Here is a 144,179-nt window from a genome sequence, read left to right on the forward strand (position 1 = left end):
ACCCTTAATCTTTTTCAGGTTGTCAATTAATTCATCCTTAAGCCATTCACACACATAAATCTTAGCATTATTATATACCATCTCATATGCATTGTGAATACATAGGGTAGAAATAGAATTTAATCTATTTGCATGAGTAGCTTTGTAACCTAGTACCATACTCACATATCTTACATTTATGTCCTTAACATCATTCACTCTAAGTGACATGTTATTAGATGTTTCTTCGGTTAAATCTATTTCTTCGGTTAAATCCATAACTCCTTTGTTAGGAATCTTGTTGGTTTTATCAGGCCTACTACCGATTGAAGGTAAACTGGTAGCTGCCTTAATTTCTTCCCTGGTTATTTTGCAAACTGATTCTAACCATATGAATTCTCCATGGACTCTTCTCAATACAATTTTGACAACTTCCTTAGGAAATTCAGGAATATTAAGAATCTCTACAAAACCTAAATTTTCCACAACCTTATGTTCAGGTTTGATTACTCCATTTTCATCAGAAATGACCTCATTAAACATTTTCTTCAACTCCTCAGTCCTTAGGTTTTCTATGTTGCAATGTATGTAAATTCTAGGGTCTTCTGCAAATGCTACACCCTTAGGGATTTTTGAAAAAGCTCCTACCGAGTCATCTTGTTTCACAATCTCAGGGATAAACTTGAATACGGGTCTAGGGCATTTAACATTTTCCACAATGGTAGGGTTCAAAATAAACTCTGGAACAGAAGATGAGGAAGCCATTTCAAAGATAAATACCTCTAAATCAAAATTTTGAATGCTTGAAAATCACTTCGCAGCTTCGCCTTAGAATGCCTTGCTCAATTTCATGCTCTCTAATCGTTTGAATGCTCAATGAGTTCGAAATGAGGGTTTCCCAATGCTTTATAGCCAAAAATTTCTTGAAAACAACATTAAATGCTCGCCGGTTAAGTGAAAACTTAACACATCCGCTGGTAAAGAAGAAATATATCTTCTTACCATCAACCGAGGGTAGAATGCATGATCTTCAACTTGCTCCAATGCCCCCTAAGGATTGTTTCCTAGTTAGATTAAGAATCTCCTGTTGATGGAGGATTACTCTATTCTATTGGTGAAGATATAGTTTCATCAGTTCTTTGATCATTCTTCTTAATCCATTGTCTTGAAAATTCTTTCTTAACTTCATCTACCTTTTCTTTGCCTTCAAACTAGATCCTCTGTTGTTTGTCGGTGCATTCTTGCTTCTACAGAATTTAGCAATATGTCCAATCTTGTTACAAGCATAACAAGTTACATTATTCTTCTGAATAGCCTTTCCATATCCTTGATCGGTTTGTGATCTGCATTGATTGGATAAATGTCCAAATCTTCCACAAATATAGCATTTCACATTCATTCTACAATTTTCTGAATTATGACCAAGTTTGTTGCATTTGAAACATTGACCGGTGGGTGAGTTTGTATTCTGATTATTTCTAAATCTACACTGATTTGCTCTGTGACCATATTTGTTGTAATTAAAACATTTTCCATTAAATTTATAAGCATGAGGTTGTCTTACCGGTTTGTTATGATATTGATTGTTTGCAGTACCAGAACTTTCTCCAAATTCAAATCCAAGTCCATTAGTATCTCCATTAGGTTTCTATTTTTTAAGCATGTCATCAAGTTCTTCTAAACTTTTCTTAAATTTGTCTTTGTGTTTATTTGCAGTAGCCAACTCATTTTCTAGAATTCCAACTTGTCTCATAAGCTCAGTTTTATCATGTTGCATGTGAATCAAGTATGTCTTTAACATATCATTTTCATGACCAAGTCTTAGATTTTCATTTCCAGCATCATTAAGTCTCCTAGTCAAGGCTTCTTCATTCTTCTTCCCGTCTTCAATATCTTTACATAACCTCATAGTCATATCTTGCATTTCATTCTTCATATTACTGTTTTCTTGTCTCAACTTGTTTTTAATGTCTCTAAGAGTTTCCTTTTCATCATCGTCATTCTGCATCTTCTCATGAAGTTATTTTATTTTATTTTGTGCTATAGCAAAGTTCTCCTAAAGTCCTTTAATTAATTCCTATGCAATCCTCAAATCATCTTCAAGTTTGATATTCTTCAATTTTTTTGCATCAAAATCTTCAAGGGCTCCTTCCAGCTATTTTCTCAAGTTCTCCATCTGTACCAATGTCAGAATATTCCTCAAGCTGTTAGGCTTTTGAAAATAGAGGACAAGCTTTGATACCAATTGTTAGATTCAATGACAGTCCCAAAGACACTGAGAGGGGGGGGGGGGTGAATCAATGTCTAACCGATTTACAAAATATTTAAACTTATTAATAACTTTGTATCCCAAAACAGTGTATCGGTAAATAAGAATTATTGCAATAAATAGAAATAACATAGACATCATAGAAAAACACCATAACACAAGATATTTAACGAGGAAAACCGGTGTGGAAAAAACCTCAGTGGGATTTGTGACCCACAATATTTACTCACTGGCCAATAAATAAATACTACTTACAATGAGGGGCCTGCACATGTAGGGAGGCCAGCAGCCTAGAGCTCACTGCTCAATAAAGAGTCACACTGACTACAAAATGGATTATTAAATCCAATACAATGTACTACTCAAAACAACATCTCTCATGCCAGGTTCAGTATCGGTTTAAGCTTAGTCAATAACCAAAACCTTTTCTGTCAACTATATCACCTTATACAAAATTGCCTCATCACACATTATATCTTTCTCTCATCTACTTACATAAAATGACCTATAAGATCTCATACATATATGAGTCTTTTATAATATACCATGTCGACTTTACAAAAGATAATTACATTACAAAATAATTCATATAAACAAAACTTTATCCCATGTCGGCTGGAGTGTCGATATGCTTGTTGCCGATGTAGTCTGAATGCTGGTGAAGTGCCTGTCGGTGCTGGTGTCTGTCGGTGTATGATGTTTGTGATGTTGGGCATGTAGAAACCTGTAGTATGTTATTGTGGAAATGAATTAAGTAATGATGTTAAAGTACCCTAGAGAAAGATTACTAATGTTGTGTTATTTTCGCTTGCGTTATTTGATGAAATGAGCAATGATGTATGTCCGTATTGGTTAATTGGTTAATGAATGTAAATAGATGGAGATGTCATATGTTGCATTAGTTGTTATAAGATGTTAATTAAGAAAAAAATTATCTCCATTTGTATATTATTGTTTAGTCTCTTTAAGGTATTTTGGCGGGCATTACAACTTGGTATTAGAGCCCATGTTCAACACTGGGTACTCTGGTTTTGATTGAGCCCATTGTGCATTTTAGCATTTGGCATGGGATAACCCAACGGTTTTATCCCTGCTATTTACTTTTCTTGTTATAGTTCCCTTAGATGTATAGCTTATAGTTTCCTTTGCATTTTCTTAGATAAGATGCCTGTTAGGGGTAGAGATCGTTGTCATGTCGATCGCATGGGTAATCGTAGGAACCCTCGCCCTGAGGTTTTTGAAGAGTCACACCATGAGGAGCAGGAGCAGGAGCAGCCTAGAGATGATCCAATTCCACAGTTGGTGAATGTGCTTCAGGAGCTTCTTTGTCACCTAGGACCGAGATAGGAGGAGAACCAGCAGGAGGGATCTCATCATTCGGAGCATCGAGAGAGAGCGTTCACATTCTCCTAGGAGGAGAATGGAGGTAGATCAAGAGGCACTTGCAACTAGTCACATCAGAGATTTGAATAGGATTCATCCTCCTACCTTTTATGGCTTAGGTAGTGGCATGGAGGTAAAGATATGGTTATTGGACTTAGGTAGGTGTTTTGCTATGGATCAGTGTAGTAGTAACACCAAGGCGAGATGTGCGATTTTGTATCTTCGTTATTTTGCAACGACATGGTGGCACATGGAGGAACAAAAGTTGCATTTGGACATAGCGATGATATTATGGGAATTATTCTTTGAGCGGTTTCATGCTAGATTTCTTTCAGATCATTGGAGGTAGAGGAAGGCCGATGTGTTCCATGATTTGAGACAACAGAGGATGATTGTGGAGCAGTATGAGCGCAGATTCTTTGAGCTTAGACAATATGATGGATATGTGGATGATGAGCCAATGTTGATTCAACACTTTGTTAGAGGTCTCACTGATCGTATTGGTGTTGAGGTTCGGATGCACGAACCTAAGACCTTGGAGGCAGCTGTGGAGAAGGTGGGACTAGCAGAGGAGAATCTTTCATTAGCATTAGGAGGAGCGATTGGAGGATAGACAGTTCGTGCACCTATTACAAGATCTATGGTGAGAGGACCATGACAGCAGTCTTCAGGATATGCTGGGAGCTATCCTTCTTCTTTTCGTAGTGGTCAGTGGTTTAAGAAGAGGTTTTCTTAGGGGTAGAGCTTTGCTTGAGGTGCCAGATTTTATGTTGATAGGAGTCATAATCATCAGTGTGATAGGAGACCTACTCCTTCTCAGCCATCGCAGAGTTCATAGCCAACTTCTAGTAGAGGCAGTTGTCAATGGTCAAGTACAACACCAGGTATCAGAGTGTTTGTTAGGAGAGATTGCTTCGCATGTGGACAACCAGGTCACATTGTCATTCATTGTCCTCAACGTACTTCTTAGATGTCAGGGCAGCAGAAGCCAACTACTTCTGAGCATACAATTGGAGATGCAGGCAGGTCTCATCGCGTTTTTACGACGGTTGATAACCATCAGGCTGAGCATCAGGCCACTGTTGTAGATACATCAAGTGTGATAGGTGGTATCTCTTGTTTAGTGTTATTTGATTCTGGAGCGTCAGACTCTTTTATTTCTCCTTTTCTAGTAGAGTGATGCAGGCTTGCTACGACAAAACAAGACGATAGGTGGTAGGTAGAGTTAGCTTCAGGATCCAAAGCGGTAGTGGATTCCCGTGTGCTTAATTGTCCTTTAGTTTTAGGAGATTGCCCTACTTCTGTAGATCTTCGTGTTATGTCATTTGGATCTTATGATGTGGTTCTTGGTATGGATTGGCTTGGATCTCACCAAGCATAGATAGATTGTAGAGGTAAGAGAGTGCAGTGGAAGGATGATAGTGGGAAGAGTGTGGAGATTGTAGGTATTTAGAGACCTATCTCTCTTTGCATGATTTCTGCTATGTAGATGAAGAGGTGTGCACGTAAGGGTTGTGAGTTATTTGCAGTTAGAGTGAAGGATGTGGATGAGGGAGTTAGCTTAGAGGATTTATTGCAGCAACATCCCATTCTTCAAGAGTTTGCAAATGTTTTTCCTAGTGAGATTCTGAGTATGCCCCCTTGACGAGATATAGATTTCAGGATTGATTTGGTGCCAGGAGCTGAGCCTATTTCTAAAGCTCCCTATCGGATGACCACATAGGAGTTGAATGAGTTGAGGGTTTAGTTGGAGGAGCTGTTGGCGAAGGGGTTTATTCATCCTAGTGTGTCCCCTTGGGGTGTACCAGTGTTATTTGTGAAGAAGAAGGATGAATCTCTTCAATTGTGCATTGATTACAGATAACTTAATAAGGTGACGGTGAAGAACCGATATCCCTTGCCTCAGATAGATGATTTATTTGACCAGATTAAGGATGCTAAAATCTTCTCTAAGATTGACCTTAAGTTTGAGTATCACCAGTTGAGGATTCAGGAGGCGGACATACATCAGATAAATTTTTGCACTAGATATGGTCATTATGAGTTCACAGTGGTACCTTTTGGTCTCACGAATGCACCTTCGGTTTTCATGAGCTTGATGAATGGTGTATTCAAGCTGTATTTGGACAAATTTGTATTAGTATTTCTGGATGATATTTTGATTTATTCGAGATTGGTTGAGGAGCATGAGGATCATGTGAGGCAGGTTTTGTAGTGTCTTAGGGAGAATCAACTATATGCCAATTTGGTGAAGTGTGAGTTCATCCAGATAGAGGTGAGGTATCTTGGTCATGTGATTTCTGGAGAGGGTACCACAGTTGATCCCTTGAAGATTCAGGTGATTGTCGATTGGCCAACATCCACTAATGTGGGAGAGTTGCGTAGTTTCATGGGTTTGGCAGGATATTATCACATATAAGTTCAAGATTTCTCTAGGATAGCTCATCCTATTACTTCTCTTTAGAGGAAAGGAAAGAAGTTTGTTTGGACAGAGCGGTGTGAGACAATATTTTAGATCCTTAAGAAGTGTTTGACGAGTGCACCTATTTTAGCAGTGCTAGATCCTTTGAGGAATTTTGTGGTGTGCTCAGATGCTTCTTTGGAGGGTCTAGGAGTAGTGTTGATGTAGGATGGTCTTGTGATTGCATATGAGTCATGCAAACTTAAGAATCATGAGCAGAATTATCCCACCCATGATTTTGAGTTAGCGGCAGTGGTTCATGCTTTGTTAGATGGAGGCACTTCCTTCTTGGACATAGATTCAAGTTGCACAGTGATGATCGTAGTTTGCAATATATCTTCACACAGCCAAATTTGAATGCTAGGCAGAGACGTTGGATGGAGTTCTTATGTGAGTATGACTTTGAGGTGAGATATATTAAGGGTAAGGAGAATGTGGTAGTAGATGCATTGAGTCGTAGGAGGCATGAGATTTCAGCAATGTCTCTTAGTGTGAATTTGAGGAGCCGTATTCTTAGTGCCCTTCCTTTAGATGTATGGTATCAGGAGATTTTTGTAGAGGTTGCCGCAGGTAGAGCTCTTGAGGGTAGATATGCAGGTTACTCAGTGGAATCAGATGGACTTCTTAGACATTTGGGACATATTTATGTTCCACCATCAGACAGTCTCCAAGATTTGATCGTGTCGGAGGCACATCGTGCACCTTACTCAACACATCCAGGTGTCAAGAAGATACACACAGATTTGAGATAGATATATCATTGCTCTGGTATGAGGAGAGATATTGCAAATTTTGTGGCATGTTGCCTAGAGTGTTAGCGAATGAAGGCAGAGCATTAGCATCCCGCAGGATTATTACAGTCACATTTGGTTCTAGGATGGAAATGGGATATTATATCTATGGATTTTATAATTGGATTGCCCATGTCTTCACGCCGTCATGATACTATTATGGTCATTGTAGACAAATTGACCAAAGTAGCACACTTTTCTTCGATCAGGTCTTTATATACAACATCGACAGTAGCTCGGAATTTCTTGGAATGAGTCGTGAGGTTGCATGGTATTCCTCGGTGGATCATATCAGATCGCAAACCAGTTTTCACATCAACTTTTTGGACAAATCTTCAACATGATTTGGGTACACAGTTGAACTTTAGTTGAGCTTATCACCCCGAGACAGATGGGCAGACAGAGAGGGTGAACCAAGTTTTGGAGGATATGTTGAGGATGTACATGATGGATCAGCAGTCTCATTGGGAGGATTATCTCTATTTGGTTGAGTTTGCATACAATAATGGTTACCATATCTCTATTGGTATGTCTCCTTATCAGACGTTATATGGTAGACCATGTCGCATGCCATTGAGTTGAGACCGTTTAGAGGATAGAGTACGTATTGGATCAGAGATGTTGTAGGATATGGAGGAGGAGGTAGCTCACATTAGAGAGAATTTGTTGGCCACTCAGGATAGACAAAAGAAATATGCGGATGCTCATTGAGTGGATATACAATTTTCTATTGGTGACAGGGTATTTCTGAGAGTTCTCCTGTGAAAGAGTTCGATCCGTTATAGAAAAGGCTCTAAGTTGGCACCTCAGTTTGTTGGACCTTTTGAGATTTTGGAGCGGACTGGTCCTGTGGCTTATCGCCTTGCATTGCTGTCTAGATTGTCCCGCATCCATGATGTCTTTCATGTTTTAGTTTTGAGGTTATATCATCCTGATATTTTGCATGTGCTAGATTGGAATGCTTTATAGGTTGAGGATGGGCAGCTTTCTATGGAGCCCGTGCACATTCTTCAGCACTGAGAGATGTCCCCCAGAGGTCGAAGCGTAGAGTAGGTAAGGGTCTAGTGGGATCTGATTGATGATTCTTCAGCTACATGGGAGGATGCAGTGTAGATAAAAGATCTATATCCCTATTTGTCTTAGGCTTCCAGGAGTAAGCCTAAGCAAAGCGGGGGAGGATGTAGTGTCCACCCTTGATTTGACTTATTTTAACTAGAGTTGACTTTAATATTATGCTTGATAGACTTATCTAGACTATATTTTGATGATTTGGATGATGATTACTCAGGTGCTTCAGTGACTTTGATTGATGTTAGACACTATTGGACATATGCTATTTTGATTATCTATATGGATGTTGGTACTATCATGATTGATCATGTGATTTGATGACATATGTACTTGATGGATTTTATATGGTCACTGTGTGATGGATTATTGATAGATTAGATTTATCATGGTTTTGATGATGATTATGATTACGCTAACCCTACTTCATGATTACATATGATGAGATGTTTATGAGATGTATTTGACTATTGTTTGACTGTCTTCATGATAGAGACGATTCCACATCACTCATTGTGAGCGAGATGTGTCGTTGCAATTCTCTATCACTTGCTTCTTCTATATATGTATATGTATATGTGGTATTGTCTTTTTGTGGTTGCAGGATTTTGCAGGTACTAGACATCGATTCCACCTGCCTTCACAGGTCTGAGCGTGTCTTATTTCCAATGGCTTATTTGGCTCGGAGATGGCATGAGTTTCCCCTCACATACTTTAGGTCTAAGTTGTTCATCGTGAGTAGTTAGTGTCTTGGCATAATTTGCCATGTCAGTTAGTAAGCTTGGTCTTTTGGTATTGTGAGTTCTGTTTATGTCGGTTGATTTACTTGTTTATGTTAGAGTAATTATGTGGCTCTTGATGTCTCGTTCTATATTTGGTAATGTTTATTTGAGTGTATTTAATTTATAAGTTTTGAATATTTAATTATTTGATATTTATATTTATTTGATAATTAACGTTTATCGATTTTATGATTATTTATTTGATAAGCCTTCTTGCTGTTTAATATTTATTTAATATTTGTGATTTAATATTTAATGGTATTTGATTATTTAATTATTTATTTGACCTTCTATGGTTTGATATTTATTTGATATCTTATATTTATTTGGTTCTTTAATTTGTTTTATTAGCTTTTGGTTTATTTGTTTTTAATCCCCATTTGGATTATTTATTTACAACTTATATTTATTTAATAGTTTGACTTTTATTCCTAAGTGGGGTGTATGAACACATTAAATTAAATAAAGAAATAAAACAATTCCACTTAGTTGGATAAGTATATGTTATTTACTTTACCTATCCTTCACTCTCATTGGTTAAATTCAAAATGGGTGAGTAAATTATATTATATGGTGGGTTGGTAAAATATACTCCAAAATGGAATATTTTAATTGGCCGAGATTGAGGCTAGGGTTTTTGTTAGGTCTCAGAGACAACTGAGAGGGGGGGGGGGGGTGAATCAGCTGTCTAATAAATTCAAACCAAAATTAACTTAACCAAAACTTAATGCTTAATACCGGTAAACCAAACTTTAAGCCGGTAGACAGTCTTAACAGTTAATTGCAGTACCGGTAAAGATTAATGCATGAAACAGAAAGAAAATAACATCCACAACATATAACACCAATATTTGTACGTGAAAACCCTGTAAGGGGAAAAAACACGGTGGGAACCCTTACCCACAATCAGATGATACTATTGCAGATAGTATGTTTGTACAATAGGGGGTTTGCACATGCAGAAAGGTCAAGCGCCTAGAGTTCACTGCTCAATCACAAAATGAGAGTCAGACTGACTACAATTGGATGATTAAATCCAATGATAATGTACTGCTTAAAATAACATCTCCATATGCTGGATTCAGTACCAGTTTAGCTCTGATTGCCTTTACAAAATCCTTCCTTCAACCTTCAAATGATGTCTGCATGTATAGCTCTGCTCCTTTTCACATATACCAAATTATAATCTCTTTCCTTGCATATATATTAATCTCACAAATGAGATCTTACATTTATACCATAACCTAAGACCAATTGAGTAGGTCAGCTCACTAAAAGATATTACAATAAAATTAATTATAAATAAATCAATATCCGATGCATGGTGTTGGCTCAATGCATTTACAATAATAAAAAACCATCTCCATAACGTGCCATGCTGATTTGGAATAGATATACCTACTGGTGCATATCCTGGACCTATTTGCCGATAACAACAAATATGCAAACTCGAATAAGCCAATGAACAAATCACCAAAACAAAGTGTCCAAATGATGTTTTCAACATAACCAAGTAGTCTCCAAGTGATTCCAAGTGTCGGTGAACCAAATAACGGTGACTATGCATAAGTCACTTGCATGCCATTGAACATAACCAATTTGGCACTCAGATCACCGACAGTGGCAATGAAAGGTAGCATACCGGCACAGAGGCCAACAAGATTTTTTATTGTAATATATTTTGTTTATTATTTGTAAAATCATTGTAAGCTGACTTGGCAAGTTGTAAAATGACTCTTATATAAGAGAGATCATTGTAGAACATTTGAAATGAAGGAAGAAGATTGTAATTAGGCGAAATAAGGCAGACCTATTATGCAAATTATAGGTTAAGGGTTTATGTAAGAACTAGAGCAGAAATCGGTACTAGATCTGGCATTATAGATGCTATTTTGAAGCAGCACACGACACTGGATTTATATAATCCATTATGTAAGTTAGTGAGACTTCCTATTTTGTATTTAAGCAGTGAGCTCTAGGCAGTTGGCCTTCCTATATGTGCAGGCCCCTCTTGTAGCAGTAATATTCTCTTATTGGCCATTAAGTGAATATTGTGGGTCACAAATCCCACCAAGGTTTTTCCCACACTAAGTTTCCTCATTAAATCCTTGTGTTATGGTGTGTTTTTCATGTGGTTGTTTTTATCTCTGTTTATTGCATTACTTTCTACTTACTGGTACACAGTATTAATATGCTCTACATGTTTTAAGTTAAGAAAATATTATAACCGGTTAGATACTGATTCACCCCCCCCCCCTCTCAGTATCTATGGGAATCCTAACAATTGGTATCAGAGCTTGGTCCTCTATTTTCAGAAGCCTAACAGCTTGAGGAAGATCTTGACACCGGTAGAGATGGAAAATTTGATGAAGCAACTTGAAGGAGCTCTCTCAGACTATGATGCAGAAAAATTGAAAAATATCAAACTTGAAGATGATCTAAAAGCTTCTCAGGATATTATTCAAGCACTTCAAGAGAATCTTACTATTTCAAGAAACAAGAGAAGAGAACTTTGTGAAAAGATGCAAAATGAGAATGATGAAAAATAAACTCTTAATGATATGATGAACAGGCAGAAGCAAGAGAACATGACAACAAAGAATGAGATACAGGTTATGACTATGAGATTTTGTAAAGAAATTGAAGATGGAAAGAAGAATGAAGAAGATTTGACTAGAAGACTAAGTGATGCTGCAAATGAGAATACAAGACTTAGCTATGAAAATGATTTGTTGAAGACAGATCTGATGCACACTCAGAATGACTCAAATGAACTGATGAGACAGAAAGAAGTCTTAGAAAGAGAACTAGATACTGCAAATCAACATAAAGAAAAATTCAAGAAAAGCTCAGAGGAACTTGGTAACTTGCTGAAGAATCAAAAACCTAAAGGTGACACTTTTGGAATTGGCTTTGAAGTTGGTGAAAGCTCCGGTACTACAAACACATAGGATCATAGCAAACTGGTAAGACAACCTACTGCTTATAAATTTAATGGAAAATGCTTTAACTGTAATAAGTATGGTTATAGAGCAAATGAATGTAGATCTAGAAACTATCAGAACACTAATGCACCCACCGGTCAATGTTCAAAATGCAACAAAGTTGGTCATAACTCTGCGAATTGCAGAATGAATGTGAGATGTTATGTTTGTGGAAGATTTGGACACTTATCTAATCAATGCAGAACACAAACCGACATAGGTTATGGAAAGGCTATTCAGAGAAATAATGTGACTTCTTATGCATGTAACAAAATTGGGCATATTGCTAAATTTTGTAGAAGCAAGTCCTCACCGGTAGACAACAAAGGTCCTAGTTTGAAAGGTAAAGAAAAAGTTGAAGAGGTTAAGCAAGAATTTTCAAAACAATGGATCAGGAAATCAGAATTGAATGTGGATAGGAATATTCCTCCACCAGTAGAACCAAACAACACTCCACTGGCAGAATAGAGTAGCACTCCACCGACAGAAGTCTCTTCATCAAATTGAAGAAATTTCTTTGAGGATTTGGCAATTAATGAGACATATGCTATTATTCCCTTGGTTGATGGTAAGAAGTTGAAATTACTTCTATACCAACAGTTATGTTAAGTGATTACTTAACCGACAGGCATTAAATGTGGTAGTTGGCAAATTGACATTATAAATTAATGTTTTTGGCTCCATTTCACTTCACCGAGCATTCAAACATTCGAAGAGCACAAAATTTCCAGAGCTAAGGCATTTCAAGCAAAGAGGCAAAGCATTTCAGTGATCAATCCTTCCAAAGGCAGAAAAAGGTATTTATAATCATGGCATCCTCCTCTGTACCTGAATTTATAGCAAACCCTACTGTGGTTGAGGTAATCAAGTGCCCTAGGCCCGTATTTCAGTTAGTTCCCAAAATAGCTAAAAAGGATGACAATGTAGGTGCTTTTTCCCAAATTCCCAAAGGAGTTGTTTATGCAGAAGACCCTAGAATCTATATCCATTGCCATATAGAAGAATTGGGAGATGAAGAAATCAAGAACATGTAAAAATATGTTATCTGTGATGATTTCGGTAAAGTAAAACCTAAACACCAAATTGTTGAAACCCTAGGATTCACAAAAATCCTTAGCATTCTGGATTTCCCCAAGGAAGTTATTAGGATAGTATTGAGCAGAGTACATGGTGCATTCTTTTGGTTAGATTCAATCCATAAAATTACCAAGGAAGCGGTGAAAGCTGTAACAGGGTTACCCTCCACCGGTAGCAGAACAAACAAAATAAAGAAGGTCTCAAATGACCTGGTAATGAATCTAACTGGTGCAACATCCGACAGAAGGTCTCTAAGGGTTAATGATGCGACCGATATAAATGTGAGATTTGTTAGCATGATTTTAGGATACAAAGCAACTCATGCAAACAGACTTAACTCAATTTCCAGTTTATGCATAAAAAGTGAACATGATATGGTAAAAGATAATGTAAAAATTGATGTATGTGAATGGCTAAAGGATGAATTGATTGACAATTTAGGGAAGATCAAGAAGGATAAGAAAGGAACATTTAGATTTGGTAACTTACTTGTATGCTTAATGCTACATCTAACCAAATAGGTTCCCGATATAGGCAACAAGAATCTTGGATTTGATATACCGGTAGGAAAATAATTATCAGACTTATTCAACAACATGGGTGAAAACAAGGAAAAGAATATCAATGAGTATTTTCAAGCACTAAAGGCCAAAATGAACAAAAGAATCAGACTATCACAAGAAATTGTTAATAAATACAAAGATGATATATGTTTTGTGATTAAAAAGGATTAGATCTGGATGGAAGCAGTTATCCCAAGAACAATTTGGGTTACTGAGATGGGTTATGAGACTGATGACCACATCATTGAAACATATACAAAAGCTCTTCTGGAAGCACCAAATGAACCTAAAGAAGAAGTATTTGGTAGTGTTGAGACCTTTGAAAGCCAAATTCAATCTAAGAAGAGAGTAAAGAAAGTGGAAGCAACATTGAGAAAAGGTTGAAGGCAGGCTAAGGCTATAAAAGAAGATGTATTGAAACAAGCCGGTATAATTGAAGATGAGTTACAGGCACAACAACCTAAAACTCACCTTTCACCGGTAGCAACTTCTTCAGAGAGGGACATGCCAGCTGAATTCAAAAGAGTTGTAAGGAAAAGACAACCTTCACCAGTATCCACACCCTCGTCTAGAAGAACTAGACAAAAGCAACAGGCAGTGAGGTCTCCGGTAAAGAAGACAATTCCAAAGAAAAAGCTAACACCTAAGAAGAAAAGGACTCAACAAAATATTTCTCTGATTGACAGACTATTGGATGAAATCACAAATGAAGGAAAACTCAAGAACATAGAAAAATTATATGATACACTATCAGCAGATGAGAAAGAGCAAGTTGAAAACAGTGTCATTTTACACCTGGATATCTATAAGAAGTTTTTGATGGAAGTTGTAGATGAATTACCAGATGAATTATTCAAGAGACTAGAAGCAAGAAGACAATCTGTTGTAGAACTTGACAAGAAAATCAAAATTGAAAAATTACTTACTGTCTACCCAGTCAACTCTCCAAAAGAAATAGATAATCTAATTGCAAAAGCCAACCAGTCAGTATTTTCTACTGCACACCAGCATATTGCACTAATGGCAGGAAGAGTAAAAGAGGTAACAAAAGAAACAAAAAATGGATGGGATATATTCCTTGTGGAGAAAGAAAAGCAGGAAGAATACAGGAACCCCAAGCTTATCAAAGTCTATCAAAAGGACAAAGACAAGGGTAAAGGAAAGGTTGGTGGACCTCCTAGTATCAAAATAAAAGATAACTTATCCCCACCACCTCTAATTACTACACCGGTAACAACAATAGAAGACCAACTGGCAAATGACAGTATGGATGTATCACAAGAGGATACTAATCTTAATCTTGAGGTACTATACACAGTGGATGTTGATACTCAAAAGGTCAACATTGTGATAGACAAGGACACAACTGGTAAAACTGACATGGCTAATGAGCCACCGGTAGTTGACAACATTGTTAACATTAAAGGTAAACCAACAGATGGGAAGACAAAGACACAAATAGAGAAACAAGCAGAGCAACAGGCTCCGGAATAGGTTCATGTGGAAATAGTGCCACCGGCAACAGGAGAGAAACAAAAACCCTTGCTTAAGGAAATGGAAACACAGACTGACCTACTAGAGGTCACTACAAGCATGGTTACTTCCTCCACCGACGGAATTCAGAATGTTGGTTCCTCCTCAACAGGTTACAAATCAACCAATGTAACTGAAGTTCTTTTAGATTCTTTGAAGAAAATAACTGATTGTAGTTCACAAGCTTATAAAGCTATAGATGACACAATCCCAATTTTGAGGATGATAGCCCCTAAATGCAACATAGATAATAAGGATTCTTTAAGTCAACTTGACACTTTGTCGAAGTATATTACTGACAACACAGTGACAATTGAACAGATAAAAGAACAAGCATTCAAAGACAGGTTAGAAATTGAAAAACAAAAATTCCTTGAGAATCAAATAAAGAAGTGTACTAGAGAATTTGACACACTTCTACTAGAACTATGCAACATATTGAAGGAATGTAAAACTCTGTACAAAGATACTTGCAAGACAAACTTTTTGACAGTGGACATAGATAGGAAAATGAGCAAGGTACAAGAAGAAATAAATAAACTTGTAGCTAATTTTGTTAATTCACTTGATACATTATCAGTTTTTGAGCAAAAGATAACTAGTTTTGAGGTAGAGCTACTGAAGCTAGAGAGAGAAAAGGAGAGAATAATAAACAAGGCTAAGAATCTGAGACTAAGACTAAGTCCCAGATTGGACTATCTAGCATCCTTGAGAAAGGAAATATCCGAGGCATTAGTACAAGGACAAAAAACACCGGCAGAGCATATGCAACACCTCATCGGTATAGTTCAAAGAACAGAGGCAACAATAAAAGATAGTAAGAAGTTTATGGAAAGCATAAATTTGGTTTCGGCGGATCTCTTTCAAATCGTAACCACCCAATTACAAGGTTGAGACAGAAAAACTACAACTCTATTGACACCTTGACAACCTTTATCATTGATGCCAAATGGGGAGTAGTAGTATGAGAAAATAATCTGCAAAAGACTTATCTGCTCAGGGGGAGCTCATATATTTTTGGTACACATTTTTGGATTACAAGTTTTGAATACACTTTTGAAATTTTCTCATGAGTGTTCACATCAATGCCAAAGGGGGAGATTGTTGGCATATGCACACTCCAATGAGACATTGTAGGTGATTGAAGGTTTTGTCATTGATGACAACCTTACAATCCTATGACACCGGCAAGGCATTCCACCGGCACTAACAAGATCAAACTCTACACCGGCACTCAGATCACTGATAGTGGCAGCGAAAGGTATCATACCGGCACAGAGGCCGACAAGATTTTTTATTGTAATATATTTTGTTTATTATTTGTAAAATCATTGTAAGCTAACTTGGCAAGTTGTAAAATGACTCTTATATAAGAGAGATAATTGTAGAACATTTGAAATGAAGGAAGAAGATTGTAATTAGGTGAAATAAGGCAGATCTATTATGCGAATTATAGGTTAAGGGTTTATGTAAGAACTAGAGCAGAAATCGGTACTAGATCTGGCATTATAGATGCTATTTTGAAGCAGTACACGACACTGGATTTATATAATCCATTTTGTAAGTTAGTGAGACTTCCTATTTTATATTTGAGTAGTGAGCTCTAGGTAGTTGGCCTTCCTGCATGTGCAGGCCCCTCTTGTAGCAGTAATATTCTCTTATTGGCCAGTAAGTGAATATTGTGGGTCACAAATCCCACCGAGGTTTTTCCCACACCGGGTTTCCTCGTTAAATCCTTGTGTTATGGTGTGTTTTTCATGTGGTTGTTTTTATCTCTGTTTATTGCATTACTTTCTACTTACCGATACACAGTATTAATATGCTTTACATGTTTTAAGTTAAGAAAATATTATAACCGGTTAGATACTGATTCACCCCCCCCTCTCAGTATTTGTGGGAATCCTAACAACATTTATACCATAACCTAAGACCAATTGAGTAGGTTAGCTCACTAAAAGATATTACAATAAAATTAATTATAAATAAATCAATATCCGATGCATGATGTCAGCTCAATGCATTTACAATAATAACAAACCATCTCCATAACGTGCCATGCTGATTTGGAATAGATATACCTACTGGTGCATATCTTGGACCTATTTGCCGATAACAACAAATATGCAAACTCGAATAAGCCAATGAACAAATCACCAAAACAAAGTTTCCAAATGATGTTTTCAACATAGCCAAGTAGTCTCCAAGTGATTCCAAGTGCCGGTGAACAATATAACTTATTGATGAACCAAATATCGGTGACTATACATAAGTCACTTGCATGCCAGTGAACACAACCAATTTGGCCAGTGTTGATAAGTGTTGACATCAATGATAAAACCATATCAACATATCCAAAATACCAACAATCTCCCGCTTTGGCATTGATGGCAACACAAGATGGAAAAACCATCAAAGTGCCAAAATAGAAATGCCAAAAATTAAAAACCAACAATCTCCCAAAGAGATCATAACTAGAAATCAAAATACATGATATCTCTCCCAAAAGTAATAATCTCTCCCTAAGGGATAAAGTCTATCCCCCTAGGAATAATATGTGTTTTCCATGTGTTTTTCCATATCAATCTCTCCCCCTTTGACATCAAATGCCAAAGCAACACAAAAACCAGGTTCAAATACAAAATACCAACTCATTACAAAATATCAACTACTCCCCCCCCTGAGAAGTAGTTCTCGTCATCAAAGTCGGAATAAAAGATTTCTCTGTTAATTCTACCGGTTGATGACAAACATCAGTTGTCTAAGTCTCTAGTGGTGAGGGTATAACCCCAAGTTGATCTCTGAGATATTCAAAAGTCTCCTTAGGCAAGGGTTTAGTGAAAAAATCTGCAATATGCTCTTTAGTATTCACATAAATCAATTTCACTTCTTTTGCTTCAACATTTTCTTTCAGAAAATTCAATTTGATAGAAACATGTTTAGTTTTAGAATGTAGTACTAGATTCTTAGATATATCAATTGCTACTGTATTATCACAATAGATAGTTATAGGTTCCTTGCATTTTACCTTTATGTCTTTCAACATTTTACTAAGCCATAATACTTGTGTGCAATTAGTTGTTGCTGCAACATATTCTGATTTTGCTGTTGATAAAGATGTACAACTTTGTTTCTTACTCAACCAAGAAATTAATCTGCTACCAAGAAAAATTGCTCCACCGGTGGTGCTTTTTCTGTCATCTACATCTCCTACCCAATTTGCATCTGTGTATGCACATAATTCAAAGTTTTCATCTCTAGGATACCATAAGCCAAGATTTGTAGTGCCTTGTAAGTACCAAAAAATCCTTTTTATTGCTAATTCATGATTTTCTTTAGGATTACTCTGAAATCTTGAAACAATACATACTACATTCATAATATCAGGTCTTGTTTGTGTCAAATACAGTAAACCTCCTATCATAGACTTGTACCTAGCTGGATTAATAGGTGTTGATTCATCCCTTAGTGATAATTTATTAGTTGTAGTCATAGGTGTGCTTACCAGTTTAGAGTTATCCATACCAAATTTATTTAGTAACTTCTTCAAGTACTTAGATTGACTCAAGAATATACCTTTATTAGTCTGTGAAATCTGCAATCCTAAAATGAATTTTATCTCTCCAATCATAGACATTTCAAATTCTTGCTGCATGTCATTAGAAAAGTCTTTACATAATCCATCTTCTCCTTCAAAGATTATATCATCAACAAAAACTTGTATAACCAAGATGTCATCATTAGTCACTTTGTAATATAAGTTACTGTCAGCATTACCTTTAGAAAAACCAATCTTCAAAAGATACTTATCCAATCTAGCATACCAAGCTCTTGGAGCTTGCTTCAACCCATACAAAGCTTTCCTTAACCTGCAAACCATATCTTTATCATCTGTCAAAGAAAATCCATCAGGTTGTTCAATATAAACTTCTTCTTCAAGATCTCAATTCAGAAATGCACATTTAATATCCATCTGATATACTTTGTAGTTATTGTGTGTTGCAAAAGCCAAAAATAATCTGACTGCCTCAATTATAGCTACCGGTGCAAAAGTTTCATTATAATCAATTCCTTCTTTCTGTGAATATCCCTTACACACTAGTCTTGCTTTATTTCTGATTACTTTACCATCTTCATTTAGTTTGTTTCTGAATACCCATTTTGTTCCAATCACATTTTTGTCTTTAGACCGGGGAACTAATGTCCATGTGTTATTCTTTTCAATTTGTTCTAATTCTTCTTCCATAGCTTTAATCCAGTATTTATCTTCACATGCCTCATTAACTGATGTTGGTTCAATTTGAGAAATAAGACATACCTCTTCATTTGCTAGTCTTCCTCTAGTCATGACTCCTTGATACTTGTTCCCAATTATCTGATCTTCAGAGTGGTTCAATCTTACATACCGGGGTGTCTTTGTTTGTTGTTGTTCCTCAGTTATTGTGGAATTTTCAGATGATGCCCATGTAACTAGATCTTCATTCTGTACCGGTGTATTCAATGTAGGTTCATTTGTCAGTATCTCTATTGCTGGTTCAGAGTCTATGTACCTTGAATTTCCTCTAAATTGTTCATCAATCTTCACATTTGTGCTCTCAACAATTTTCTACAATCTCTTGTTAAAACATCTATATGCTTTGCTCTTAGATGAATAACCAAGAAATATTCCTTCATCACTTCTAGGATCAAATTTTCCAATATACTCATATCTTCTAATATAGCATTTACTTCCAAATATTCTGAAATATTTAAGAGTAGGAGTATTACCAAACCATAATTCATGAGGGGTCTTACCAGTTTCACCTTTGATGTGAACTTTGTTTAATGTGTAAATGGTTGTACTCACTGCTTCTCTCTAGTATACATGTGGTAGATTTGCTTCTGATAACATTATTCTAGTAGCATCCAAAATGGTTCTATTTTTCCTCTCTACAACTCCATTTTGCTGGGGTGTCCGGGGTGCTGACAACTGTCTTCTGATTCCATTCACTTTACAGAATGTATTAAATTCCTTAGATGTGAATTCACCTCCTTTATCTAATCTTAGACATTTAATATTCTTACCGGTTTGATTCTCTACCATCACCTTGAATAGCTTGAATTTCCCAAATGCTTCTGATTTCTCCTTGAGAAAAGTAACCCAACACATTCTAGAATAGTCATCAATGATTAGCATAAAATATCTATCTCCTTGTAAGCTTCTAGTTCTTGCTGGACCACATAAATCAGTATGAATTAAGTCAAGAACATTATTGGATTTTTCTGGAATACTCTTAAAAGATGCTCTAACTTGCTTTCCAAATTGACATTCCTTACATACCGGATTGTGGGGTTTGACAATCTTAGGTAAATCTCTTACTGCCTTAGTTGTACTGATTTTCACAATGCAATCAAAATTTACATGACAGAGTCTCTTATGCCATAACCAACTTTCATCAATATGTGAAATCAAGCATGTCTTTTCACTATTATTCAAATGAAAGATATTACCTTTAGTCTGATTACCGGTTGCAATTTCCAAACCAGTTCTGTTCATGAATTTGCATTTACCATTCTTGAATTGTAACTGAAATCCTTTTTCAACTAACTGACCAACACTCAAAAGATTATGCTTTAAACCTTCAACATAGTAAACATTATCAGTATTGTGCTTACCATCAAGAGATATAGTGCCTTTTCCTTTGATCAAACAAGATTTATCATCTCCAAATCTTACTAGACCTCCATTGTATTCCTGAAAGTTTAAGAATTTACTTTTATCACCAGTCATATGATGTGAACATCCTGAATCAATGATCCATTCATCCTTATCTTCAATTCTACCTGCGAGGGCCTTCTCTACCGGTTGAATAGTAGGTGCTGGTTGATCTTCTATTATAGCAACAAAAACCCATCCATTGTCTGCCAGATCCTCATCAGAATCATCAGTGACTCCTTCATCAGCAAGATAACAAGATTTGTCTCTATTTTTCTTAAATCTGTATCTCTGATATTCAGGGTTAGGCTTGTATGTTCTTCTAGCTTCTTCTTTTAAACTTGCATGTCTATCAGGACACCTAGATACCATATGACCAATCTTATTGTAGTCAAAACATTTAAATGGTGCTTTACCTTCATACTTACTTCCAATAGGACCTTTAGGCATTTTCCTTGCAAATAGTGCTTCAAGTTCTTCATTTTCTTTCTTGATTTCTTCATGTTCTCTTACATAAAAGACTTTCCAATCAAATTTGTCAAATGATAATGATGCAGATGCCTTGAAAGCTAAATTTGTTTTTATAGTAGTAACAGGACCAAATTCCTCAATTTCAAAAGCTGAAAATTTTCCAATCAAAGTATCTCTAGTTATTGATGTATTAGGCATTGTTCTCAATTCATTTATAGCAGTTACTTTCATTTTATATTCTGGTGGCAATTCTCTTAAGACTTTCAAAATAATTTCATCTTCACTTAAGGTTCCTCCACAACATTGTATACCCAAAACAATTTCATTTACTCTTTCCATAAAAGCAGAAATTCTTTCATCCTCTTCCATTTTCAGATTTTCATACCTGACCCAGAAGGATTCAAGTTTTGCAATTTTGACTGTGGTATCACCTTCATTCAATGTTTCCAATCTGTCCCAAATAGCTTTAGCAGTAGACCTATTTGATAATCCCATGATTCGCTGATTTGACAATGCGGTCAAAAGTGCTTCTCTTGCATTTCAATCATTTTCCTCATCTTTTCCTAAGGTTGGTGGATTAGGCTGATCGGGAGTAGCAGTAGTGTAACCATTCTTTGTAACCTCCCATATGTCTTTTCCAATGCAATTTAGATGTGTCTCAATCCTGATCTTCCATATACCATAGTTGGTTCCATCAAGTTTAGGACTGTCCTTCCTGAAATAGTTAGAAGACATTGGATCTCCTCAAGCTGTTAAACTTCTGCAAAGAGAGGACTAGGCTTTGATACCAAAAGTTAGGTCCCAGAGACAACTGAGAGGGGGGGGGGGGGGTGAATCAGTTGTCTAATAAATTCAAACCAAAATTAACTTAACCAAAACTTAATGCTTAATACTGGTAAACCAAACTTTAAGCCGATAGACAGTCTTAATAGTTAATTGCAGTATCGGTAAAGATTAATGCATGAAATAGAAAGACAATAACATCCACAACACATAACACCAATATTTGTACGTAGAAACCCTATAAGGGGAAAAACCATGGTGGGAAACCTTACCCACAATCAGATGATACTATTGCAGATAGTATGTGTGTACAATAGGGGGTCTGCACATGTAGAAAGGCCAAGCACCTAGAGCTCACTGCTCAATCAGAAAATGTGAGTCACACTGACTACAATTGGATGATTAAATCCAATGATAATGTATTGCTTAAAATAGCATCTCCATATGCTAGATTTAGTACCAGTTTAGCTCTGATTGCCTTTACAAAATCCTTTATTCAACCTTCAAATGATGTCTGCGTGTATAGCTTTGCTTCTTTTCGCATATACCGAATTACAATCTCTTTCCTTGCATATATATTAATCTCACAAATGAGATATTACATTTATAACATAACCTAAGACCAATTGAGTAGGTCAGCTCACTAAAATATATTACAATAAAATCAATTATAAATAAATCAACATTCGATGAATGATGTCGGCTCAATGTATTTACAATAATAACAAATCATCTCCATAATGTGTCATGCTGATCTGGAATAGATATACCTGTCGATGCATATCCTGGACCTATTTGCCGATAACAACAAATATGCAAACTCGAATAAGCTAATGAACAAATCACCAAAACAAAGTGTCCAAATGATGTTTTCAACATAACCAAGTAGTCTCCAAGTGATTCCAAGTGCCAGTGAACCAAATACCAGTGACTGTGCATAAGTCACTTGCATGCCGGTGAACATAACCAATTTGGCCAGTGTTGATAAGTGTTGACATCAATGACAAAACCATATCAACATATCCAAAATACCAACAGTTTTTGGATTATTGTTTTTTTTTAATTTTCTTTCCCGTGAGGTTTTCGGGTTGGTTGGCTCTTCTCTGGAAATTTCTCCAGCAAGTTTTCTTCTTGGTTTTGGCTGGAGCTTGGATTGGATTTGGTTTGGCTTGTGGGAGCTCTTCTTCAGCTTCAATCCATTACTTCAAGTTGCAAGTTGGAGTTCTTCACTTTGCATTTTGGTTTTAAATGGCTTCTCTGTGTATGCATTGTGTCTACATTGTTTTTGGGTTTGGGTTGAAATAATATTTTATTCTATAGCTTTATTATTGCTGAAAGGAGATATTTGGGAAGAAAAATTTATGTTATGAAGTTATTATATATTTGTTGGGAGATATTTATTTTGGTTTTCTCGTGTATGCATTTCATGGCTCTGTGAGAATTTTTTTTGAAGTTATTTGATTAAATCTTGGTTTATAGGTTGAGTTATTTTATTATGTTTATACCCAAGTATTCCTTGTTTTTGGGTGTTTCTTTTCGTATGTATTTCGAGCCCTTTCGTTAAGTCTGTATTTTATTATTTTACCCAAAAGTTTTTTGAGTTTTCCGTAAGTCTTGTGCAAAAGAGTTGTTTCTGCAAAAGCACTATTTTATTGTGTAAAAGCATTGTTCTATGATGCATTTGCGCTTCTCTACGCAACATAAGCGGTGTTTTTGGAATACATAAGCATGAATCTGGAAACATAAACGCTGTTTTAGGATGCATATGCGCGATTTTGGAATGCATAAGCGCTGTTCTTCTTGATAGAAGCGTTGTTCTTTTTGGCAAAAGCGCTGTCCTACAGGGCAAAAATGCTAACCTGACTGTGTTTTGTATTTTCCCAGTTTGGTCATTTTTGAAGTATTTTCCCGAATTGATTTTTGTACCAGAGGCATTATTTGAGGTTTGATAATGTTTTCCAGTTTTGGGTTTGATCAGTTTTCATGCATTTTGATGGCTTTGAGTATATTTGCTTCTCTACACCATTGTGTATATGTTAGACTATCTTCCATGTGGATAGGCCATGGATGATTGAGATGATTACTATGCTGTTTTGGACCAGCAAGTGAGTAGGCCTTGCTGTGATGTTATCTTTTATTTGATGGCAACATTTGATGGCTTGATATGCCTTTGTTTATTGCTAGCCAAGAGGATCATTTTATTATATTGATGTTGTTGTAGCCTTGTTTATGTTGTAAGAGTATGTGTGGAAGTTGTTGGCTGCATTGAATATTATTTTCATGAAATTATGTTGGTAGAGACTCTTGTATTTTATTGTTGGGCCATGTTAGGAGGAGTGGGCTTCCTTGTGATGACTGGGGTCATGAGAGATAGGATTGCATGAGGTTCCTTGTAAGGATGCATGAAGTCTAGACCACCAAGGCACATTGGAGTTTTTCATGATTTGTAAATAAGTGATAACCTAATAATTGATGGGTTGGGTAGTTAGATTAATTAATAAGATGATAAATTGCTTTGTGCCTCATGAATTAGTCCTAGAGAGGATGTTTTAGGATAAGCATGAGAAGGCTGTGAAGACGGTAAGCTAATCTCCCTTGGTCTCTCATAGGTTGAGATGGCTCCACATGTCCATCAGGCTAGTGCCTTGTGTTATTATGTTATTATGTTATGAGGATGGCATGTGATGACACTCCACTCCTACATGTGTCTCCCCTTTATGATTTATGATTATTCTTATTCGATGCATTACATGTAAAACACCCTAGAGAAAGATTACTGATGTTGTGTTATTTCTGCTTGCATTATTTGATAAAATGAGCAATGATGTATGCTCATATTGGTTAATTGGTTAATGAATGTAAATAGATGGAGATGTCATATGTTGCATTAGTTGTTATTAGATGTTAATTAAGATTTTTTTTATCTCCATTTGTATATTATTGTTTAGTCTCTTTAGGGTATTTTGCAGGGCATTACATGTAAAACACCATTCGATACACCGGATAGGGCATCGACAGGGTCAGTTTCCTCCGACTTGTATGGATGTTGTTTGAATTCCGGTCTTTCCCTCTGGGTCACATTGACAAGATGAGGTGTATCCATTTCAAATATGCAAATTACTAGACAAAGAGTAGAATTTCTTAGATAAATACCTCTTATGCTTCGGTACTAGGGTTTCCAATCATAAAAAACTCTCAATACTTGATCACCGATTCAAACTTCACTTTGATCACCTCAGATTGCTAGTAAATGGTTTGAATGTTGCTAGCACAAACTTATCTCTACTCAGCTCGCTTCGCCAAAAGTTCTCAAGACGCAAACTGACAAATGAAATTAAAAAAGTTCTATTTATTTGCATTTTAAACTGCTGCAATAAATGCATTTATCGACAAAACCCTAAAACACCTTAAAATACTCTAAAGTATATTACTGGTAGCATAAACTCAATGATATTTACCAGTTATGATCCAAAAACACATTAAAACATCAAAATGCATCAGAATATGCAGATTTAACTTACAGTACATCATCTAGGGGTTCAACTCAAGATTTGACAATAAGCTCACCCCAAGTTGAAGAAACAACTTATTTTGCCAGAGATGGATTCTCCACATTAGGTGAAGAATATGATTCCTCAGATGGTTTGTCATCACTCTTCTTCTTCTAGGTCTTATTCATCTCAGCTCTGGTTTCTTCAATATCAACATTCTTCTTTCCTTTCCGGTCTGTAGGATGATTCACCGGTTGGTTCTTTTGTGTTCTGAAAAAGTTGGCAATGTATCTCGGTTTGTTGCAATGATAGCATACCATTCCAGATTCTCTCCAAGGTCCCGAGTTGCCTCTACCCATTCTTCTTCTATAGTTCATTTCCACATGTCAAAAATTGTTGCAGATTGAACAAGTCACATTGACTCTCTTTTCCATCTCATAAGGACTAGACCGCTTAACATAGGGTCTTTGCCACTTTGTGTTCCTCCAGTCAGTGAAATTCCATCTCCAATCACCATTAGGTCTTGGGTTCTTGTGAGGTGCTGGATTTTTTGCTCCATATTTACATTCAATTGATCTATGCCCATACATGTTGCATGTGTAACAATAACCTTCAAATCTCATAGGCAAATATCTAGTATTAGGTCTATAACTAGTATTAGCATTAGATCTGCTTCTACAAACATTAGCAGTATGCCTTGGTTTATGATAGTTAAAGAAAACAACTTTGTACGCTTTCTTACTGGTAGGCTTCTGAGCCTTAGGAGCAGTTTTACCTTCATGCATGTTGCTCTTGGTACCAGAAGGTTCTCCCTTCTCAGATGTATTGTATCCTAACCCAGATGTATCACCTTTCATCCTTTGAGATTGGATTTGTTCATTCAGCATAGAGGAGCTCTTGTTTAATTTATCAAGCTTCTCATTGGCCTCAACAAGTTTCTTTGTAAGATCTTCATTTCTTTTCATGAGGGTCTCCCTAAGAGACATTGCCATTTCAAGATATGACTGTAATGCTTCTTTTTCTTCTTTCTCCTCATGCCAATGCTCATACAAAGTTGCATTCTCCTGCTTGATTGTAAAGATTTCATGCTCTTTATCTTGGATCTGGTCCTCAACCTTTCTTCTAGCTTCAAGTTCCTCACTCATCTGAATTGTAAATGCTTCCATCTCTCTTCTTAGGTTAGTCTTCTCACCATTCAGATTCTCCACTTCTTCAACCAGTGCATCAATGTTCACCTCATCTGAAGAGCTATTGTCAAAGATCTCCAACAATTGTTTGGTCAATTCCTTCCTTTTAGCTAATGATGTCTTATACTTACCTCTTAGGGTTTCTAGCTCATCCTTGGTTTTAACAAGTTCTCTATCCATCTCTCTATAGATCATTCCTTCACTCATATTTGCCTTAGGATTAGAGATCCCTTCCAAGTGGTTAAGACTTAAGGAAGTTAGGCTCTGATACCAATTGATGAACTTATAAGGCACTGAGAGGGGGGGGGGGTGAATTAGTGATAGTAAAAACAATACAAAACTGAATATCAATTTCACCAACTTAACACTCAATAGACATGTAAGAAATAACACCAAGTATGCAATCACCACATAAAGTAAACCACATGACACAAGAGTTTATACATGGATAACCCAAATGGGAAAGACCATGGTGGGAGTTAGTGTTGGCATTGCATGAAGATTGCATTGATGAAGTATAGTGTTGTCATTAATGTCAATTGCAACCGGTAATGAAGTTGTATTATAACCAGTAATGATGCAATAATGCAACCAATAGTAAAGCAGTGTAGGTAACCAGTATCGGTATTATTATTGAAGCAGAGTGATCAACCGGTAACCCTAACCAGTTGATATGCAAAAATCTAACCAATGGAGCTTGGTGAATCGGTTGTGATGATCTATGACCGAATGATGATCGGAGATTAAAATGCCACGTAAGCATGATGCACGTGATGAGTTTCGAAGTGGATTTGGCATGTGAAGATAGCCGTTTATCTTGGGAATGAGAAAAAGCACATCATGAAGTAAAAAACGTGTGATGAGCTACAGGATGTTGGCATTATGTGAATCGGTATGAGGACATGATGACAATTTATGTTTTCATTGATGTCAATATGCTGAAGAAGAGAGAACCCGTATGTTACCAAGAACTAGTATATGTGAGAACCGGTATAACATTGTGAACCAGTATATGTGCCAAAGTGAAGCGGTGTGTTTGTTCAAGGTGAACCGGCATGTGGTTATGGGAACCAGTACATAGAAGCTTTGTATGACTACCGGTTGGTAGTCTCAACTTCAGGGTTTCCAGTTGAAGTACTTCAAGCCTGTGTGACTCAACCGATGACTTTGTGTGATGAGTTAGCATTGTAACGAAGAACAGATCGTGTTGCCACATCAGCCTTGTGCATGTGAAGGATCTTGCATGAAGGAGATTGTCCCTATCTAACTCGGGAATGTGCGAAGTCTGTAAACGGTGATAACACGTGATGGGTTATCAGCCGCCATGAAATCGATGGAAAATGAATGATGGAGAACATCTTGAGATTGGTTCAAGACTGTTGCATTTAATGCAATGTGCTCAACGGTCAGGATTGAACTGTTTGAGTTGCTTAACCTAACAGGTTTAGGGTTTAGGGTTTATGCTACCGACCTATCTGTTTCCTATAAGGTCGATGTTGTGTTTCTTTGTGAGGTTGTTGGCAAAAGTTATGTGTGAGTATCCAAGTGAAGAGATATGTGATTCTTGCTAGACCAGAAGAGAGAAGTGATACTTGTAGAGTGTAAGTGCAGAAGGTGAAGAGGAGCTAAAGTGGATCTGCATTGGCATTGAGTGCTGTTACCAGATCATTGTAATACCTGTTGATCTCTAACCACTTCAACAGTTGGGAAATCCCTTAACAGGGTAGCTTTAACCGGCTCACTATAAATCCTTTAACAGGGTGACTCAAAACCATTGAGTTCTTGAAATCCTCTAACAAGGTAACCTTTAACAGGGTTCAACCCTTAACCAGGTATTCTAGCCATCCCTTAACCAGGTGATCCCTAACAGGATCGGTTCCTAACAGAACCTATTGTATCAGTCTTTAAGCAGACAAGGCTCCTAACAGAACAGACTTCTAAAGAGTTCAAAAATAGCTTGTGGGTATTCATCCCCACCGTGGTTTTTCCTAGTTGGGTTTCCACATGAAAAATCTATGTGTCATGTGTGGTGTTATTCATGTGATGGTTTAAGTGATTTGTGTTTGAAGGTAAATCATGTTGATCTAGCTATTTATATATATCTTTTGATGATAGATTACCTATTCATGCATTAGGGTGACATGGAAATGAAGTATTAGATTGTATGAAAAGATAAGTGTCAATCGGTTTATGCTTGTCTCAGTTATTCTGGGTTTTGCTGGTTGTACTCTGTTTAAGACCAGTGTTACTGTTTGTTTGCCAAAGCACAGTGTCTGCTGACAAACAAATTTAGGATTATGTTTTTGTCTGTACTGATTCACCCCCCCCTCTCAGTATCGGTTTGGTACTATCTGTTCATCATTGAGTTATCAATTGGTATCAGAGTGTCCTCCAGGTCCTCTATGTTATAAGCTTAACTGCTCCAGGAAAAGATCCCAGTCTAATGATGAAGAGGGAAGGTCCAAAGTTCAACAGAGATAATTTCAGTATATGGAAAGACAGAATGAAGATATACATCAGAAGCATGGGTGCTCAACACTGGAGCTATGTTGAGAATGCTTATGTTGCCCCTACCGGTACTCTCACCAATGACCAAAAGAGAGAGATGTAGGAGAATGGGCAAGTCATGGAAGCCCTAATTAGCAGTTTATCTAACATTGAGTTTATTGATGTCCAAGATAAAGTAAATCCCAAAGAAGTATGAGATACTCTTGAAAATATCTATGGCGGTGATGAGCATGTAAAACAAGCTAAGGAAGAAATCCTTAGAGGGAAGTTTGAAGACATGTAGATGGTTGAAGGAGAGACCATTCAACAGTATGGAATAAGAATCAAAACTGTTGTCGGAGATATCAAGAGTGTAGGTGGTAAAATGGAAGATTCCACCGTGGTAAGCAAAGTCCTGAGATCCTTATTACCGGTCTATGCAATAAGGGTTATTGCTATTCAGGAGTTGAGATCAACAGACATGACTAAGGTATCCCTAGACTCCATCATTGCAAAGTTGACAACCTATGAGCTAAATAGTTTTGATGGCAGTGTTCAAAAGACTGAATCAACTTTTAAAGCTTTTGCTGTACCATTCAAAAAAGGAAAAGAAGCTAGCACTAGTGATGAACCAAGACAGAGCAGAGAAATGGATGATGAGGAGATTATGATGGCATTTGAAGATCTTCTTGCTAGGAAACTGCCTAAAGGAACTGGTAAATACAGAGGTAAGATCCCTTTGAAATGCTTTTCTTCTAACCGGATAGGACATATTGCTGTAAACTGTCCTAATGGTGACAAGAAGGACAAATCGGAAAGGTTCAAGAAATTCAAAGGAGGAAACCGGAGAAACTATTTTGTGGCAGTTGATGAAGGTGTCACAAATGAGGAGTCAGAAGATGAAGAAAATGAAGATATTGTGTTTGTTGCTATCAAGGAAGATGTGTCAGACAAGAAGGCTCTTGTCTCCCGCTTTGATAATTCCAATGAATAGATTATTGATAGTGGTTGTTCTCACCATATGATTGGTGACCGGAGCAAGTTTTTATCCTTGGAAGAGTATGATGGTGGTGTGGTTCGCTTTGGTAATGATGTACCATGTATGGTCAAAGGCAGAGGGTCCATCTCTCTGAATGGAAAGAGTAGTGTTGCCAATGTGTATTGGGTTGATGGTCTAAGACACAACCTTCTGAGTGTTGCCCAACTGAATGATAGTGGTCTCACTCTAGAATTCAAGAATGGAGTGTGCAGAATCAAAGGAAAGAATGGTGAATTGATGGCCACTGGTATGCACACCAAAGGTAACCTATTTCAGTTGAATGCAAATATAGGTACACATCTTATGGCTAAATTTGATGATAGCTGGATATGGCATAGGAGACTCTGCCATATAAACTTTGATAACATTGTGAAGGCCAGTAAGATCAAGGGAGTTAGAGGGTTGTCGGTGCTGAGAAAACCAAAAAATACCTTGTGCAGAGAGTGTAAACTAGGGAAAATGTCTTCCTCAACCTTTAAAGGTAAACCTTTCACTGCTGACAATTTGCTTGACCTTGTGCATACTGATTTGTGTGGTCCTATGAAAACTTGGAGTGTGCAAGGTGATAGGTACTTCATGATTCTCACTGATGACTGCTCAAGAATGATGTGGGTCACATTCTTGAAAGATAAGTCTGAAGCTTTTGTAAAGTTCAAATCTTTCAGAGCATTAGTGGAGAAGGAAAGCGGTAAAAGGATCAAGTGCCTGAGAACTGATCAAGGAGGGGAATTCACTTTCGGTGAATTCAACAAGTACTATGAAGAACATGGCATCAAGAGGCAACTGTCTGCCCCCCGGACTCCATAGCAAAATGGCCTAGCAGAGAGGAATAATCATACTGTGGTTGAAGCAGATAGAACTATGTTGATTCAAGGAAAGGTAGATCACACCTTTTGGAGAGAAGCGGTGAGCACTGCAGTCTACACAATGAACCGGGTACTCATCAAGAAAGGTAAGGATAAAACTCCTTATGAGTATTGGACTGGTAAGACACCTATGGTTAGCTACTTTAGAGTGTTTGGTAGCAAATGTTACATCAAGAGGAGCGAACACCAGAGCAAATTTGATGCGAAATGTGATGAGGGAATATTCCTAGGGTATTCCACCAAGAGAAAAGCTCTCAAGTGTTTCAATAATAGGACTCAGAGAATTATGGAAAGAATCAATGTAAGAGTTGATGAAACCTCTAAGAAAACTGAGGAAACTGACAGTGAGCAAGCGGTAAATGAACCGGTTGTAACCTTCTGGGAATCGGTTGTTAGTCAACCAAGTACCAGTAACATTGTTCCTACACCGATAGATGTAGATGCTGATACTGATGGAGATGAGAATGAAGAAGAAAAGCAAGAGGAATCTATCAAGACCATTCCTCAGTATGTCAAGTTGAATCATGATCCTAAGTAGATCATAAGAGATAAGGATGCAGGAATCCTTACAAGAAGAAAGGTCAGAGAAAACTCATGTATGATCTTTGAGTTTGAGCCTAAATCATTAAAAGAGGCATAGAAAGATGGAGACTAGTTCAAGGAAATGGAAGAGGAACTTGACTAGATAGAGAGAAATGGTACATGGTCTTTGGTACCCAGACCAGAGCATAAAAATGTCATTGGTACCAAATGGGTTTTCAGAAATAAGCTGAATGAGGATGGCACAGTGATTAGAAACAAAGCTAGACTGGTGTGCAAAGGATATGCTCAAGAAGAAGGAGAAGACTATGGAGAAACCTTTTCTCCTGTAGTGAGATTGGAAGGAGTTCATATGCTTCTTGCATATGCAGCTTTTAAAGGATTCAAAGTATATCAAATGGATGTAAAATCTGCATTCCTAAATGGTGTACTTGAAGAGGAGGTGTATATAGAGCAACCAGATGGGTTTTCCCTATCTGAAGACAGTGACATGGTGTGTAGGCTACATAAAGCCTTATATGGTCTAAAGCAAGCACCTAGAGCATGGTATGAACACCTGCACTCCCATCTTGTGAAGATTGGATTTGAGAGAACAAGCGAAGATAGCAATATCTACTTGAAGTTTGAAGGAGATCAAATCCTGATCTATGAGGTATTTGTTGATGACATTATCTTTGGTGGAGATGACAAGATGAGTCATGAGTTTGTAGATGAGATGAAGAAAGAGTTTGAGATGCCACTCATAGGGGAGATTAAGTTCTTCATTGGACTACAGATTCAACAGATGAAAGATGGAATGTTTATCACTCAGTCCAAGTATGTCAAAGAGGTGTTGAAGACCTTTGGCATGGAAGATAGCAAACCGGTTGGGACACTGATGGTGACCAATTGTAAACTATTCAAAGAGGATGACTCAGCATTGGTTGATGAGAAGGAATATCGATCAATGATTGGTAAGTTGCATTATGTAGTGCATAGCAAACCAGATATTGCACATGCAGTTGGCATTACTGCAAGGTTCCAAAAAAGTCAAAGAGAATCCCACTTGGTTGCAGTCAAGCGGATTCTTAGGTATCTAAAGGGAACTATTGATTATGGATTGTGGTATCCATATAGCAAGGATTTCAACTTGAAAGTATTCACAGATGCTGATTGGGTAGGTAATGTGGACGACTGGAAGAGCACAACTGGTGGTGCATTCTTTCTCGGTATTAGACTGGTCTCATGGATGAGTAAGAAGTAGAGTTGTATCTCTCAGTCTACAACGGAAGTAGAGTATGTTACAGCTTTCATGAACTGCACTTAGACAATTTGGATGAAGAATGTATTAAATGGCTTCAAAGTTCCTGTATCTAAACCGGTAAGTATATTTTGTGACAATACTAGTGCAATTAACATCTCCAAGAATCTGGTTTTACATTCTAGAACCAAGCACTTTGAGCTTAAGTATCATTTCTTGAGGGAAAAGGTTCAGAACAAAGAGATTGCACTGGAACATGTTTCCAATAAGGAGCAGTTAGCAGACATATTCACCAAGCCTCTACCAAAGGCTACATTTATATACTTAAGATGTGAATTAGGGGTGCTACCCCTTCAGGAGGTAAACTAAAGGGATATGCTCCACATCAGTCAAGTATTGCATAGTCAAATTTTTCTTCAGGATTGATGTGTTGAAGGATGCTACTCCTTAGGGGGAGCAACATAATGGAACAGGGAAGCTTGTGCCTCCACTTTGGCATTGTTGTCAAAGGGGGAGAAGAAGTGAAGCAGAGAAGATATCTGCAAAAATTGGGGGAGAAGATGTGAAGCAGAGAGATATCTTTGTATATTGCCATCAATGCCAAAGGGGGAGATTGGTGGCATTATGTGAATCGGTATGAGGACATGATGACATTGTATGTTGTCATTGGTGTCAATATGCTGAAGAAGAGAGAACCAATATGTTACCAAGAACCGATATATCATTGTGAACCGGTATATGTGCCAAAGTGAAGTGGTGTGTTTATTCAAGGTGAACTAACATGTGGTTATGGGAACTGGTACATAGAAGCTTTGTATGACTACCGGTTGGTAGTCTCAACTTCAGGGTTTTCGATTGAAGTACTTCAAGCCTATGTGACTCAACCAATGACTTTGTGTGATGAGTTAGCATTGTAACAAAGAATAGATCATGTTGCCACGTCAGCATTGTGCGCGTGAAGGATCTTGCATGAAGGAGATTGTCCCTATCTACCTCGGGAATGTGTGAAGTCTGTAAACAGTGATAACGCGTGATGGGTTATCAACCACCATGAAATCGGTGGAAAATGAACGATGGAGAACGTCTTGAGATTAGTTCAAGACTGTTGCATTTAATGCAATGTGCTCAACGGTCAGGATTGAACTATTTGAATTGCTTAATCTAATAGGTTTAGGGTTTAGGGTTTATGCTACCGACCTATCTATTTCCTATAAGGTCGATGTGGTGTTTCTTTCTGAGGTTGTTGGCAAAAGTTGTGTGTGAGTATCCAAGTGAAGAGATACGTGATTCTTTCTAGACCAGAAGAGAGAAGTGATACCTGTAGAGTGTAAGTGCAGAAGGTGAAGAGGAGCTAAAGTGGATCTGCATTGGCATTGAGTGTTGTTACCAGATCATTGTAATACTTGTTGATCTCTAACCACTTCAACAATTGGGAAATCCCTTAATAGGGTAGCTTTGATTGGCTTACCGTAAATCCTTTAACAGGATGACTCAAAACCATTGAGTTCTTGAAATCCTCTAACAAGGTAATCTTTAACATGGTTTAACCCTTAATCGAGTATTCTAGCCATCCCTTAACCGGGTGATCCCTAACAGGATCGGTTCCTAATAGAACCTATTGTATCAGTCTTTAACCGGACAAGGTTCCTAACAGAGTAAACTTCTAAAGAGTTCAAAAAAAGATTGTGGGTATTCATCCCCACCATGGTTTTTCCTAGTTGGGTTTCCATGTGAAAAATCTGTGTGTCATGTGTGGTGTTATTCATGTGATGGTTTAAGTGATTTGTGTCTGAAGGTAAATCATGTTGATCTAGATGTTTATATATATCTTTTGATGATAGATTACCTGTTCATGCATTAGGGTGAAATGGAAATGAAGTATTAAATTGTATGAAAAGATAAGTGTCAACCAGTTTATGCTTGTCTCAGTTATTTTGGGTTTTGCCGGTTGTACTCTTTTTAAGACCGGTGTTACTGTTTGTCTGCCAAAGGACAGTGTCTGTTGACAAACCGGTTTAGGATTGTGTTTTTGTCTATATTGATTCACCCCCCCCTCTCAGTACCAGTTTGGTACTATCCATTCATCATTGAGTTATCATAGGATCCAATGTGTGGTGATCAAGGAGTGGTTGAAGTTGTCTAGAACAATGTGCAGTTGATTGCTATGTAATCCAATGGTTATGATTGAACCGATACATTTGTAATCTCTATGGGATTTGTGGGCTTTGTGATGTGTTACCAACCTATTATATTTATATTTAAGGTCACTGAGTTGTTTGTAATTGTGCTGGCAAATTTGGTTAAGTGTGGTAGTGTGCCTGTTGCTGAACCAAAAGGAGTATCTGTAGAATGTTGTGAAGGTAGATAGGAGCAGAAAAATATCTGATTAAGCAAGGTAGTGCTATTTCCAGATCAACAAAGAACCTATTGTTCTCTAACCATTATAATAGTTAAATCCCTTAATCGAGTAAGCTTTTACAGGCTTAATATTGTTTAAACCCTCTAACCAGGTGATCCATTAGCTTGGATTTGAAATCCTCTACCAAGGTTACCTTTAACAAGATATTAACTTTAACAAGGTATTACCTTTAACAGGGTATTGTAGTCAATCCCTTAACCGGGTGGTCCTTAACCAGATCTGTTCTTAACATGATATTATTGTATAAGCTTCTAACAAGGCTTAGCTCCTAATAGGGTGAACTTCAGAAGAGTTCAAAATACTTGTGGGTATTCATCCCCACCATGGTTTTTCCCATTTGGGTTTCCATGTGAAAAATCATTGTGTCAAGTGGTGAATGATTTTGTGGATGTGTTTTGATATGGTAGATATGATTAACTGGTAAAGCCACTTAGATATATTTAGATGACTGGAAATGATCTGAAATGATCTATTACTGATGTTAGTAAAGTTGTTTAATGTTTTGGTTAAATGGTATTTGAGTTTAAGATTTGTTGCATTGTATCATTGATGTTTTGGTCAACCGGTAAAGTTTGACAATGCAGTTGCAGTTTTTGATACAATGTCTAAACCAGTTAGGTTAGCAAGTTGTTTTTGAGTTGGGATTAAGTTTGGTGAAATTTTAGTTGATTTTCTATCTACTGATTCACCCCCCTCTCAGTAATTGACTGGATCCATATAGTTTCATCATATTATCAGTTAGTACCCAGAAGGTCCACTATCCGCATAGAGATCTAACTGGTTAAGGTCTACAACACCCGGTTATGCCAAACAAGTCTCCCCCAATGGAAGACGACCAACAATCTCCCAAAGATAGCTCTGAATCTCAATATCTCCCCTGTGAATAATATCTTTGTAAACCTCTGAATTTCTTTTCCTTTTTCACATCAATATCTTCCCCCTTTGGCATCAATATCATAAATTTGACAAAAATATCAAAGCAAAAACATTAAACATTGAATCACAAAGATGACTACTCCCCCTGAGTAGTATCATCCCACAACAGTGCCAGAATGAATAGTATCTCTGATAGTGCATGCCGGACTGATGCCAAACTGCATCAATCAAGTCTCTGCTGGAGGGGCATAAACTCCCAATCTATCTCTTAGGTACTCAAATGATTCCTTGGATAAAGGTTTAGTAAAAATATTTGCAATTTGCTCTTTAGTGTTCATGTAAACAAATCTAACTTCATTTTCTTTCACCTTCTCCTTAAAAAAGTTATACTTGATAGATATGTGCTTTGTTTTAGAATGAAATACTAGATTCTTTGATATATCACTAGTAGCAGAGTTATTACAGTGAATAACTACCAGTGCATCATAATCCACCTTTATATCCTCAACATTTGATTCATCCATAAAACTTGTGTACAGTTAGTAGCAGCAACAACATACTCAGCTTTAGTAGTAGATAAAGAAGTACATGACTGTTTCTTTTTGATAAATGAAACCAACTTCTTTCCAAGAAAGAAAGCTCCATTGGAAGTACTTTTCTAGTCATCAACATCTCCACCCCAATCAACATTTGTATATGCATATAAAGTAAAGTTATCATCCTTAGGGTACCACAAGCCATATTCTGATGTACCTTGCAAGTATCTAAAAATCCTTTTCACCACCATCTCATGGTTTTCTCTAGGATCACTTTGAAATCTTGAAACAATACAAACAACATTCATAATGTCAGGCCTATTCCGAGTCAAATAAAGCGGACCTCCAATCATAGATTTGTATCTTGTAGGATTTACCGGTGCAAAAACATCTTTTCTCGTCAATTTATCACTTGTAACCATAGGAGTACTTACCGGTTTAGAATCTCCCATACCAAATTTATTCAACAATTCCTTAGCATATTTAATTTGATAGATGAAAATACTTTTGTCAGTCTGAGTAATCTGCAAATCAAAGAAACATTTCATCTCACCAATCATAGACATCTCAAATTCTTTCTCCATATTCTTGGAAAATTCTATGCATAACTTATCTTCACCTCTAAAAATAACATCATCAACAAATACTTCAATAATTAATATATCATCATCAATGATCTTATAATATAAATTATTGTCAGCACTGCCCTTAGTAAAACCAAGAATCAAAAGATATTTATCCAACCTTGCATACCAAGCTCTAGGTGCTTGTTTCAATCCAAATAAAGCTTTCCTTAACCTGCAAACCATATCTGCATCATCTGATAGTGAAAAACCATCAGGTTCCTCAATATAAACTTCCTCATCAAGATCCCCATTAAAAAATGCACATTTAACATCCATATGATAAACCTTGTAGTTTTTATAAGCAGTCTATGCAAGAAATTATCTTAGAGCTTCAATCCTAGCTACATGCACAAAAGTTTCTCCATAATCAATTCCTTCTGAGAATATCCTTTACAAACCAATCTAGCCTTATTCCTTATAACTTGACCATCCTCATTCAATTTATTCCTAAAAACCCATTTAGTTCCAATAACATTTTTATTTTTATGCCGGGGAACCAAGGTCCATGTGTTATTTTTCTCAGTCTGATCTAATTCTTCTTCCATAGATTTCAACCAATGTTCATCTTTACATGCCTCAAATACTGATATCGGTTCAGCTTGTGAAATTAATCACACCTCATTAGTTTGTAGTCTTCTTGCTATCATCACTCAATTGCTCTTATCCCCAATGATTTGATCTTCTGAATGATTCAATCTCACATACCTAGGAGTCTTCTGACTTTCTGTTCTTCTTCCCTATTCTAAAGTTACTGTAGAATTCTCTGATACTATCAGAGTAACTGGTTCAACTCTTTGTTCCGGTAAAGGTGCTACTGGTTTAGATATAATCATTTCCACTATTGGTTCCTTCTCATTAACTCTGATTTGGCTTCTGTTTGGCTCATCTACTTTGACATTAGCACTTTCCACAATTCTCTGCAATATCTTGTTATAACATCTATATGCTTTGCTTTCATTAGAATAAACAAGAAATATGACTTCATCACATCTAGGATCAAATTTCCCAATAATATCATCTCTCCTAATATAACATTTACTACCAAAAATTCTAAAATACTTAACTGTAGGTGTATTGCCAAACCATAATTCATAAGGTGTCTTACCGGCTTCTCCTTTGATACGTACTTTGTTGAATGTATAAACCACTGTGCTTACTACTTCTCTCCAGTAGATATGAGGTAGACTAGCTTCCATCATCATTGTTCTAGAAACATCCAAGATAGTTCTGTTCTTCCTTTCCACAACTCCATTCTGTCGAGGTGCCCATGGAGCAGAAAAATGTCTTCTTATACCATTCTTATCACAAAAGTTATTAAACTCATTGGATGTGAATTCACCACCATGATCTGATCTCAAACATTTAATCTTCAATCCTGTCTTAGTTTCCACTTTAGACTTAATGATTTTAAACTTTTCAAATGCTTAAGATTTTTCTCTCAGAAAAGTAACCCACATGATTCTAGAATAATCATCAATGATTAGCATGAAATATCTATCACCTTGAAATCTTTTAACTCTAGCAGGGCCACACAAATCAGTATGAATAAGATCAAGAACATCATTTGATTTATCTTGCATACTCCTAAAAGAGGTTCTGACGTGTTTACCCATTTGACATTCTTTACATACCAGATTATAGGGTTTCATAATCTTAGATATATCCCTAATTGCCTTAGTTGAACTGATCTTCACAATGCAATCAAAATTCACAAGACACAACCTTTTATGCCATAGCCAACTCTCATCAATCTGTTTAATCAAACATGTCTTTTTGTCGGAGTTCAAATGAAATATATTATATTTTATCTGTGTGTCAGTTGCAATCTCCAAGCCAGATCTGTTAATGATTTTGCATTTCCCATCCTTGAATTGTAATTGAAATCCCTTATCTACTAATTGACCTACACTCAAAAGATTATGCTTCAAATCTTCAACATAATAAACATTGTCAGTATTGTTCTTACCATCTAGTGATATAGTTCCTTTTCCTTTGATCATACATGCCTTGTCATCTCCACATATAGCTAGACCACCATCAAATTCTTGTGAAGATAGAAACTTCCCTTTATCTCCAATCATATGATGTGAACAACCGCTATCAATTACCCATTCATCCTTGTCTTCAATTTTAGCAGCAATTGCCTTCTCTTCAGGTACATTCTCTTCCAGTGCTGGATCATCTTCCTTGATAGCCAAGAATACCCATTCCTTCCCATTTCCGGAACCACTAGCAGAGTCTTCTATCGGTTCATCATCAGAATCAATAATGCCTTTCTCATCCGCTATGTAGCATGATTTGTCCCTGTTTTCCTTGTATTTATACTTGTTCTGATATCCAGGGTTAGGCTTAAATGATCTTCTAACTCTTTCTTTAAATATTGAATTCCTTTCAAGACATCTAGATGTAAAATGACCAATCTTATTTCATGCAAAATATTTAAAAGGTGCTTGTCCTTCATACTTACTTCCTACCGGTTCTTTAGGTACTCTTCTAGAAAATAGTGCTTCAAGTTTCTCAAACTCATCATCTTCTCTCTTCATATCTTCCAATTCCTTTTCATATAAAGATTTCCAATCTTTCTTACCAATTGTAGATGTAGATGCAGGAAAAGCAGGTTCAGTCTTCATATCTCCAGAAGGTCCAAATTCTTCAAGCTCAAAAGTAGATAGTGTCCCAACCAAAGTATCTCCATTGATAGATGTATTAGCCATTGTTCTCAACTCATTAAGAGCAGTAGACTTCATTTTGTAAGCCGGTGGTAGGGCTCTCAGGACTTTAGAAATAATTTCATCTTCGCTCAGAGTTCCACCACAACATTGAATTCCCATAACAATCTCATTTACCCTTTCCATGAATGGAATAATCCTTTCATCTTCTTTCATCTTTACGTTTTCATATCTCATCTGGTAATGATCAAGTTTAGCAATTTTCATTGTAGGGTCACCTTCATTAAGAGTCTCCAACTTATCCCATATAGCCTTTCCAGATGATTTGTCGGTTAATCCCATTATTTGTTGATCAGAAAGTGCACAGAAGAGGGCTTCTCTTTCTATATAATCATTCTCAAGCTCCTTGTCCAAGTTTGTTGGAGGAGGATTTCCAAATCCCGGATTATAGGGTGTGACACCATTTTGTGTGATCTCCCAAATCTCCTTGCCAAGACATCTTAGATGAGTCTCCATCTGAATCTTCCATACTTTATAATTTGTTCCATCAAGCCTCATAATATCCCTTCGAAAGATAGCTCCAAAAGAACTGGATGAACTTGAACTGTTAGTCGCCATAGGATCTTCCTCAAGTGGTTAAGCTTTCTACAGAGAGGACCAAATCTCTGATACCAATTGTTAGACAGTTCAAATAATTGGAAGACAATTGAGAGGGGGTGGGTGAATCAGTTGTCATAGATTACCGGAACCATTAGCAATTTAAACTTTAATACCGGAACCCAAAACATTAATACCAGAATAGCAGATAAACCAATTAAGCATAAACAATAATCACATAATAAATACCATCCACATGACACCAATATTTGTATGTGGAAAACCCGATAAAGGGAAAAACCATGGTGGGAAGCCTACCCACAATCAGATAATACTTCTGCAATAAGTATGTGAATTACAATTGAGGTCCTACACTTGCAAGAAGGCCAACATCCTAGAGCACACTACTCATCACAAAAGGAGCCTCACTAACTACATAGAAATCTAGACTACAATCTGGAGAAGTGTTGAACTGCAAAAGATAACATCTCCTATGCCTGAGTATAGTTTTGGTTAAGCTTAATACCGGAGGACTAAATTCTCTTACATAAACCCAATTCGATCTCCAATGATCTACCAACTCCTTTGCCTGAATGATATTACATTATTCACACATTACATTCCTTGACCATGACCTCTAACAATAACCATGATGATCTACAATGAGATCTTACATATATATATACAAATCCTCGACCATTAAAAATCAGGTCGACCAATAGATAATAAACCAATTACATAATTACAAACCATGTCGACCTTATACCAAACAAATAATATCAACACATAAGACATCCTGAAAATACATTGATAGGTCCAATCCACACGTTAAATTAAAGTCAGTCCATAACCTAGATCATCTGGGACCCAGTATAGGTCCACACGCTTCAACAATGATCTCCATCCACCAAATCTCTAACATGATGACCGATAGCATCCTGAAACTCCAGCAGAAGCTGCACCAACACAACTTATGCAATTCATCAAAGATCTCCACCAAAAGCTCTGCCCGTGAAACCCTCTCCGGAACCAGAAAACCAATCTTCTAAGCAAGCAGGATATCAACCAATTACCAGACCAAAACCAACTGACCAAATATGAGTATAAGTATCCTGAACAAGCTAATTCCATCACCAGACTATATCGGAGTCTATCAGATCATGTCGGATCCAAGTTAACCAAAAACCACTCAACCTATCAGGACCTCAAGGGTGCCGATAAATCATCCAAACAACTAGTGTTGGCATCAATGACAAAACATCAATGCAACATATAATCAATTCCACCAAATGGCCAACAACTACTACCATGACCAAAATAGCTAATACCGAACTCATAACCAATACTGGGAATAATGAGAACTCAAATTTATAGAACAAAGATCTTCAAGAGATAAACTCATCATATCATCTCCATCTAACTGCATCATAGCATCTATCCATAACAAAGAACTACACATACCAAATGCACAAAGTATCCAGACCAATCCAGCTAACACAAAACTACACATACTATCCGGTCCAAACTGGATAGCTAGTTTGACATCAATGAAAACAATATTCACACAAGTCTAACAATCTCCCCCTTTGTCATTGATAAAAAAACATATCCAAAATATATCGCATATGACAAAACTCCCCCTTTCTTATGCAACTCCTAAAATCCAAGAAACCACATTCCTTTCTCCCCCTTTTGACAACAAGGACAAGCGATGCCTTTGATGAAAGAAAAACAAGGAAGAAAAAGACATAATTGTAAAGCGGAAAATCGCGGTCGAACCCTAGTTGGTCTCCCGTCTTCTAACTCCGAGGAGAGAGAAGGGATGTTTGCTAGGATTCGATGGGTTTTCACTTAGGGTGAAGACTTTACATTCAAAAGAGGGGTTGAAACTCATAAGATTCAATCCCACACAATGTAAGATTGGATGCTAAATGAATTTCAAGGGTTTGGAAAGCAAAGCTACCCTCTTTTGTAAAGAATGTTGATTAAGGAAATTAAGCTAAGGATGCATAGAAAGTCATAAAGATTCGCTTATAAACTGAGTGTAGGTTATAGGATGAAGCTGCGGACCTGGAATTAGCAGTAGAATGTCGATACGGCGCTGTCCTGCAAATTTGAGAAAAAGTTGTCGGGACGATGGCGCCCGGCGCCACGGTCCTCCGAAAAATCTGCGAAACAAAGTGGGATCGGTTCGTCTCTGCACAAGGATTCCAAATCTTCAATCTCAGCCACGTCCCTGCAACCTACACACAAAAAAGCGAAGACGATTGGGGGGTTAGGGATTAGGGGTTTGCCTTTAGGTCAAACCCCGGTTTTGGAATTAACCAAGAAATGAGCAAGTGCTGTAAATGTAAATGACTGTAATGTAAAACAAGTACTAATACCTTGTTCTAAGGATGTTTGTATCCTTATGTGCAAAGGTTTAGATGTTGTATGTTGTAGTATGTAGCATGTAATAAGTGATCTCCTCTTCAATGGTTGAATCCTTGACTTGAATGCAACACTTAGCCTTGAATGGAGACTTGGAATGATCAATTGCTTGAATGCTTGAATGCTTGAGTATAGTTTCCATGCTTTTTCTGTCATGTATCTCTTCTATCCCAAATGAGAGAGAAAAATGTAGTTTATATACTTGTCAATTAGGGCTGATAGACTGATTTTCCCGACCTTAGGCCGACTAGGGAAGTATATTTCCAAATTGCAATAAAAAAGACCCGATATCACTTAGGAAACCGGGCCCAAAATAGGACCCAGGGACCAGGGCGCTGGGCGCCTTGGTCCTAAGGGACCAGGGCGCTGGGCGCTCTGGTCCCACCTCCGGGATAGTGGGGTGCAAGGAGGTTCAGGCCAATGGTGCTTGAAAAATGCAGTTTTCAGTGTCGTGAGCAAGTTTTGGGGTCTCCATTCAGGTTGCGTGTTGCGTCGCCATCGTGAAGACCGAAATGCAGTCGAAATTGCAAGTGTCGCAATTTTAGGATGCTACATTTAGCCCCCACTTTAGCGGGAGTATGTATGCTCATACTTCTGGTAAAGTACAAGGAAACAACGTTGAAAGACTTTCACCACGTCAAGGAGGCAAGACACACCAAGCCCCCAGTGGACTAAGGATCTTACGACTTCGATTGACAAAGTAAAAGGGAAGATCACGAGGAAGAACCATGACTGTCAGTAGTAAGGTTCCCTCACTATGAGTCATGCAAAAAGAAATACCAAAAATCTTCAAGACAAAGCTAAGTTTGCCAAGAAATTTTCAAGTATCTTTGAAAGGATAGACAGGGTGTATGCCCCCCTACGTTAAAGCGATCGCACACGCCTCAACGGGGGTGATTGTTTTAACGTAGTGATACACATAAGAAATGAGAAAGGAAAAGGAGTACGTTATCGCAAAGATTTAGCCCCCAAGTGTGAGATAAACCCAAGGATAATAGACACAAAACACAAAGCACGAGGTGACTTCGCTTTCCTCGGGGTCAGTATGCTGTATGATAAGTCATGTATATATCATATGGATGTATGCATAATTGTTCTTCATTCCCCAATCAAGGAAGGTCACCTAGAAGAAGGGAACACATGTGTCTTTTGAGTCAACATGAGAGAGACCAAAGAGATCTCAATGCTTTGCATCGTCCTCAAGTAGACAACACTAAGGACGACAAATAGAAGAATGAGAATAACATATAGAAGAAGTAACAAAAGAGAGGGGGAGAGAATCTGCTATGCTAATGTAACTAGTCTAGCACGTCATCTACCCCCCGATCTTGCTGATCAATGTTTCGGGAAGGCAGGGAACACGCTAGAGGAGGAACATCCAACACAGCAGATGGAGCTATCACAAGATCCAAACAAGGGCTATGTTCATGTTCCAAGCCACATTGTTCTTGTCTAGGAGCTAGGATAAGTGCTTTAGAAAATTCATTAGATAAATGGTTATCAACATCAACAAGTTCATATTCACTATCAGAAGCAAGAGGAGTAACATTTTCATCATGAATAACATTTTCATCTATATCATCATCAAGATTTATAAAAATAGGATCTTTAACTCGCACAGGATCAAGACCATCATGCATCTTATGTTTAGGAGATTTAGGCTCAATATCCGGCTGAGGAGAAAATGGAATAATGCTTGTTGAAGGTGTTTTTGGAGATAGTAAAGTTTGAGAAGAGCTGCTTGAGCCCTAAGATGACGCTTTCGTCGGCGTTCCCGTGCAGAACGATTAAATCTAGTCTTAGTAGGAAGTGTAGAAGATAGAGGAGGAGGAATGTTCTCATCCTTATCACTTGGGTGTTTAGGTTGTGGTCTCTTAGGCTGGATAATAGGAGAAGAAGAAGGTCTCTTCTCTCTATAAAAGGCAGGAGGAGGAACTGCTCCATATAAAGGAGGAATTTTTGGTTTAGGAAGAAGACCAAGTCCATCATGATGAGGAGGTATAGATCTACTCGTAGAAGATTTATTAGGCATAGACATAGTCACATCCATGGGGACGGGTTGGGAATCTTCTTGGGGAAAGACATTAGTTTTGTCTTTCAAAGGAAGAATTTCCTTCTCAAGAATGATAGGAATGTCAAGTTTAGGTGTTCTAGGTTCACTTAGAGATAGGATCATATCTGTTTTCCACTTTTGATAAGATTTAAAAAGATGATCACTTCGCGGAGGAAGAGATTGGAATTGTTTGGGCCAAAAGTAATCAATAGGAACACTAGAGGTTCTTTCGGCTGGTTTAAAGAGACTATGATTGACAGTAACAACTTTACCATTATGGGGAAATTTTAAACACTTATGAATAGGAGAAGCGATAGCTTTCATGGAAGATAGCCAAGGATAGCCAAGCTTCACACGAAATTGTTCGGAAGATGGAATAATAGCAAAGTTCACATCAAGAGATTTATTATGAACCTCAATGGGCAATGTAATAGAACCAATTGCAGGAGAAGAAAACGCATCAAATAGTTTCACAATCACATCTATTTTGTCATAGATCACTTGATTCAATTGCAAAGTAAAAAGAAATTCTTCAGTAATAACATTAACCATGCACGAAGGATCAATAAGCACTCCACGGCAAGGTGTATTTTTGACTTTTGCAACTACGTATAAAGGACCATCAGGTGCTCTAATGGTTTCACTAGAATCAAATGTGATGGAAGGTTCTTTAGGGATTTCTTACTGCTCTACAAAGTTAATCACATTCGGAGTCATAGACACAAGACCATCAGATGAGAAAGAGGAATCATTAGCCTCAATCGCATTAGAGGTATGAGAGGTATGAGAAGGTAATGGATCAGTAAAAATCTAAAGATTTTGGTTAGGAGGAGCTACAGATGTGTTGCCTTTATCATTCACTCCAGAAACAGAAATAGTATTATTATCAATCAAATCTTGAATTTTACCCTTTAAAGAAAAACATTTTTCAGTATCATGCCCAGGCTGATGATGAAAGTGACAAAAAGATTTGTGATCAAAATAAGGTGAAGTAATCTTTGCAGGATCAATTTGTCATACAGGAGGAAGAGTAAGCACATTTTGTCCCAATAACTTATTCATAATATCATGCAATGATTCATTCAAAGGAGTATACTTTCTTTCTTTCCTGAAAAATTTAGAAATAGGAGGCACACCTGATGCTGCATTCACATTGTTGTTGATGATGTTTTCATTGAATTTGATGGAATCTCTATTCGGTTTAAACTTCCCAAATGGTTGTTGACTGCTATCACCCTTATCACTCGGAGCCATAGGATGTGATTGTTCCATTTGACTCACAGTCAGTTGATAATTGTGAAGAGTGGCACACAACTGTTGGAAAGAAGTAAACTCAGAAAACAGAAGTTTGTCTCGAATATCTTTTTGCAAATTAGAAATAAAGATTCTTTGAATATCATTATCAGGCACTGGAAAAGAAATTTGACCATACAAATGCTTATATCTACCAATGAAATCAGTCACTTTTTCTTTAACACCTTGTTTACAATGCATTAAATCAATCAAAGTAACTTTAGGACTTATATTGTTTTGAAATTGTTGAATGAAAGCATTTGCAAGTTGTTCAAAAGAAGTAATAGAATAAGAAGGCAACGAGCAATACCATTGTAGGGCTTTGTCTCTTAATGTTCTGGTGAATAGTTTTGCAAGCAACCTTTGGTCATAAGCAAAATCAGTACATATTGTTTGAAAAGTCTTAACATGTGTTAGAGGATCTCCTTTACCATTATAGAGCTCCAAATGCGGGATTTCAACATGTTTAGGAGGGATAGCTCGAACAATATCAAGAGAAAGTGGGCTCGCAACATCAAATGTGGGCACACTAAACTTAGATTGATTCATAGAGGCAATTTGTTGCTGTAAAGAAGAGACAGTTTGTGCAAGATTATTAATGGTAGCTTCAGTCGAAGAGTTCATATTAGGTGTGTTAGATTGAGATGGAGGTGTGATGTTATTGAAAGAAGGTAAAGAGTAAGGTGGTGGGACCCTATGATAGTCAACCATAGGGGATGATTGGATAGGAGGAACACTACAAGGAGGAATGGAATGGTTAAATGAATTGCCCCCTTGCATCATGTTCATTTGTGAAGATGTAATAGGAACACTCATTGAAGGAATGAATGAAGAAGTCGGATTGAGTGAAGGAATAGGGTTAATTGAAGAAGGAGGATTGCCCCCATGACTGGTAATCATAGGAGGAATGTCTTGTATAGAGGTAGCCATGATGTTTGATGTAAAGGTAGGTATACTAGCAATAGAAGTGGTCAAAGGAATAGAATGATTGACTTGTGTAGGAGGCTGTGTATAACCTAAAGATTCAGCACAACTCTTCATAGGCATCACATTCGAATCCACAATGTGTGCAATACCACGCAAAACATCAATTCCATTCTTATCACTTTGAAGCATGCGTTTTAGACCCTCAATTAAAGGAAGAGCTTGACTATCGGGATACTCATGAGACATCCATTGGTGAAAATCGTCAAATTGGTTATCCAATTTGGAAAGTTGTTCAATAGAAACTTCATGGAGAGCTTCTTCATCATTCGGAGGATTAGAGGAATTACCCATGTCCTCGTTAAAAAGGCTACTCAAATTAGGTTCCATCTCCTCGGTAGTTAAACCTCAGAAAGACTTAATTCTACGGCTTCGTCTAACGGGAATAGTGTAAGTAGGGCTTACTGTTGTAAAACTCATGCACTAGAGAGAGAGAGAAGATTTTGATTTTAGAGGTAGCAATTTTCAGTAAAAACAACCAATCTTCCAGATTTAAGCTGTTAAATGCAATCACAACAGTCTCCCGAAATTTCGGAAAAAATGTTCGGGACCGTGGCGCTCGGAGTGCAACACGGTCCTTGCAACTTTTTTCGAAATTTGCAGGGATGAAAGGTATGATGATTTTAGAGCTAATCTAAAAAAATTGAGGGATTTTACGATCTGTAGATAGGCCAAATTAAAGTTGCAATCTCAAAATTGAACCCTATCAAGATTGTCGAAAAATGCAAAATTTGAATTTTTAAAAAGAGAGGGAAACTGAAATTTTGAATTTTATGATTTTAGAGGGAATGTCAAAAGCAGTGCAAGTTTTGAAATTTAAAAATTGATTCAATTTTACGCAAAATTCAATTTTGAAAGCGGAAATCAAAGTTGTTGTAATTAAGCACTTAATTTCAAAAGTCACAAAATGCAAGAATTTGAATAAAGTACTGAAATTTTGAATGAATGCAAACACAATTTTCAGATTTAGGATAGTAAGAACACAATTTCGACACAAAATTTCAGTTTCCACAATTTTTGAATGATTAGGAGCCTTAAACCAAGCAATCACAAGACCAACTTTGACTGTAATTTTGAAAGTGTTATAATTGACAAAATCAGCCAAAATTCTGGATTTTAGCAGGAAAATACAGCAAGATCTCGCTCCCGAAATTTTGGAAAAAATGTCGGGGATGATGGCGCTCGGAGTGCAACACGGTCCTCGCAACTTTTTTCCAAATTTTCAGGGATGAAAGATATTGTGATTTTATTACAGAATCCAAAGTTACAGCTGATTTGGAGATGTTTTGATCAGTCAAATTGTCAAACAAAGGTTGAATTAAGAGGGTTTCAAAAATTAGGGTTTTGACTTTTAACCACTTAATTTTCAAAATTGAAGCATAAATATGAATTGAAAATTTGTAATAGAAAAGCAGATCTGAAGCAAGCATTAATAATTAAACATTTCGCAAGTTCAATGTTCAAAAAAGAAAATTTAGGGTTTTTATGCAATCACCTCTAAAAGTTTGCAAAAGATCAAATATGGAAATGTAATCAAGGAATCAATTTTTCAGATCTAATCATGAATAATCAGAAAGGATGTTCACGTCGGGTTCACCAAAATGTAAAGTGGAAAATCGCGGTCGAACCCTAGTTGGTCTCCCCTCTTCTAACTCCGAGGAGAGAGAAGGGAGTTTCGCTAGGATTCGATGGGTTTTCACTTAGGGGGAAGACTTTACATTCAAAAGAGTGGTTGAAACTCATAAGATTCAATCCCACACAATGTAAGATTGGATGCTAAATGAATTTCAAGGGTTTGGAAAGCAAAGCTACCCTCTTTTGTAAAGAATGTTGATTAAGGAAATTAAGCTAAGGATGCATAGAAAGTCATAAAGATTCGCTTATAAACTGAGTTTAGGTTATAGGATGAAGTTGCAGACCTGGAATTAACAGTAGAATGTCGATACGGCGCTGTCCTGCAAATTTGAGAAAAAGTTGTCGGGACGATGGCGCCCGGCGCCACGGTCCTCCGAAAAATCCGCGAAACGAAGTGGGATCGGTTCGTCTCTGCACAAGGATTCCAAATCTTCAATCTCAGCCGCGTACCTACAACCTACACACAGAAAAGCGAAGACGGTTGGGGGGTTAGGGATTAGGGGTTTGCCTTTAGGTCAAACCCCAGTTTTGGAATTAACCAAGAAATGAGCAAGTGCTGTAAATGTAAATGACTGTAATGTAAAACAAGTACTAATACCTTGTTCTAAGGATGTTTGTATCCTTATGTGCAAAGGTTTAGATGTTGTATGTTGTAGTATGTAGCATGTAATAAGTGATCTCCTCTTCAATGGTTGAATCCTTGACTTGAATGCAACACTTAGCCTTGAATGGAGACTTGGAATGATCAATTGCTTGAATGCTTGAATGCTTGAGTATAGTTTCCACGCTTTTTCTATCATGTATCTCTTCTATCCCAAATGAGAGAGAAAAATGTAGTTTATATACTTGTCAATTAGGGCTGATAGACTGATTTTCCCGACCTTAGGCCGACCAGGGAAGTATATTTCCAAATTGCAATCAAAAAGACCCGATATCACTTAGGAAACCGGGCCCAAAATAGGACCCAGGGACCAGGGTGCTGGACGCCCTGGTCCTGAGGGACCAGGGCACTGGGCGCTCTGGTCCCACCTCTGGGACAGCGGGGTGCAAGGAGGTTCAGGCCAATGGTGCTTGAAAAATGCAGTTTTCAATGTCGTGAGCAAGTTTTGGGGTCTCCATTCAGGTTGCGTGTTGCGTCGCCATCGTGAAGACCGAAATGCAGTCGAAATTGCAAGTGTCACAATTTTAGGACGCTACAATAATATATACAATTGCAAAAATGGCAGAGATTGAATACCACACAAGAACATTCAATTGCTCTTCTTCAGAAAGATAAGCTTGTATTTCTCCATTAGATCTGGAAGAAGAACTTTCCAAGAACTTATGGATAGTTTAATGCTAACTGAAAGGTTTCTACATTCTACCAATAGATAAATTACATGAGGAAAACTATTTGGACCAGATAGGTTTTTCTCATACTCAATTGCACTTCCAAGCAATGCTGAAAAATGTTCCAATTTAGCCTAAACAATCTCCTTCACCTTCCAAAACATGTTCATAAAGACTTCTTTCTTCCTTTGCAATAATAAGAGGCCATCTTAAAGAAATTTGATTCTTTTCCTCTGCTCACCATCCTTATAATCCAGAAAATCAAAGGATTTGCCTAAAGCCGTCAACTCATCTTCAATAGCATCAATTTTTCTTTGGTGCTTCACTGCAGTTGTCAACCAAGAGATACAATACCTATAGACTCTATTAGTACTATGGATATAGTTCCTCAATTCATCAATACATGCTAATAAGATCTTTTGTGCATCAACACATTCATTCAACAAATTATGCATACCCAAACCTTTTTCTCTAGATATTGTACCTTCAACAGACTTCTCAAAAAACTTCTCCTTTAGAACCTTATTCAGGGATTCCAAAAGTAAATTACTTATATTATCAATTCTCATGTTATTATAGATCAAATGATTCATTAGAATGCTTTCAATTCTATTTGACTCAACTGAAGTCAACCACATCACACCAATTTTCTTGATTTTGTCCATGTTGTCCACTAATTTCAACAAATTAGATTCATCATCTGATTCTCCAGCTTCCTTCTCTACAATTGTCGAATCTCCTCTAGCTATAGGAGACTCTAGACCTTCAATCACTACAAATCCTCTACTTTTCTTTTCTTTGACTTTAAAATACTGATAGGATTAGACTGTCTTATTTTCTTCTTTCTAAAGGAAGAACCTACAGAACCGGAAACAAAGGATACTAGGCCAACACTCTATGTGTCTAGAAAGGATTTGAAATAAGAATCACCTACTTCCTATTTATTATTTAGACTATTCAAATATCTAAATATACATCTTGCAATCAGAACACAAGACTCCCATATGATATTGTCTTTTTCTAGAAGGTATCCCAAACAATACATAACCAAGCTCACAATCAATGAACCAAATCGAAAATGATAATTTTTTTTTTGTCACCTTGACATTCTCTAACAACAATGCTCTCAATAATTCACACAAGTTGAATTATTTGTTTTCCATCACAAGCATATGTGCCACATATACTACAATTGCCAAGGTGGCACCTTCCCTATTCCTGAAATAGATTTTGTCAGAAATGTCGTAGGCTACATACCTCACCACAAGATTGATGATAGTGTTAATGATCAATGCTCATTGATCACCCTTCATGTCGGTTAGGGCTTCCACTTCTTTCTTCAAGATTGACTTCTTTGTCGGAACTTCTCCACTATCGCACAAACTAGTGATCACAAAGATAATCTCCTTCGAGATGGGGTAGAGTTTATCTAACATAATATTGTCATCACGTACAAAAATAAGGATCATCTTGATAACCTCCAAATTATCAAATAAAAGAAATTCTATCCAAAGATTCAGACCTTTGCATTCCAATCCTTTGACTCTTTGCAACTCAAAATCACTCAAACCAACTTCAACATCTCTAATTTTCTCTGGGTTAAATTCATCTAGGAACACCTTATCCAAAACCTGAAATTCTTTGTTGCTAGATTCTTCGATGATCATTTTTCCTTCCATGATTGATCACACCGCTCTCTTGTTCTGCTACTCCTTTACGGATCCCAATATTCTTAAGCATGACTAATTGATAATGAAAGATTGAATTCAAAAAACTGATACTTATCTTGCCAAAAACACTTCCCTTAGGGTTTTTCCGCTAAGAACTATCTTATTAATGATGTCAGCAAAATTCCTTTGATTATCGGATAGCCTTTAAAGCACTTAAAGCATTGCCATGTGCCATGATCCACTCAGACGGGGAGGAAAAAATATTTTTCTATCAAAAGGAACTCCCCCTGACCCAAAGCACTGTACTTAGTTATCGGAGGAAGAGGTGCCTGCACCGGATTCTAGTACATTAGGCTTGAAGAGGGGAAAATAGATTTGAAAGGTAAACTGATCAAAACATAATGAAATAAACATGCAGAATGCTAAAATATCATAAAAAGACCATTTCACCTTGCTATTTTATCTTCTCCTTCGAATTGAGCTTGATGAAGTGAAGGCGCCCCTTGATAATGCTCCACTTGATGTGCTCCTTTGATTGCTGGATGTGGATGGCTCTCCAATATTGTGCACAAATGATAAGGATGAATGGTAAGGATGAGATGATTAAGTTGCCAAGATGATTTCATGGGCTCAAAAGGGCAGCATAAGCTTACTGGATTTCAAGATGTTTTGAATGAAGGGATGGAACCCTATTTTATAGGAAGAGGGGAGGAAAACGAATGGCTATGATGAATTCGAGATGAAGGGCTAAGATTTACTTGTGAGGTCACACAAGGTCCAAGAGAGGGTGTGGAGACCAAGAAATATGCCCTAAAAGGCATTTCGTATCTCCACACTCTATAAGATGCATTGGAGGAATTAATAATTCTCCAAAAACGGATATTATGGGGATTAGAAGAATAAAAAGGAATTAAAAATTCCTTGGGAGAGGGAAATGCCTAGAGGAATGTGAGATTTCAAAATTCTTACATTCATCTAGAAAAAGAGCATTTAAAGCTAGTGGCTGGATGAAAGGACAAAGAGTTGACTTTGTGGCTAATCATGATGATTAGCCATTAATGACTCATTAGGAGGGGAATTAGAGGAAATTTTAGGTGGGATTTATATTTGTAGGAGAATTTGACTAGGAGAGAGAATGAGTGGAGGGAATAAAAAATTAGAAGAATAATGTTAAGGGAGGTCAAATCCCTCATCATCAAGTGCCTTTTCCAGGTTTTCACTTTCAGATACACCCTTTGTTTTTATTTCTTGTTCATCCAAAGGTGCCTTAGGGAGGTTTTCACCTAGGAAATCATATCTTTTTCTTTTATTATCTTTTTTGTGGATAAGGGCATTGACTTGACTACCAAAGTATCCCTTTTTGTGTAGTTGAATACCCTCAATTCTATTACAATCTTCCATATTTTGCGCTGTTAGGAGAGCAATGAGAGCATTGTCGTCAGCGCAGATATCTAAAATGGGTTTGTCTCATTGGCCCTAGTCAATGAGTTCAGGATGGACAAGATGTAGCTCAAGTGAAGTGGGAGGGGTTACGGGGGTGATGGTATTGATGTAAGCGTCAAAGAAGGTATCTTTCTCATATTCATAAGGCATTTCATGGAATTCCTCTTCGTCAGCGGTTTCAATATCCGAAGAAGGACTAGAAGGGGCACCAACGATAGTAATCTTAGGCAGTGAGGTGTACCCCAAGCCTCTGTTGTATCTGTAGGAGATAGGATTTATGGGTGCTTTTCTTCCTTTCTCCTCTGGTCCCAAACCGTGTACTTTGTAACCCATTTTTTCAACTATGGCAAATGGTTTTGGGTACATTTCTTTGGATATTCTTGTTGGATCATCATCCTCTTCCCGGTATAGCCATGAAGAGATATCTACTTTGAGGTTCTCATTATCAAGTGGGCCCCATTGCTAGAAGGTGGTGTTTTGCCATTGCATGACTGGTTTTGGGTTTTTTTTTAGCTCTTTTGGTTTGCCAAATGACTTAGGAGAGAGAGGGAGGTTGCCTATTAATAAGATGTCCTCCAATTTGTATTCTCCACAACCATTGTCCAAGATCTTGATTTGATTATTTGGTTGGGATGATGTGGAGGCAACATTTGATGTGTCAGATGGAGGTGTTGGCGAAGGTCTATTTAGTGGGCAATGATATGGATACTTCCCCTCTAATAGTTTGCAATATTGAAAAGGTTGGGGATCACCTTTGACAGTGATCACTTTTCCATTATAGGGGAATTTGATGCATTGGTGATAGGTGGAGGGTACGACCTACAAGGAATGGATCCATGGCCTCCCAAGGAGAAAGTTGTAGGGGAGATCAAGATTGAGTACTTGGCAAGGGGTTTCAATTGTAATGGGGCCCACTTGAAGAGGTAAGGTGATCATGCCCTTTGAAATTCTTTCTGCATCATCATATGCCTTTATTGTGATCCTTCCTAATGTGTTTATCAGATCCTCAGAAAGTCCCAATTGTTTTATCAATTTGTATGTACATAGATTAAGCCCAGATCCACCGTCTATCAGGATACGTTTGACCTTGTGCTTGTGGATGAGAGCTTCGATGTGCAAAGGTTTGTTATGGTCCTCATCTGCGGGAGCATCTTGGGAGTTAGATACAATATGTTGCTAGGCAACAAGGTTTCCAATGAGGGTTTGAAATTGGGTGGCATTGATGTTATCAGGAACGCGTGATTGGAGAAGGACTTGTTCCAAAATTTCTTTATGGACTAGAGAAGTCTTGAGAAGTTCCAAAATGGAGATCTGTGCGGGTGTCTTCCCAAGTTGATCAAGGAGGTCATATCTGCGGGTGAAAGACATGGGTGGGGGGTTTGGTGGGGGAGGAACTCGTTGGATGGTGACTCTTCCTTGGCGTGTAGTTGCATTACAGTCATTCTGGAAATGGGAGGTGGAAGGCATGGCACCTTGAATGACTATTCTAGCCGGATTTGGTCTGCTTTGGGAAGAAGGAGGATTAACTCCTTGGATGGTTATGACATTGACATGATTGTCTGCAGGTTCAATGCGACTTACTAAAAAATCAAAACTAGTTACGTGATTAGCGTAGTCATAATCCATTGCGTTAGATGATGAGCCTTTTCCTTTATCATGCTTTGGGAAGGGTTCCTGGTACATTTTGAGTTTGTCATTATTATTACCAGGTTTTGCATTTGCTACCTCAATCTCACCTCTATCAATGAGATCTTGTATGTAGATCTTTAGTTTCATACACTTTCGTGTATCATGTCCCTTGATACGATGGTATTCACAATACTCATTTTCATTATACCATCTTGGTTTAGGTTGATTGGGATCAAACGGGTGAGTGATTGGAAAAACCACTATACCTACTTGGATAAGTTTTTGAAACACCACTTCAATAGGCTTAGCAAGAGGAGTGAAATCTCTTGGAGTCCTATTATTCGATCGGGTGGTCATCCTTGGATTGAGACATTGTTGTGAGGTTTTTGAGATTGATTTGAATTGTTTTGATTGTTGAATTGATGAATATTGGTGGTGGATTTTGGGGGAGCGGCCACGGTTTGGACCTGCTTTGCATCAGTTACACCATCATTGACCACGTTTTTATTTTTAGCCCAAAATTTTGGCTTGTCGTTATGATAAGAGGAAGAACTTTGTGATGACTTCTAGTAATGTTTCAAGGCTCCTTCATCCAACAAGACACGTTCGAGGGCGAGACCCTTATCAGTCAATTTTTGGAAGGATTTGATATATTGAGATATTAAAGGTCTTGAAAGTTCAGGCACCAAGTTCTTTTGAAATAGTTCAATTTGATGTTGTTCTAGCATGTCCCACTGGAATTTTTTGATAAGATGTCGCCATCTTTGTAGGAAATTGGCGAAGGTTTCTCCAGGCCTTTGTTTTGTATTACATAGGTCCATCATAGAAACATCATTACCCATGTTGTATGCATAGTGGGCCACAAATTTTTCTGCTAGGTTTGGAAAAGAGACAGTGGAACCTCGTGGTAAAGATGAGAACCATGCCAGGGCGTCTCTCGTGAGACTCTTGGGAAAGAGTCTGTGAAGATAAAGGTCACTATAGGAGACTTCTTGGCATAAGATGTGGAATTCTCGGACATGGTCGTGGGGGTCTCCTTTGCCTTCATACTTGGTGAATTTAGGGATCTCAAATCCTGGGGGATATGGTGCAACTGATATAGATGGGTCGTAAGGACAAGGGAAAAACTCTTTGAATAAGTAAGCTTTCCTTTTATTAGTCTTTTCTTTCATGTTTTTGATGATATTCTTCATGTCTTGAATTTCCTTGATGAGGTCTTGTTGTGGACTTTGATATTGATGGATTGTATCTGCCCCAAGAATTGGATGAACTAAAGAAGGTGCACCACCACCAATATATTGATATGATGAGGAGGTGGGAACGTGGGATGTAATGACTGATGTCGCTGGGGTTCGTGTGATAGTTGGTTGCGGTCCGCCAACTGTTGTGACAGGATTGAATGCGGTCTGGATAAAATTTGCGACATTGTTGGGAGAAAGGGAAGTTTGTGGAATAGAAATATGTGGTTGAATAGAAGGAGGTGGTATAGAAGTTTGTTGGAGAATGGATGAGATTGGATTTGATAGTGGTATGGATGGTAAGGAGGAAGAAGGCGGGATGGAGACCATGGTGGGAGGTGTCGCGGGTGGCATTGATTGGGCTTGGATGATTGATGGGGCTGCAATTGATTGAGTTTGAATAGTAGGTGCAACACTTTGTGTGGGAGCGAGGTCTCTTTGTGGTTGTTGGACGAGAGCGGATCTATTAAATTCAGGTGGAAGTTGAGCTCCATGTTCAAAAAGAGTTTTCAGAAGTGCAGTAGGATTGTGTTTAATAAACTTTTCTATCATCTCTTGGTTATAAGAATCCGCTAGGAAAGTTTGCACTTCCGGACAAAGTTAATCTTGGTTAACCATGTCAAGATTTTGGCTTTGATCTTGATCGCTTGGTTGCCCACTTTGTGTATGATCTTGCATGGGATCTTCATATAGGACACCAATGTCTGGCATGCCATATTGTTGATCAGCCATCTTTTTGTTTTGAGATTGAGTTGCGACCATACACGATATTTGTGATGAAAAGACTTAGGAAAAATGTGATGAAATGACTTAGAAAATTTGTGATGGAAGGATTTTAGAAACTTGTGATGAAAGGACTTAAGAAATTTGTGATGAAAGGACTTAAGAAATTTGTGGATGAAAGAACTTAAGAAATTTGTGATGAAAGGACTTAAGAAATTTGAGGATGAAAGGACTTAAGAAATTTGAGGATGATTGATGAAGAAGGTATGGTAGTGATGGTTTAGAAGAAAAATTGATGACTAGGTTGTCTTTGGCATGAACATGAAGGATCTATTTAAATGGCAAGTTGTATGAAGGGATATGACCACCCTGATTTGGACGATAGTAGGTGTTTCAAAGGACAAACTTGAATGTTGACGTAGAGGATAAACTCTTAGCTTCTCTCTTAGGCCTATGAAAAATGGGATGGACGGAGTTTTGATGCAATTTTGGACTTGGTGTGGGTAATGACTTGGACAATTTGTTTGTGTCTTGACAAATATTTTTGCAAAGTTTTTGGGGATAGTGATGTGTTTTTGGTCTACTCGTGGAAAGTATGTATCAAACAAAGCAAACACAATGATTAAATGCATATTATTTCAAAGACACTCATGCTCATATACAACATTCTTAAGGCTAGCAAGGACAATAGTCATTGAATCCCAATTGGTTTCCCATCTATGCTTACCCAGAGCGGACACTTAGATGCTTGACCCCACTAGCTCCCCTCCACGACACTCACTTCTCAGGGCAGCCAAGCATCAATTCCTATGAAAACTCCTCATGGCAAACTTTGTGTCTCTACTAAGGGCCGTAAGAATATGAGCCGCTTCAGAGGTCCGACCTCCTGCACCAATGACTAGAGGGTTTTTGGTCACTATGAACAAGGTGTTTAGTAAGTCTTCCCGTTAGGAGCTACCCTTCGAAGTTGCGCAAACGCAATTGAGGCCTATAGCCCAACGAAGTACCAAGAACTTAGTAGTCACACAAGCATGATTCAGATCTCTAGGATCCTACTAAGCACCCAATGTGAGAGTGAACTCTCATATAGCCCCAACCATTAACCCTTTCATAGTCAATGGCCTATTTATTATAGTGAGTTGGGAACCCCAGGTCCGGGTGTACTCACTTGGGTTGTTCCCCTCTTACCTTCTCAAAGAGCAAGTTGGGAGGGCAGGCCCGCTAGAGGTAAACACACAATCAAACAAGAAAAGGTTGGAGGGTCTGGATTTCTGATCGTCTAGTAAGACGAGAGTATACTTTCCTACCTATACGCTTTTCTTAAAGACACATAAAACAATGGTTCGTTCCATTTTAATTAATATCTAGGTGTCTAATTTAAATAAATGCACAATATTTGGTTGAATCAGCTAGGCAACCTGCAAAACCACTTGATTAGTAGTTTGAAAAATGTAGTCTTCAAAAAGCGTCCTGCAAAACAACTTGATTAGTAGTTTGGAAAAATAGTCTTCAACAAGCGTCCTGCAAAAATCAACAAAATGACAAAAATATTAATTTTTTTAATTTTTTGGGAATGAATAGAAAAACATGAATAAAAACTTTTTTACTAATGACAAATGTGGATTTGAAGAAAGCTTTGATGGGTAAATGGGGTTTGACTAGGTTTTTACCACTTTCTAAGGGATAGGCAAGCGAAAAATGGGGATTTTGGAGGAGAGATGAAGGAATGGGAAAATTTGTCCAAGAGGGACAAAGAAGCAAAAGTTGAAGATGGATAATATGGGAAAAATTTGGAGGTGATTGGATGAAAAGGGAAGAAGTTATGGCAAACCCTAAAAATAGAGAAATATGAGATTTTGGGCTTCAAAAAGTGGATTTTTGAGATAAGGCCTCCAAGGAAGAAAATGTGGAAAATGGCAATGTGGAGAATCTGGTGAAGTTTGAAGGGAAATGGAGTCAAGATAAAGAAGATATGGCGAAAAAATAGAAATTTTTTTACTCTAATTAACCCTAGATTTAACGGAACAGAAACCCTAAATTTAACAGAACAAAAACCCTAAATTTAACAAAATAGAAACCTTAGATTTAACAGAGCAGACAGAAACCCTAGATTTAACAGAGCAAATTGTCGCACTAAACAGAAAAATAAAAATGTCAAAGGTTCGGATTTCTGATTGTCTAGATAGACAAGAGCATACTCTCCTACTTTCACACTTTCCTGTGGGCAGATAGATTATATTTAAACAGAGCAGATAACAGGAAATAAATAAATTAAATGCAGACTACAGTTAGCGCCTAAAATTTTCAAACAGATTAACAAAGCAGACAATAGCACTACATAGGTAGAAAAGTGTCAAAGGTCCGGATTTCTGATTGTCTAGATAGACAAGAGCATACTCTCCTATTTTCACACTTTCCTACGGTCAGAGCATACAGTCGTGCTAAATAGAATAGAAAAGTGAAAGGTTTGGATTTCTGATTGTCTATATAGACAAGAGCATACTCTCCTACTTTCACATAGATTATACTAAAACAGAACAGACAGCAAATCAAATAACAAATCAGATAACAGAGTTGTTGTGCTGCAATAGAAACAGAAACATAAAAAAAAATAGAAACAAAACAGAATAAGGAGCTGTTGCACAGAAATGCAGAGCCGCGATTCCAGAACCTGCAAAAAAGATATATATATATATATATATATATATATTTGCAATTGCGCTATTCTGGAACCTGCGTCTCACAACTCACAAAAACCTAAAAAAAACAACAACATTAGTTCTTAGGGACGTGAGTCCCACTGGGCATGCCAAAATGAAGAGGGGAAAATAGATTTGAAAGGTAAACTGATCAAAACATAACAAAATAAACATGCAGAATGCTAAAATATCATAAAAAGACCATTTCACCTTACTATTTTACCTTCTCTTTCGGATTGAGCTTGGTGAAGTGAAGGCGCCCCTTGATAATGCTCCACTTGATGTGCTCCTTTGATTGCTAGATGTGGATGGCTCTCCAATATTGTGCACAAATGATAAGGATGAATGGTAAGGATGAGATGATTAAGTTGCCAAGATAATTTCCTGGGCTCAAAAGGGCAGCATAAGCTTACTGGATTTCAAGATGTTTTGAATGAAGGGATGGAACCCTATTTTATAGGAAGAGGGGAGGAAAATGAATGGCTAGGATTAATTCGAGATGAAGGGCTAAGATTTACTTGTGAGGTCACACAAGGTCCAAGAGAGGGTGTGGAGACCAAGAAATATGCCCTAAAAGGCATTTCGTATCTCCATACTCTATAAGATGCATTGGAGGAATTAAAAATTCTCCAAAAATAGATATTATGGGGATTAGAAGAATAAAAAGGAATTAAAAATTCCTTGGGAGAGGGAAATGCCTAGAGGAATGTGAGATTTCGAAAATCTTACATTCATCTAGAAAAAGAGCATTTAAAGCTAGTGGCTGGATGAAAGGACAAAGAGTTGACTTTGTGGCTAATCATGATGATTAGCCATTAACGACTCATTAGGAGGGGAATTAGAGGAAATGTTAGGTGGGATTTATATTTGTAGGAAAATTTGACTAGGAGAGAGAATGAGTGGAAGGAATAAAAAATTAGAAGAATAATGTTAAGTGAGTTTAGGGAGTTTCTAGAAGAATTTATTAGGTTAATGATGAATTAAGAAGATGATTTGTAGGAATCATGTAGGTTAACTAATTAATTGAAATTAATTAGCTAAGAGGAAGATTTGTGAGGATTTGATTTTTTAGAAGAATAAAGAAAGGGATTGATTTATTAAATAAATCAATCATATGCTATAGTGACAATATTAATTATATTTAATTAATATTGAGAAGAATTTTAATTAACATAATTAATTAATTAATTATGTGAGGAATTAAAAATAATTAAAATAATTATTTTTAAGTGTCTACAAGGCTCACTTCCTTTGTTCTCACTCTTCTTTCTCTCGACTAAATTTTATTTCTTCTTTGATTCACCATTCTTCATTACACTTTTCTCAGTAGATTTCTCTACATTTCCATTTCTACATTGATTAGCAGAATGTTTGGACTATTTGCATTTGAAGCAACTGATATCCTTCATTTCTTATATTATCAGATGTGATCTATGTTTGCATTGATTAGCCTTATGTCCATAGTTATTGCAAGTATAATAATATCCATGAAAGTTGTAAATCTTCTTGTTCACTTCAACCAAATTATTATTCTGACTCATACCATAGTTTCTACAGCGATTTTCTTTATGACCAAACCTCTTGCAACTATAACACTGAATGCATCTTCAACTTACTGCCTTATGTCCAAATTTATTGCATTAAAAATAATAGTCATTAAAAGATGGGTACCTTTTTGCATTAGGCTATCGAACTGGTGGTCTTCTTGCATTAGAATTTTGATTTCGAGTTTTCCTCTCATCTTTTGACTTCTCTACTTTAGCTTTGACTTCTTTGTTTTCCTTTTTGTCATTCTGATCCGAACACATACCAGGTTGAAAGACAAGTTTGGTCTTATCCAAGTTAACTTGTTGCATGGTGATCAAATCTTCTAGGAGCTTACTATTGTCAAGGATTTTATTTTCTACCTTTAGATTCCACACCTCTTGCTCGATCTTTTCACATTCTTCAGATTTTTGCTTGTTTGTTTCTATCATGAGTTTCTCTGTCTTGTCTTTCTCCTTAATCTTTGGCATCAAATCTTTAATAGTCTCATTCGCCTGCTTCAACTGATTGTTAACCTCCTTATGCCTCTGTTTGAATTTTTAGATTTTATCTCTTAGCTTCTGCACACATTCATTTGCCATCTTCACATTCTCTTTCAATTCTTCATTCTTTGATTCAACACTTTCCAAATACTCAAGGTTTATCTTCAAATCTTTGTCCAACTGAAAAATATTTGGTCATGCATATAGGTTCCATGATTAAACCAACATAGATCTCCCTCAAGTGGTTAAACTTTCACGCGAGGGAGAAAAGCTCTAATACCAATTGTTGACTAGGTTTAAAGGACAAAAATACTGAGAGAGGGGGGGGGGTGAATAGGTATTTGATAGTTCTGATACTTAATGTAAGTACAGATGCCAAGCTAACAAGATGAGAGGGGGGGGGGGTAATCATACAAACTTAATCTTCCATAAAAACAATAGATTCAACCTCAGTAACATATACTTCAGCAATATAACCAAAACTGCTAAACATGCAAACTCATAAGCATAAAAACATCATAACACTCATAACACTAGATTTAACGTGGAAACCCAAATAGGGAAAAACCACTATGGGATTTCAGACCCACTAAGAAATATACTCTTCTAGAGTATGCTCGGTTAAAAGAAAATCCTGTTAAAGATTACAAACACATTGCTAGATGTGACCTGGTTAAGGGATTTCCCTCAGATCTGTTAGGATCTTCACCTTGTTAGAAGTGACCTTGTTAAAGGATTTCAAACACTCAATCAGAATGTCACCTTGCTAGAGGGTTTTACAAATAAGACTATTAATTCCACTCGGTTAAGAGATTTTCTGTCACTTCACAAAATAATAGTAATAAAAATCTATCTACAACTTCACATCTAAAATGCTAAAGCAGATTCTTATTTGCTCAATACAATCTATTCATAAGACTTATCTTGTCCATCTACTGGGCTCTATACTTTGTTATTCAAATAGGTCTTCAAACTTTTGTGCTCGGTAATCACTATGTAGCATCCCTGTGCTTACACTTGCCCGCATACATTGTTTATCAACAGTTTCTTATTTATAAACAATTTGCTAACCGCTTAATCTCCTTGTATCCCATGATCAATCATAGCCATCAGATCTTCAAACTTGACCAGGTTCAATGTATCTTTGATCTGAAAATGTTTTACCTCACCTTGGAACTTGCATACATTTCTTGGAACTTGTGCTAAGGCATTGTGGTTCAATCTGCGCTGTAGATCTTTTTGCCAATTTTCCTTTGCCATAGATTCTTTAACAAACTTCATACATGGCATACCAATCATTTAATCAGTTCCAGCTCATTAGCTTCCTACATTAAATAATGCTTTTAATAATTTAATGCATTCTGTTACAGCTCGGTTGCAACTCGATAAATACTAAACTTCACTTGATAGACATTCCCCCTTCATTAACCAATAGCGATAACCTTAGGGTTTACCGACTAGGTTCCTTAGGGTTTACCGACTAGGCTCTTTGTTTGGTAACATAGTATAGTATTAACCTTACAATCAACAACATATGTAGGATATCAAAACAATCTAAACATCATGATCTCATCATTGTCTAACTCGGTAATAGTTGCCCATTGAAAAACTTATTCCTCCCCTTATTCATCACATTCTTTCTGTGTCTTTTACTGACATCTTTATACTCATCAAATCATACTTAAGATATGGCAACATCATACTGAATTAGAAAATCAATTTCTTGACATCAATGATAAAATAATAATATTAAGACAGTAAGCATCCTTAATAAGTTATATCCATAATCATCAACAACCTTCTCAATATCCTTATTGAAATGCCAACAATCTCTTATTGTTTGTTATAATTCCAACAATCTCCCCCTTTGTCATTGATGGCAAAACCAATTGATTTGACCTAATTGATTTGGATTGCTGTGAGATTCTGAACTGCTCTCCCCCTGTCATCAGACTTCTCCCCCATACAATAGTCTTCTCCCCCTTTGACAACAATGCCAAAAAGTAAAGAACTAAAACATGATTTCTTCCGCTGAGAAGTGAATTCCTTGCTGTTAAGTGTCAACTCAGTCTCAGTCAGAGCATTATGTCTTCAATTCCTATTCCTTGTACTTGTTTCCTATACACCTTTAGAAAATCTCCTAAAGTGTGTAAATAAGCATCAATCCACACATAATATTCTGTAGATTCATCGAATTGATGCTTTCATTGAACTCTATCAGTGAGTAGAAGATAGGGGTAGGACCCCTAACTTACTTCTGAGATACTCAAAAGTGTCCCTTGGTAGTGGCTTGGTGAAGATATCTGCTATTTGTTCCTTTGTGCTAACATACTCCAACACCACTTTCTTCTCTAAGATAATGATATTTGATAGAGATGTGCTTTGTCTTAGAGTGCATAACAGGATTCTTTGAAATGTTAATGGCGCTAGTATTGTCACAGAATATAGTTACTGGCTTGGTAACTTTCTCATTTATACCTTCCAACAATTATTTGATCTATACTATATTAGTACAATTCAATGCTGTAGCAACGTATTCAGCTTCTATTGTTGACTGGGAAACACATCCTTGTTTCTTGCTAAGCCAACTCACTAGTCTTCTCCTAAAAAGAAAGCTCCTCCACTTGGGCTTTTTCTGTCATCAATGTTGCCTTCCCAATCAACATCAGTATAAACTTTTAAATCAAAGTCATTTCCTTTCTGATATACTAAGCCATAATCCTCAGTTTGTTTCAAGTATCTGAAAAATTCTCTTGATTGTTGTCATGTGTGTTTCCTTGGGATCTGCAGAAAATCTTGCAACTATACCTACTGCATGTGCTATGTCTGGCCTGCTGTGAACAACATATTGTAGCTTTTCAATCATGGATTGGTAAAGTGTCTCATCAATAGATGCAGATTCATCATTCTTTGATAATTTACAGTTGGTAGTCATAGGAGTACTTACTGGTTTTGAATCCTCCATTCCAAATTTCTTCAAGATTTCCTTTATGTACTTGGATTGAGTAATGAAAATCTCATCTTTCATTTGTAGTATCTGTAAACCTATAAAATACTTTATCTCACCAATTAATGACATCTCAAATTCTTTACTCATTTCATTTCCAAAGTTCTTTCATAAAGAGTCATTTCCACAAAAGATAATATCATCAACAAATATGGCTGAGATCAGTATTCCATTTTCATCATTCTTCATGTACATATTGCTGTTTTCACTTGTCCTTATAAAACCAATCTTGATTAAATAAGAGTGCAATCTTTCATACCATGCTCTAGGTGCTTGTTTCAAACCATATATTGCTTTGTTCAATTTACATACCTGATCTTTAATCTTGTCTTCAACAAATCCTTCAGGTTGTTCAATAAAAACTTCTCCTTCTAATATACCATTCAGAAATGTAGATTTGACATCCATTTGATATACCTTGAAATTTTTGAAAGCAGCGTATGCCAACAATGTTCTTACTCCTTCAAGTCTTGCCACAAGTGCAAAAGTCTCACCATAATCAATTCCCTCTTCTTGAGCATATCCTTTGCAAACTAGTCTTGCTTTATTTCGAATGACCTCACCTTTTTCATTTAGCTTGTTTCTGAAAATCCACTTTGTACCGATTACATTTTTGTCCTTCGGTCTTGGGACCAATGTCCATGTGTCATTTTTCTTGATTTGATCAATCTCTTCTGTCATAGCATTTATCAAATCTTCACTGTTAAATGCCTCTTTCACTATTCTCGATTCAAATTCAGATATCAGACATGTGTTCTGTCTCAGTTTGTTCCTTGTCATCACTGGATCATCTTTATCTCCTATAATTTGACTTGATGCATGATTCCTTCTGACATACTTGGCTAATACAGGCTTGGTAGGCTCTATATGATCTTCTTCATCACTCGATAACTGAATATCCTCTTTATTTTCTTCAGTAACTCTCTCGGTAGGACTTGTCGGTTGAACAGAGACAAATTCTTCATAATCTTCTGGTTTCATAGAGTTTCCTTCACCATTTCTTTCTGTAAATTCATCAATTTTCACATTTGCACTTTCTACTATTTTTTTAGATGATTTGATTAGACATTTAAATGCTTTACTTCTAGAAGAACACTAAGAAATGTTCCTTCTTCACTTTTCTGATCAAACTTTCCATTTCTATCATCTTTGTGTACATAGCATCTACTTCCAAAGATTTTGAAGTAACTTACATTAGGTTTCTTGTCATACTAGATTTCATATGGTGTCTTCAAAGTTCCTTTCTTCAGTTGTACTCGGTTCAGGGTGTAAACTGTTGTGCTTATTGCTTCTCTCCAAAATGTTTGTGGCACTTTCTTTTGAATCGTCATTGTTCTGGCACAATCCACAATAGATCTATTTCTTCTCTTAGCTATCCCATTTTGTTGTGGAGTTCTCGGTGCAGAGACTTGTCTTTTTATACCATGATCATTGCAGAATAAGTTAAATTCATCAGAGGTAAAATCTCCTCCTTTATCTGATCTAAGACATTTCAGTTGTCTTCCTGTTTCATTTTCAACTCTTGCCTTGTACCATTTAAACATTTGAAAAGCTTCTGATTTTTCTAACATAACTGACATCATCCTTGAATAATCATCCACAAATAATATGAAATATTTATCACCATAATAACTTTGAACTTTCATAGGACCACAAAGATCAGTGTGCACAAGATCTAAAATTCCATTAGAAGTGTAGGACTTAATTGTAAAGCTTGATCTTGTCATCTTACCCATCTGGCATCCTCGGCACATAGCATTCTCAGGTTTTTCCAAACTCAGTAGACCTCTTACTCGGTGCTTCTTACTTATTTTGATCAGATTATCAAAATTTACATGACAAAACCTTTTATGCCATAACTAGGTATCATCTATCTTTGCATATAGACACTTGTTCCAAGTTGAGTCAAGGTGAAATGTGTTACCTTTTGTTTGTGTCCCGGTAGCAGCTAACTTTCCATGCTTGTCATGAACTTTGACAATTCCTTTCTGAAATTCTATTCGGTATCCTATATTGTTTAGCTGTGCTACACTAAACAAATTATATTTCAAACCTTCAACCCAATAAACATCATTACATTTAGCATTGTCAAGTGTTATGGATCCTTTACCTTTTACCAGACATGGTGCATCATTACCAAATCTTACATAACCTCCATCATAATCTTCTAATTTAACAAACTTGTGTTTATCACCTGTCATGTGATGTGAGCATCCACTATCTATGATCCAAGAATCATTAGTATTTATGTGAGATATTAGGGCTTTTTCTTCATACCTTTCTTCATCTGATCCATCTTTTATAGCCACATAAACTACTTCCTCTGTATCAGTTTCATCTGATTTATCATCATTTGATTCCTCATCGGCTATTAGGCATGACTTTCTATCTCTTCTTCTGAAGTCTCAGTATCCTCTGTAATGATTTTTTTTCTGTCTGTCATCTCGGTAATCTCTCTTTTCATTAGAATATTTGTCAGGATAGTTAGAAGCCATATGTCCTATCTTATCACAATTGAAACATTTCAAAGGAATTTTTCCTTTATACTTACCTTTGCCTCTCGGTAACCTTCTGGCTAATAGTGCTTCAAACTCTTCTTGCTTTCTAATTTCCTCATATAGTTTGTGTACTTCTTCCATGTTCTTACGAAATCTTTCACTTGCTCCACTATGATCTCCTTTAGAATACTTATTCATTCTATCATTGTAATCATTATATTTACCAAGATGAAAATAACTGAATGCAGATTCAACTTTATTTATTGAAGACCCACTGTTATCAAAGTTACTTAACTCAAATGCATGTAGCTTACCAATAGTAGCATCCAAAGAAACTTGCATATTGGGTACAAACCTCAATTAATTGATTGCAGAGACTCGGATTGCATAAGCAGGTAGAAGGGTTCTCAATAACTTACTTGTGACATCCTTTTCTTCAATGGTTCTTCCTACTTCTTTGATTTGATTGACAATCTCCTTTAGTCTTGTACTGTACTGGGTTATATTCTCACCTTCATTCATTCTCATAGATTCAAGTTGTCCTCTTAGACTATCCAATTTTTCTCTTTTAACATGTTCATCACCGCCATACACAGATATGAGCTTGTCCCACATTCCCTTGGCATCGTTGCAGCCTTCTAGATCATTAAATTCTGAGGCAATCAATGCAGATTTTATTTCAATCATTGATTGAATATGTTCTTTCATTGCCTTTATCTCTTCCATGGTCAATGGATAGGTGCTAGGTGTAATGAAATCATTGTCTAGATAATATACAACATATTCTCCAACTCCTGATAGGTGCAGCTTCATCCTTTTTTGTCATGTAGAGAAACTAGACTTGTTCAGTTTCGGTGCATCCCTCTTATACATCTTTGGATCTTTTCCTCAAGTACCTTTAAACTTTTTCTTCTGGAGTCCAATGCTCTAATACCAATTGATAGTTCTGATACTTAATGTAAGTACAGATGCCAAGCTAACAAGATGAGAAGGGGGGGGGGTGAATCATACAAACTTAATCTTCCATAAAAACAACAGATTCAACCTCGGTAACATATACTTCAGCAATATAACCAAAACTGCTAAACATGCAAACTCATAAGCATAAAAACATCATAACACTCATAACACAAGATTTAACGTGGAAACCCAAATAGGGAAAAACCATTGTGGAATTTCAGACCCACTAAGAAATATACTCTTCTAGAGTATGCTCGGTTAAAAGCAAATCCTATTAAAGATTACAAACACATTGCTAGATGTGACCTGGTTAAGGGATTTCCCTCAGATCTGTTAGGATCTTCACCTTGTTAGAAGTGACCTTGTTAAAGGATTTCAAACACTCAATCATAATGTCACCTTGCTAGAGGGTTTTACAAATAAGATTATTAAGTCCACTCGGTTAAGAGATTTTTTGTTACTTCACAAAATAACAGCAATAAAAATCTATCTGCAACTTCACATCTAAAATGCTAAAGCAGATTCTTATTTGCTCAATACAATCTAGTCATAGGACTTATCTTGTCCATCTGTTGGGCTCTATACTTTGTTATTCAAATAGGTCTTCAAGCTTCTATGCTCGGTAATCACTATGTAGCATCCCTATGCTTACACTTGCTCACATACATTGTTTATCAACAGTTCCTTATTTATAAACAATTTGCTAACCGCTTAATCTCCTTGATCAGATATCCCATTATCAATCATAGCCATCAGATCTTCAAACTTGACCAGGTTCAATGTATCCTTCGATTTGAAAATGTTTTACCTCGCCTTGGAACTTGCATACATTTCTTGGAACTTGTGCTAAGGCATTGCGGTTCAATCTACGCTGTAGATCTTCCTGCCGATTTTCCTTTGCCATAGATTCTTTAACAAACTTCATGTACGACATACCAATCATTTAATCAGTTCCAGCTCATCAACTTCCTACATTAAATAATGCTTTTAATCATTTAATGCATTCTGTTACAGCTCGGTTGCAACTCGGTAAATACTAAACTTCACTCGGTAGACATTCCGCCTTCATTAACCGATAGCGATAACCTTAGGGTTTACCGACTAGGTTCCTTAGGGTTTACCGACTAGGTTCTTTGCTCGGTAACATAGTATAGTATTAACCTTACAATCAACAACATATGTAGGATATCAAAACAATCTAAACATCATGATCTCATCATTTTCTAACTCGGTAATAGTTGCCCATTGAAAAACTTATTCCTCCCCTTATTCATCACATTCTTTATGTGTCTTTTACCGACATCTTTATACTCATCAAATCATACTTCTTAAGATATGGAAACATCATACTTAATTAGAAAATCAATTTCTTGACATCAATGACAAATAATAATATTAAGACAGTAAGCATCCTTAATCAATTATATCCATAATCATCAACAACCTTCTCAATATCCTTATTGAAATGCCAACAATATTCCCACATATATATATAAAAATAAACTTTTAGCAATACTTTAATCTTCCTTAGAAATATCAAACTTCATCTAGCATACTTAATGAACATAAAATTGCAAAAGTAAAATAATCATGAGGAACACAACCACAAGAGAAACACCAAAATTATACGTGGAAAACCCAAATGGGAAAAACCACAAAGAGTATTAACTCTCAGAAAAATATAACTAGTTATATGGTGTTTACAAAGAGGTGGATCCTTTCCAGGTGGCTCACTATCAGATTACAAAATGGGCTCATTACCAGACTGCTCACTGCAAAGATACAAAAGAACGGCTCACTATCGGAATGCTCACTAAAATGGAAAAAGGTGAACATAAAAGGATTGCATCTCCAAATGTATGAGATCAATTTTAATATTAAGCTTAGATCACAATTTACAAACTTTACAGTAGATCCAGTTAAATATCTCTATACAACTATCCTGCAATAGGTCCAGTGAAGAACTACCACACCACTACAACGTTATCTTCCTTCGCTGTCTGCAACTACACACTCCTCACATATTTTATTAATCTCTTTCTCACACTACACACACACACCTATATCTCATCTCTACCACACACAAACTACTATATATATACCAGAGGATACAACACATGAAATGGCGTGTTAGCCAAGCCCAACACAATATCCAACATAAACAAGACACTCACGTTGGCCTTCGCAAGATCTCTACATGCTTCTTTTTCATACTTTATTTGCAAATGCATATATTGATATTACCGGAATAGGGTAGGGCCATCAAGACTTAAAGATATTGACCCATTATTATAAAATTAAGCATAATGTCTCCAATCTTCCAAAGATATAGACTCCTCCCATACCAAGAATACCACAACACAAAATTCGAAGAGATACTACTACCGTGACTAAAACAGCTAATACTGGAACTCATAACCGATACCGAGACTAATGAGAACTCAAAATTCGAGAACGAAGATCTTCCAGAGATAACCTCATCATATCATCTCCATCTAACTACATCATACCATCTATCCATAACAAAGAACTGCACATACCAACTACACAAAGTATCTAGACCAATCCGAATAACATAGAACTGCGCATACCATCTGGTCTAAATCGGATAGCTAGTTTGACATCAATGACAATAATATTTACACAATTCTAATATTATTTTGAAGTGTACTCTCAGTATTGGCACAAGCACAAGATGAAAAATCAGAGATTTGAAGTGGTTGATTATGCAATGTTTTGTTGAATGTCCATAGTAACACCAAAGGTAGTGGTACTACTATGACAATTAAATACAAATTCTCTAACTCTATCCTTTCTAGCAAAAACTTCCTCTTTTCAATGGAAAAGAGAGTTATAGGAATAATTGACTAATGGATGGTCAATATTAAATGTCTTAAGAAGGGCTGGGATTGACTCCCATAGGCTTGGGTGGATCAAAGGCCTCTCAACCAATGAGGCATTGACAAGTGTCAACATGGGAAATCTTGAGAGGAAGATGGAGTGTAAGAAAGATTAATCCATAAGGCTTCCTTTGTCTTCACACTCCAAAGAGGATGAAATAATAGAATAAAAGAATAAAATAATTCTTTGAAGTGACCCTTTGTAAGAAAGCCCATATTGGTTTTCTTGCCAAAAGGAGAAGGCTTTTAAGGCTTTGTTAAGACAAGTGGTAAGTCTTTAATTGCAAAGAAAGTGACCCTTCTCTAATCCCTTGGATTAGGAATGTGCATATAATTAGAGGTGGATTAGGAATGATTAGAAGAAAGGTTAGGGAGCAAGTGGGAAAGTTGGAGAAGGCAAGTTGATGGAGATAAATTAATTAAATTAAAAAAAAAAAATTACATATGCAATAAGTGGATGAAAGATTAATTAAATAAATATCAAATATTTATTTAATTTGTGAGGAAGAAGAGGGATAATGTGAATTAATTAAATAAATAATTTTTATTCATTTGATAAATAGTTAGACTATGGTTTATGAATTAATTAGATAAATTGAATAATTTATATAATTAATAGATGAACATTAGTAGAATAAATTAACTAATATTAATTTAATTAATAGTTGAATGATGGTAAAATAATCAAATAAATACTGAATAATTATTTAGTTAAGTGGACAAAATTGGGTGTTTACACATGTACACACACACATTTATATATATAGAGAGAGATGCATCTAACTCCTTAATGTGTAACTTTTTTTTCAAACCATATAATCTAGTATTCTATTTTTGGGGGATTCAATAGCATGTTGATTAGACTGAAAATGCAACATGTGGATGTTCTAGATAATGGGCTCCTCATTTTGATATCAAATTCCTTTCTTCCTACTTGCCATGGTTCCATCCTCAATTTTTGAATTCCATAAGCCAAAATCCTATATACAAGCATTATTCATCTTAGCTTTTATGTTGTACCTCAATGAAAAGAATATTCTACAATTTTAAGGTATGTTTGGTATTTCTAGTATGATTTTTAAAAATTTTTAAACTAGAAATAATAGAAAATTTTCTTACAAACAAAACTATATTAATGCTGATCTATGTTCAAAACCATTCAACTTTTGTTTTAAAAAGGGCTAAAAAATAACTATTCAAGGAAAAATAGCAAGAACAACAAAGATAACACTAGATGACTAAGTCCATAAAAAATACACAAACCTAGGATCCCAATGAGAATAATTACAAACTTGATCCCAAATACAACCATGCCAACAAACACTACTACCAAGGAGAAGCAACAATCGTATTGCTAGTTTTTTATGTTGACTTAATTGACTGCAATCCACCACACACTATGTCCCCATTTCCTTAGAATCCCACTTAGCAAGACAATCAACTATTTTATTTTATTCTCTAGGAGAATGAATAAAGGAGATAGTGTCAAAGTTCAAAGCAAGAAGGAGAATTTGTTTAACTATCAAGGCCAACCTCCATGAGGAATCTTGGAATTCCTTTTTACTAAGCAAGGAAACCAAGATCATAAAATCCATTTCACAAATCATCTTCCTCTAGACCAAACCCCTACTATCATGTCCAACTCCATCAATTCGTGCAACACCGAGATTGTCCTTAGAAGAGCCATTAGTGTTGATTTAAAAAAAAACATTAGGAATGGGACACCACTTGTACCCACATGATTCACCTTCTTAGAAGGTGTTTTCCTATTCATTGAATGAACCTTAAAAATTAGAGGATAAGATCAAGGCATTCAACAATAACTACATTTAAAGAAGAAAAAGGCTACCCCAAGTCAAACTTGGCCTTGGTACTTTCTTTGAGCATACACTTAACCTTAAACCAAACTTGCAAAACTGCACATCGATAATTTTGAAAGATGCGTCAATTTCTCTCTAGCCAAATTTTCCAAATGATGAGAGATAGGTCCAACTCCCAAAAAGTCATAAGAAAGGAAGTATGATTTAAGGGAAGACCAAATTCTCCTAAAAAATCATGCAAAGGGGAAGCCTACAAGAAAGGTATTCCCCATAGCTTCCTCCAAAGCCTCCAAATTTCCATAGAGAAAGAACACTGGAAGCAAAGATGATTAGTGATCTCTCAAATATAATTACATAGAAAACAAAAGGAGCCACATAATCCTATTTTTCTAATTTTTACTAAAGCACCTATTGTGAACTTATTGCATATAGGCCAATCAATTTTATTCCAAACTCTCTTCCACCAAGGAAACACTCTTAGAATCCCATTCTGAAGCTTCAAAGTCTCATAAACGTGATAAAATAAATACTTACCTTTAAAGTCATGGATCCAAGTAATAAAATCACCATCTTTTAAAGAACAACAAAGCGTCTTAGGAGGAATAGAGGTCAAAATATTTTTCTCTTCCTAAGTCCCACCTTTACGTCAACTAATTGAGCTTTGCTAGTTATAAACAAAGGAGCTTCCCACAAAATTAGAATACTTAGATCCATCCAATCTGGACAACTCAACACCCAAAACAAAATCACTTAAATAACAAAGTCAGGGAAAGAAGAAATAAGTGTGACCATCCCAAGAGTTACTCCAAAAGAGAGCACACTCAACCTTTTGGATAATCCAAAAGAGGTCATCCTTAATAAGAGTAGTTCTCCTTTTAATTGTACTCCAAATCATGGAGCCTTTACTAGTCAATTTCAAATGTAGAATTTTCTCATTAGCAATACCACCCAAATATTTATGATTAATATTATGATCCCATGGTTCATCTAAACATTTTCACCACCTCCAATATCATTTTGTTGCTAAAGCTTGACTATTGAGCTTTGACTTCCAAAGACCAAGGGCACCATTATTCTTAGGCTTGCACACTTAATCTTGACTTTACAAAATCCATTTTGTGATTATCAAAATTTCTTGCCCACTGAAATTTTCAAATACAATAGTGCTATGATATTCCTTAAGGAAACTCTTAGGAGAAAAGATATGCAAAAACCTATCCAAAGGGAGAGCCTGCAAGACAAAAGTTATCAAACAAATCCTACCAACAAATGATAAATAATGACATGTCCAATTGCTAATCTTTGATCTAATTTTTTCCAAGATATTTTTCCACTGACCTTTATTTGAAATCCTTGAACATAGAGGAATACCAAAATTGTCCATCAGAAATTTTATAATCTGAAAATGAAGAATATTAGCAACCCTACTTTGGATTAGGACAAGCATGTTGAAGAAGAAAATATTAGATTTGTCTTCATTAATCCTTTGGCTAGAATCAGACAAGTAGATGTCAAGGGCCTTCCTAAAATTAGTATCCCCCTCTATTCTAGCAAAACCCATAAGAGTCACGTTGTTCCATAAACTATTTTAATGAGTATGTGATTCCAAGTCATGAGCACAATTCCATCCATGAATAAGACCAACCTTCGTAGACTCCCTCAACAACCTACCAAGACCCTACACTATTAAATTGAAAATATAATGGGACAAAGGGTCTCCTTTCTTGACACCCCAATAAGAAGAGAAGGTAGGTGAAGGGGAACCATTTACCAAAATTGAGAAAGAAGAGGAAGTCACATAACTCATAACCTAAGAGACTCACTTTGAATGGAAGTTAAAAGCCAATAAAATATATTGAAGGAGGGACCACCTAACATTTTCATAGGCCTTAGTCAAGTCCAACTGAAAGAACATGGTCTTCTCCTTAGAAGAGGCCATGCAATGGATAATATTAAGTTTTGACCACTATACCATCCATAATCTAACAAGCTTTGACAAAATCACCCTATTCCAAGGAAAGAAAAGAAGCAATTTTTTAGTCATTTTATAATGAGCTTAGTAGCTATCTTAAATGACATGTTACATAAAGAGATAGGCTAAAAAAATGTAAGGAATTGATACCTTTATTAGGAATTAAAGCAATAAAGGTGGAATTTACAAGTTGAAGCATTTGTTTATTAGATTAAGATTCTCTTACCAGTTCCAAAAAATCCTAAAATAATTCTATAGGGAAGCCATTAGGATTGGTTTCCTTTCCTTTCTTCATTTGAGACACAATTTTTGAGCTCCTTTAGAGATAATGATGCTAAAAGAAAATTATTCATCTCACTTAAAACCAATGTGGGGATGCAATCTAGATCCAAATTCACATCAACATAATCTTGAGGACCCTCCTCTAAAAATAATGAATTTAATATAATTTGATTTCTTCCTCAAAGATAGCTTGGAAAGAATCTAACTATTCCACTGTGTCAAAACAAGATAAGCCAAAACATGAACACTTTTCTCTCTGAATGAATTTTGAAAGAAAGGTGGTATTCTTGTCCCCTCCCTCAATGCGAGATTCTTATTTCCATAATATATATTCTCACAACTCCCATTTAGGAAGTTGTATGGAGCACCTAGTCTCTTCAGAGAGAAGTTCCACTATCATTCCATATTCGTGAATTCTGAATGTGATTCTACTAAGTTGTTTGTGCACTTGGTGCTTCTTAAGAATTTTTTTACCAAAGTAATTTCTATTCTATTTCTTAACTTATATTTGACAAATTGGAGCCTTTAAAGAAAAAGATAACATAGTAGTGTCGAAGGCAGGCTTCCCTTCTAACAACCATTCCTCCACCAACTAATGTAAATTAGGATCATGAAACCACATGCAATGAAACTTAAAAGAGGGCTTCTTAGATGAGGATAACAATGAAAATAAAATTTTGTAGGCTAATTATCTTAGAGGAAAAAGCTCAATTATTCCCAATCCAAAAGTTGGAAACTAGAAATCAATTGAGTCTTTCTTAAATAGAACCCTCTCCACACCTTATATTGTGCCAAGTGAAAGTACCATTATTTGGTTTCACATCAACCAACTTAAGAAAATAAACATTATTACACATCAAAGAATAAGAAGGCCCAAGAGAATAAATTCCCCCTAATTTTCCCTCAAAATCACAAATACTATTAAAGTCTTCTACATAAGGACCTCTATTTAGTTAAAATATTAAATTACATAATTACACTTAATCTGATACACAATTTGTTGAGTATTTGGGTAAATGAGAGGGGGAGTGAATCAGTTGATAACTTAAAAAAATTATTTATTCTTTTCACATCCAGATCAAACCAATAGGATTAATTAACACACATATAGCATGAAAATATGAACATACAATAGATCACACATTGAACACCATATATGATGTGGAAAACCCAAGAAATGAAAAACCATGGAGAATGTTAGTTCTCAATATGAAACACTGGTTAAGGTGACACTAGTTAAGGTGATTTCTTACAAAGGGTGGCTCACTGCCATATTGCTCACTGCCTAGAAAAAGGCTCACTATTGAAGAAAGAGAGAAAGAAAGAACCCACCATTGAAACACAATCTGCAAAACTGGACTGCTTTTAGTACTTCAAAACCAACACACTCTCACATATCACCAACAGTTAGATCTTTCCTTTCCAATATCGTATATCTTCAAAACAATGTCACACTTTTTCTATAACTAACTCAATTAGATCATCCTCATATAAAAACTATCTTTCAGGAAGCATGATCTTCCAAGTGAGCCAAGACAAAGATGTAAAATAGGTCAACACTAATCATTCTAGTGGTTGGAAGGAATGATAAATAGACTATATCACAACACACATCAATGATCAAATCAATGTACGTTACAATCATTACAAATTCTGGACCCAAAACATGATACACACACTACATCATAAGTCATTGTACACCCTCGAATTCGGGACTTAATCCAGACCCAAACACCATTACCCAAAACAACAAAAAATAAGAATGGGACCAAGATATACATGAATACCATTGATCAACACCATATCTAATAACCAAAGATATCTGGATCACACATCTGATCTACCAACACATCTTCCAAAGCACCAAAGATTCTGGGAACACATTCTAAATCACCAATACAAAGAACATCAATGATAACCACTCAACATCATCACCATCACATCTGCAACATAACTAAGAATACATTAACACAACATACTCAAATATATATTAACATAGAGACATAAAATTATATTTTGAGGTATAGTCAAAGTACATGAGCCAAGAGATAAGCAACATAAGGAAATTATTTCATTTATAAGGTTGATTACAATAATACATAATGTATATAGCTGAAGATAAATGCTAATAGGATATTCCAACATCTATCTCCCTTGAGCACACCATGGGCGAGAACATTGCTAGAGCACTTTTCCGCCCAACCACAAAGCAATTATGCTTCCCTGGAGTTCTTCATGATAGGAAGAACCACCAACACTGCACAAGGTTGTCTAACAACTTGAAACTGGCAGGGTGATGGAATCTAGTGTGACATAGTGTATCTACATTCTAAGATATGAATGTACCAAAACCATGAGATGAAGTGAGTGCAAAACATAGTGATTCAATTAGTAAGCATATACTAAGAGATCAAGTGCAATCACATGATTACACACATGGCATCAATCACATTTGACTTTCATTTTGCATTTCTCTCAATTGCTCACAACATGAACATCAATTCCTTGGGCACCCAAGAAGGCATAGATCAATCATACAAATCAATATAAGTCAAACATTTAAAACAATATCAAACCAACTCTAACATGCCAATTTTACATTCTTCTTTGAGTTTAATCATCCAACACATTGCCACATTCATATTCCAAACATGCATGAGAGAGATAGAGAGAGCATACAAGCTCGAGGAAGCATGTATAAGAATATAAAACCATATGTAAGCATTAATCATTATGAAATAACTTGGGACCATGCAAGATTCAACTACTAATTCATTCTCAACTCCTCATGGGCCAATAATAGAAAAATACTTAATAAGATAAAGATATCCAATTATTTATGATAATTTCCAAGATCATGAACCGTGGTATTATAATTTTCTCTTGAAATCATGCATTGATATTTATCCCCTATCTTAAAGTCTAAATGAGTTGTTCATCATTAACTATCATGAGGCACTCTTGAATCAAACCCTAGAAGAACAACTTTGATATAAGTACTCCTATATTTATCAATCCTTGTTCTTAATATCCACACTACAAGTAGGGTGTCAAATGAATATATTATAGAGTTTTCTATAACATCTATTTCATGTTAATAATTGTGTAGATGACATTGAAGCTAATTTCTTAGATTGATGTTAATCCTTTTTCCATAAATTTTTACATATAATAAAGCATCTATAATGACATTGAATTGCATTCAAATTGAAACTATATACTTAAGGTACATGAATTACACATCATTTTACTAACCTTGATTAACCCTTTTTCCTCTTATTTTTAAGTTTATCCTATCATGACTAGAACTAATTGAAGAAAAAATCAAATCATGCCAAATAATTAAAAAAAAATATATAAATATAACATTCCACATTAAACTATGTCATTAAAACACTCAAATTCTATTTTTTGAATAAAATTTACTTTCTGAATAAGAACCAATCCAAGAGGCCATCCTCCATTGATGGACCTAAAAAAGATTAAAAATATAAAATAATCAAAGCCAAAGTTCAAGAGAACCCATGCACCCAGCTACACAAAATTCATTAAAAATTCCCTTCCCATTATCTTATGGTCCTCATTTATGACCATTTAAAGGCCAGTCAAATCAACCGAAAGTAGCTCTCTGTGGACTCTGAGGAAGATATGTTTGATTCTAATTTTTCAGAGAGGAGGAATAAGACAATGATTCCTTGACTCATAATGAGGATAGCTCTGATGATTCAGGGTATGAGAGTAGTAAGAAGAGGAAATCAAGACCCTCTTCTTCTAAGAGCAAAAAACCTCAAAGCAAACCCTTGATCAGTATCTCTTCGGAAGAAGAGTACTTTGATTTCTCTGAAAAGAAGAAGAAGAACCCTAAGGGGTTGTTGAAGAAGAAAAGTAAAAACCAAGCCCAGACCTGGAAAAAGAATAAGAAAACAGAGGAGACTGGCAAGGAACCGGAAGATGATAAGCAAACTAGGACCCTGGAAGCCGAGCACAACTTGGAAATGGAGACAATGGAGGAGACTCTCAGGGCCGCTGACACTATTTTTGCCCTCCATATTCCTAAAAATGAACAGGTAACCCCTGGAAAAGTGACTCCCTCCTCTGGCCCTCCTCCCGAGGCCTTGAATGGTTTTATGAAAACTATTGAATGGCTTATTGATGGGTATAAGAAAGTAGCGGATGAGTATAAAAAACTTTGCAACAGAGTCCTGATTCTGGAGGCCATTAACATTGGTGAGGGGAATACAATGGTCGATTATATTGAGGATATGAAAAACACTATTGCTAAAGTGGAAGACATCAGAGATGCTTTTAACCCCAAGTTTGAGAAGATTGAAAAGGAGATGCTGGACAGAAAAACCCTGGCGGAAACTAGTGAAAAAATGCTCTCAGACATAGTCATCAAAGTGGAAAAGATTGAGGAGTGCCTTAAGAATATTGCGGAGCAGAGCCTCAACATTCTGAAAATCTCAGCCAACAATACCCATACCCTCATCAGCAAGCTTGATGACGACAAGGAAATCCAGGAAATTAACCTGGATGCTGAAGGAACAGGGGAAGCCCAAGGTCCCAGAACCTGTACCAGAGGCAAGAGGAAGGAAAAGAAAGTGAATAAGGATCTGGAGGAGCTGAAAGTAGTTGGGGCGACCTATGATGAGCTGGTGATAAAGGCAGAGGATCTACTAAAGAAATTTGCTATGTAGTGTCTCCTTGGTCTCTTTGCTGTGTTTTGTTGGTTTTCTGTTCTTTCTATTTGTTGGTCTTTTGGCCAGTCATTTTGTATGTGGACTTTTATTCCTTTTGCTGCTTTCTATCTTTCAATGATGTAATGGTTTCGGGTCCTTAAAACCTATTTTTCAATCAATCAGAACATATATGGTTTATTATCCCAAATCAATTCCCAAGTAGCCTTTTATTGAGGGATTCTATTTAAATGCCTAGAATTCAATGAGATTAAAAATATTTTTAAGAGGAGACAAAATAAGAATCCAATGTTTTAACAACCCCAAATTCCACCAAAGAATTGAATTATTTTTATCTTTTCCAAATCCTTTTTCCTCCCCACCTTAGCTGATTTGTCAACTACCCCTTCTTAATATCTTCTATTAGATTCTTAAGAGGAGCAAGGATTTTTTCTTACCATCTTCCTTAGCACTATAATAAGGTGCACCATCAATCATCCCTTCAATGATGGTTTCCTCCATAGGAAGATCACATAGGAGATTAGAGGTAATAGTTACCTCTAGGTACCCAACTGCTTCTTGATCATTAACCTTGGTTTGAACTTGATCTAAGGAAGGAATAACTGCTTCCTAGGGAGCCAAATAAGTATCCAACTCTACATTAGGGACTGAATGAATATGACAACCTACACCCTGTTGGCAACAATGTAACAAACTAAGAAGGGGGTGAATCAGTTTGCTCATAAACTTACAACAACTTAAACCACAAATCGGATTTGATAATTAACAATTTAAACCATGAAACAACACCACAACAATAACACACATAACACCAATATTTTTGATGTGGAAAACCCGGTTAAGGGAAAAAACATGGTGGGAACCTACCCACAATGAGATAATACACTGTTAGGAGTAAGTGAGATATTACAATGAGGAATGCACATGCATTCAGGCACACTGCCTAGAGCTCATTGCTCAAACAAGAAACCCAAAAGGGCTACAACCCTTAGGGAAGGTTCACTGCCTTACAAGAAGTCTCACCAACTTACAAAAGCATTCAGATTACATTCAGAGAATCATGAACTGATGAAATAGCATCTCCACATGCCCGAGTACAATTTTGATTAAGATCACTGTCAATTTTTTTGTGCAACACACTTCTGTTATGCCCTACATATCTAGCCCCATCATTTTCTTTGTCTTGAAAATGTGGGTTCCCTTTTTTTGTTTGTTGTTGATTTCTTCTTTTCTTTGTGTTTTTTTTTGCTCCTTCGGGATTTCAGGATTCTGAAACCCCAAAGTGTTATTTTGTTTCCTTCTTTTCTTTGCCATGCTTCATGATTTCGAGATCACAAAACCCCAAAGACTTGTTTCTTCTTTCTCTATTGGTTCTTCGAAACTCCAGGTTCTTGGAGTCCCGAAACCTCATTTTGTCTTTTGTTCTATTTCTTGAGACCTCAGAATCTCGGAACCCCAAAATCCTGAAGTCTTGTTGGGCTTGTTTTGTTCTTTGTTTTCCAAAGCCTTGGGATTTCAGAGTCTCGAAATCCCAGGTTCTTCATGTTTGTTTGTCAGACTTCAAAGTTTCAGGATCCCAAAACCCCGAAGTATGTTCATTTGTTTTTTGGTTCTGAGTCCCAAGATTTTGAAATCCCAAAATCCCAGGTTCTCTTTGTTTTATGCCACCTCAAAACTTTGGAACTCCATAATTTTGCTTGATTTCTAGATCCTTGGGATCCCAAAATCTCAAAATCCTGAGCTTCTCTGTGTTTTGTTTGTCGGACTTTTGTGTTTTGGGATCCTGAAACCCCGAGGTCGTTTGTATTATGAAGACTGTACAGTCTCCCACAAGGGAGTATAAATAGTGATAAATGGGTCATTTCAACTTATTTGTGCACTCAGTCATTTTGGATTTCTCTGCTCTCCTTCGGCGATCTAGCTTCCCGCAGTGCACTTTTTTTGTCGTCCTTCCCTTTCTAGGTTGGTCTTTCATTTCCTTGTCTTGTTTTTCCTATTTTGTGTGTTTCTTGCTTTCATAGTTTAGGGTTTAGGTTAGATTTCATGCTTTCAATAAAATCATTTTTTTTTATCGATCCTTAGGTTTTTGGCCTTGTTTTGAAATTTTGGGACCTTGGGTTCCCAAAACTTTGGAACTTCCTTTTTGCCCTACTCTAGAACTCTGAGTTTCAAAGTTCTGAAGTCTCCTTTTGAAAGAGTTTAAATTCTTCAGGATTCTGGAACCTCAGAATTCCCTTTAGCGCCCAAAATTCAAGATTCAGCATCTAGAACCCCAGAATCTTGAAACCCATTTTGTCTTATACACCTTGGGATCCTAGAATCCCAAAAACTATCTTAAGAAATGGTATGAGCTCCCTAGAACCTCGAAACCTCGGAGTTACAAAATCCAGTCTTGTGAAGGTTTTCCTACCCCGGAACCCCGAAGTTCTGAAAAGACCCTTTTGATGCCCTATAACATTTCGGGGTTTTGGAACCCCAAAACCCTGAAGTAGGTCTTTGTTCCCACATTTTTAACCTCGGTATCTAGGAACCCCAAAATCCTGAAATCACTTGTAATGGGTTGTTTTTAAACTTTGAAACCTTGAAGTTCTGAAATCTCTCATACTTTATCAAATATCAAGTAGCTAATTAAATATCCTTTGTCGTAGGTTGAATTAGGCTTATAGAACCCTCTACATGCAATCGAAACAAGAACAAAGAAGAGATAAAGTTGGATAAAAACCCACCTGCGATGAAGTATCAGTACCAGGGTCAAACGTTGGTATCCAAGCTAGATAATGAGATACAGTGGGTGACTGATACCAAGATAGGTTAGATAGAAATTGAAGAAATTAGAAAGGAAGTGGCCCAACCTAATCTAGATGCACCTTATAGATGGATCAAGAGATCCGGTTTGGTAGAGGCTACGATCTTTCCACAAGCCCTGCAATCTCTTGAGGTTATCCTAACAATAGCTCAACATTATAATCAGGAGTCCAGAAAATGTGTTGATGCTGCAGGAAATGTGATAATAGATCTCTCACATGAGATGATTGGGATGAATTTTAGGATCCTAGATATGGATAAAGTCCACAAAACTATAGAAGAAGAGGCAACCTCCATATTTAATAAGAATGCCTCCAATTATAAATGCCATATCAATGAAGCTTGGTTGGAGGAACCAAGAAAGACATGCCTTAAGGCAACATAAATCCTAAGGGAAGACTTTAAGGACACACCAAAGGATTTAGTAATCATGTTGAGCCATGCCTTCAGTAAACCAGACTGCTGAAATTTTCATCTATGGATGTTCCACTATTACGATCTTAATAGGGAAAGAATATTTTGATTGGACATAGATTGTCTCTGATAATATCCTGTGTGGGGGAAAAAGTGAGACTAGGTTAACATGCCCTAATCCTACCTTTTGACACACATTACGGAATATGAAAGAGCCTAGAGATATCACACAATTGGCAACTTCTTTTGGTGAAAGAGAGAGCCACGGGATATCTATTAGGATTTCTATTCCCTTGTTGAAATTGTAAGATCAAGTAATGCAAGTTCAAACCCTAATCCCAAAATGCAAGTATGAACTAATAACAAGATTGCAGAATTGAGATTAAACAATGGAAAGCTGTAAATACAAGGATGAAATAAGAATGCAGATGTGTACCCGGAGTCAAAATCGGACTGAAAATGTTCGGGATGGGGGCGCGGGCGCCACTGTCCTGAAAACTGCACCGGAAACTGCTGTTCTGTACTCTGAAACACTGTCAGGAAGCTGTCTGAAAGCTGTCTGTCCGGAGGACCAGGGCGCCCAGCGCCTCTGTCCTAGGGACCAGGGCACCCAGCGCCCCTATCCTGGCAGGACCAGGGCACCCAGCGCCCCTGTCCCAGTTTTCTTCTCTGCAATTTGATACAGAGTGTTGTCTCGACCTTCTCTCTCCGGATCTGTATCCCGCGGTGTCGTCTGAATCCCGAAACCTGCAATGATATCTGAAAAAGGGTGTATGGGCAGCTATATAGGGTTTTGCCTTAGTCAAACCCCCGCTTCGGTGATTTCCACCTCCACGAATAGCCAAGTTGTTTTGTAAAATGTATTGTGTGTGCAGACCTAGTGTGTGTGCAAGGTCCTAAAATGCAAGAAAGCAAACTAGAGCAACCTAGAAAGTAAACCCTAATTGCTTGTAAATGATAACGTAAATGCTCTAAATCAAGATGCAAAGTGATCTAAAGCATGAATAAATGATGTATTGAAGCTTATGTAAAGACATGAAAACAACATGAAATCATACCCAACCCTCAAGGGAGGAGTACAAGCCAATCTTCAGTCGGTAATCTCCTATTGTTCTTCAATGTCTTCCAAGCCCTAAATGGATGAATGGAATTGATAAATGCTTGATAGAGGGATGTTGCAAGATGTTGAAGTCTTCAAAGATCTGCTCTTTCGTTGCATATGAAGTTCTTGAAAACAAAAATCGGATCCTTTCAAATGAAGAAAGAGAGCTCTTATGTATGAAACCCTAGGTCGCAATTTCGTCTTTTGGCCGACCTAGAGATTGAATATCCCACCAATTTCTTGGGGTTAAGCTTTATTTTATGATTGGATCGCGCTCCTAAAATTTCGGGAAAAATGTCCGGGACTGTGTGCACTCCGGGCGCCACGATCCCGACAACTTTTCACCAAATTTTCAGGACCGTCAGATATGATGATTTTAGAGAGAATCCCGAAGTTACAGGTGATTTTGAAATGTTTTGACCCCCGAAATTAAGCCCCCAAGCTCATAATAGGGCCTAATTAGGGTTTTTGATTAAGTGATGTATTGGAGGAATAAAATGAAAGGGGCACGCTTTAATGAAAGGGCCCAACTTTGTGATGTGGAAAATGGTGAAATAGAACCTTTAGACCTAATTAATTCGATTAATTAAGTGCTAAAGGGGAAATGCCATGCAAAGTGCAACTGCGCCAAGGCGGGTGCTAAACTAGGTGTTAAATTGTACTGCTTTAGCAAGTGCATACAATTTATGACGTTACATTTAGCCCCCACTTTAGCGGTCATATGAGTACTACGTGCATATGCAATCTAAAGTACAGAAAGTAAACATTATTTGAAAAAGGATATATCCATAAGTTGTCGGACGAAGCCCCCAGCGGCATCTGCAGTACACAGTTAGGAACCGCACCCTACAAAACACACGTTAGATCACAAAAATCACCTAATGCTTACTAAGGAAAGTGATGAAATTTGTGAGTAGCTGTATGCCCCCCCTATTTCGACTTGCTTATTAGGGAGGTGAAACAGGGTAGCATGTTTACTTACGACAAATTGTGTAAAAGAGTATTGATGAGGGATGTTCATTGAAAAGGCTTCATCAGAGCACTTTTTGGAACATCTCGAGAGTAGGGGAATGAAAATATGATTCCTACGCAACAAACAGTTCGAAAATCGCATCTCCCAAACTCAAGTTATGATGAAATGAGTGAAAGAGGAAAATTAGGGTTTTGAAAATAAAGGTACAGGAATGAACGTATATACCTTGAAAGAGACACTTACATTTGTCACTTTGTTGATTCTGAGTACTGTTCATTGCAGTGGAGCCCACATAGCTATCATCATGCCTTCACGACGACCGGAGCGTCCCACGAGGGTTGAGATCCTGCGCCAGGCCGTGATTGACGACGAGCCACTGGACGAGGTGAGTTGACTGAACTTTGACTTTTGATTTTCTACATTTTGGCTTTTCTGTGATCGTATGCGGGCCCTAAAGGTTGACCCGGGGCCCACCCAGGGTGCCATGGTCCCTGTGGGGTGCCCTGGTCCCCCCAGGGCGCCATGGTCCCTGACAAGGGCGCCATGGTCCCTTCAGGGCGCCATGGTCCCCTCAGGGCACCATGGTCCCTGACAGGGCACCATGGTCCTTGACAGGACACTATGGTCCCCAATCAAAGCTTGGCGAGGGGTTTCAGGACTAGCACACGATGTTCGACAGTTTGCATTAGTGATTTTGATGATTGAGTACTGATTACGGTTATGTTTTTGTGTTGTAGGGCCTTCCGTACATGAGAGAGCATACAGCGGGACATATTCTTCGCAGTTTACGAGATCAGATTCCGTGGCTTACTCAGTCAGAGAGAGACACACTGTCGATAGTAGGATTATGGTATGTGATCCTCATGCCAGCCATTCGGTTCCATCCTGCGATGCTGATGGCATTGATGGAGCGATGGGATCCTGACACATGCACATTTCATCTTCCAGTAGGGGAGCTGACGGTTACACTCGAGGATGTGTACCGTATACTTCGTCTGCCTATCAGAGGAGCAACTGTTACATACGCAACTGATCGGTCAGCGGAGGATCATCAGAGAGAGCAGGTGTATTGCATAGGGAGAGTCATGCTGAGCGAGACGAGAGGTCGCATCATGGTCAGCTGGCTCTTACATCCTACAGGGGAGGTACCCCTTCTGAGACGCCTTATGATTGCCATCATAGCACTAGCCGTCTACCCTAATGGGTGAGGCACGCACATGGGGGTCTCACATGGTGTATCAGAGCGATGGAGAGACACAGGAGAGTGTATGCTTGGGGTCGGAGTATGCTTGCGCATCTCTATCACGACCTTGAGGAGTATGTATTTGGACAGGGTTGTAGTTTGATGACATGCACACTTCTGCAGGTGTGAATTTAAGAGCACTTCACATGCACCAGGCTCGTCGGCTTTCCGCTGAGTACAGCGAGCGAGCGACCTAGGGTGTTCGCTTATGCACTTACCAGCGAGTGGAGATTTGGAGATTTGTTATAATGGAGAGTGATTTTTGACAGACTGACAGCCGAGGTGACAGTGTGGAGACCTTACCTATGGATGCACAGATGGGATGGGATGGAGAGATAGTTAGCATGCCTACAGAGGAACCGCCTATTGCGGGGACGATATGCACACATCATAGTCCCTTTCTACTTCGACCGAGTACGGAGGCAGTTCAGGCTAGAGCAGTGTGTTCCAGCTGATGTGCCCATCTATACTCGACACTCGCGGGTCCTTCCCAGACCTAGAGCAGTAGCGAGACCGACGATAGATGACATCGAGACTACAGACTTAGAGGGATCTGATTAGGATGTAGTCACTGACTACTCTGCAAAGCCTGGAGCACAGCGCAGGTACGTCTCATGGTTTATGAGATCATATCCAGGTCCTATCTTTCCACCATATCATCCGACAGGCTATCCAGGCCCATGGAGACATGGAGACCAAGATGAGGACCAGGGATCCAGGTCAGAGGAGCCAGAGGAGGGAGAGGGTCATGAGGAGGCGGGAGATCCTGATCCACCTACAGGCGATCAGCCCAGTGCCGAGGAGGAGGAGGAGGATACAGATAGAGAGGAGGATGAGGGAGATGCAGGTGATGATTCGGATGAGGACGAGGATGAGGATGACGAGGAGGACGACGAGGAGGACGACGAGGAGGAGGATAGAGATGATGAGGAGGAGTCAGATGCAGCTCCCCACCATTCAGGAGACGATACCATAGCTCTAGATCCACCTCTTATTCCCCAACAGGGGGAACATGAGGCGATACGGAGACCTATTCCTAGTATCGTCCAGCCTACACCCATCATGCACAGATTATTCAAGCGAGGGGAGCCTAGTGGTGCCCAGGCACAGATGCTACCATATCATGATCCCTACTGGCGTGAGGGAGATCCAGGTATAGTAGGTTTATATTGATTGATTAGTGTTTTGATGATATAGAATGGTACTAACAAAAAATATGTTCTACTGCCACAGCTAATGTGCAGGAGTGGTGTTCCTTAATTCAGCAGGCAATGACAGACATTTCCATGATAGCACAGATCCCCAGTTCCTCACAGATTGCCTATAGGCCTCAGGGGAACGCGGGTCGGCATGAGGACTTGTTTTCCCCATTCTGAGTACAGGTAGATATATGGAGGGAGAGAGAAAGAGTCCTATCAGAGGACCTCCAGCAGGCGCTGCAGAGAGAGAGAGTCCTATCAGAGGACCTCCAGCAGGTGCGGTGAGATCTAGCAGTGGCTTAGGCCGAGGCTACCACCTATCGCGCGATCCTTATGGATAGGGATCGTAGGAGTTCCTCTCGGAGTCACTCATGGTCTGTATCACGCTACACACCCATGGGTCCACCTTCACGGTCAGATCAGGAGGGAGCGTCCAGTCGACACTCTCCAGCCACTAGCCCTAGGGATAGGAGATGATTTTATGATGTAGGAGAGGTCACATTTTGGATGTATAGTGACCTATATTTGTATACAATCCACACATATATATATATGTATATATACATGCTTCTCTTTTGTCTCAAATGTGTTATCTTTAATGCTTAAAACAATTGTATGTTTTGCTTTGATCTAATACATCTGGTAAATGTACATGTATGTTCAGAATTTAATTTCCATGTGATTGATTTCTCAATGCTCCATGATTAAATTGATACATGTGTGACTTAATTAAATATTTAATCAAGTACTACATTGATGATAGGGAAGAGATATGCATTAAGTCTAAGAATCATATAACTAATGTGATTTAATTTTGAACTTAAACACAACATGATATGATTCTACTTAACACATAAAGACACTGTATAATATGCTAGCATAATGGAATGTAAATCTTTCACAATTTACATAAATGAATTCAAGACAAACCATAAAGTAAGAAGACACGCTTGTCAGGAACGAAGCAATATAGATTAAACAACATAACATTTAATTCTATTTTGCTTTAATTAAGAGACACTAACATATTATCCAATGTTGAAGAATTGAAAAGAAGATAGATGAAGAATGAAGAATTAAGCATAATATCTACGCAAGTGCATAGCATTGATAGGTTCTTTAAGAAGCGTACCATCTACATCCGCTATTTTGTAAGCACCTGATCCATAATCCTCAATAACGATATATGGTCCAAGCCAATTAGGACTAAATTTTCCCTTTTCTGCAGGTAAGGCATTCACATTGCGCTGATTCTCATAGAGGACTAAGTCACCTACTGAGAAGGAACGTTGAATGACCCTATCATTATAGCTTCGTTGTAGAGTTTTGTGATACGCTTGAATATGCTCAAGAGCGTTTACACGCTGTTCATCAAGCATCTCAAGCTGTTGAAGTCGTTGTTCTCTATAAGAGTCATCATCTACTATACCTTTGAGAGAAACCCTAAGTGATGGAATCTCTAATTCTAAGGGCATAATAGCGTCAGCACCATAAACAAGATTATAAGGAGTAGTTCCCGTAGCAATTCGTACACTTGTTTGGTAGGCCCAAAGAGCATAGATTAGCTGGTTACTCCAATCCTTACCATGCTTATTCACGGTTTTGCGAAGAATTTGTTCAATTATCTTATTGGATGATTCGGCTTGACCATTTGACTGAGGATAGTATGGTGTAGAAAATCGATGTTTGATATGATACTTCTCGAGGAATTTCTTCACGTCCTTGTTCTTAAATGATGTCCCATTATCTGAGATTATAGTAGAAGGTATCCCAAATCGAGAAATGATGTTTTCTAGAAGAAATTGACAAATCACTTCAGCAGTGGTAGAGCGAAGGGGAATAGCTTCTACCCACTTCGTAAAGTAATCTGTTGCGGTTATAATGAAGGTGTCTCCTTGAGATGAAGGAGGAGAGATTTTACCAATAAGATCCAAACCCCATGTGGAAAAAGGCCAAGAAGCTACTTGAGAACGGAGTTCTTGGGCAGGAGCATGAATCAAATTATTGTGTTGTTGACATTGATGACATTTTTTAACAAATGAAAAGGAATCCTTCTGCATAGTTCGCCAATAGTATCCCATACGAAGCAATCTATGAACCAAGGATTTACCCCCAAAATGCCCCCCACAGGCACCTGAATGTGCCTCTTCAAGAGCAACAGGGATTTCCGACTTGTTAAGACAACGAAGGAGAAGACCATCATAACCCCTTCAGTAAAGGACATTAGAAAGAATGATATACCTAGCAGACAGCTTGCGGATTCTAGCCCTAGTGTTCCATTTAGCGGAATCGGGAAAGGTACCATCGGTCAAATATCTTACGATATGCGAGTACCATTCATCTGAGTCTATAAAATCACAACATGTTACCAAGCTAGAATCGTCTACAATAGTTGGAGAAATAAGGTTGTGAATAACAAATTTAAGATCAACCATAGGGTCCTCTAAAGATACAAGAGAAGCCACACATGCCATTGCATCCGCATGTCGATTATCTTTTCGAGGAACAGGTTCCATGGTATAAGAATCAAATTTCTGTAATAAAGAGATGGCAAGATCTTTATATTGTGATAATTTGTCTTGTTTTGCTTGATATATTCCTGTTACTTGTCTTATAATCAATTGCGAATCTCCATAGATATGTATGTGTTTTATGTTCAGAGCTAAGGCTGCTTTTATTCCCGCTATAAGAGCCTCATACTCAGCAGTGTTATTGGTACATAGGAAATTTAGATGATAGGATAAGGGAATGGGTTTCTTTGTAGGAGAAATCAGAACAACACCTGCCCCCGATCCCGTACGACACTTAGAGCCATCAAAGTATAACTCCCAAGTTTCATCTTTCTCTATAGAAAGAATGAAGTCATTAGGAAAAGACTCAGGGTTAGGGAAGGAGAAAGGTGAAGGGGCCTCAACTAAGTGATCGGTCAACGCTTGTCCTTTAATTGCTCTTTGTGAAACAAATTTAAGGTCAAATTCAGTTAACATCATAACCCACTTAGCTAGACGTCCTAATAAATTAGTTTTAGAGAAAAGATGCTTCAAAGGATCAAACTTTACCATGACATGGACTTCTGAATTTAAAAGATAATGTCTCAATTTCTGAGTCGCAAATACCAAGGCCAAGCATTGTCTTTCTATCACAGAATATCAGGTCTCATAATCGAGTAAGGTACGACTTATGTAATAAACCGGACATTCCTTACCATCTTTATCATGTTGTGCCAACAATGCTGCGAGAGCATGAGAGGAAGCAGCTGTATACAGAAGGAAGGGTTTAGAAGGTTCGGTAGGTTGAAGAATAGGAGGACTAGCCAAATACACTTTTAAATCTTCAAATTCTTGCTAACAATCCTCATTCCATTGAAAAGTGATATCATTTTTAAGAAGTTGAGTAAAAGGAAAGGTACGATCCGCAAGCTGAGACACAAACCTACGAATAGCTTGAATCTTTCCTTGTAAGCTTTTAAGTTGAGACACATTTCTAGGAGGTGGCATGTTGACAATAGCATCTATTTTCTTAGTATCCACCTCAATCCCACAATGCGAAACTATGAACCCTAATAGTTTTCCACTATCCACACCAAAAACACATTTGCGGGGATTCAAGCGCATGTGATATTTACAAATTCTTTCAAAGATTTGACGAAGGATTTTAACATGATCCATGCGAAGAAAGGATTTGGCCAAAATATCATCAACATAATCCTCTAAAATCTTATGCATATAATCATGAAAGATAAGGGTCATCGCTCGTTGATAAGTTGCACCAGCGTTTTTAAGTCCAAAAGGCATCATTATCCAACAAAACGTACCCCAAGGAGTGGTGAAAGCAGTTTTGAATTGATCTTGAGGGTTAATAAAAATTTGATTGTAGCCTGAAAAACCATCCATGAAGGATAACAAGGCATGTCCTGCCGTAGAATCAACTATCATGTCAATGTTTGGAAGAGGGAAATCATCTTTTAAAGAAGCCTTATTTAGATCCCGAAAGTCAGTACACATTCTTATTTTGTCGTCTGGTTTAGCCACAGTGACAATATTTGAAATCCATGGGGAATAGTCAATAGGGCGGATAAATCCAGCCTCCAATAATTTTTCAATCTCAGCCTTAACAAGCAGAGCCACCTTAGGATTCATTTTTCGAATCTTTTGTTTCACGGGCTTAGCATCAGGAACTAAGACAATATTATGAGTAATGATCTTAGGATCTATACCAGGCATGTCAGAATATGCCCAAGCAAAGATCTCAGGGAATTCATGCAATAGTTCTTCATATTGTTTATGTTCCTCTTCATCCAAACATTTCCCAATTTTAATGACTTTCTCTTTATTGCAAGGATCCATCTTAACATCAGTGGTGTCACTTATGAGAAGATTACTTTGTTGAGGAGTATCCTTTAACTGAGGGAATTGTTTCACAATCTCGTCATTATCAATCTCTTTTCCAAAATAGGCTTCAGTGTTCAAACAATAAGGGAGTCCCCTATTGTGATGATAACGAGGAAGAGTGTCATAGGCTCCCAAGAACTCAGCTAAAGCATCGTCGGTAGGGAAGACATCCAAAGCACAGGCACACGAAGGATCCCCATCAATATACTCAGGATGTTGTATTGATAAAGATGTAGAGATAGCATTAACAGTAATGCATGGTCTTTTAGAAGCTTTAGTACGTTTGCAGGGATTAAAGCCAAGTCCAAAGGCATAATTGTGAAAATTAGTCTCTAGAGGAACTCTTATCCCTTGTTCATGAGCACCACAACCTTTTCCATGATACCCATGCTTAGCAAAAATGCGAAAACCACGACCATAACGATCAGCCATTTCAGGAAGAGAAGGTGGTTTTTCATAAGACAAAGAATCAAACTCTTCATAATTAGAGATGTGAGGAGAAGAAGTTTGAGAGGCGGCCACAAAATTATTACTCATAGATTCAGGTAAGGTTGATTGATTTTTAGTTTCTTCTTTCTTTTCAACTTTATGATTTTCAGCTTCTTCCTTCTTTTCAACTTTAATTTCTCTAGAAGGAACCTTATATTCACCCACAAAGGTAGGATTAAAATCAAGGGATCCCCAATCGTCGTCTTCGAGGATCTTCCCAGGATCAAAATCCTTCTTATGTGTAGTTTCAAGTCGAGAAGAATCTTCTCCAAGAGCTCCAGACTCATCCAAAGAATTTTGATCATCGGAGAGCGAGGATTCACTGATAGGTATCTTATTTAAAGATTCATCACTAGATGAGGACGGCTTAGAAGAACCCCCCTTAGAAGTGGATGTTTGCAAACAAGCTTGAAAATTAGTATCACCTATTAAGGTATATGTCTTATTGTTATAAATAAATTTAACTTGTCTATGCAATGTAGAAGGGACAACTTGCATACTGTGAATCCAAGGTCTCCCCAGTAGCAAGTTGTACGTTAGATTTCCTGACATAACATGGATAGGTGTAGGCAAAGTAACAGGCCCCACTGTGATGGGTAAGGTGATAGTACCTAATGAAGTTTTAGCCACATTATCAAAGCCTCGAATAGGATGAGAGTCTGATTCAATTAAGGATGTATCCACATTCATCTTATGCAAAATATTAATGCTACACACATTAAGACCAGAGCCATTATCTACTAGTGTTCGCCTTATAGCCGTGTCTTTCATGATAACCACAATCATCAAGGGATCATATTGATGTTGGATTTCACTAGTAGGCAACTCATCTTGGGTAAACACAATTTGAGCTTTAGGATTCATCACAGAGTTAACCAAAGATGCTATATTACTAGATGTATTCGGTGGAGGAACATTCAAATCTTTCAAGGCATCTTGTAACATTCCATGATGAGCGGAAGAAGTTTGAATCAAATCCCAAAGGGATATCTTAGCAGGGGTAGCTTTATGTTGTTCTATGAGATCATATTCCTTTCCAAGAACTTGTGAAATACGTGGAGCTTGAGGAAGAATTGGTTGAGGATTAGGAAGGGAAACTGGAATAACAGGAGGGGGATTAGGTTGCCTATTATTTCTGGTATGATAAGCATGGGCAACCGCATGATAACTCTCTCTAGTTATTTGCTTGGCATAATTATAAGGACTTATAGGTTTTCTTCCTTGCACAGTGATGATTGGTTTATTCGGAGTACGAAAGGAATCATGATCATACCCTCCTTGGACAGTAAGGAGAGGTGACTTAGAAACTTGAAAGGTGGGAGAAGGATAAGCTCCTTGGACTTCAAAGAGAGGCTTTTTATGCTCATTCAAGTTTATCATGTTAACTAATTTAGAAGTTTTGTTCTTGTTTAAAGATTTCGATAAAGCCACAAAGTCATCAAGAGCATCATCCAACAAAGCATGATCATATCTATTGAAAGGTTTATCTTTTGATTCAAAAGGAGACATCTCCTCATAGAGGGGATTGGTGAAAACAACCATGTTACTAGATTTAGTGGAAGAGTTGATAGGAATGTACCCTTGAGAGGACTCATTCAACTTATCTTTCTCATCACAACGAAATGGCATAGTAACAAGGTTTATGAGTTTTTGGTAAAATGAAGGTTTGGCATCTTTAGGGTTTAAAAACTCATCTAAAGCTTCATCTAATTCATCTTGGCTATACTCATAATAATCATCGAAAGCATGAACATTTTGCAAATAAAAATCTGACATTTTGAAAAGATTACACAAAACTTAAACACCCAATGCAAAGAAACACACTTTTTTTCTTTTTTTTTCTTTTTCTTTTTAATGAAAATGAAATGAAAACATACTAAATCTAGATCTAGATCTAACAAATGCAATGCAAGAGGAAGCAATGATAGATTCACGTCGGGTTCACCAAAATGTGTGGGGGAAAAAGTGAGACTAGGTTAACATGCCCTAATCCTACCTTTTGACACACATTACGGAATACGAAAGAGCCTAGAGATATCGCACAATTGGCAACTTCTTCTGGTGAAAGAGAGAGCCACGGGATATCTATTAGGATTTCTATTCCCTTGTTGAAATTGTAAGATCAAGTAATGCAAGTTCAAACCCTAATCCCAAAATGCAAGTATGAACTAATAACAAGATTGCAGAATTGAGATTAAATAATGGAAAGCTGTAAATACAAGGATGAAATAAGAATGCAGATGTGTACCCGGAGTCAAAATTGGACTGAAAATGTTCGGGATGGGGGCGCGGGCGCCACTGTCCTGAAAACTGCACCGGAAACTGTTGTTCTGCACTCTGAAACACTGTCGGGAAGCTGTCTGAAAGCTGTCTGTCCGGAGGACCAGGGCGCCCAGCGCCTCTGTCCCAGGGACCAGGGCACCCAGCACCCCTGTCCTGGCAGGACCAGGGCACCCAACGCCCCTGTCCCAGTTTTCTGCTCTGCAATTTGATACAGAGTGCTGTCTCGACCTTCTCTCTCCGGATCTGTATCCCGCAGTGTCGTCTGAATCCTGAAACCTGCAATGATATCTGAAAAAGGGTGTATGGGCAGCTATATAGGGTTTTGCCTTAGTCAAACCCCCGCTTCGGTGATTTCCACCTCCACGAATAGCCAAGTTGTTTTGTAAAATGTATTGTGTGTGCAGACCTAGTGTGTGTGCAAGGTCCTAAAATGCAAGAAAGCAAACTAGAGCAACCTAGAAAGTAAACCCTAATTGCTTGTAAATGATAACGTAAATGCTCTAAATCAAGATGCAAAGTGATCTAAAGCATGAATAAATGATGTATTGAAGCTTATGTAAAGACATGAAAACAACATGAAATCATACCCAACCCTCAAGGGAGGAGTACAAGCCAATCTTCAGTCGGTAATCTCCTATTGTTTTTCAATGTCTTCCAAGCCCTAAATGGATGAATGGAATTGATAAATGCTTGATAGAGGGATGTTGCAAGATGTTGAAGTCTTCAAAGATCTGCTCTTTCGCTGCATATGAAGTTCCTGAAAACAAAAATCGGATCCTTTCAAATGAAGAAAGAGAGCTCTTATGTATGAAACCCTAGGTCGCAATTTCATCTTTTGGCCGACCTAGAGATTGAATATCCCACCAATTTCTTGGGGTTAAGCTTTATTTTATGATTGGATCGCGCTCCTAAAATTTTGGGAAAAATGTCCGGGACCGTGTGCACTCCGGGCGCCACGGTCCCGACAACTTTTCACCAAATTTTCAGGACCGTCAGATATGATGATTTTAGAGAGAATCCCGAAGTTACAGATGATTTCAAGATGTTTTGACCCCCGAAATTAAGCCCCCAAGCTCATAATAGGGCCTAATTAGGGTTTTTGATTAAGTGATGTATTGGAGGAATAAAATGAAAGGGGCACGCTTTAATGAAAGGGCCCAACTTTGTGATGTGGAAAATGGTGAAATAGAACCTTTAGACCTAATTAATTCGATTAATTAAGTGCTAAAGGGGAAATGCCATGCAAAGTGCAACTGCGCCAAGGCGGGTGCTAAACTAGGTGTTAAATTGTACTGCTTTAGCAAGTGCGTACAATTTATGACGTTACATATCCCTAAACAATTAACCATAGTTTTGAAAACAAAGAAGTTCTTCATGACTTCTTATATCATATGGGTGGTAGCTCGGGCTAGCAAATGCCTGGGTCTCGGGCTAGCAAATGCCTGGGTCTCAACAAAGAAGGAAATTTGGGAGAAGAGCCAGGACAAAAAAGGGTGTGGGAGTATTACACCCAACTACCCATCACACAGGCCCAGTTTCATTTTAGAAGAATAAATGATGCATTCATATGTGCAGTCGTAAATAAGTTGATGGGTGATGTAGGGTACAAAATTTCACTAGAGGCTATGAAGATGGTAGAAGAGTGGGGTTGTTGGTTCCTTCAAAACCAACTCTCTACTTACATTAGAGTGAGTGGGTTCACTCGAAGGTCATTCCTCCTTCCTAGATTTTGTAGCAATAAAATAATCATTCTTGAGTATACAAGGCAGTTTGTGGGATTGAAAACACTTTTGACCCCTTAGCATAAAATTGGGGTCACATTCCCTATCTCACTAGAATATTATACATGTCAGAATCTGCAAGCAACTAAGGTAACCGAACAAGAACTGCAGGACCTCAACTTAAATGAGTTGGATTATGCAAGAGATAAATATGATCTCTTTGGAAAACTAAAGAAAATGATGCCTATTTCATATTTGGGTCACCAACTAGCTTTGGAGAACTTTTGGGATGACATGCAAGACAATTTTGAGGCTTGAGAGAGGAGATATCATAGGTTGACAGTTCCTCAAATTAGGAACTTTAACATAGAAACCAATCTCCCCAAGGATCTCAAGGATGATGGAAATATATTGGATCTAGTATACAAAGAAAAAGGAATTGACAAGAAACCACACTCTCCTATCTAATGGTCAAATTCAGAAATTGTTGATATGGATACAGTATTAGAGAAGGTAATAGAAAGAAAAATGTAGTGGTTGGGTTTGAGGATTCAACCAAGCACCACAAAATAAAAGCAAAAAGGTAAACCTATGAGTAATCCTCAATCCAAAATAACCAAGGAGTACACCAGAAGGACAAGATCAAAATCTAGAAAGAATACTCTTGTCAATCCCAAAGCAGTTGCACAAACAATTAATAATCAAGAGCTCAAAAGGTAGCTGGATGCAAAAATGAAAGAATCACAATTACATAAGACAACTATTGAACATAGGATCACTACTGGATTGCAAGTTGTTCCTCAAGCTTCCATTCATCCCGTTGTTCCTACTATTGGAATTGTGCTAGGAGAAGGTACCTCCCAAGCTGAGACCATTGGAACACAAGCTCCTCCTATAACACAGACATCAACACCTACTCTCGTTCCAATGCACGGAAAGATAATTATTCACAATATTGAAAATAATTCCGACAAGGATGATGAACCTATTGTATTCATTGCAAGCAAAAGCAACCCACTATTGGCTAGGTTCATGACACATCACCCAAAGCCCAAGAGGGACCTAAAGTTCAGGTACAACCAATGGAGGTGAAAGTAAAAATGATGGAGGCAAAAGGACAGGAAGAAAAAGATGAAAGGATGGTCCTTACTCCTCAAGACCAAGAGAACTTTCTCAGACAACTGGAGAGTAGAGTTTACTTTAGTGGTGAATATTTGCCAATGATGAATTTTTCACGTCGACAACTTGGGAAATGTCGAATTAGGGGATACTATTCCTATTAGTGTTCAGTAAAGTGACAACTGCAAATACTCAAAATCTCTAGAACTTGAACTTATGGTTTGAATCCTTCTCATATACGCCCTGGTTCTGCTATTCTTTTTGCTGACAAAGTCACCAGATATGCAAAAATTAACCTCACACGGGTCTTCAACTTGTTGGTAGCATATCAAAACCAACAAGAAATAAACACTAATCTAAGTAGTTCGATTCAAATGGTCCCATTGGGGCATGCCAAAAATTGTTATCTCTAAAATTTGCACCCTAGATAAGTTGCAATAACTCAACAAGCTAAAGAAACATGGGATCACTCCAAGGTTGTGGGTCACCTATAACTGGACTGAACCTCCGGATAAGGCCGAATCCTAGCTGGTTATCACTCCAAACTACTAATTTTTTGAGAAAAAGGAAAGAAGATAACTTTGATAAGGTAAATACTATTACTATAACTAAAGGAAAATGACTAAGTGATACACCAAACTTCGAGTTATGATACTAAAAAAATCACACTTAAATACTATAATGACAAAAATGAACTTACACAACTCATTCTAACATGCCTATACATAAACATTTCACAGAAAGATTTGAATGTACTTGCTCAATAATGGAAGGAAAAATTCACAATAAAGAACTCATAACATTTATCTAAATACAATCTGCAACATGCATAGTGCATCTCATATGAAGAAGGCATGAAAAGTTAGATGGAAACATAAGGTAGATGAAAACACTTCACTAATGATTCAATCAATCTCACAAAAGTACACAACTCTACAAATAATAAGAAGGTAATGACACCATCAAAATAGTCTCCAAGGTAACTTCTACATTGATCAAAATATATGAGTTACACAAAATATCACAAAACTGAGCAAAAGACTGTTAAAAGTCACTAAGGCCCAAATCTGCATAATCAAGAACTAACTCAAAAATGAGTAACTAAGTGGATATAAACCTCTACTCCCAATCCCTCCAAAACCTCCACCAAAATAGGACCTGAAAGCTTGGGTCGGATGCAACAATAATCCCTAAAATCTAGCAACAAGATTTCTTCAAAAAGAGTCCAAAAGTGTTGAAAATGTCAACTTTGACCTAGTCTAGTATCACAACTCTTCAAAAATGCATTAACTTCCCCTAAATTGACTCAAACAACCTCTAGATTCCCTCTTCATGCCTCTTAACTAAATCCAACCATCCCCTACATACGAGGCACTCTTCATTGATTAAGTCTTCATCTTCATTTGATTTAGACATTTGGCAAAACATATTATAAGTTTCCTAACATTTGGCCAAAAGCATTCAAACCTCTTTAGTTGCACATACAATGCTTTTTCATGTGGCACTTTTGCATTTAAATACAAAAAGTAACTAAGTTCTTTATAATGCCAACACTTAACCATTGCTTTACAAACAAAGAATATGAAAAAAACAAATTGCAAGACCTAGCCCATGGGGTATTAATTTGTATTTTGATTTTGCTAAATACTTGACAAAAAATGCCCTTTCTCCATATGTCAACAATTTTAGGGCTTTCAAACCCTAAGTCAAAACAAGAAAGAAAAAATCTATATCCTAAGATTTCATTGGAAACTTCTCTGCCGCCGACACGAGGGTTTGCAATGAACTTTTGAAGTTTTGTTAGCAAGTTTTGCTCACATAGAGGCTGCTAGGGTATGATTTCTATCACTTTGGTATTAATCCTAAACTTTTCTTTGCACATTAGAATGATGCTTGGATCTAATCATTGAGATTTTGACACCATTATTTGTTTGTCTTTCACCAAAACTGAAGCTTGCTCACTGTCGGTTTCTTCTACTACAATATTTGTAAGATGCCTGCTCTAAGCTCTTGTTAGGCTTATATTCTCCTCAGGGTTATCATTTCAGCTTTGTTTGGGTATACATATTTTACTTATAATGATCTCTTTGAATCTCTAACCGACCTTCCTGGATCTACCTACACAAAGTTTCTTTTATTCTTGTCTAGCATTGTTCCTCTCTTGAAATTCTGTTTAGATTCTGAAAATAAGGCAGCGGACACGGTATTCAACCTGCCATTTCACACACTTTCTATTTTTCCTCTCTTTTCACAAAACCTATAAGGGTTTCCATAGGTATACTCAGGCTGAAAAAGAGATCTTTCATTAAGTTGAATGACTGTGGCCATAAAACTTATCTGCAAGGAAATAAAACTCTTCCAGTACATCATATTTTTTTTTAGCCCTTTTGATCTTCTGAACATTGTAAAATAAAACCCACAAAAGGGATTTTCATTATTCATCTTTAGATCATGCTTTTCTGGTAATCCCGTAAGGGTTTCTTTATTGTCGTATCATTGTATTTTTAATTACAGAAACCCTCCTCTATACTCTCTAACTGGCATTTAAGGAAGAAAACAACAGTTTATAACACCCTAACCCGAGATATTTTACTGTTTTCACCCTCATTTGCAGGCTAAAGGGGTTTCACCTGAGCCTGGAACTCGACCCTCAAAATGTTATAGATACAACTTTAGTTACAAATGCTTGTAGTTTCACAAGGGTTTTTGGTAATTACAATCACCTCCATGGCTTCTTTTCCCATATAATTATCATAGCTTCTAAGGCATTGTTCTCAATTGATGACTACTTATTTGAAATGGATCTCGATCCTCATTGTACCCTTCTGATTGGTTCCTTGAGATTCACTGTTCAGTTAGTGACAACTATGCCTTATTCTAACTCTGAAATATTGTCTAGGCACTTGAGATTTTGATTGCATTTTGTTCAGACTATTGCATTTTATAACTATTTCAACCTTATGATTTTCATGTTGCTCTAGCCCTTCGTACTCAGATTTGGACATGCTTAGGATTACTCATAGATTCTTGGCAGTGAATAATTCACTATTGTTGTTCTATATCATCTTGTATCTTTATCAACTTGTAAATTTGTTCCTTTATTACTCTCTAAACTACAATAATATTGTGCTCTTTTTTGATTGTACACACAAACTCCATTCATGGGCTTCATGTAATATTTCCCTTTTGTCTTTTATATTTCCATCGCTGCATCCTCTTGATCCATATCATGGATAACTACTTGATTTTGAAGCTACTCTCTATCAAAGTTTAAAAGCGTTTGTACTTAGCTTGAAACTTCTCACAATGAATGAATGACTATTGTATATGGTGAAAATGGATACAACAATAACAATATTGAAAGAATAAATAGATTCAACCACAAAACCCTAGCCTAACAACAACAAAGATCCACCATAACATATGAAGATTACCTAAGACAATGCAAATCAAACGAAATCACAAAGATTATACCATCACATGTCCAATAGGGTTTGGATCTCCATTCTTCGTATCTCCATTGATCTTGCTTGATATATTTGCTCTCAGATTTTATGTGCACAAGAGCTCAACAAAGAATGGAAATGTGGTTGCAAGTAGGATTGCATATGTTTGAAAGCACAATGTAGTCAAGTAGTCAATTGATCAAGTAGTTAGGGTTTGATAATGAAGGAAGCATCTCCTTATATAGAAGACACCATATGAAATAGAGGGATAAGATTGAGAGGTGTAAAAGAGGTGGGCTATGATTAGAGGGTAGGTAGAGGAAATAAGAAAATAATAAGAGGGGTAGGTAGTGTAGGAATTAAGAGATGAATGACATGTGTCATGGGTAGAAAAGGCTAATGAATTAATTAAATAAATAAAGATTTATTTAATTAATAGAAGAAGTGGGATCAATTAAATAAATAAGATATTTATTTAATTTAAGAAAAGGATAATTTAAAGAAATAAATGTATTTATTTAAATGAGAAATAAGGCTAGAAGAGGGTAAATGAATTAATTAAATAAATAAAGATTTATTTAATTAATAGAAGAATTAGGCTAAAGTAATTAAATAAATAAAGATATTTAATTTATTTTACATGACAATTTTAGGTGTCTACATTTTGCCCCTCTTTGAGACAATGTGGCTTGTCGCATTGTTTCAAAGAAGATAATATGAACTGATACAAAGTTTCGCCAATATGGGAATGATATGCCCCCTCGAGAGATTGGGTGAAAATGTCTGAAAAGATTGCAGACAATCTCTCGATATGAAAGAAAGGCTAGAATGGACTGACCGAATAGGATAGAGTGACAGAGTCACGGGATAAAGAAGACTGACTCGAGAGATGAGGGCTAGGACTAGGGCTAGGGTAGTCTATAAGATAGACTACGAGGGAAATACATCCTCATTGTCATCCACACATCCAAGAGATCAGAGTGCAGAGTGAGATAGAGCAACAGTAGTCAGCAGCGATGGCATTGGTTCACAAATTTGATTGCATTCGCCGATATCAGAGGCCAGTAGATGCAAGAGAGTCGGTAAGTACCACAAAACCTCCTTGTACTTTGTTGTAATAAATGTTGTCATAAATGCATCATAGGTAGTGCAATAAATGCATGTTTGAATAATGTCCAAAAAATGTCAAAACGTCGAGGCGTGTCTGTGCTGGTGCCAGGCGTGTCTATGCTGGCTAGGCACGTTTGTGTTTGTGCCAGGTGCGTCTATGCTAGAAAAAGTGTTTGTGTCAAATGCGAGTGCGTCTGCGTTGTTCAGGCATGTTTGTGAAATGTGGGCACATTTGTGCAGGACAGATGCATCTGTGTAGAGCATAGGCACGTCTGTGTATTTTAGGTGCGTCTATGCAGAGCAGGTGTGTTTATGCAGTCTATAAGCGCGTTTATGTCTTCAAGGTCAAATTAATAGTTCTGTGATGAACATACGTTGTCGATTGGATAAGCTGCTGAGAGGATACACTGAAGCAGGTCCTCTAGGGAAGACTAGGATAGCAGATAGGGCTAGGATTGACAATTCTGTGATAGAACATATGTTTCCAATTAGGAAACTACTCAAGAGGATTCACTCAAGCAGAGGCCCTAGGATAGGATAGATCAAGGCACTTTGTGATGAACAGTGAGTACCAAGACATAGTACTTTGTGATGAACAGGGAGTACTAAAATATGAGCAGCACTTTGTGATGAACAGTGAGTGTAAATGTGAATAGCACTTTGTGATGAATAGTGAGTGCAAAACACGTAGTACTTTGTGATGAATAGGGAGTACCACTAGGATAATCAACAACACTTTGTGATGAATAATGAGTGTTACTAGAATAGAAGCAACACTTTGTGATGAACAATGAGTGTTACTAGGAGAGAGTACCATATGCACTTAGATAAAAAGTAGCATTTTATGATGAACAGTGAAAGACACTATGACTGACATGATTGATTTGCTTGACTGCAGGAGTATTTGCCTATGCTGGAGTCACGGGAGAGATTCTCGTTGACTCAAAGGTTGTGACCAGAGTTGACATTTGAGGATAGAGCTGCCATTAAGGGTATGGGCCTACGATATATTATGTATGTGCCTGAGTTTCGGGCAAACATGGGGTTGTTGACTGCGCTAGCTGAGAGATGGCACTTAGAGAAATGTACATTCCATTTGCCGATGGGTGAGATGATAGTCACCTTGGAGAATGTATACAGGATATTGCGGGTATCGATCAATGGGGAGCTGATTCCTTATGATCGAGAGGGAGATAGGGAGGCCCTGAGACGAGTGTTTCAGGATCCCGGACTAGAGATGAGAGCTGGACACGTGGCATGGGACATGATGGCAGCGACAAGACTGGCACTACCAGCAGTGCTAGGAGGAGTGATCAGTGGGTTCCTGTGTCCAGACAGGGCGACACGAGGGTTGGCTGTGGGTTGGGGGAGTACCTTGGAGACACTGGTTACATAGCACACCAGATATTCCTGGGGACCGTGTGTGCTAGCACACTTGTATTATGAGCTACATCAGTTTGTGTATCATGGATCTGTAGGATTGGGCTGTGGAGTGACATTGCTGCAGGTATGGGCCTATGAGCATCTGCCAGTTACTCGACCGATACACTTCAAGGGCAAGGGTCATGGACTCAGTTTTGTACATCTGTATGATATGATTACCTCACAGCCAGGGATTGGAAGGTTGGAGCATTGGCGTTGAGTCCTGGATGAGAACGACACTGTGATATGGAGGCTGTACCTCGGGTGCGAGCAGTGGGAGGAGGACACAATGGATCTACCTTATTCTTTCCAGAGCAGATATTTGATTGGGTGGACACCCTATGTATTGGAGAGACAGCTGATTGACAAGATATGTAGGCAGTTTGGCCGTATTCAACGGATGCCATGGGGTTCTAGGATGTATGCTCAGACAGTCAGAGATTAGGCACACTTTGGGCCATTATTGTCATATGATCAAGCCATGACGTAGCTAGTAGAGATGGTGCCGATGCCATGTGATATGTGGCCAGAGATTGAGGATGCAGGCATGGATGCAGAGTATACGGCGTATTGGGCTGAGCATCCCTTTCCATGACTGATAGACCCAGGGGAGGTGATAGATGGAGATGGTGGGGGGGATGGAGATGATGATGGAGATGGTGGGGGGAGAGGCCGATGGAGGAGGCGAGGTGCTATTGGAGAGAGGAGGGTGGCTCCACGGAGAGAGGGTGGGGAGGAGAGATAGGCTCGGGTGGTGAGGGGTCGCGGTGGATTGCCACTATAGGTGCCAGCAGCACAGGGTCCTAGATAGGTGTAGAGATAGGGGCAGAGGTAGGTACAGGTACAGGCATAGGCACCAGTACAGGGGGATCCACAAGCAAAGCCACAGGCAGAGGCATAGGGGGCTGAGGAGGAGGAGGATGAGCTTCTTGAGCTGAGGGAGATTTACCAGGGACAGGCAGATGAGATTCAAAACCTGGAGAGAGGAGATGGCTAGGCTCAGGAGGCAACTGAGGGAGACAGAGCATGAGCTAGATCAGGCTATCTAGCACTATACTGAGGCTGAGACAGTGCTGAGGGCTAGGAGGTAGGCGACAGAGGATACAGGGGCTGTATATGCCTATGTTCTATGGGCCGGGGAGGAGATAGGTTACTGGTGAGACCTATATTATGGGGCAGTGCCACCAGAGCAGCGGGCGAGGAGCTTCCGCAGACCATCACAGATAGCGACAATTACGGGAGGGAGCCAGAGGAGACAGGCATCCAGCGGTGGTGTTATGGGTCCTCCACCACCAGTAGATAGAGGGGATAGGAGGGATGATCCCGGGCGGGTCTATCTAGGGCTCAGACTCTGTCAAGGCCAGGCGACTCCGAGGGAGGGAGTTCATCATAGCTGTAGAGGGCTCCCTATGTATCAGTGTGTTGTACCATTTTGTATTATGATGTAGAAACCTTCGGGTGATTTTGTAGCCATATGATTTTGACATCATTGTATCATGACACTTTATATATATATATATATATATATATATATATGAGATGATTCATCTTTGTGGCAGCTATATGCATGTGTACCTATGTGATGAGATGTTTCATGATGTATGTTTCTATGTGATGGATTATGATATGGATGCAAATATGTACATGAGAAAATGCAATATTTTTGTTCTTTTATGTTTTAATATGTTATGCCAATGCAAATGTGAATGTATGAAATGCAAATGAATATGTTAATGCAAATGACTATATACATGATGAGAATGTAAAATGTGCTAACATGTGTTGTGTGCAGGATGTGATGCAATTGCGATATCTATATGTATGTATGAAATGCTTAATATGTGGTAATGCAGGTGCAACTACATGTAATGCAAATATTTTTGGTGTCATTATACTCAGTCATGTGATAGCAGGCTACATGGAATCAAGAAGGATGATGGAAGTCAATCAAGAAAGGGGGATGGAAGATAGAAGATATGAAAGTGAAAGAGCCTCTTGTGCATTATCATCATTGAGCTTTATTATGGCAAAATAGGTTATGACAATCGAGGCATATGTTCGACCCAGAAAGTCATTGTACCCATTTGCATGGAGATAGACAGTCACAAACATGGAATGCCCCAGTTCATACTAGACTCACAATGTCCTCATATCCTTGGACAAGTCATAGTATTACTAAGAGACAATCCACAGACAACAAAAGAAAAATAGGTGATGATACCCCATCCTCGCCTTTCTAGTCAAAGACATCCTGGAGATAAAATCTCTAGTCAGAGACATCCTGGAAAAGCTAAAAGACATGTCACCAAAAGATAAAATCAAAAGAAAATAAAGACTCGACACCAACATCCACTGTAGTCCTCAAGTATAGTGTCTCTTGTCACTTGTATAAGTCTTATTTGATTGTGGTCACAATGTTGACTTTCACAAAAGGATAGATAGCACTGAACCATATGTTGTCTAAGTCTGTTGAAAGATTTGTTGGAGCCCATTATTGCTGCTGTGTCTCATTTGAAACTGACTGAATCCATGAAACTGATACTTTATTGCGAAGAAGATGGAACTTTATTGTGGATTGGCGATGCAGATGTTGCTTTATTATGGATTGTGCACATATAGACTGAAGAAGGTTGGAAGAGACCGTACTCCTCGAAACACGTGATGCTCTTAGTTCCACACCCATCACTAGATGTAGGATTTTGCCTTAGCCATAGATAAGAGCTGATTTATTATGGATTAAAAGAAGGGGAAAAGGGGGTTATTAGGAATGGCTAACCAATCTTAGGTAGATCAATAACAAGCCATGATGTGAATGTGTATGTTTATTATGGATGAATAGGTCGTGAGTGTGTGCACAGTGAAAGGATGAAATGGAATCCTAAAGGAGGGAGGAGCAATGTCTCTACGCATGGCGCCAGTGACTCGGTTTTCACCATGGTACTTTCCCAGGGCGCCTATTTGCCAGGTTTTCACCAAGTAATGATTTTTTTTTGTATTTTGAATTAGGATACTCCAAAGAGCTATTTGTAAAACCTACGAAGGTGCATGCTGTTGATAGGATCCTCTAAAGGTTCACCCTCTGTGGTTGAGAGCTGATATGCACCAGATCCATATGCTGCTGTAATGATGTAAGGACCAAACCAGTTTGGTTTGAACTTGCCCTTCTTCTCTCTGTCTTGCTGATTTTTGGGGTTTTCTCTGAGAACCAAATCACCTACCTCAAATGTGCGAGGCTTGACTTTGTGATTGTAGCTGTGACTCATTCGTTGTTGATAAGCCTTGAGATGATTAAAAGCAGTTTGTCTTCGTTCATCCAATAGTTCAAGTTCTTGTAAGCGAGAGACCCTATAGTCTTCATCACTGATAATGTTTTGCAAAGAGACTTGTAAAGAGGGTAGCTCGACCTCAATAGGCAAGATAGCTTCAGTGTCATAAACAAGTGAATAGGGTGTAGCTCATGTAGGTGTGTAGACACTTGTGCATTAGGCCCAAAGTGCAGGATTTAGTTGGATATGCCAATTGTGGCCAGCGTCGTCGACTGTCTTTTTTAAGATTTTAAGGATTGTTTTATTAGATGCCTCAGCTTGACCGTTACCTTGGGGGTAATAAGGTGTGGAGAAATGATGGGAAATATGGAAGCGATCACAGAGTTCATGAACATCCTTATTTTTGAAGGGACGCCCATTATCAGTGATAATGGAAATAGGAATACCGTATCGACAAATGATATAGTTGAGAATGAATGTAGCAATTTGTTTTCTAGTGACTTGCATGAGAGGCATGACTTCAATCCATTTTGTGAAATACTCTATGGTAGTGATAATGAATTTATGACAGTTGGAGGATGGAGGGTGAATCTTGCCTATGAGATCGAGTCCCCACTGACAAAAGGGCCAAGGAGTCGCAATTGGTTGAAGTTCTTGTGCTGGCACATGGATGAGGTTTCCATGAAGTTGACATTGCTTACATTTCCTGACAAACTGATATGAATCTTTTTCCATATTGGGCTAGTAATATCCAGTCCTGATAAGTTTCTTGGGTAAGGTAGGACCACTAGAATGTGGACCACATATCCCTTCATGTACTTCACGTAAAACAATTTGAGCTTTGTTGCTTTCCAAACATCTAAGAAGAGTACCATCTAGACCTTGATGGTATAGGACATTGGCTAAAATGACGTATCGAGAAGATTGGTGAATGAAAGTGTGATGTTGGTTATTGGATAGGTCAGGAGGAAAGGTATTATCATGAAGGTATGTGAAAATGGAACCATATAACTGGGACTCAGGACCGACGACACATATTATCTTAGTAGGAGTGATTTCATATGAAGGAACCAAAAGTTTATCCACCAAGAACTCATAGGGGGTCTCATTCGGAGGTAGATCGATTAGTGAAGCAATTGTAGCCATGGCATCTGCAGCTCGATTTTGCTCTCTTGGTATTTGCTCAAAGTTTATCTTTGTGAAATGTTGTTTCAGGTCATCCACCATTCTCTTGTAAGGCATTAATTTCTCATCCTTTGTTTGGTAAGCATCAGTTGCTTGATGAATTACAAGTTGAGAGTCCCCAAAAACATGAAGTTCCTAGATCTTCCACTGAACTGCAATCCATAATCAAGTTGTTAATGCCTCATATTCTGCTATGTTATCAGTGCAGGGAAATGATAATCGATATGATTTTGGTATAGAATCCCCTTGAGGAGTTATAAAGAGGATGCCAACTCCTACCCCATGCTGTGTGTATGAGCCGTCAAAGTATAGTTGTCATGGCTTTGCATGTGACACTGTTAAAATGGATTCATCTAGAAATTCTGAAATTAGAGGAACATCATCTATCATGGAGGCATCTACTAACTGATCTACGATAGCTTGTCCTTTTATTGCTTTTCTGTCCACATACTCAATGTCGAATTCACTCAAGATCATTACCCATTTGGCTAGTCGCCCAGTAAGCGTTGCTTTATTGAGAAGGTATTTCAATGGATCTATCCTTCAAACCAACTTAGTTTTATGAGTTAGCATGTAATGTCATAATTTTTGTGAAGCAAAGACCATGACGAGACATGTGCACTCAATTGGTGTGTAGTTTATCTCATATCCCACCAATGTGTGACTGATATAGTATGCTGCCTTTTCTTTGCCCTCAGCAGCTTGTTGTGCTAAGAGTGCCCCCAGTGCTATTGAAGTAGCTGATATGTAAAGTAATAAAGGCTGATCTGGAACTGGTGGCATCAAAACTGGTGGATTTAGAAGATAATCTTTGAGTATCTGGAAAGCCTATTGACAGTTATCATCCCATTTGAATTTGATGTTTTTATGTAGCAAGTGTTGAAAAGGATAACATTTGTCTACAAGTTGTGCTATGAATCTTCGTATAGACTGGAGTCTCCCTTGAAAAGATCGAAGTTGATTGATGTTTCATGGTGGTTACATCTCTAGGATGGCCTTGACTTTTGTTGGATTGGCTTCAATTCCTCTTTTTGACACAATGAATCCCAGGAGCTTCCCAGAGGTTACTCCAAAGACACATTTCTTGGGGTTTAATCTTACTTTATATTTTTCCAACTGATCAAAGACGACTGAAAGTATGTCCAAATGTGTATTTCTGTCTATTGATTTTCCCAAGAGGCCGTCAACATAATCTTCCACAGTAACGTGCATGAGATCATGAAAGATAGTAGTCATGGCTCTTTGATATGTAGCGCCTGCATTTTTTAGCCCAAAGGGCATGACATTCCAACAAAAAGTTCCCCAAGGACAAGTGAATGCTGTTTTGTGCTGGTCTTCAGATGAAATTTTTATTTGATTGTAACTAGAGAATCCATCCATCAAGGATAACATCGCATGACCTACTGTGAGATCAACAATCAAGTCAATATTTGGTAATGGAAAATCATCCTTAGGACAAGCTTTGTTGATGTCTCTAAAATCTATACATATTCTGATGCTACGATCTGGTTTACTGACAGGCACTAAGTTGGAGATCCATTCAGGATAATCAATTGGGTGTATGAATCTGACATCCAATAATTTCTCAAGTTCTGCTTTGACTAGTAATGCCACTTGTGGATGCATCTTTCTTAATTTCCATTTCACTGGTTTTGCCCCCAGTTTAACTGTTAAATGGTGCATTACCAAATCTGGATCCAATCCAGGCATATCAGTGTATGACCATGCAAAGTTGATTTGTCATTCCATGAAGAAACTTATGAATTTTGACCTTTCTGACTCTGTCAAAGATCGAACCAGGAATATGTTGTGTGGAACTTCTTTGGTGCCAATATTTGTTTTGATAGTCTCCTCTACCAACATGGATGACTTTTCCTCATATGATGCTGGGAGAATGTCAAGCCTTCCATCTTTGGGTGCCTCAGAGAGGTTTCCGCCCTCAGATACATCCTTTATTTTTACTTTTTTGGGGTTAGATAGCACCACAGTGTGGTTTTCGCCATAAGACCCTTGGTTTGTTTTCATTTTTATATTTTTGCGGCTAGAAGGCCTGACACCCTCATCGAAATATGCCACACTATTGAGTTCTATAGTGTATCCCGCTTTATGGTCCCTAGGGGGAAGATCATCTCATATGCCAAGATAGTCAATAAAAGCTTCATCATTTTGGAATGTGTCAAACTGTGCAGGTCCTTCATGGTCCTAGTCAATGAGTCAGTGGTGAACAAGGGGAAGGCCTTTGATGTCCTCAAAGTTAGCGGGGTTAAGGGTGAAGATGCAGTTATATTTAGGTATGTTGAAGTAGTTATCGAGGTCATCGTTGGCACTCTCCTCATTAGTCTCGATCATGAACGAATCCAGATTATCATCACTAGTAGCGCATTCTGGGACAGGTGTTCTCATTCTATGTGATTTCAACCTAGGACCTAGAGGCAAAGACTGTATGGGTTCCTCTGGGGTTGTTTCTTGACCAACTTTGAATTTCCTATTAAATTCCTCTTCTTCTGTTGGTTCACTTGGTTCTCTGAATGTCTCAGTGAGCTCATAGTCACTAGAGGATTTGTCTGAACCCCATTCCCATTCATTGGAGTTTGTGGAATAGCGATTCTCTTGTTGAATTTTGGCAGCTTTGATTTGTAATGCTTGTTCTATCCTTTGAGTGTGGACCTTGGAAGTCATGAAACCAAGTCCCTTCGAGCATTCCTTTTTGAATGTCAATTCAGGTTGTAGAGGTTCAATGATGCCTTCCTTTCTTAACCTAAGAGGGCTTTTGCCATCATACCCAAATTTTTGTAGAATCTTGAACCCTTTGCCATACTTCTCACATGGTATACTGATGTGATCTTGTGTATCATTTTCAAGGTCTTTGTAAAGCATTTTGTATAAGTCTTCCTCTTCCAGTTCACCCCATCTTTGAAAGATAGTAGGGTCCCATTTGAGTATAATGATAGATACCTACTTATTAGGATGTGGTCTTCCATATTCTTTTTGTGAACTCATGACTTGTTGTAAGTACATGGTCTAATTCAAAGTGTATTCACCCATGCCCTTGTCCTAGAATTTGCCCTTAAGTTCACCTTGTTTTGATGTCGAAGGTTTTAATGATTTAGGATCAATGTATGCAGAAGAAGGAACAGCTTCGCGATTACTAGGAATGATGGTCTCAGTTTTTGGTCTCAAGTTATTGCAATATATGAATGGATTATGATCTCGAATAACTGTTATTTCAACTCCATTGTGAGGAAACTTGATGCATTGGTGATATGTAGATGGGACCGCCCTCATTTCATGAATCCAAAGATGTCCTAGCAATATGTTGTATGTGAGATCAAGATCTAGTACTTGACAAACCATATCCTTTGTAATTGGCCCAACTCTGAGAGGTAAGGTGATTGTGCCCTTGGATGAACACTCTTCATCATCATATGCTTTGATGGTAATTTTGTTTGTAAAATTCACAGCTTTGTCAGAGTATCCCAATTGTTTAATAGCGCTCAATGTACAAATATTTAGACCTGCTCCTCCATCTATCAGGACTCGTTTGATTCTAAGTTTGTGTATGAAGGCTTCAATGTGTAATGGTGCATTATGTGGCTGACTTACAGAGGCATCATCTGCTTCTGTGAATGTAAGGGAGTGTGGAATGGAAAGGTATGCCACCATGGCTTGAAACTGGTCCACGTTCAAATCAGTAGGAACAATAGTGTCTCTCAAAATTTTGTCAAGAATAGCTTTATGTGTGGGGGATATGTGTAAAAGCTCAAGGATAGAGATAAGTGCAGATGTTTTCCCTAACTGTTCTACAAGGTTGTACTCAGGCTTGGTTGATGAGGAAGCGGTGTTTTTGGTTGGAGCACCTTGCAAAGTGAATTTACCTCAATGGGTTGTAACATGACATTCAAAGGTAGGTTCGGAAGAAGGTCGCATGCCTTTCAGAATGATCTTGGGTCTCTAGGTAGAATTCCTAGGGGTTTTGTCCTTGATGATAATGGTAGAGACATAATTGTCCATCGAGATGTGATTGATAGTTGAATCATAGTTGTACGATGCTCTAGTATAGTTGGTTTGATCATCTGTGGCTGCAACTTTTCCCTTGTCATGTTTTGGGAATGGTTCCTTAAACATTTCATGTTCTTGATTGGATAAGTGCCCTTCAATCTCAATGTCACCTCTATCAATAAGATCTTGTATGATGTTCTTTAGTCGATGACAATTTCCTATTTTATGACCTTTGCTCTTATGAAATTCACAATATTCATCATCATTCCACCAATTTGGTTTGACCTTTGGCTCATATGGTGGAAAATCTGGGATTGTGATTACTTTGTTCGCCATTAGCTTCTTGAAAACTGACTCAAGTGGTTCTCCCAATGGGGTATACTTCCTTCGTGATCTAGAAGTTGTTTGAGTATTCACTTGATTGTTTGTAGAGCTTGATCCTGAAAAAACTATTTTGGGTCGCACTGTATTGGCATCAACAACACCATCATTGACTGTGTTCTTATTTTTATTCCAAAATCTTGGCTTATCTTTTCCTTTAAAGTCATCTTTGTTTTCCTTGAATATCTTAATGAATCCTTGTTCAATTAGGACATTTTCTGTTGCTAAGCCTTTTTCAATGACGTCCTTGAAGGTGGACAAACAAGCTTTCCTTAGATCATAGCCAATGTCTTTCTTAACATTTTGGGTGAACATCTCTACCATTTGTTTTTGTGGAATTTCACAAGAGCATCTGTTGGCTAGATTTCTCTATCTTTGTAAAAATGATGCAAAAGACTCTCCCTCCTTTTACTTGGTGTTGCACAAAGTAGTGACTGATATGTCTGTCTCTATGTTGTAGGAGAAATGTTGAATAACTGCCTTTGCTAAGTCACCCCATGACTTAATACCAGGTGGAAGTTGGGAGAACCATTCCATAGCTTGATCACCTAAGCTCTATGGGAATAATCTCATCAAATATGTCTCTTCTACTGCTACCTCAATGCAAGCTGTGAAAAACTGTCTTATGTGTGCCTTAGGATCTCCTTTTCCTTTATACTTATCAAACTTAGGCATCACAAAGTGTGTAGGAAATGGAGGCATTGGAATGCTCTTGTCAAATGGATAAGGACATATGTCTCTCATTATGTATGTTGGCTTCGGTGTATTTATGTCCTCCATTTTCTTTTGTAAGTCCCTGATTTGTTGCTCCAAATTGTTCTTCGGTGGAGACCGACTTCTTGGACCATACCCCATGCTTGAGGCACCAATTGGAGGAGGAGCATGTTGCATATATGGATGATATTGATCATACACATGTTCATATGGAGGAGGTCTATAATGATGCTGTGTATAAGGACCACTTGGTATAGAGTCATGGTGAGGAACGAAATATCTGCTTTGTCCATTTATACCATACTCTACAGGCATGTCATGAGTTTGTTCTAGTGTGTTGCCCCCAAATTTGACACGGGGTTTCCTTGTGTCCAAATTTTGAGCATGCCTTTGAATATCCAATTTCTTTGGTGGTTGATCCTTAGCATTGGTATGTGATTGAGTATATTTTTTTGCATAGAACTTCCATAATGGTCTGCGAAGGTGAGTATCATATGCTTGACCATGTGTATGTGGGACCTCTTATTTTTGAAACAAAGATGATGGTGATTTAGGCACCATATGTGGTCCTCTATTGCCTCCACAATTAGGCCTCCTTTGATCCATGTTGGAGTGAGTTTGTTGCAAAGGTTGCTTTTCCATTATTTGAGACATGTCAAAATCATGAGGTATCTTGGCTCCACTTTGTGCCATCACTTGTAGAAAGTATTATCTATCCCTCCTCATTATTTCCTCAACCAATCTATTGAAATGGGGATTCATAATGGAGTCTTCCACTTCTGCTGAATGTATTGAAATGTTGTCCATATTGTCATTGTGTGTATCATTGTTGTTTGTAGTGTCCATGTGCTCAACATTTGGAATGTTTCTATAAGCATCCATGTCAGGTAATGTATTATGATCAGAATTGAAAAAGATATCATTGTCATACTCATAGGAACTCATGTTTGCGGACTCTTGAGCCTCTTTAGTTTCTCTCCTAGATTTTTGGGAACGAGTTTCAACCATGAACTAGGTATTGACCAAGATGTGTGAGACTAGATGAAAATGGAAAGAGTATGGAAGACCAAGAGTTGGATGGAATGTAAATGAATCTAAGGTTTACTTGCAATGTCCAAAGTGTAAGACCAAGTATGTATGTAGTAGAGTAGGTGTGGCTTCCAAAGAGAGGATAGATTCTCTTGATGAGGTAAGTTGACCTTGACTCTAAGTAAGACCAAATGAGACCCAAAGGTGATAGACCTTGATGAGGGACCACTTAGAAAAATGTTGTTGTATGTAGTGTGTTGACAAAGTATGATGAGGACAAGCAAGTGACCTTTTGACTCAAGCTTAGACAAATATGAATGTAATGTAAGGTGTAAAGAAATGATGGACTTTGTAAGACCCAAAGACAGGTTGAATGCTAGATGAAACCCTGGAGAAATAACCTAGGAAGCTCAAGAATTCTGAAACTGACTGTGTTTGTTTGCTGGACTGTAAAAGTTTTTTAATTCTGAACATAGACGTGCCTGTATAATGCACAGACGCGATTTCCTGACATAGACGTGGTTCTGTTTAACACAGACACAAGTCTGAGATTTTGTAAATGCAATGTTGATTCTGAGAACACAGATGCGTTTCTGCCCTTCACAGACATGGTTATTCGACACAGACGCTATTATGTCAGACATAGACGCGTTTTTGCAAAATTTGTGCAATTTTTTTTTTTCAATCTGTGAAGTTGCTTTGTTGTGACCCAATCTGAATGTTTGACTATTTTTTCCATGACAATATGACACAGTGTTGATGAGGACTCAATGTTTGCAAGTGTCTAGACAAAAATGACTCAAAGAAAAGTGTGTTGTTTGATGTAAAATTGTTTTGCATACACTTGAAGACACAAAAGACACAATGTTTTTCTGTTTGGTCTTGAATGTTTGAATGTTTAAAATAAGTCAAGCACAATTCTTATGGCTGGCCAAGACAATAGTTGTTGATCCCACATGGGGTTTTACCCCTGAGGCTACACTATTCAGAGCGAATACTTAGATGCTTGACCCTACTGGCTCCACCCTCGGAACTCACTTCTCAAGGCAGCCAAGCATCAGTCCCCACAAAAAATCCTTGTGGTGAACTTTGTATCTCTACTAAGAACCGTATGTGTGTGGGCTTCTACCAGAGGTCCGATCTCCTGCCCCAACAACTAGAAGGATTTGGGCTTCTAAAACAAAAAGGTGCTAGTAAGGGCATCCGCTCATGTGGCCATACATGCGGCACTTTTAGCTCTGTAAATACAGAAGGCTCTCAGTCGGTAGGGGTTGCGCCCTACAAATGATCCAATAAATTTGATCAAACGGGTTTATGGGGAGACATAGTGTCGGTATGAACTAATTAGCACACATTATTCATAGTTTTCACCATGAATATAGTTATTTATATTGGTTTGGAAGAAGATGGCTTTTCTTTTGCTACCACTTGGGTCGTTCTCTCCTCACTAGTAGTCCTAATGACCACACGGGGAGACAGGCCCTCTAAAGATTAAACAAAAAGAGCTTATTGCTCTAGACACAAAAGATAATGATTCAATTTTAAAGAACCAATTGAAGTGTTTGCTAGTCTATGAAAACAAGGCACATAATAAAAATCCAAAAACCCTTGCCAAGGTCTTGCAACAAAGATTTGTTAGTAGTTTGGATTGTTTGAAATAATCACCCCTTCCTGCAAGCACACAAGTTAGGTAAATTTTAGATCCAAAAGACTTTGTGAAAATAGGGGTCTTCAACAAAATGATTTTGCTTTCAAGAAAAGCTGCACCAATTTCATTAGCTAGATCTAAAAATGTTAGCTCAAAATAAACTAGATCTTAAAAAAAAACCGAATGACTAAAAACTGAATCAATGAAAATCCCCCCCAAAAAATGAAATCAGTGCGCACAGACGCGGGTATCATAAACACAAACACGACTTCTAGACGCAGACGCGCTTCTGTGAAACACAGACGCGACTCGATAACATAGACACAGCTTCTAGACACAGATGTGCCTAAAAACCCCACATATGTGATTTCCAGAATCTGCAAAAAAAAAAAAAAACTGTCAGGGGTGTGGACGTGATCCTAGATGTTGTAGACGTGGCTGAAAACCAAAAACATGATCCGAAAGTACGCAGACGCGAAAATAGCAAAATACTGTCGACAATGTCAGATCTGCAATTTCAAAACACAAAATCTGCAACAAGGATGTTAAATGCAAAAGGGACAAGAGTCCCATCGGGCGTGCCAAAATGTATATGGTGAAAATGGATACCACAATAACAATATTGAAAGACTAAATAGATTCAACCATAAAACCCTAGTCTAACAACAACAAAGATCCACCATAACATATGAAGATTACCTAAGACAATGCAAATCAAATGAAATCACAAAGATTATACCATCACATGTCCAATAGGGTTTGGATCTCCATTCTTCCTATCTCCATTGGTCTTGCTTGATATATTTGCTCTCAGATTTTATGTGCACAAGAGCTCAACAAAGAACGGAAATGTGGTTGCAAGTAGGATCGCATATGTTCGAAAGCGCAATGTAGTCAAGTAGTCAATTGATCAAGTAGTTAGGGTTTGATAATGAAGGAAGCATCTCCTTATATAGAAGACACCATATGAAATGGAGGGATAAGATTGAGAGGTGTAAAAGAGGTGGGCTATGATTAGAAGGTAGGTAGAGGAAATAAGAAAATAATAAGAGGGGTAGGTAGTGTAGGAATTAAGAGATGAATGACATGTGTCATGGGTAGAAAAGGCTAATGAATTAATTAAATAAATAAAGATTTATTTAATTAATAGAAGAAGTGGGATCAATTAAATAAATAAGATATTTATTTAATTTAAGAAAAGGATAATTTAAATAAATAAATGTATTTATTTAAATGAGAAATAAGGCTAGAAGAGGGTAAATGAATTAATTAAATAAATAAAGATTTATTTAATTAATAGAAGAATTAGGCTAAAGTAATTAAATAAATAAAGATATTTATTTAATTAGACATGACAATTTTAGGTGTCTACAAGTGTAACTAATGTATTTGCTCCACTGCACTATGTGATTAAATAACTCTTCATCTTAATTGGCCGCAATGGATCACCTTACTATTCCTTCTATTGGTCATTCTTTCCTGCACTTATAAGTCCTCCATTTATTCACTATCTCTTGGTGCGCTAGTGACTATCATTGAAGCATGATTTATATTTTTCTCAATGTGTGATAGTTGACTTCTTATACTTGATGTCTTAAAATTGTCTCTATGTTGAAGCTCTTCACGACTTCTCTAGTTGCATATGACTGTAAAAAGGTAGCTACTAGCACCATTATTCATAGCATGAGTTGATTGAATTATTGTGAAATAGAAACATCTCCTATATTGTTCACACCATGAGCTAGATGCTTGAATGCTCTCATACATTCTATTCTCTTTGAAACATCTGCCATTGCACTGTTTGACTTTTATATGTTAGCATGTTGGGCTCAACCCTTATGGGAGCAACATTTTACCCCACATGCTAACATTAATATGAAAATGATAACACCTATATCTGCACATGGAACTAACATGTTATAAACCAAATGCCTATTGTGTATATGATGACTTGCCACAATTTTCCTGTACACCTAAAGTAGGCATTTGGTTTAAATGCACATTATAATGAATTTATATATGCATAAGTAAACATGTATGCAAGCTTATAAATCAGTCATTTCTTAGAGAATTTCTCTAACATCATCATTATGTCTTTTGCAGGAGTCGGGAGCAAGGAGCAAGGGATTCAAGGCTTTGGGAAACACCAACCAATGAACCAGTTATTCAGGAAATGGTTGGTCACCCTCTTTTATGTGATTGCTTACTTTTGTTACTCATTCATGTATATATTTATCTCAATTTTCATTTTAATGAGTTCAATTTGCATTGAATAAGCAAAAGTTAGTCTCACGGCTTGTGTGAGATAATATGCACATTTGATCATTAAAGATTATTTTATCAATCAGTAACTGAATCTATTCTATATTATATGCATGTGTATGAAAAAAGTACTATAGCTATAATTTGTTATGTTATTTCACTCATGCAAATGAATTCAATGTTGTAGGGATCTAGAAGAAATGCATTCTTTCATTTTTCTGTAGCTCTTAGGACAAAATAGTCTACCTAAATGAACTATGAGTGAAATTTGGGTAACAATTAGCTCACCTTATCACCCTCACTAACCATTTGCACATTCCTAATCTCCATGATTAGGGAGTGATCAACCTCTTTCCATAAATGGCTTTCTCATATTACCTTCCAACCTTAAATACCACCCACTTTTATCTATCCGAAGAATTTTGAATTTGTTGAATATACCCATGGATCCTCTTCGAAGGAATTCTTAATTCATTTATCCTATTATTTGAGAATTTTTAATTCCTCTCGTCCTCTCCCAAGGAATTTTACATTCCTTTCCTCTCTTCCCAAGGTACTTGGGGAACTCTTCCCTATGTACTTGAGAAGTGTGGAGACAAGAAATGCTTTTATGGCAAATCTCTTGGATCTCCCACTTGTCCTCTCAAATACTCTCCCACTCACTTTCAATCATAGCCCTCCATTACCCTTTGATCTTGGCCATCCATTTTGGGCCCCTCCAATATATAAATTGGAGTCTCCTCTCCTCTCCTCTCATGATATCCATCTTTTGCATGTATTCTTATGTTGTCCTTTTGAGCAACAAAATCAACAATCCTACCTATATCATGCCAAACTATTGCCTCACAAAAGAAAATCCATCCCTCACATCATTAACATCTCAATCACTTGTTGTGTAGTGGAGAGAAATCCATATCCCTCATCCAAAGGAGAAAATCAAGTGAAGGTCTTGGATGCACACTTTCACTTCCCGCTCAATCAGAGGAGGTGAAGAGTCAAGGTGAAACAAAGTTTCTTTCTATGCTTTATTCTTTATTTGTTTAATTAATATATTGCATGCTTGTGATTTTGATAACCTTGATTTCCTCATGCTCCGTGGGACCCATAGTCTTACATTTAACATTTTTTTAAGTTTTTGTGAAATTTTCATGCAGGTCCAGGATTGACATCTCAGCCATGCATCAATGTTTGTAGCTGCCCTTTGATGTCTTCACTATAAAAATGATGTCTTTGTTCTGTTGCGTTTCGAGCTGACTATATTTTTTGCTAGTTTTCACTTTGACGTCTCCGTTTGCAAATTGAGATCCATGCCTCAATTTCATCATCTACGCGTAGATAAATTGACATCTTTGCATTAACACATTTTTTGTGTAGGATTTTAGCAATATATATATATATATATATATATATATATATATATATATATATATATATATATATATATATATATATATATATATATATATATATATAGCATCTCTACTTCAAGTTTTAATAATCGTCTTGTGTTTGTGTAGTATTTTCCACTTGTGAAAGACTAAAAATCATTAAACTATTGATCTTTGTTGTAGGCCTGAATGTCGAAGATATTTTTTTACCACTAGATGCACGTTAGATTTCCTTTTATGCACTTGGTAATTAAAAAACATTTTCTTGTTGTGTTGAAAGGGATATTAGATATATGCTCTCCCCTTGTAAAAGCTTGGATGACCAAAAAGCCAAACCTATCCCCTTTGTTTTGTCATATATTAGAACCTTTAGAGGGCTTGCCTCTTGAGAAGCTATAAGACAGGTGAGAGGGAACGACCCAAGCAGTACTCTTTTGGTCCATTATATAAATATTCATGAGCATGATGAAAGTCATTCTCACCTAGTGTCGATGTGTTATATGGATGGATTCTCTCTACCTAAGTTTTGTCATCTCTACCTCTATTTCGCCGTCTCCACCAGAACTAAATTCCAAATGAATTTTCACTCATGCACCATAACCAAAAGTCTCTCAAGCATCCTAAAAAGCTGATTTATCGCGAAGTCAAGAAAAAGAAACTTAGTTACAAGCATACCCTAAAGTGTTGAAGATTATTATACAAGAATCAAAATCTCTTGTTGAAACTATGAACCTTCTTGCATCTTTTCCATGATTATCTCCATGGTTTCAACAAAAAAATTGACCAAGAACCATTAAGAACCCACACTTTCAACCAAAGGTCAGGATTATCTCGATCGATCAATGGGAGTGGCCACATTTCATTGTCCCTCCTTCCCCAACCAGTTCATATATTAATTGTCTCGCCTATTTCAGGTAACCTCCACTTCTTTTATATTTGTTGTCATCTACCCATTCTTCCATAATCATTTTCCTCTTACATTCACGGACTTAGCATGTTAACCTAATCAATATTTTGATCCAAAATCCAATCATCAATCAATTCTAATCTGAGGTCAGCTTTGCAAAGTTTCATTTAGATCTTTGTCATTCGTTGATCCCTAATTAGCTTTGTGCTTGAGAAATTGTCTATCTCAAGTACCTAGCTCAATTAGCCTTAATTATTGGGTTGATAAAAACCTTAATCCCTTTCATCTAAGTTTCCTTGGGAACTTAGGCTATCCCAAGTAGGAGAATACTTACTTAAATCAAATCATAATCCAAAGATCTAAATTTAGCCTAGCTTGGTTGTTGCCTTGCTTTGTGGCCCGTATCATCAACCCCTACACCTTGCCTAATGCTAATCCAAGACTAAGGTGCCATATTGATCCAACCCAATCTTGTCCTAATCTATGGACCATTCAACCTAATAATTTCAAATTAATCGCCAATCCAATAAAAAATTTCTAAGCCCTTACCCTCATCATCATCTTGTATCATATCATTGATTTCTTGATCAAGGATATACAACCAATTTCAAATCATCACCTCATTCTTGTCATTTTGAGGTTACAAGTGCATGGTCTTTACTTTCTCTCAAAAAGAAAAGATGGCCGCTGAAAGAAATGAGTTACCCAATCCCAATATCTATGTTGGTCATGATGCCCAATTGGAGGAAGAATACTTTGACAAACCCAAAAATTCTCCACATTTAAAGACCTTTGTGCATGACCCATACAACCAGGAAATGATCAAAAAATAATCAAAATAGCTTTTAGCTCCTTCTTAGCTGAGTTTATCAAACAAGGAGCCCAATTACCTCCTGATTTTGATAGATCTATCCTTGAGACAACCATGGAAGGCAACTTTTCTAATCGACCCTTCCTCAACACCATTCTTAATCTAAAACTTGCGACATCCACACTTGCTAATTCTGCACCTATTAGCACTCTCAACCACCTAGGTCATCTTCACCCCTCCATAATTCCACCAATTATTTCAATGCTATCTTGCCACCCATCAATGCCATTTTCACTTTACATCCTCCAATCACTTCTCAAGCCCCCATTTCTTCTTATCAATATATTGGTGGTGGTAAACTAGTTGTGTCCACACATATCCTAGGCTCTAACTCAGGTCAATATATCCCTAATGTTCAAAATCAACAACCTAAACTTATGAGGGAAATCAAGGACATGAAGGATATCATTATGAACCTCAAGGATGTGATCCGCAATAAATCATCTACCTTTGAGGAAATTTGTCTGTGTACTTATGATCCTTCCATCTCAGTGGCTCCATACCCTCCCAGTTTTGAAATGCATAAATTTGACAAGTACAAAGGCAAAGGTGACCTTAGAGAGCATGTGTGAGAATTTTACATAGCCTATCAAGAGGTCTCCAATAGTGACATCTACCCATGAAGACTTTTCCCTAAGAGTCTCAATGGCCCTTCCCTTGCTTGGTTCTCAACCTTACCCCATGGTTTAATTAAGTCATTCCCTGGATTTCTCAAAAAATTTCTCTCAAATTATGAGTACAATATTTAGAATGATGCTTCTATGATAGACCTATGTAACACAAAACAAAGGATTGGAGAAACCCTCGCCAACTTTTTGCAAAGGTTGCAACATCTTATTAGGAAGTTCCCATGGGACATACCTAAATCCTATCAGATTGAGTTATTTCAATGTAACCTTGTCCCTAAAATTTATCATCCTTTGAACTATTAGTGTCTTGAAACATTTGAGAAAGTCACTAAGAGAGGTCTAGCATTAGAAAGAGTCCTCCTACAGCAGGGTGTCCTAAAGCCTTATGAGAAAGATTTCCAAGGATCTTCTTCATCTAGTGACAAGTCTAGGTAATGTTCCAATTAAAAAAATGTTGTTGATGATGGAGTCACTGATGCTAAACATGTCTAGACTGTGACCATCCCAACCAAGCCTACCACCACCAATAATCAATCCAACAACTAATTTTATTCACAAAATTAATTCAAACCCTGCAACAACATTTATATTTCTAATCAGTCGTCGTGTTCGAATAACCAACCCAACACTAATACACTGCACTTGTTGAACCAATTGAGGTTGTCTTCTGAATGCTTGTCAATGCTGGAAATGTTGTCTTCCCCATGACGTAGCCATATGAGGCTAATCAATCAAAACCCAAATGTTACAATGAGAATGAATATTATGAATACCATAGCATCCAAGGATATGATACACAAAAGTGTATGAAACTCAATAATTATATCTAGGACCTTAGTGACAAAGGTGACATTGAGGTTGTGGTTGCTAAGACTAATAATTCTAATGATAAGCTTAAGATGTATCAGGACCCATTCCCCAAGCATGGTAAGGACAAAGGCTCATCATCTCATTTAGTCCCTTATGACTATACCAATAATATTACTGGATTTGAATCCTTGGTAGGCCACATTGACCCCATCGACACTCATTTTAACACCATTACTATCCAAGGAAATAACCCCGCATCAACACCTCACAGGTTCAAGGTAACCATTTAGGGAGGCTCTCCTGCTCAACAATCCAAAACAACTAATCAAGCTAACATAGTCATCCAAGGTGCTTCATGCTCTAATTCATCTCCCCAAAATGATTGTAATGTCACTACCCGCCGAGGGAGAGTAAATATTCAAGGAGCTCCTCCTCCTCATCCTCTTGTCTCTTCTACGTCATCTGACAATTGCAAACATCCTTGACCACCTCTGAAAGATTCCTACATAGATCTCCATCCTTGAACTTCTCAAGACCTCACTCATCCATAAAGAGATTCTTGAACAAGCCCTTCTAGAGTCTCACATCCCTGACAACATCAATGCTGCTCAATTTTAAGCCTTGATAGGTAATCTTGTTGTGCAAAATCACCTATTTTTCACTTCTGAAGACACTCCATCCATCGATCCCTCTCATGATAAACCCCTTCATTTTGAATCCATTGTACATAAACACAAAATAAAGAGAGTCTCTATGGATGGTGGATCTGGACTAAACCTTTGTACATATAAGTTAATCAAGCAATTGGGAATCTATGAAGATTTGGTTGATACATCTAGAAAAATTATAATAAAGGCATATGATGATGTAGAAAAAATCTCTAAAGGAACCATCACATTGCCTCTTCAAGTGGGCCTTGCAACAGTTGAGACTACTTGTCAGGTATTGGAACTTGATCTCCCCTACAACATCCTCATCGGTCGCTCATGGATCTATTCCATTCAAGCCGTTCCATCCACCTACCATCAATGCCTAAAATTCTCATACAATAGTAGAGAAGTCGCTATCTCAATTGATCCACAACCTTTTCAATACTACAAACTCCTTGAATTAAAACATCCCTACCATTTCCTGATCAACACATCGGCTTCACCACCACCATCCACACTTCTAATGTCACATCCACCTCCACTCAACCTGAGGTTAAGGTCAAGATCATTGACAACGGCCATGCATAATATACTCTTCAAAACACATTTTATGTGGGACATCTCCCCCTTCTCCAAAGTCTTATGGTAGGCCCAAAGAAATCAAGATTCAGAAGAAACCTACCATGCAATGTAAAAAGACCACTTTACACCAGTGGGGCCCACTTGATGAAGAAATCCTTGAAACAGATGTCACTTCCTATCTCTATAGAGAGGAAAATTAAGCACCTATAGATATTCCCAAAGAAATCTATCCTAAGGCATCAACTATAGTAGAAAAAATGGCTTATAAAGGACATGGTCTAGGACCTAAGGAGCAAGGAAGAAAAGAAACCATCTCACCAACTTCATATAAATTCAATAGGGGCTTGGGTTATTCCCCAATGTCTAAGGGCACCATCACTAGTGTTCCAAAAGATCCTCCCTTTGACATCGACAACTCTGATGAAAAATAATTCCATGAAGTTCCCTTCAAATATCTTGATGACCTTTTTGACGATGCCTACGTAAACACTATAACCTCTATCATTCCCTCCACCCCATTCGATCTGCCACTTGTATACCTGGAACTCATTGACTAGGACCAATGAGGGCCACTAGCTCTTGACATCTGCATTGATGATAATTCTCTCTTGGCATTACTAAACATGCAATACCTTGAAGATCACATGACTGTTAATGACATCCAACTCAACAAGGAGGCATACTTTGGTAGTCAGGTCATCTCCCTTAGTTGAAAAAGTGAAAATAAATATAATAATTAGAAATCCTCTAGTGAAAACCTCTCTAAGGTGCCTTTAGACACAAAAAAAGTAAAAACAAAGGATGAATCTTCTAGTGAAAACCTGGACTAGGCACTAGAAGATGAGCGACTTGACCTACCTACCATGGTTCCCTCACTACAAGAAAGATCATCCTTGCTGATTGAGGAGACCGACATGGTCAACATGGGTACTAAGGATAATCTAAAGAATGTTCTTGTTGCTAAATCTCTCACGGGCCTGGAAAAATAAAACATTGTGAACTTCCTTAAAGAGACACATATCATCTTTTCTGGGTCCTAGATTGATATGCCAGGCTTGGATCTAGAGTTAGTAGTGCACAACCTTGTCATCAAACCAGATGCAAAAACCATCAAACAAAACCTTTTTAAGATTCATACTTAGATTTCTCTATTAGTTAAATTGGAGTTATAGAAAATGCTTAATGTTGGCTTCATCAGAACCATTGACTATCTAGAGTGGGTCTCAAACATTGTACATGTTTGTAATCCCACTAAGGGCATACATATTTGCATAGAATTAAGAGACCTTAACAAAGTGTTTCTTGAGGATGATTTCCCCTTACCAAACATTGACATGATAGTTGACCTCACAACTGGGCATGAGATGCTTTCTTTGATGGATGGTTTCTTATACTATAACCAAATCAAAATTGTTTAAGAAGATCAACACAAGACAACTTAAATACTACTCCATGGGGAACATTCTATTATTAGGTCATGCCCTTTGGATTGAAGAATGTAGGTACCACATATCAAAGAGAAATGACTACAATTTTCCATGATCTCCTACATGATATTATAGAAGAATATGTGGAGGATATCTTGGGAAAATAAAAAACATGTGAAGCCCACATTCCCATCTTAAGAAGAATATTTGAGAGATTGAAAAAATATAAGTTTTGACTTAATCCTAAGAAACGTGCCTTCAGAGTAACATCTGATAAATTTCTCGGGTTCATTGTGTCACACAGAGGAATCAAAGTGGAACCAACCAAGGTAAAAGAAATCAAGGATATGCCACTCTAAAAAAATATCAAGAATATTTGCATTATATAGGGTAAAATTTAATCCATCAGTCGGTTCATTGCACAACTTGCAAACAAGTGCCATCCATTCGCTCACCAATTGTGAAAGGACACAAGGTTTCAATGGGATTGCTTGTGTCGAAAATATTTTGACAAACTCAAAGAATATTTGGCATCCCCTCTAGTATTAATGCCTCCTCTCTCTAGACAACCACTTCTCCTATACATCTTGGCTACATTAGTGGCCCTGGAGGCATTACTTGCACAAACTGAAGATCAAGGTAGCGAGCATGCCATCTACTACATCAATTGTAAATTAGTAGGTTATGAGCTTAACTACACTCCTATAGAATCAACATGTCCTACAGTTGTTTTTATTACTCAGAAGGTCTGACATTACATACTCAATCATAAGACAAAGCTCATTATGAAGATTTACCCCCTCAAATACCTACTATCAAGGGTTGCTCTTACAAGACATTCTGCTAAGTGGGTTATGTTGTTGAGAGAGTTTGACATTGAATATGTGGATTGGAAAGCAATCAAAGCGCAAGTAATAGCTGATTAGTTGGCTGACACCCCTCTACAAGGAGACCACCCCCTCATTGTAGAATTTTTGGATGATTCTATCATGAGACTCACACAATCCACCCAATGGAAGCTTTACTTTGATGGCTCTTATACTCAACATGGATTGGGGGCAGGCATTTTGTTGGTCACCCCCCAAGGAGATTGCATTCCCAAGTCTTATAAAATATCTTTTGTATCCACAAAAAGTATCATGGAGTATGAAGCTCTCATAATTAGTCTCTACCTAGCTATTTCATGGAAGATCACTGACTTAAATGTATATGGAGACTCCCAGCTTGTCATCAAACAAGTCAATAATGAATACCAAACAAAACATGGCAAGTTTCTCCCTTATCACTACATGGTGGAAGACTTTAAGTAGCACTTCACTTTCATTTAGTTTGAACATATTCCTTAGACAAACACCAAAGCTGCAAACACCATGGCTACTATCGATTCCCTTTTGCAGATGCCAGAAAATAGTCAAAAGTGTGAGTTCCTGGTTGAGGACCCCTTGGTACCATCATATGATGTCCATAAATTCAACATGGTGTGTGTCCTTGTTGGTCCCATCTCTCCTTGGTATCAAGAGACCTATTCCTACCTTCACGATAATTCCACCCCCCCTCACCTTACTAAAACCCAACAACAGATTTTCATTCATTGATCTGCCCATTACACTATCATTGGAGATGCCCTGTTTCGAAGGAACTTCGATTAGACAATCCTAAGGTGTTTATACAAAAAGGAGGTTGAATGAGAAGTATGCAAGGTACACAAAGGTTTTTGTGGGGCACACTCAAGCAGCCTCACTCTAGCTAAGAAAATTTTGCACACATGATACTACTGGCCTACAATGGAACAAGATGCATATCACTATGTCAAGAAATGTGTGCCTTGTTAGAAACACAGTGACAAGATTCATTCCCCCTCTCAGGATCTACATCCATTCATTACACCCTAGTCCTTCTCACAGTCAGGGCTTGATCTCATTAGAAAAATCCATCCCACTTCATCATTTTATTTGACATGAAAATGTCGGTCCCCCCTTTTTTTGTCTTTTGTTTTTCTTTCTTTTGCTTTTCCTTTGTGTTTTTGTTTTGAACACCCCGGAACACTAGAACCCCAGAGTTTTGGGGTGCTCTTTTGTTTTGTTTTTGGTCTATTTTGGAACCCTAGAGTTCTGAAATGGTCTCTTTGTCCTTTGTGTTTTATTCTGCCACTTCTGAACCCTGGAATTCCTGAAGTTCCAAAGTCCCCCTTTTTGCTGTTTTCAGAACACCCTGGAACCCTGAAGCCTCAGAGTTCCGAAGTGTTCTTAGTCCCTTTGTTCTTTTATTCTTTTTGTCAAGACCCCAAAACTTGAAAACCCGAAAGTATTGAAGTCTTCTTCTTTTTGTTTGGTTCGAGATCCTAGAACTTCGGAACCCCAAAGTAACAAAGTCTTCTTTTGTCATTTGGTTCAAGACCCTAGAACCCCAGAGTTCTGAAGTCTTGTTGTTTTAGTTTTGTTGAAGACTTAGAATCTCATAATTCCAGAATACTGAGTTCTTCATGTCTTGTTGTGTTTAGTTTCAGACTTTCAAAATTCCAAAACCCTGAGATTTTTTTGTGTTCTACCTTGGAACTCCATTGTCCCAAAGTCTTGAGATATGTTTCTGTGTTTTGTTTAGAGCCTCAGAACTCAGGGACCCAGAGTTTTGAGTTTCTCTTTGTTTTGTCTCGGGGCCCCGGAACCCCAAAATCTCGAGGTCATGTTTAGTGAAGTCATATGGTCACCAAGGGGGGGTATTAATAGGGCATCGTGAGTGATTTTCACTCATTTGTGCATTCCTCCATTGCAAAATTAGAGCTCTCCCTTTGCACATTCCATCTCTTCACCTGTTCGTATCTTCTGCCTCACCGCCCTTTCTAGGTTGGTTTCTAATGTTTTGTTTCTTGTTTCCTTGTCATTTTTCATGCTTTCTTAGCTAGGGTTAGATTATATTTCTTTCATGCTTTCAATAAATCTTGTCAAAATCCTGAAGCACCTAGTTTTGCCCGATCTACCTTCCTTGAAACTTTGGAGTTTCGAAGTTATGGCATGACTATTTGAAGAGAGTTTTACCCACCTTGTGATTACGGAACTCTGGAATCCTGAATCCTTGAGACTAATTTTAATTTCGGTCTTTTCCACCCTGGAACTCCAGAACTTCAGAGTTGTAAAGTTTCTTCCTTGATAAGTTTACCCTGTTTCATGATTCTAGAACCCCAGAATCTCGAGGTTTTTGTTTTAAATGGTCAAACTCAGAACCTCAAAACCTCAAAGTTCTAGAGTTAGTTGTTTTGTGACTTTTCTTAACTCGGGACTCCGTAACCCCAGAATCCCAAAATTAGCTATTTTGAAGGGTTTTTATGTCCCAAAACCTTGGAAGCTCGGTGTTTTGGAGTATGTAATGATTTTGTAATATGAAATGGTAGCTAATTATGGATATTATCTTGTAGGATAAAGTAGATTGATGGACCCATCCCCAAGAAAGAGGAGGACTGAAGAAGAAGCAAAGCTTGATGAGAAGCCAATAGCAATGAAATATCAATACTAAGGCCAGAATTTGGCTTCTAAGCTGGAGGATGAAGTTCAGTGGGTGATAGATATTGAGATCAGGCACATAGAACTTGAAGATATTAAGACTCAACTGTAACCTGAACCTCATGCCCTAGAAGCCCCATACAGAAGAATTAAAAGATTGATCTTGGTAGAGGCAACTGTTTTCCCTCAAGAAATGCAGTCACTTGAGCTTATCATGACCATTGCAAAATATTATCAGTAGGAAATGAGGTAATGTGTAGATCTCGATGGAAATGTAATTGTGGATCTTTCCCCGACTATGATAGGTATGACTTTTGGGATACCAGTAAGGGAGAAGGTATTATTGACAACAAAAGAACAAGTGGCTTCCCTAATTATAAAGAATACTTCTAATTGCAAAAGGCACATTAATGAGGCATGGCTAGCAGAGCCAAGAAAAATAGGTCTCAAAGCTACAGATATTTTAAGGGCATATTTTCAAGAACCCCAAAGAGCTCTTATTATTATGTTGAGCTAAGCCTTTGGAAAGATAGAATGCAAACATTTTCACACATGGATGTTTCACTATATGACTACAATTTTGATTGGAAAAGATTATTTTGATTGGCCACAGATCATTTTTGACAATATTCACAATCAGATAATTATAGTTCAACAAAAAAAAGAAGTTCTTTATAATTTCTTATGTAGTATGGGTGGTCACTCAAGCTGGTAAATTCCCAGGATTGAAGATTGAGAGAAGGTTAGGTGAAGAACCTGGACATAAAAGGGTATGGGAGTATTAAACTCAGCTACCTATCTCTTAGGCCAAGCTACATTTCAAAAGAATAAATGATGCATTTATTTATGTTGTAATAATAAAACTAAAAGGAGATGTAGGATATAGGCTAACCGTTGAAGCTATGCAAATGATTAAAATATGGGGATGTTGGTTCTTGCAAAACTAGTGATCTACTTACCTTTGGGTTAGCGGGTTCACCGACAACCCATTCCTCCTACCAAGATATTGTAGTAATAAAATAATTATTTTGGAGTATGCTAGACAATTGGTAGGTCTGCAAGTATTATTGACACTTAAGCACAAGGATGGAATCACTCTTCCTATTTCTCGTGAGCACTATGCATGTCCTAACATATAAGAAGCTAAGGCGTCTAAGAAGGAACTAATAGATTTGAGTTTAAAAGAGTTTGATTATGCTCACGAGTTTTATGATCCCTATGGTAAATTGAAGCAAATAATGCCAAAATCATATGAGAGACATAAGCCTACCTTGGAGGATTTTTGGGCCAACCTCCAAGATAGTTTTGAATTAAGAGAGAAAAGTTATTACAGGCCGATAGTGCCTCAAATAAGAGATTTTTAAATTGAAACTAATATTGCTATGGAGTTAAGGGACGATGGTGAATTGATTATTCTTGCATTCAAGGAGAAGGGAATTGAAAAAAGACCCCTTACTCCTATCAGATGGTCCAACCAAGAAGAATTGGATATTGAAACCGTTACAGCGAAGGTTTTGGAAAGGACAAGACAATGGCTAAGTTTAAGGATCTGGCCTAGTGCTACCAAGGAGAAGAAAAAAGGGAACACAACTCATAGACCAAAGTCCAAAAAGAATAAATAAAAAGAACGAGGTCTGATTCAAGAAAGAACACTTCCACTGATCTAGAAGAAGTAGCGCCAATTGACAACCGAGAGCTCAAGAGACAATTGGATGCCAAGATGAAAGAGTACCAATTTTTAAAAACCGTTGTGGAACATGAGATCACTACAGGGTTACAAGCTATCCCATGGGCTTCTATCATTCCCATCGTTCCTACTATTGGTCTTGTTCCAGGTGAGGGTGTCTCTCAAGATGAGAAAACTGAAACACAACAATCTCCTACCTCTCAAACAAAGGAAGCTAAAGTACAACCTCCTCCCACTTCTTCTACACAACAAGCTACGCCTACTCCAGTGCCAACATAAGAGATGATCATCATCCATAATATTGAAATAGATTTAGATACAGATGATGAGCCTATTGCAGTTGTAGCAAAGAGGAGGAAAATTGAAAAGAAATTAAGAAAACCACAAGAAGACCATGTTGCAACTCAACAAGATAAGCAATTGGAGGGTGCGGAAGGACCAACTATACAGGTGAAATCTATGGAAATTCATGTACAGGTTATGGGAGAAGGAGAAGCTGAGGAGGAACATGATGTATAAGATGAGAGGATGGTACTTACTCCTCAAGACCAAGAAATTTTGCTTCAGCAATTAGTAAGAGGTGAGCAAGGGCATGAAGATGGAATGGAAAGACCATTTGAAGAAGCAATTTTTGAGAAGCTAGAAGAAATATCAAAGCAACACCAACTCGATCAATCCCTTCAAACTAATCTTTCCCAACAAGTTGCTCAATTGTAGAAATGAACACCAGCTCCTCAAGATCAACAAGATCAGAAAGAGGATCAACAAGAGGAGAAACATGGTGAACATCAACAACAAGAAGAGGAAGAACAAAATTTGGATGCTCATCGAATCACTGCGGAAGTAATAGTGGAAGGGGAGGATCAAGAGGACTCTATGCCTCAATGGTTAAACTTTACTTTCAGGAGGAAGTCTAAGGTCATTCTCCCTAATATATCTTTACAGGAATCAATTACTGAATCTCCAAGGAGAGTGAAGAGATGAAGAAAAATCCATCATCTCTCAAGGACAAATTTAGGAGATGTCATTGCTGATATAGCAGCACCAGTGCAGGATGTCGAATGATCCTCTCAAGATACCCCCATATATAAGGTGTCTATGGTAAATTTGGGTAAACAGACCAAGTGGGGGGAGATGGCTACCTTAGTTTCTGCAACGTTTATTGTCCAGTCAAGGATGGAGAAGGAATACAAGACCAAGGCAAAGGTTAAGGCACAATTGAGGTAGTACAAATAGTTAATCAGAGAAATAGCCAAGCCTCTTGATTCCATAACTAATGATGCTTTATCATCTACCTCATCACTTCCATAGGGTGACATAAAAGCATTGTATGAGATGAGACTGGTAGCCACAATAGTTAAGACTTGGGCAAGTGATCAAATGGATAAAGTCAGAATGTTCTTACAGGGGACATTGTAAGTGGTTATAGAAGCTTATGATAATGAAAAGGACCTTGTTTCATGTTCCAAGTAGTGGGAACAAAAGATCTCTCATCTCTCCCAATTACAAAAGACACTCAAGAAAATTCAAAGATTGGGAGAATGAATCATCACAAAGGAAGATTTGTTAGGAGGGGAAAGTTTTGATAACTTATAGTCTTATATAGATATACAAATTTAAAAATAGAGATCATGGGGCAGTGTCATGATAAGGTGCTTAAAGAGAAGCCTCCACTTCTTAAGATACCTGATCAATATGAGTAGGTGATAGTTAAGTTGTTGGTAAAGTATGGTTATAGTCTTAAGTAGGAAGGAGTACTACATCAAGAGACCATACTAAACATATGGGATTCATACATTGCTAACCATTTTGCGGGCACTACGGAATTTACTATGGAAACCATGGATAGGTACATGCATGTGGTGTTTCAATGTCAGGGTGCAGAGTCAATAATGGATGATATGGTTAGTATGTTGGAAAATAAAAAAGAGATACTTAGAGTATCCAAGTTCTGAATTCAATATATTGTTGACCCACCGGTTGATTCCATGGAATGTCTCCTCACGAACTACCAAAACTACAAGAAGAATAAAAAGAAAAAAAAGCATTTGTAAAAAGAAAGTGCATGATGGAGCATCGTCACCATCACCATAATTGAGTTGTCAACTAGAGTTGACTCTCATACTTGCTTTTTGGGCATTATTTTTGTATGGTTCGAAATACTAGCTACTTGAGCATCGTTTTTGAAGTAGACATGGAGTCCCAGTTTAGTAATAGTTAACTGGAGTTCACAGTTAGGGACTTGCATGTTGATTGTGAATCCTCCCTTTTTGTAACCCTAGTCTATAGGCATGATTCTTTCCTAGGATGTAGGGAAAAACTCTATAAATTATAGAATTTGGGCTATTTTGAGGGTCCACGAATTGATGATTCAAGACCATTTAGCTAGTTAATTTAATTTTATGCAATTTGTTTCCTTGAACTTGAAGATTTGTTACTTATTTTTCAAAGATTAATACAAAAGTAGCTTGTGGATTGCCTGATCTACAATACGTGTTCTCTTTGTTACTCTTCTTCGTAGTTTGGTATCTTCTTTCATTTGAATCAACAACCTCCTCTCGCTTCTTCTACACAATAAGCTACACCTACTCCAATGCCAACACAAGAGATGATCATCATCCATAATATTGAAATAGATTCATCTAAAGATGATGAGCCTATTGTAGTTGTAGCAAAGAGGAGGAAAATTGAAAAGAAATAAAAAAAACCACAAGAATACCCCTTGTTGCAACAAAACAAGATAAGAAATTGGAGGGTACGGAAGGACAAACTGTACAGGTGCAACCTATGGAAATTCATGTACAAGATACGGGAGAAGGAGAAGAGGAGGAGGAGCATGATGTACAAGATGAGAGGATGGTCCTTACTCCTCAGGACCAAGAAATTTTGTTTCAACAATTAGTAGGAGGTGAGCAAGGGCATGAAGATGAAACAAAAAGACCATTTGAAGAAGAATTTTCTAAGAAGTTAGAAGAAATATCAAAGCAGCAATAACTCGATCAATCCCTTAAAACTAATCTTGCCCAATGAGTTGCTCAATTTCAGCAAAGACCACCAATTCCTCAAGATCATCAAGATCAACAAGAGGATCACCATGATGAGGAACAAGGTGAAGATCAACAACAAGAAGAGGAAGAAAAAAATATGGATGCTCATTGAATCACTACGGAAGTAACAGTGCAAGGGGAGGAGCAAGATGATTCTATGCCTCAATGGTTAAAATTTACTTTCAAGAAGAAGTCGAACGTCGTTCTTCCTAATATATCTTTACATGAGGCAATTACAGAATCTCCAAGGAGAGTAAAGAGACCAAGAATACTCCATCATCTCTCGCGGATGGATTCAGGAGACATCATTTCTGAAAAAGAAACACCAGTGCATGATGCTGAAGGATCCTTTCAATCTACCCCCAGATATCAAGTGTCTATGGTAAATTTGGGTAAACAAACAAAATGGGGAGAGATTCCTACCTTAGTTGTTGCAATGTCTATTGTCCAATCAGGGATGGAGAAGGAATACAAGACCAAGGCAGAGGTTAAGGCACAATTGACGTAGTACAAATAGTTAATTAGAGAAATAGCCAAGCCTCTTGATTCCAAAATCGATGATGCTTTACCATCTACTTCATCACTTCGACAAGGTGACATAAAAGCATTGTATGAGATGAGAAAGGTAGCCACAATAGTTAAGACTTGGGCAAGCGATCAAGTGGATAAAGTCAGAATGTTCTTACAAGGCACATTGTAAGTGGTCATAGAAGCTTATGATAATTAAAAGGCTCTTGTTTCATGTTCCAAGCAGTGGGAACAATATATCTCTCATCTCTCCCAATTACAAAAGATGCTCAAGAAAATTCAAAGATTGGGAGAAGAAATCATCACAAAGGAAGATTTGTTAGGAGGGGAAAGTTTTGATAACTTACAGTCTTATATAGATATTACAGCTTTAAAAATAGAGATCATGGGGCAGTGTCGTGATAAGGTACTTAAAGAGAAGCCTCCACTTCTTAAGACACTCTATCAATATGAGCAGCTCATAGTTAAGTTGTTGGGAAAGTATCTTTATAGTCTTAAGCAGGAAGAAGTACTACATCAAGAGACCATACTTAATAGATGGGATTCATACATTGCTCACCATTTTGTAGGCACTACATGATGGACTTGTAAAGCACTGGGAGGGGGGGGGGGGGTGAATCAATGACACAAAAAATAATTCTACTATAAACACTGACCGATAGATAAATTTAACAAGTTTGTTAAACAATATGCATGTAATAAAAAATGATATAACAACATCCACAATAAGTAAAACATCCTACATAACACAAGTGTTTATACATGGAAAACCCAAATAGGTAAAAACCATGGTGAGATGGGACTCACAATTTAACTATCTATAGTAATAGAAAACTAACCGGTTAGGGTTTACAAAAATGCTCTACTAGGAGTGAATCCTATTAAAGATCCCAAAGTTTAGTTAAAAGCTATACCCTATAAAAGGTAGTTCCCTATAAGGAGTAACCTCAGTGGAGGATTTTTGAATCCAAACTAATGGATCACCTGGTTAGAGTATTTGAACAATGAAGCTTGTTAGAGCTTACCTAGTTAGGGGATTTGACTATTGCAATGGTTAGAAAACAACAGTTGATGTAGTAGTAGCACAAATTGCTTGTATAGATCCTCTTTTGTGCACTTAACTCCTCTTTTTCAACATACTCTGTGACTTAACACTTCTGTCTTCCCACATAAAATATCACTTTCGATCATACAAAATAATTAATTGTGATGTCAATAAATAGACATTTAGATTTCATGATGGCCTCAAGAAATCATAACACAATTACCTAGGTGCAGTGAATCTGGTCAAGTGATCATAACTCATCACAAAAATACCACCAAAACTTGTCGGTAAAGATAACTCATCATGACTTGTGATAACTCATCACACAATCAACGAATACTGGTCGAAACAATCAATACCAGTTGGAGTTAAACATATAAACTATTATCCTTGATACTCCTATGATAATCTCCGTTGGATCTCCCTGTTGATGCTGAGTTATGTATAACCATTGGTTATCTCCATACATATATCAGTTGTCACCAAGTACCGGTTAGATATAAACCTCTAGTATATTGGTTGTAGTGAAAACAACTTTGAAGTTACACCAATAGACAATATGAACATATGTGTGTATGTGTTTCATCAATGATAACATATGATGAATTCATTACAATCATTATCAAGTCAACAATCTCCCCCTTTGGCATTGATGGCAACACTTAGAAAATTTTATAGTAATACTGCTAAGTGTGCTTACAATTTTTTTTTACACATATACACATACTCCCCCTTACTACATACATCATACAAAATTTTCGAAAACACACATACATATGTCCACTCCCCCTTTGACAACAATGCCAAATTGAAAAGCAATATATATATATATATATATAGAAAATTTTGTATCACAATGTTTTACATATAAAAACTTGAAAAACTGAATCAAGATTCATGCATATGCAAGTCTCATGAAAATAACTTTAAAATTCCTCTTCAACTATGATATGGCATGGTTCCATGTCTCCAACATGTTCTTAGTGTACTCAAGTGTAGATATAATCTATGTATGGAACTCTTCCATGGAATCAAGGGTACAGGTTTCTGGAGTTGCTAAAATAGCTTCTGCATTCGTGTAGGCTCTTTGTAGTATGTCCACTTGGGATGTGAGTAGACTCTTCAATTCCTTCAATGACCGGAGTCTTTTTGCTTTCTCATGATCATAGGTATCCAATCTGTTGTGCAAATCATCCACAGATTTGCTAAAAGCAAAAAAAGAGTCTCGAAGTGGGACATATGCATTGCATATCTTTTCTAGCTCTTGCTCTATTTCTGTTCGCTTTTTAGTGATATCAGAATAAAAGAATGAAACATTAGAAGTAGAAGCAAGATATTTTCCTCCTGTTTCAATAGCTTTTCTCAATAAATCTTTGTAAAAAGATAGAGCAAGTTTCCCTGAATCAATCTCTTTTGTAAGTTGCTCTCCATACTTCTTCCTGTAACTTTTCTCAGCATAAGTTTGTGTTTCTTCTTCAAGTGACTTAATTTGTTTAGATGCATCAACAACCAATTGACCAAGTTTGCTAATAGGGGTTGTCAGATGTCCTATAGAAGTTTTTGGTAGTAGACTAGATAGAATATCTACTACATTCTAAATTGTTTCAGCTTCCATTCTTTTCTCTTTGAGTCTCTTCTTATGTGCTCTAGATTGCATGACAGTTGCAATCTTCATCATTTCAGATGCACCCATATTATCAACATTTATAGGCCCTGAGATGCCTAATGAGTCATCATCATCTTCATTAGTCTGGTGTAATACTAAAGTTTTTGCCGGTTCAGAAGATGTTACCTTAACAATTGCTTTCTCTTGTCCTTTCTCTGTTTCCTATTCAAAAGTCTGTGTGTCAACATTTTCATTAGATTCCTTTTGAGTATTCTGTGAAACCGGTGGGGATTGGGGTTTCTCAGTTTGTTCTTTTGCTCGTGGAATATCTACTTCTGGTTGAGTTGCCAATTTCCCAACTGTATTAACTTGTAAGTCAGTGATTTCAGGTGGCTCCATATCTGGTGATGTTTCCAGATAGATCAATTGTATCTTGAGTATCATCAACAAGTATGACTTTTTGGATAATAGTGTCAACCTTTGATTTTTCTGGATAAACAAAATCAGCTTGCACATTTTTATCCATTTTAGGTACATCATCAGCATCTTGATCATTCTTAGAAGAACGTATCAGCTCTTCCATGCATAGGATGTTACAGGCTATTTGATGAGTCTCAGTCTCAATAATTTTCCTCTTTCCACTAAGTAGCTTCAATCTTCTTGCCTTGAAAGCAAATTGAACTTTGTACTTATCAACCAACACACTTAATTCATCCTCGGATAATTTATGAAAATATTGTACAAATACATCATCTATAATTTCTTTTTCCTTCTTTACAACTTCCTCCCATTTATTCAAAAGAATAGTGTACAAGGTGATGAATACTAAGAGGGGGGGGGGGGTGAATTAGTATGCCAAAAATCTCTACACTAAAACACTTACATAGTCTAAAGATAAATCGGTAAAGCAGTCTAACAGTCAAACCGGTTACCACACATGCAAACCAAAATGCGAATAAAGCATTCACCCACAAAAGAAATACAACCATGACACAAGATATTTGATGTGGAAACCCAACTAGGAAAAACCACGGTGAGATGGAACTCACAAGTCACTATCTGTAGAATAGAAACCAAACCGGTTAAGGTCTTACAATGTTCTTCACTAGAACAGATCCTGTTAGGAATCTCAATCTCTGTTAGGAGATAAGTCCGATTAAAGACTACCTTGTTAGAGGATTTTAGATTCACATGTGTGAACCACCTTGTTAGAGGATTTTACAAAGGCTTTGAGGCCTACCCGGTTAAGGGCTACAGACTTGTCAAAGATGTGAGTAATCAACAAGTGTTTGATCTATCTAATAGCACAAACTGCTTGGTTAGATCTAGTATTGCTCATAGCTAATGCATTCTAGCATTACTTCAGTCTTCTCTCTCTCTCTCTCACAGTTACAACTTGATCTTCTCAGATAAGATCGTTCTCAACTTCCACCTTAAATCCTAGCACAACATTAACCCTTTTAGCAACAACTTAAAACCCTAGACATGATGTCCTTTTAAAGGAATCTAATTTCATGTTGGTCCAATAGGATTACATTACAATTTCCTAGGTTCAATGAATCTTGACATACTCAGTAACATGACACAAAAAGCACTGTCAATGTGTCGGCACTGTCAAACAATCGATGGATTGGTAACTCATCACAGAGTACTACTGGTTCATACAAAATACCGGTTGCTAGTTTGACAAAAATGAAGACTGGTAAGAATGTGTTGTGCTGCTTTGCTCCCTCATACCGCTTGTGATCTACGAACCGCTTGGGGTCGACATGCCGCTTCAGACTGGGAAACACATTCTGCAAAATCACCACTAGTCGAAAGACTAGTATACAACATACCAGTTGGAACAAATACCGATTGAGCACAAGCTCATACATATAAAGGGGATCTCAATACAAGTGTGTGTCCATCAATGACAGTCACAACATAAACAACAAAAATGCCAACAATCTCCCCCTTTGGCATTGATGGCAACACTTAGGAAAATAAAATTTTGACATCTAAGTGTTTTACAACAAAAACTTACCATTAACAAAATTGCTCCCCCTCAGCATATACACTATCCCTTAATCAACATAGTGTATAGCAATTTTGCATACAAAGCATAATCATCAGAGCATATAGCATATAGCATATATCACAGCATATATCATAGCATATATCAAAATTTCAAAACAAATACTTCTCCCCCTATGTCAGAAGATCAAAATTTTAAAACCAAAAACCAGATATACTTCTCCCCCTTTGCCAACAGTGACAAAGTACCGCTAAAAAACTCTGTTTCCATATATATATAAAAATTTTATGACAATAATGAATAATACTTGTCAAAAACCGATTTATAGTCCTGCAAAAATTGTTTCATGGATAGGGACCAGGACTTAAGTAGGGAGGTTGCCACTTCCTTCTTTGTCTGCATTTGGGATACCTGTTCCTCCATGGCATCTACTGTGCTCAGTTCCTGTGTGACTGCCAGGGCATCCAAGTTCAGATAACACTTCTAAAGAATTTGCAGTCGTGGAAGTAACACCAGTTGAAGCTCCTACAAATCCCTAGACCGTGTACTGATCTCTTGCTCCATCTTGGCTGACTGGACCTAGAACCGGTGAACGGTTTGCCCATATGCTGCAAAGGAATCATAAGGAGTCTTGAATGTGCCCAAGTAGGACTGTAAGTCCGTTTGAAGCTATTGCTTCTTGGCTAGCACATCATCATAAAATAGATGAGGTTGATAGATTTTGCTGAGTAGCAAGTTACCCTCATCCAAGGCATTCCTTATGTCCTTTTGATCTTTCAACAGTTCAGTCCTAAGCTCATTCAACTTCTTCAGTAGAGCAACATTAAGAGCCTTTTGGTGCTCTTTCTTTACATTGGCCTCTGTTGCTTCTTCCAGACTCTGCCCTTGATCATCCACTACAGTACACAAAAGTTTGAGTTGTGCTAGTGATGATTCAGTGTCAGGAAGATTAGTACTGGGGATTAAACCGGTAAGTGTGTCTACAGCCGCCTGTATAATATCTTGTTCCCTTTTCTTGCGAATGCCTTCAAGGTGCTCTTGGGAAACCTTGATGCTCTGCATAAGCTTAGACTCACTTGCAGATTGAAGGTCAATAGGACTCGAGATAGTAGCCGGTTTGGCTTGGCTACCGGTTGCCTTAGGAGTCTCCATTTGTGTGCTATTCATCGCTTCGATTGTCTTGCCTGCTTCTTCCTTCTTTTTCCTCTCCTTCTCTTCCTTCTCTTTCTCTTCTCTCTTTTTCTTCTCTTCCTCTTCCATCTTCTTCTTGTCTTCTTCTTCTTTCTGCTTTTGCTCTGCTTTTACCTTCTTCTTTGCTTCTTCTTCCTTCTTCTTCTATGCTTCCTCTTCCTTCTTCTTTTGTTCTTCCTCTTCCTTCTTCTTCTTCTCTTCCACTTCCTTCTTCTTCTTCTCTTCCTCTTCCTTCTTTTTCTTCTCCTCTTCTTCCTTCTTTCTCTTTTCTTCCTTATCCTCTTCTTCTTTCTTTTTCCTATCATCTTCTTGCTTCTTCTTTTCTTCATCTTTTTGTTTCTCCTCTTCCTCTTTTCTCTTCTCTTCCTCTTTCTTCTATTTCTCATCTTCATCCCTCTTCTTTTTCTCTTCCTATTCCTTTGCTGCTTGCAGTGTGTTCTCAGCTTGTTAACCACTTTGATTGGCTTGTTGCCCCTGTCCAGTTCCCTCAGAAGGTATGTCCTGAGTGACATCTTCTACATCCAGGGCATCGACATCGATGGTGTCGATTGGTTCTTCCACCAGTTTCCTTCCTCATCAAAGACCTCATTCGGTTTGGAAATAACCAGTTCCTTTTCCGCTTGGAGGTTGGCCATTTGTGCTTTGTGAGAGCTGATAGCATGAGCCATATGCTGATGTGTATCTTTTTCAACATCATCAACTCTCCCCTCCAACAACCAGAGTCTTCTTCTCCTTGTGAAGAAGAGACCTTTATTTTGATCCAGGGCATCAAATAATTCTGAATTTGAGAGTTCGAGGAAGTACTGTGCAAAGACTTTCTCCCTAATCTCCTGTTCCTTTCCCATGACAATGCACCATTTATTATCTAATGCTTTAAATAATGAGTCTGGTGTCTGAGATTTAATCTCTGATGGTGATCGGTCATTTTTACATAAATAAAGAATGATTTCCTATAGTACTTCATCTTTTTCCTCACTATTAAATTCTTCATAATAATCTATTAAATCATGAAGTAACTTTCTCCTAATATTTTTTACTGTTCTTTGACAATGTGTCAAAGGTTTGTATGAGGAGATGTCTATATTTACCAGTGCAGATGCTGCCGGTTCATTCTTCTTCATCTTCTTTGTCTGTCTTGCCTTCTTTGGCTGTTCATCAGACTCGATTTCTTTGGAGTCCGGTTCATTTGTCTTAGTCTTCCTCTTTCTTTCGAAGACTTTTGCTGGTGTTACCTCTAGTTTCTTCTTTGCCGGTGACCGCTTGGTCACTCTTGGAGTTGTAGTGGTAGCCGGTGCCGATGTTGCAAGCACTGCCTTAGCTTTCTTAGCTACCGGTTCTTTTCCCTTCTTCATCGATGGTTCTTCAACTGGTGCAATCCTCTCCAAGTAGGTTCTGGTCCTCTTAGCCTTTGGATCAAGAGGCGAGGAAATAAGGGTTGAGGCATACCCTTCCAGCATGTCAAACATAACTTCATAGCCCATAGGCTCCACTTCCTCCATTCTAGGCTCAACAACCTCCATTAAACATTTGTCCACCTGAATAGTGAAACATATGTCATCTTCGCATTTCTTCACTATGTCACCTGAGATTCTTACCCTCTGACTCATCTTTCTTTTGAGCTCATCAAAATATTTGTTCAGTACCTCAGGGTAGCTGGTTCCAATGGCTTGTACACTTTCCTTTATCTGCTTGATTACTAGTTGGTCAGGAGACCACTGGACATCTCCTACACCCGTAAAGTAGCCTTGGAAATAAAAGAACAACCCTACCAGTAGTTGTCCAAACTTAAACCTCAGTGAGTTGTCCTGTTTGATTGCCTTAAGATTTAACAGGAGTTGCCTCTGCATACCGGTGCATAAGTCAAAAGATGGATCCTCTTTTATCATTCGGTAAGTGGCATTTACCGCTGCAGTAGATATAGAATTAATCATGCTAGCTGAAAACGTTCTGTATCCTATCACCATGTAGGCGTATTTCACCAGATCATCCTTGATAGGATTGACTGTCATACCTTGTGAATCACTTGTTGAATCGGTGAGCTTGGTCATTTTCGTTTCACTCACTTTTCTCAGGGCTGGCACTTCCCTTGTGTTGCAAAAACTGGTGACTGTATGAATTGCCTGAGGCGTGATATCATGCGTCCTCTCCAGGTACATCTTGTAACCGTGGACTCTGCTCAAAATAATTCTGATATGATCCTCCATGAAATCTTCTAGAAAATATACTGCGTTGTGGAATTTCTTCTTCTCTATGACACTAAATTCCGATTTGATCTTTTTGTCCTTGCCACAAAATAGACCTAACTGAGTGTGAATGGCTAAAGACCCTAGGTCTCTATTTTGTAATCAATATAATCAGAAATTCCTTCTTTGACTATGACTCCAGCCGAAACTTGTGACAAAGCATTATATTTAGACTTCCTCTGAATAAAACTTTTTGACTCAATTGATGTACTCGAACTGGTATGTGATGCAGAAGCCATTGAAGAGTATTTCAAGAACACAAAAAATACCTTTCAGATGCAAATTTAGGGCTTCCTGATTCTGCTTCACTTCACTCTCTGTCGGATGCCAAATCACCGCTTTGTGTTCTCCACTACCACTTGCAAACTGGATTTGAATCTCTTTCAAGGTTGTCCAATTTCTTGAAATCTAAGCTGAAATCACCTTTTCTTCGCTCTTCACTTGAAAACTTTTCTTCGCTCGAAAATAGATAGTGAGAAATGATTTGAAAAGTGCATTTATACATGTCTCTCACCTACCGTCATTAATGCTCCTCTATTAGGGTGTAAATCCTAATTTGCCTTTTTACCATTTTCGGTCTTCTGCCAAGCGATAGGTATTGCATACCGGTTAAGGTCTTTTACTGGTGTCAACCGGGGGTTCGAAAGCATTTCACCGTTTGCTCCCCCTAAGCCTTTAAGGCTTAGTTTGTCGGTTTTGATATTTCCACACTAGGTGCAGAAATCGGTTCCTCTTCCGACATTATTGGTTTCTTCTTCCATGTTTTCTTCATGTCTCCTTGAAATTTTTCAGCATCTATTTCTCCTTCCTGAGTAACCGGTATATCATCAAATATACTTTTTCTGCTTCTGCAGAATCTTGCAATGTGACCTGGTTTGTTGCAGTGATAGCAAACAAGTCCAGGTGCTCTCCAAGGTCCATTGTACATATTTCCATTCTCCCTTCTACATGTTGCAGCAGTGTGACCATGACCATGACAGATCATACAACTTTCTCTCCATCCGGTTGCCGCTTGATGACCACCGCTTCTTGATTGATGATTGAAGACATTAAATTGGTTGTGGTTCCAGTTCATAAAAGGTTCAGGACCAATTCCTTGTGTCCTCTGAGGATATCTTCCAGTGTTATCCATTACAGACTTGCATTCAAATGCTCTATGCCCAAACTTGTCGCATGCATAACAATGACCATTGAACTTATTGGATCTAGGTACATTGTTGATAAAATAAGGAAAATTATTGTAGGCTTTGCTCCTACATACATTGGCAGTGTGTCCTTCTTTAAGACAGTTAAAGCAAACAGGTTTGAATTTTTGCTTACCTTTTCCTTTGAGTGTCGGTTGCTTCTTTGATGTTTCAACATTTGTTCTTGAGGATTCTCCTTCCTCATGTCCAGATAAACCAAGACCATTGGTATTCTTTGCCAGTCTAGATGACTCAAGCTTTTGCTCTAGCTTGACCGTACTTTTGCCAAACTTAGCAAGTATTTCCTTTGACTCAAAGTGTTCTTTGGAAATAGCAGTGTTTGTCTCCATTAGACTTGCATTTTCTGAGATGGCTATGTTTAGTTCTCCTTGCATGTCTTCTTTTTCCATTCTGCTCTCATGAAGGCGAGCAGTCAGTGCACTAATCTCTTGTTTCAACTTAGAGATCTCATGATCTCTATCCTTTATCCGATCTTTAGCTTTTCTTCGGTTCTCAAGCTTTTGACTAAACCTAATAGTCAGTCCTTCCAACTCCTTTCTCAGATTGGAGTTTGAATCATTCAGCTTATTTACTTCAGCAATCATGGCTTCCATGTTAGCTTCATCTTTAGAACTACTTTCAGATAATTCCATCAGCTTTTTTGCATGTTTTCTCCTTTTTGCTTGAGATGCCTTGTATTTGACCATAAGATCATCATAGGCTTGCTCAGACTTAGTGAGCCATTGATTAAGTTCCCTCATGGTGTATTCCCCCATATCTCTTTCCAAGTGGTTAAACTTATAGAAAGGTAGGCTCTGATACCAATTGATGAATACTAAGAGGGGGGGGGTGAATTAGTATGCCAAAAATCTCTGCACTAAAAACACTTACATAGTCTAAAGATAAATTGGTAAAGTAGTCTAATAGTCAAACTGGTTACCACACATGCAAACCAAAATGTGAATAAAGAA

The sequence above is a fragment of the Cryptomeria japonica genome, chromosome 6 (genome assembly GCF_030272615.1).
Source record: "Cryptomeria japonica chromosome 6, Sugi_1.0, whole genome shotgun sequence".
Classification (NCBI taxonomy): Eukaryota; Viridiplantae; Streptophyta; class Pinopsida; order Cupressales; family Cupressaceae; genus Cryptomeria; species Cryptomeria japonica.